Below are 144,179 nucleotides of genomic sequence, written 5' to 3'. Positions count from 1 at the left end.
TAAGGTAGCAAATTCAGTTTTCTCTTTTTCACATGGCCTAGCTAATTATATCACCTCCATTGATGGACTAATCCAAAGGGCTTACTTCTGATGGGTCCCCGTTACTCCCTCTGGTATTCAGACTAAAAACAACACTGGTGTCAGAGAGGCTCAAAAGAAAGGCTCTATTTATTTCTGAAAGAATTCAGAACACTCTGAGGAGAGCCCCAGTTCTGCCCCTAACTCACAGGATGGCCTTGCACAGTTCCTTTCCCCACTGGGCACCTTGCTCTGAGTTTAAATATCTGCCCTACAGGGCAAAGAGAGAGGGTACAAAGTAATCTCTGGCATTGACAATTATTCATCTAAAAGAGTCCTGAAAAATTCTTGCTTTAAGAAGAAGTGTTAATTAAAATAACACCAAGAAATCTTTTTTTTTTTGTAATCTATCAGGCAAACACTGAAAAGATTGATGTACTTACTCACTGTTGGCAAAGATGTGGGAAAATAAACTCTGCTAAGCTGGCTGCTAATGGGAGTGTAAACTGATTCCGCTTTTTGGAGGAGGGCATGTTGGCCACATTTATTGAGGGTAAAATGCACACGTCCTTGAACCCAGCTAGTCCACTTCGAGGAATTCTGAAAAGTAGAGGATGACATAAAGATATTTTCTGAAACGTTCATCATTGAAAAAAAAAAGAAAACTGGAAACAACCCAAATATGCATCAATCAAAAGTTGGATAAATGATGATATAATGTCATAGTTAGGGGTGTTAAAAAGAAAACCACACGTCCAAAAGAGAGTCGGTTACACTAGGCCATGTCACCAAACTGGGGCTCAGTAGCTAACCTAATTGCAGTCTCAACCTCCCCCAGAGATAGTTTTCAGAGGTCAGTTAGCAATATGCTCAGCACCAATAAGTTGATCTGTCACATGGGTCCTCTCCAGTCCCCAAAGGGAGATGAGATAATCCACCCATTAAGACCCTTTTGTCCCCCAAAGGAAGGTGACCTCACCCAAAATAGTCCTTTCTCCTGTTATGATTTCCTTGCCCTGTCTTTAAAAACCTTTCCCTTTTGGGGTGCCTGGGTGGATCAGTCAGTTGAGCGTCTGACTTTGGTTCAGGTCATGATCCCACAGTTTGTGGGTTCTAGCCCCGTGTTGGGCTCTGTGCTGACAGTGTAGAGCCTGCTTCAGGTTCTCTGGCTCCCTCTCTCTCTGCCCATCCCCTGTTTGTACACTCTTTCAAAAATAAACATTAAAAAATAATCATCATCAAGTAAAAAGCTGTCCCCTTCTGTAGCCCTTTGAGCTGCCCTCTACTTGCTAGATGGGATGCTGCCCAATTCACAAATCGATTCATAAAGCTAATTAGATCTTTAAAATTAACTTGAACTTTTGTTCTTTAACAGGGGGTTGAATTCTGGCTTCCCCACTTCCTAGCTATGTGACATCGTGCAAGTTACTTAACCTCTCTGTACCTTTCTCATTAGTAAAAATGGAGTGACGATGGAGTCTACCTCACAGTCTTCTTGTGAGGATTAAATAAGATAATACTCATATCTCTGTGCCTGGCACATAGTAAGCACCCCCAAAATATGAGCTATTATAACCATAATATACATTTGGGTGAACATTTGGAAGTTTACTAAGTGTCCTTTCAATGGAATATTGGATGCTATACTTGATTCGACAAGGGTCTAAGTCTTTCACTGTCTTTGACTAGGCTATTTCACAACCCTGCAAATTTCAGAAAAGTTACGGTAATGCGAACTATTCTTGCCCACAGAAATGCAAATTGATCTTGGCCTGAAAATGTACAATTTTAAGAGATGATTTCAAACACCACTTTATTGCTCTAAAGATAATAACTGACTCTGCATCTATTGGCAAATTTATGTATAGATCTAGATATAGATAGATCTGATTCTCCTTTGAACTGGCTTTAGTTTATTATTGGTTCTTTCATTAATTACAGTTAAATACAATCTTTGACAGGGGCACCTGGCTGGCTCAATCAGTAGAGCATGCAATGCTTGATCTCAGGGTTTTAAGTTCGAGGCCCATGTTCGATGTAGAGATTACTTAAAAATAAAATCTTTAAAAAAAATGACAATCTTTGACAAGTGTTCATTTTATGTTTGTAAGCGAGTCACGATATTGACTTTTTAAAAATTGTAACAGTGTTTCTAGTATTATCCTATCTTCACTATAGAGATACAGTTCTTTATATTCCTTAGAGAAAGCCAAGAAGGATGAACATAAAAATGTTTATGAAGACTATCTCAGGCGGGTGCCTGGCTGGCTGTCAGTGGAGCGTGTGACTCTTGATCTCAGGGGTTGTAAGTTCGAGCTCCCCATTGGATATAGAAATTACTTAAAAATAAAATCTTGAAAAAAAAAAGAATATCTTGAGCAGGGGTAGGTAAATAATACAGTAAAACCTTGGTTCATGAGCATAAAGTTTCATGTTCCGGTTCCGGTTTCATGTTCCGGAAACATGCTTATAAGCCAAAGCACTTGAATATCAAAACAAATTTCCCCAGAAGAAATCATGGAAACTCAGATGATTTGTTCCACAACCCAAAAATATTCATACAAAAATTATCACAATACTGTAATATAATAAAGAAAATACAAAATATAAAGAAAAATAAATTAACCTGCACTTCCCTTTGAAAACCTTCGTGGCTGGTGTGAGGGAGACAAGAGAGAGGAGGGTTATTGTGTAGGATGACTTTCACTGTCACCAATGGAATCACTGCTCTCTATTGGCTCAATGGAATCTTCTTCTTTTCGTGCAACTTTAACAAGGAACCTATCCGATGACCTAGAATGCAGCAAAGCATTCCTAAGCTTATCCTTCTATGGAAAAGCAAAGGACCGTCCATAGGTGCTCTGAAGTGACAAAAAATACACTAGTGCCAGTTGTGGGCACCCCTTCCAACATTCTGAAAAATCACTGATTTCTGCCAAACACCATAGCCTGAGACCGAGCATCTGAGCATGGGAGACATCACCCACAATCTCGCAGCAAGAGAGAGAAGAGAGAGAAGAACTATTGGCTCAGCTGTGATCATGTGACATTCAATGTCACATACTACCTGTTTGTACTACTTGTATTGCAAGACATCGCTTGTTTATTAAGTTAAAACTTATTAGAAATGTTTGCCCGTCTTGTGGAACACTCGCAGAACAAGTTACTTGCAATCCAAGGTTTTACTCTATTTCAGTTGACTTTGACTCTCTTCTTTGTACATTTCTATACTGTCCAAAAATTTTCATGCTGAACATCTGTTTTATGACAAGTTAAAAACAAAACAAAACAAAAACATTCTCCTTTTTTTAATTACATAGTTTTCATTTTTTTTTAAATAACATAGTTTTCTTTTTTTTTTTTTTTTAATGTTTATTTATTTTTGAGAGGGAGAGAGAGAAAGAGCTCAAGAGGGGAAGGGCCAGTGAGAGAGGGAGACACAGAATCCGAAGCAGGCCCCAGGCTCCAAGCTGTCAGCACAGAGCTCAACATGGGGCTCTAACTCACAAACCGTGAGATCATGACCCGAGCCGAAATCGGATGTTTAACCGACTGAGCCACCCAGGCGCCCCAAAAACATTCTCCTTTTTAAAAGACATAACAGAAAACTCTCCTGCTGGAACCAGTCATTTGGGATGGGATGAGAGAGAGTTAAAAGAGGTCAAGTGTGAGCAGCTTCCTCACTCTCTAGGGCTCTGTGTTTGGTTATTTAGGTAAGGAAACCCCTGGGAAGTGGGGAGCCCAGTTTAATTACCAGCAGACCTGTTTTTCCTGACATAGGGCACTCAAGCCCAGAACAATCTCAAGGGGCAAAGCCTCAAAGTCTTCTTAGTGACTGGGCTGGGGGTGGTCAAGTCTGAGGCTTGGACTTCAGTGCTGGCTCTTTCAGTCTCTTTGATCTTGAGCTGGTCAATTAATTCAGGCTCCAGCCACAGAAACAGAAAGTCAGCCCTGGAGGAGACTCTGATCCCTTCCTACTACTGAAATGAAAACAAGCCTGGAGAGGGGAAGGAAACAGCAGAGGTCACAGAGCAAATTAGGAGTCACTCTAGCACTAGAACCCCAGAATCCCAAGTTCTGGCCCAATGAGCTTCTACTCACTATAGTGGGTTGACTGTGAGGGGCCTCCAATGCTAAGCCAAGAAGACTAGCCCAAGAGAAGCAGGCATGTTGAACAGAACAAGCCAGGGCCAAGGTCAGGGCTGTGCTTTAGGAAAAGTCTTCTCACAGAATGGGGCGGGGGGGGGGGGGGGGGGGGGGGGGGGGGGGAGGGAGCTGTTAGCACACCCCTCCCCCATCTGGTGGCTGGGCCAGGAAAGGGAGGCTACTCTTGTGACTGAACACTTTACAGACCTTTAATAAATTGCCATTGCAAAGCTGCCTGCCATTTTAATTACACTGGAAGAGAAACGGACTGCACTTTTTTTGTTTGAGGAAAAACAGTGCTGGGGACTTTTGTTACATGAAGAGAGATGGAGATCTCCCTTGAAATGGAGCCCTGTGGGACAATAAGGCGGCATAAAGGAAAGGCTGAGCTCCTGGTGGGTCTGGAATTGGCTCTTCTTGGGGCTAGAGCTCGGCTGGGTCAAGGGGCCTCTCCTTGTGGTCCCTGCCAGGAACTGGGGAGAGAGGCGCCATCCCCCTTCCCTTCCCGGGGACTGAGGAGGCCAGGCCAGGCCAGGCCATGGATTCTGGCATCTGGTCTTAAGTTCCTCATTGTTATGTGCAGTGTTCCCTAGCCTTGAGGCCCCAAATTGCACAATTTTGCCATGTCAATGGACTACCTACGTTACTGTTCACTTAATATTTTCCTGTAAGTCTACTCACTTTCAATAATAAAGACATTTATGAGGTTACATCAATGGGAAATCACCATCATTTCCATAAAAATAAATACAAGGAAAACAAAACAGTGTGATTAAACTCTAGCTAGATACTGTTGCCTGCTCTCTTGTTAGAAAGGGAGACTAGCACGTGTTAGAGAACTTTTACAAGGATATTAGATACTCCAGGAGGCCTTCCTGATTTATTCAGAGGAAATGGAAGATAATGGAAAATAGAATGACTATCGCACAATGTGGTTCAGTGACTTAATGCCTTTGTGTGAAGCAGCTCCAATGAGATGTGGTTCCTCCCCTATAAGCCAGACTTTGGACGGGGCCCTGCTCTCCCACCAACTAGCTGAGTGACTTTGGGAAAGTCCCTCACCCTCTCTGAACGCCTGATTCCTCACCTGTGAAAGGGAAATGCTGGCAGAAGTGAATCCAGAGGCTTCTCTGAGAGATAATAATGGTGATAATAATGAGGATGATAATGATGCTATCAGGAAGGCATTGGTAAAATTCCTTAAGCTAAACCTTGCAGTGTTAGGTATGCTTTGGGGAACTGAGTTAGTAGTCTGGGTCTTTGAGCAAAAGAAGAGCGGAGAGAACAGCTGCAGACAGGCCAGCAGACGAGCTGCCTGGTCAACAGAAATTAGCAACCTACTAGGATGGATTTGTGGAAAATTTAAAGCGTTCCCTGGGTTGGAAGAAATGTCAAGGAAGTAAAACTGAATAAGGATACTGGACCTCTGATGGTCATGCAGGACAGGTGTTTGGACAATACTGGCTGAGTATTAAAGTGAAGGATAACTGGTGCACCTGGATGGCTCAGTTGGTTGAGCGTCCGACTCTTGATCTTAGCTTGGGTCTTCATCTCAGGGTTGTGAGTTCAGGCCCCGTGTTGGGCCCCACATTGGGCTCCTCGTTGGGCGTGAAGCCTACTTAAAAAAATAAACAAATAAAAACAAAAATAAATAAGGTGAAGGATAACTACTAATAGCCAAACAACGAGGAGATGAGTATTACAGTTATTGTCCTCCACTTTACACACAAGGAAAATGAGACTATAATATTAAGTGACTGCCAGAAAATTCATAGCAAAATTACACTCCATGCTTTCATTCTTTTCAATATTTCAACAAATGCCTGAACATGCTTAAGCCCTGGGGCAGGGCAGCAATGGGATAGATACATACGAAGAAGGAGAAGGAGAAGGAGGAGGAGGAGGAGAAGGAGGAGGAGGAGGAGGAGGAGGAGGAGAAGAAGAAGAAGAAAAAAAAAAGAGGAGAAGGAGAAGGAGAAGAAGAAGAAGGAGGAGGAGGAGGAGGAGAAGAAAGAGAAGGAGATTTGCAAAAACAAAATGGACAATATGATCTTGTTTACGTAAAAGAAAAAAACAGCAAAGTTATATCTTCGTGTATATGCATCCATACGTACAGAGGCTTAGAAATAGATCTGATAGCAGTGTTAATGATTGGGTGGAGTCAGGTAGGGAAACAGGGGACTTTAGCTTTACCTGTATTGTTTGAGGTAGTAGTAATAATAATAATGTTTCTATATTATTTGGCTTATTAAAAAATTAAAAATGACAGTCATGAGCTGAATTGTGTTCCATCCCCAAATCATATGATGATAGCCCTAACGTCAGTACCTGAGAATGTGGCTGTATCTGGAGATAAGGTTTTTAAGAGGTAATGAAGCCAACACGAGGTCATCAGGATAGGCCCTAATCAAACACGACTAGCCTCCTTATAGGCAGAGGAAATTTGGGACCCAGAGACACACACAGGGAAGACCACGTGAAGACACAGGGAGAAGATGGCCATCAGCAAGCTGAGGAGTGAGGCCTCAGAAGAAACCGACCCCCAGTCATCTTGGTCTTGGACTTTCAGCCTCCAGAATTGTGAGAAAATAAATTTCTGTTGTTTAAGCCACCCAATCTGTGATATTTGTTATGGCATCTGTAAATGAAAAAAAAAATTCAATAACACTTGTTCAGGATGGTAAGGAAGCCTTTATTCTGGACTAGTGTTAGGTATAGGGGCTGTGATGGGATTTTACAATGGGGGAGAGAGATGGGCTCAACTCCAAGCACACCATGGGCTAGTAGGAATTTGTAGCCAGGGAGTAGCATGGGGTCAGGGGATGGAAATTTACTAAGAGGAAACAACAGGGATTAGGGGGGCTACTGGCTATATTGACCTAACAGGATTTTAATTGAAGACAGGCCCAGTGTTGAGACATCACTCGATGGATGGTGGAGGATGAGGAACCTGATTGGACGGTGAGGGTGATCAGGTATCAAGAGTTGGGGGTTCTTGCTAAAATGACTTAGTAGGGTTCTTACTAAAACTGGATTTTATAGCAAAATGCACAGATGGGTCTAAGAGAAGGTCCAGGAGGGTGACCAAAGTTGGCTCAAGCAAAGAATTTTTGTCACAGTCCCAGCAAATTAATACAATGACCAAAGTAAGTTCCTGACTTCCAGGCGTTCTAGCCATGTGGGAGAAGCAGCTAATGGTAGAACCTCACTATGATACTGGGAAAACTGGGGGATGTACTACAAATCCACAAATGAGGTAGTGCAAATACATGGACCTGGGGGTGGGGGGACAGAATTGAGTCTGGCAGGTTTCACAGAGGAAGTGGCTTTTGAGCTGGGCCTTGAATGATGTGTAGCAGAAGGAACTTGGGGGTATGTTGGTGGTTGGAGGGGGGATGGGAAAAATGGGGACTATTTCTGGAGGAAACACGTAAGTAAAGGTCTGGCAGTGAAGATCTGTCCTGGGTCAGGTTAAGATGGGGGAGCCACACCTGAGCACAGGCTTTATTAGAGGACTGGGGAGATGTAGCTGAAAGTGTTCTTTGGAAGGGGCCATTTGTCGGCTATTGGCCATCATGGAGGGAGTAACAGCATCATATTTGCTTTGTGGGAAGACCACCCTGACAGTCCATGAACCGGGGGTTGAAAAGTGACGGTCCGAGCACCTTTCAGATCCACAGAAATGCTTTGTTTGACACACCTCGTTTTTTTTTTTAATTAATTAACTGTTCTAACAGTTCACAAATTATAACTACTTGATTTAAATAATTTAATCAATAATTTATTAACAGAATTTGAATTTATATAATATTTATAATAAATAACATTAATTTATACAGACCAACAAAATAAAATTAATTGTAATTATGTTAACTTATACATAAATTATAAATACTATTAATAAATTGGAAGAACTCGTAAAATTTCAGAGTTTTTTGAAAATCTTTTAATGGGCATTGTGGCTTGAATTGTGTCCCACATCAGGTATGTTGAAATAGTCCTAACCCTTAGTACCTGTGAATTTGACCTAATTTGGAAATAGAGTCTTCGCAGATGCAATTAAGATGAGGTCATGCTGGAGCAAGAGAGGCCCTTCATCCAATATGAACTGTGTACTTATAAGCAGAGACAAGGGACACAGAAACACCAGCAGAAAAATGCCATGTGGCTGATGACAGAAGCGGAGATCGGAACAATGTACCTTGAAGCCAAGCAAGAGCAAGGATTGACAGCCACCATCAGAAGCTAAAAGAGGCAAGGAAAGATTCAACCACTTAATCCTCCTCACAACATTATATAAAACCTCATGCTACAGATGAGAACACTGAGGCTCAGAAAGGTTACATGGCTTAGATGATAAGAACTGACACTGCCCCATTGCCTACTAGGTGCCAGGCACTGAGCTGAGCACTTAATGTGTGAACTCACTGAATCCTCACAATACCTTTGAGGTAGGTATTATCATTATCCCCAATTATTTCCCCTCTTCCCTGCTGCAATGAGGAAAGTGAGGTACCAAAGGGCAAGTAACTTGCTCAAGTTAGTCACCACTGAAGCTGAGATGGATGTAGCACTCCACTCCATGCTTCTGTCTGGATCCACAGCCCTTGCTCTACAAAGGCGCAGACTTGTTAGTCAAGGGGTTGTTTACCTTTCATTCATTTGTTCATTGATGAATGCTGTAATGCTTGATGTGTTTTTGAAGGGGGAAGCTGGGTATAGCATGGAAAGCATAGGCTCAAGTGTTCAGAGTCTTGGGTTCTGGTCTAGCCTGGGCCTCAGTTTCCCCATATGTGAAATGTGGGGATTCTACTGGCCAATCTTGAAGGTCCCTTCTTGCACCAAGAGTCTATTTTTCAGTGATTCCCCAGCCTTGGGAAGAAGTTACCGATCACTAATACAATAGCTCAGGATGCTAACTCATTGGCCAACGTCTCCACAAATGACAGACAAAGCCAGGATTTTAATCCAAGTACACTTGACTCTCAAAGCTTCTGCACTTCCTCCTGAGTTCAGAAAAGAGAGGAACTAAAACAGAGGCCCACGGACATACAACTGCCAAACCAGATCTGTGCAACACAACTGGGACCACTGACCAAAGCCCAGGAGTTCTGACTGGGGAGCTGGCCTGGCATGGGCCTGTTACACCCTCTTGTGGAGCATGTCTGAAATGCTCCGTTCTGCCAGCTTTTTCATTTCAGTACCAGAATAGATGTAGGAATCCCGGAAGCAGGAAGTAGTTGTCCTAATAGATTTGAAAACCAGCAACTCCAGCTATTGTCCTAAAAGAGACTGTTTGGAGGCACCTGGGTGGCTCAGTGGGTAAAGCATCTGACTCTTGACTTCAGTCAGCTCAGGTCATTATCTCGCTATTCCTGGGTTCAAGCCCCGCGTCCAGCTCCAGGCTGAGAATGCAGAGACTGTTTGGGAATTCTCTCTCTCTCCCTCTCTCTGTGCCCCTCCCCTACCTCTCTCTCTCCCAAAACTAAATATGCTTAAAAAACAAACAGAGATTGTTTGAAGGCATCAAATAATAAAATAAACTTGAAAAAAAAAATCCAGAGACTGTTTGAAGGCACTCTTCACTTAGGGAAGCCCAGCTGCCCTGTATTCATTTATCGATGAAACAGATCATTTGTTGTTTCTGTTTTTACATCTTGTACATACATTCTGTTTTACATCTTGTATCAGGTATAAAGCAGTAACACAAATGTACCTTTCCTCCTTAGTTCACAGTGAGGGAGGTCAGACATTAAACCTGTAAAACCCAGAATACATTCGAAGGCAAGAAAGAATTTTTCCTTCACATTCCCTTTTCCCTGTTTTCTCTCCAATATCTGGAGAAGAAAAGGATCTTTAGCAAGACCAAAGAATGAGAGATGAAGACTTTTAAGCCTAACAGTTCATTAAAATTATGTCTATCTGCTCTCAAAAGTTTCATTTGTGTGACAGATGCTGTGTTTTGGGGATTCTAAAATAACTAAGTCCTCACCTATACTGAGGTGCTAGTCCCTCTTCTCCCAGGGAAATCAGCGGCAGTGCCCAGATTTAAGCTTGGAGTCTGCAGGGATCTCCTCCAGGAGGGACCTGACATCGTGGCCACCCAAGAAGGATGGGAATAAGGGGGGCAGGTTATAGTGGAGAGGGATTTTAGATATATTCCTAAGCTTCACAACAATCCAATATGGGGTACCATATACCTATTTTACAGATGAGGAAACTAAGGCCCAGAGAGATTCAAAAGCTTGCCCAAATCTAAAAGCTAATAGGCTACAGAGTTGGAATTTAAGTGTTAGAAAAGCAATAGATTAGGAATCCAAAGTCTGGTTTTTCATCATAGGTCTAAACTGGCTTGCTAAGCAACTGCTGACCAAGTCAGTTAACATCTCAGATCTCTGTTTTCCCTTTGCATAATGGAGGCTTGGCTCAAAAGGCGTCCATGGACCCTTTCTGGTCTGCCAATATTCGAGGCTGAGCAGAAAAACAGGATGGGGGCCCTGAGGGGCTCCAATAGACAGGAGGAGAGAGGAGCTCAAGTCCAAGTACAATCATTAGTCACTGAAGAGTGAATCACTGACGAGCGAATGCCCTGTTAACTGTGATGTGTGATCACCTGGCAGCCTCTCATAGCTTGACTCTCATAGTGGCTCTCATAGCTTTCTTGGGAAGAGAACACAGAACTTCTGAAACCTCAGATTCCCTTATCCAGCAGACTTTAAAGTTTTAAACAGAAGTACCATCCATTAAAAAAAACTTAAAACATTAACTGCTATGTGAGGGTTTGGGGGGGGGGGGAGGGAGTGTTTAAGGAGGGAATTGACAGGGTCAGAGACCACCTAATTAGACCTCACAGTATGCCAGGGAGGTTCAAATATGTGGGCCCTATCCCCTCTCAACCCCTTCCCAAAATGTGTGTGTTTGGGGCGGCACAGCAGTAACGGAAAAGGGAAGGCCCAACCCTTTGCCCTGGACCCTATTCCAGCCAGTCTCTCTGATCAGCTCAACCTACAGGAGTCTTGTTCTCCCATTTGTCCCCTTGTCTTTCCCTCTCCCAATTACTTTTATTATTCTGCAGAAACTCTTCTGATCTCAGTTGAATGCTGTGACAGCAGATAAAGGTGTTTTTCTTTCCCAACAGACATGGAGAGACTGCTTCAGGAGCTATTGATGGGCCCTCAGAAATGTAAGTGCAGCTACTGTTTCCCGTGGGCTTCTTCATACCAGGCACTCTGCTAAGAGCTTGGCATGCTTTACCTCATTTTCTCTTCACAACCACCAGAGGAATTAGATACTACGATTTCCTCATTTTGGAGGCAAGGAAATGAAGAATTAGAGACCTCATGGAGCTTATCCAAAGGCACACAGCTCCTAAGAGGCCAGGCTGGCGCTCAAATCCAATTATGGTGTTGGGTAATTTCTGACCTGTCAGTTTGGGTCCTTCTTGTAGTTGTTGGTTCTGTTATGGTTGCTTCTTCCGCTGTTTCTAAGCCTCGCTCTTTGTTCACCATAGACGGTAGAGGGGAACCCCTTTTCTCCAGTCTGGGTTTCAATTGGGAAGGGTTTTTTTTCTAACCTCATTTCCTGCTTCCTCTCCCTGCTTTATCCATTCCTGCGTAGATGAGGGACGGCTCTTTTGATAAATTTGAAAACACCCGGTCGTGCCTATTCAACATTGTCCTTCTTACGGGGAGGGAGCCGCTCCTGGGGCTCTGCCCCCCTTTAGCAGTGGGAGCTGTCCTAGTCTTTGCAGCCCAGGTCTGGGATTCATTATTAGTGGTGCCCTTCAGCTACCAGCTCTGAAAGCTTCTTTGCCAGCCTGGTTTCTTATCACTAGTAAAGGCGATCTTTTTGTTTTCTTCCCCAACCTGTTCAGAACTCAGGCAAAGTAATCAGGATGCTATTTACTCAGAGTCCCTCAGAGAGCCCACATGGCGTAGCCTGAGGGAATTACACTGGTGGGAGAGTTTCATGGTCTGCTGCTAGTTCCAATCCTTATCTTGGTGGCTTCAGAGTAGAACTCCAACTTCCTCAGGCCTTCGAGCGCTATTGCCTGCCCCCTCTTAGGCAAAGGGCAGTGTGGCAGAAATGGCTAGTGGTTTCTCGGTATCTGTTCTTTTCTCCCTCTATTTTTTTTTTCAACGTTTTTTATTTATTTTGGGACAGAGAGAGACAGAGCATGAACGGGGGAGGGGCAGAGAGAGAGGGAGACACAGAATCGGAAACAGGCTCCAGGCTCTGAGCCATCAGCCCAGAGCCTGACGCGGGGCTCGAACTCACGGACCGCGAGATCGTGACCTGGCTGAAGTCGGACGCTTAACCGACTGCGCCACCTAGGCGTCCCTCTCCCTCTATTAATAATAGTCCTCCCCAGAATAAAGACTAGATTTCCCAATGTCCCTTGCATTTAGGTGTGGCCACGTGACTCATCAATGCCATGTGAGTAGAAGTGATGAGCACAACTTCTGTGTCATACGTGAAAGAGAAGGCACTTTCTATCCACTTCTTTTTCTCTCCTCTACTGGCTGGAATGGGACATGATGGTGGAAGCTATGTTTTGGGGGTAGCAGTGCAATAACCAAGGAAGAGCTTAAAAATTGCCACCTGAAACCTGCCATGTCACCCCTAGACTACCTATCCAAACTTTTATGTGAGAGAGGAGTAAACTTCTACCTTGTGAAAGCCTCTATCATTTTTCGGTCCCATAGTTACAGCATCTGAACCCATGTATCCTAACTAACACAGGTAGGGGCCCAAGAAGTTGCTTCCCGATTTCGAGGAGGGGTGTAAGGCTCTGGCACCTGATTCACATGTATGAGGGAATCAGTGAATAAGGGAAAGATAGAAGGATAGAGCATCTGTTGGATGCTTGGAATATTCTAGATAACTGTGCCTGGTACTTTCAGTTACACTTTCTCAGTTGACCTAGACAACAATTCCATTGGGGTACATTTATTATTCCATTTTGTAGTTTAGGATCTGAGAAGTAATTTGACTAATGTCAGGTAACTAATAAAATGTTTGCTAGAAATGGAGCTACAGTCACCATGCTTCTTAAAACCATATTCTTTCATCCGCAGCATACTACTCACTCACCAAATATTGTACAACACAATGAAATCTTGCCCCCATTGGAAGCCGACCCTCCATGGGTCTCTGGTTGTTTCCGCACACTTTGTGAGCACAAGGACTATCATTTGTCCCAGACTATTTTTTTCTTTTCTTTTTTTAATCTTTATTTATTTTTGAGAGAGAGAGAGCACAGGAGGAACAGAGAGAAAAGGAGACACAGAATCCGAAGCAGGCTCCGGGCTCTGAGCTGTCAGCACAGAACCGGACACAGGGCCGTGAGACCATGACCCGAGCCAAAGTCGGACGCTTAACGGACTGAGTCACCCAGGTGTCCCTCCCAGACTATTTTTTCAAGGATGTTTATATACCAAAGAGCCTTCGAAAATAGAAATAGTTTCCCTTCAGAGTAAAGGACAGAAATGCTCACTCTCCACTAGGAAAGATTTGGTTTCCCTAAGCTCAGAGTTCCCTTCCTGTGACATATTGTGTGTTCAGACAGCCAAGAACTGAGGCAAAAGTGTTGATGTATGTGTTGCATGAACTGTTGTGAATATTACAGTCCTTTGTCTCTGACCCAGAGGTTTTGCGTCTTTTTGCGTCTTCTGCTTCTATCCAGGAAACTGCATTAGGCTAAATTATTAGCTTGCAACTAAGGTAAAATCTCAGTTCTTGACAGCACCTGCCATATTTGTACCATGGTGACAGTCACCATCAGTTTGATACACTTGTGTCACATCACACATGCTTTTAACCTACGTTATTTCAACTAAATGTAAAAGGTCAACAGAGCAATAAAGAAAATCATACATTTTGCATGTGATAAAAGAGCCAAATCTGCTATTTTCTTAGTAGATTTCAGTTTATCCTATAGATCTCATGGTGTGGTCATTTGCCATAGTAAGTGTGATTCTAAAGTTGAAAGATGCACATTTTTTAGGGGTGCCTGGGTGGTTCAGCTGGTTGAGTGTCAGACTTCAGCTCAGGTCATGATCTCATGGTTCATGGGTTTCAGCCCCACATCGAGCTCTGTGCTGATAGCTCGGAGCCTGGAGCCTGCTTTGGATTCTGTGTCTCCCTCTCTCTCTGCCCCTCCCCCACTCATGTTCTCTCTCTCTCTCTCTCTCTCTCTCTCTGTGTCTGTCAAAAATAAACATTTTTTAAAAAAAAGAGAGATGCACATTTTTTTCATGTAACATGGCCTCTAAATCTAAACCACTCACTTCTTTTGGTGGTCAGCCAAAGAGATGGCCATCAGATCTGACACCAGAGGAAAACTAAGAAACAATAAACAGTCTCTAGTGTGGAGCTTTCCTGAGGAATTTAAGTATACTTTTCACCTTATGTAATTCTGCTGTGGTTGTTAAGAGAAGTCATGCTGTAATAAACTGTGATGCCAGAGGGTTACAGTTTGGGGGGACTGGTATAAGATCCATGGCTACGTTGGAGGGGGGACTATTTTAATGGTCAAAACATTTCTTTTCCAATTGAGTATATCATGTACTCATCCTTAGATTTATGCATTATTTTCTTCTTTTGTATCATGAATTTGCATCGAATCCTTTTTCATATCCAGAGACTAAAAACTCTCATGCGCTTGATTATGACTTCTCTGTCAATCTGCTAAATTTTTAAGTACATCAATTGCTATTTCTTTTTTGGTTGATGTAGTATTTTTTATTTGTTTGTTTTTAGTTAATTGAATTATGTATCACTGGAGATTAACCAACTACACTTAAAAATGCACTTAAAATTTAGGTTCTTAAATAAAATTCAGAGTACAGATTGTTTTGGTTTTGCTATGTCTTCAATATCATCCAGGAACTAGAACACCAAAATTTTAGTATCTGGTTCTAGATTTATGGCAACTCCAAAACCACTGGACAAAACGGGATGAGTGGAGAGAGACAGACAGACAGACAGACAGAGAGAGACAGAGAGAGAGGGAAAAAATATATAACCTAAGACTAGGAACAAAAATTCTAAAATGCATGAGCAAAATTAACCAATGTAATTAAGCCTATAAAACCAATTAGAAGATGAACTAATTTGGTTTAAATAAACACAATAGATAGATCTGAAAATAACTTCAAATTTTTAGGCTCTGGAGAAAGATAAAGACTAGGAAAACATCGATTTTTATTAAAAAAAACTATAAAAATATAAACAGGGAGAAATGAAACAAGAATGGGTAGATATGACAAAGAATCAGTACCTGGAGTGATCCCAATTCTCTCTCCCTAGGAATGGGTAGCCCCTTGTACATTTGCTTTATCTTCCAGCTGACCGCCAGCTTGTGTCATCTACACCACATGCCGATGATGAACATCTCTTTGCCACGCTCCAATCTAGGACTGAAAAGTCAAGGTATGTATGGGTTGCTGGGACAGTTTCAGTCCCTCCCCATCTACAGCCCTCCACCATACCATCCAAAGCCCCTTGCCATGTGGTCTCTCTCGTGTGTTTTCCTTTGCCAGAGATGCAACAGCATAGAGCATATCAGTAAGTCTGATGCTCAAATAGCTACTGGGGAGTTGCCGGTCTCCTCTTCCTATAGGCACACCTAGTCTTCACTAGTGATTCCTTTGGAGCCCTGTTCCCTTGCTTCTAGGAAGGGATATAATCCCCCCATGGAGAGACAGGAAGGGATACGTCTCTTTCCAGAACACCACTCTCCCAAAGGCTGACTCCCCTGTCAACTCTCTATTCTTTCCACTGATTAGTGGTGATGGTTTATCTGTGGGGAGAAGGGAAGGGCATGGAGAATGGGTGGGGCTTATTGGAGTGGAGATAGGGCTTGGTGGAAGGGCTGGTTTCTCCAACCAATGGCTCTTTAAATGTCCTCCTGGAAGACAGCTAGTTCCAGTAACTGGTGGTGGGTACCTTATGTACTTTTTGATTTTTAGATTTGGGCCTCAGCAGCAGTTTCAGGACAGTAGGAAAAATCCCTCTCAATGTCCATTTACACAAACATATATATATTTCCCCCTCCCTTAAAAAAAAGGTGTCCATTCATTTATTTTGAGAGAGAGGGAGAGAGAGAGAGCAAGTGTGAGTGGGTGAGCCACACAGAGAGAGAGAGAGAGAGAGAGAGAGAGAGAGAGAGAGAGAGAATCCCAAGCAGGCTCTGCACTGTCAGCATGGAGCCCCATGTGGAGCTCCACCTCATGGTTCATGAGATCGCGACCTAAGCCAAAACCAAGAGCCAGGAATCTTAACCGACTCAGCCACCCAGGTGCCTCTCCCCTTTCTTTTATAGTTTAACGAATGTTGGCATACTATTTGCTTTTCTTATTTTTTTCACTTGAAGTATTCCTTAAAGATAGTTCCATATCAGGACATACTATGTGCCTCAGTCTTTTAATTGCTGCATATATTACACAATATGGATGTATTAAAATCTATTAGGGGCGCCTGGGTGACTTAGTCGGTTGAACGTCTGACTTCGGCTCAGGTCATGATCTCACAGTCTGTGAGTTCAAGCCCCGCGTCGGGCTTTGTGCTGACAGCTCGGAGCCTGGAGCCTGCTTCGGATTCTGTGTCTCCCTCTCTCTCTGCCCCTCCCCACTCATGCTCTCTCTCTGTCTCAAAAATAAATAAAAACATTAAAAAATTTATTATAACAGCTCTCTAGTGATGGTTTGTCTCTAGTCTTTTACAAACAGTGCTGTAACCAATATTTTGTGTATATATCTCTTTTCATATAAGCAGCCTTAAAGAAAAAAATTAACTAGGAACCCTAATAGACAGGCATCCAATGGACAGTTCCAATTATGCTGCAGTTGGTCACATACACCTCTCCTTTGAAAATTGTGATTTATTACAAGAATTGACAATATCTATAATCTTTAATTGTATTGCTTAGCATGTAATAGACACATTACATTCACAACAATGTTTCTCTTCAATGTTGCATCCAGGGTAACCTCTTCCACACAGACTTAAGTAACAATTAGAAATCTATACTTAATGGGGCCCACTGGCTCAGGTCATGTTCTCACCTGAGTTCGAACCTGTGTCAGGCTCTGTGCTGACAATCCAGAGCCTGGAGACTGCTTTGGATTCTCTTTCTCTCTCTCTCTCTCTCTCTCTCTCAATCTCTCCCCCCCCCAACCCTCCCCCACTCATGCTCTCTCTCTCCTTCAAAATTAAATAAACATTAAAAAAATAAAAGGAATCTACACTTAAGCTGCTAACAAGTGGAAATAAGGCATGAAGTCTAGAACGGGGCTTAGGAATGGGTGCTCTGAAGTTATATGTGCCTGAGTTCAAGTCCCAGCGCTACCAATATTTATGTATTTTATAGTTTCTGACCTGTATGACACATAGTTTTATCATTCATAAGATGGGGTGAATATAGTACTGACTTCATGGGGATGTTGCAGGGATTAAATAAGAAAGTACACATGATTCCTAGGTCAGTTCCTACTTCACAGAGGGACTGCACGCAAATTCCCCCAGGGGCCAAGACGGGGAGGAGAGGCAGAGAATGGACTTGGGAGCCAGGCTGTCTGGATTCAAGTCCTGGGTCTGTCACTTCCTAGTTGTGGCTTCAGGCAAGTTACTCTACTTCTCTGGATCTCAGTTTTCTTATCTTTAAAATGGGAGACAAAAAATAAAAATAAAAAACTAAAATATAAATAAAATGGGGATGATGGTCCTCTCTACCTTATAATTTGGTTGCCAACTCAAATCATCAATACAAGGAAACTGCTTAGAACACTGCATGGCACATGGAAACCTAGGTATTATTTTTTTCAAGGTCATCTCTTTCATTCCCCTGCCTCTGAGCAATCATTTACTCCAGAAGCATTTCCTAACCATTTGCTATACATGAAGTTTTCAATTCAGGTGACAATTGGATATATAGAAACTCTCTAGCCAGACCTAAGCTCACAGTTGGACAAGTAAAGGCAATTCGTCCACAGCTTTCATATTTACTTGGCATAGGCGAATTTCTTGATTTCAGAGATGTTAAATTGTGACCGCAAACAAACTATACTTATTGGAGTTAAAGAATACAGGGGAAAAAAAGAATATAGGAATAGAAGCATAGACCTACAGGGCTAGAAGAGATTCCAATATTCCTATGTATTAAATATTTATATGTCAAGCATTTTGTACATATTACCTCACTTAATTTTCAAAAGGACCCATGTGTGATAGGCATCATTATCCTTATTTTGCAGAAAAGATTGAGGATCTGAGAAATCAAGTGACATGCCCAATGGTGGGCCATTCGTAAGATGAAAATGAGGTATTCGCACACAGGTCTTTCTGAAAATAAGAGGTTTGTAACCTGTCATGCACTTTCCCAAAGAAATCTCACTTGTCTGTAGCAAAGATAGCTTATGAAAGCTCTTCGGTGTCTAGAGAGAGCTTGAACTTCATTTTGGGTGACTGAGACAGGGCAGTCTTATCCATTAGCTACAACAGGCACGGTGCCCACAAAAATGTTTTAAGTGCTTTTAAAAGTCAGGGTGAAAAAAAGATGAACTTGTAGGTCAAAGAAAATGTTTTGCTGTACAACATTCATCTGTATACCAATTTAGTTGTAAAATGTGAGCTATATAAGAATATGCATGTTTGTACATAAATATACATATGTATATGTTATCTACCTACCTACCTATCTACCCACCTCCACAAACGCAAGGCCAATGTGTCGCGGTTCCACGAAAGTCATAACGCGGCCTTGCCAAGTGCGCTAAACTTTCTGGGAAGGGGAGAATAGCAGACCAAGTTGGAGGGTGGGAAGCGGTGGTCAAATTGTGGAAAATGTGGTAACAATTTCTCTGCTCCCATCAAAGGAATCCTAAAAGAGAGGTTAAAAAGACAAAGGTGAAACAGAACAGGAAGCGCCCACGTTCTAGTCGCATGATCTTGGGACCAGTGACTTGATCAACGTGAACCTCAGTTTCGCCATCGATAAAATGGGGATAGGTACCTGGGACCTGGTTAGGGACCCAAAGTGCTCACTTGCTACGTAGGAATCGTTCAATACATACACGTTGAGTGAACGCTGTAATTGTATGGTTAGCATTGTGGCCGGTGTACCACATGCGTCCAGTAAGTAGTAGTCGGTGGCATTAAAAATTGTAAAAAGTCCAGAAAAGTGACAAACCTAGCCCTCCAAGACCTACTGGTCTCTCCGTAGGTTCCACGCGAACCTGCGCAGTAACTTCTCTAGAAGGCGACAGCACGCGAATGCGCTTGCGCGGAAGCGCTTTCCTCCGCCCCTTCAGGCGCCACGGTCAGTGGGGCGGGCCTCGGCGGCGGCGCGACAAGTCCAGAGGGAAGGGCTGAGGAAGGGGCGTGGCTAGGGAAGCCAGGCCCCGGCCACCCTCTTCCGGGGCTCCGCCAGCTGCGCGCGCATTCTCCCCCCCCCCTCCCCGCCTTCTTTTGTGGTCCGGCCCATTGCGAGGGTGACAGGAAACCCTGTGCAGGGAGCGCCGCCATCTTGGACCTGCCCGAGGAAGATCCTGAGGGAGCCGCAGGAGCAGTCGCCGCTGCCACCGCTACTGCTGCCAGTGCGTCTGCACCTCCTCGGCCAGCCCGCTAGCTGCCGGGGCCTCGGCCGATCGCCCCTGCCCCTCTCCAGCTGCGCCCGCACTCCTCTTCATCGTCCTGACGCCCCCCTCCCGCCCGGAAAGCTGCCCAGCCACCAGCAACCCCCCAGGTAACGCGGGCCTTCCGCAGTGTTCGTCCGGCCGAGGCCTCCTCGCCCGGCTCGCCGGGGGCCGGGGTGCGGACGACTGCGAGCAGGGCGGCGGGCGGGTGGCGCCGCAGGGCCGGCCCTGCCAGGCCGCGGCGAGCCCGGGGTCGGCGCCGGGCACCTCGGCGCCCGGCCCGACGGGACTCCCGTGCGGGGGCGGGGGGTGTCCCCGCGCTGCGTCCGCCCGAGCCTCTGGTCCTCCCCGCCCAGCCGAGAGCTGCGGGGCGTGCGGGGAAGGGTGTGTTCGGCCGCGCCTTCCCCGCCTCCTCGACCGGACCGGGCACACACGCACCTCCCGCAGGCCCCTCTCCCCGCTGCCGCTCTGGCGGACCACCCCCGCCGTATTTATCCACGCGGGCAGCGCCGCCTCGCAGCCCACGAGCCCAGACGTGGCATTCCCCGTCCCGGAGGCCGCGTCTGCCCGGAGTACAAAAGGCAGCACCTCGCAGCCTCGCCGGCATCTTGGACTAGCCCCGGTGTCCTTGTCGATGTGGGTAGACCGTGCACTTGGGCTGGGGAAGGGGTCTTTATGCTTGCGAGCTTCTGGTTGGGGTGAGGCCCTGTAAGGCCCCGGACACCCTCCGAGGCCTCGAGCTTAGGTGGCATGGAGAAGCGGTGGAGAAGACCAAAAAAGTTTTGGCATTTTGAGAATGGAAGGAAACACGGCGAAGCCAGCGTTTGTTTCGATGGTTGGCACCTTAACTGTGTGCCGGGTGCAGCCCAGGTGTCTTCCCACAGGGTTTTCTTCGAGTAGCCCGTGGTGATAAGCAAAGTTATCTTCATTTGCAAGGGAGGAAACTGAGGCTTGAAGTTACGACGTGACCGGTTGGTTCAGGATGCTTCCTACCGACCGGCCTCTGCCTGCACTGTGCCTGGTGTTTCTCCACTACCCTCAAGTTAGGCTAGGGTTACAGGCATGGCCACGTAAAATGTACCCACAGCTTAATTCCTTTTTCCCTACGTTTGCACTGGATGACAACTGACGACTTGTTTGTAACTGGAAGTCTGTAGTGTCACTCCTCCACTGCCAGTCCTCATTCTCCCAACTCCAGAGGGGAGATGGCACGGTTTTCATTGTATATTTGAAGACGAAACTGGGGTTCCCGGAGGCCAAGTGCTTTTCTGGTGGTCCCACACAAGTGTCAGAGCTCACCTGAACTCTTGCAGAGTTTACTGCTCATTTTGTTACTGTCACAACCGCCTTTTATTTGTATGTGGTTATTGGAGACAGACTTGACCTTGCAGTAATCCAGCTCCCACTCCTTCTCCCAACACCTGCCTGTGTTTTTTTTTCCACAGTTCTGCTTAGGCCCTTTTATTCGTGCATGCCTCGAGGCATGTGGTGGTTAAGAGTTTTGGAGGGTTTCTACACTAATACTGCCGCTTTCTAGTTGAGTGATCTTAAGGAATTGACTTAGCCTCTCAGTCAGTGCCCTTATCTATACAGGGGATAGTTGTACCTACATTTTAGAGCTGTTGCAAGGATTAAATGGGATTAAAAACCCTTAGCACCTTGCCTGGCATATAGTAGGTGCTCCATTGTAACAGTGCCAGGCATGTAGTGGTTGTTTAATATTTGTTGATTCAATTAAATCAGAGAGTTGTCCAGTTAGACCTGGGCCTGAATCTTCATTTTCCCTTTGGTAGTGTGGGACTGTGGATATATCAACTCTTAGTTGGTTTCCTTACCTGTAAAAAGAATTTTTAGGATAGAGATTGTGTATAAAGTAGCTGGCGTATATTAGGCATTCAGTAAGTGGCAGTTATTGTAAAGAGGTAAGATCCCTTTAGATTCTAATAACCTAAAAAAATTCTTTGAAATTAAAGCTACCTTTTAAAAAGTTTTTGCTTTTTAAATTTCATGTTAAACTTTATTGTTGTGGCATACTTGAACTGTGCGACAGAATTTGGAGTGTTCTTAAAATTAATCTTTATCAGTATTAAATATTTTTGCATAATCTTAGTAAGATTTTGTACTATTAGGGGAAACTTTTGGTTAAGGCAAATATATTAAAACTAGGGCACCTGAGAGATTTTTTATTTTTTTTTAAAGCATGAAACATTTTTGTGTGGTTAAAAATGTCAGGCATGGTTGGAGACAGCAGTGTACAAATAGAAGTATCAGAGACTGTACTTTTAAAAAACTTTATGTTCTAGATAGCTTTAAACATGTACAAAAGAGAGTGATACACTGAGCCTTCTCCTACCCATCAGCCAGTGTTAACAGTGATCAGTCTTGTTGATCTATATACACCTATACCCTCTCCACCAAATTATTTTGAAGCAAGTTTCAGACATCATATTTCATCAGTAATTTTTTTGCTATTACTAAACCTTTTAACTCTAGTAGTAAGTACAGGGTTTCAGTGTTTTGCCCTTTTAAGTACTTTCATTCTGTGAACAGAGGTGCAGTATTGGAGTACTTCTTATTCATAGCATACCATCATAATTAACTGGAAAATTTTGTCTTTTTCTTGACACAGTAAGGGATCTAGTTCCTAATACAAGTATGACGTTAAATATCTTGTCCAAAGTGAGTTTTTTTAAGTGGATGTTACAAATGGGTGGGTTATTTTCAGAGATTGCATTACTGTTGAGGAAAGGAAATTGACCACTCTCACTGGTTAGGTTAGATTATTAGATTAACTGCCCAAGTTTTGGGTCCACTTGTCTGACAGATCAAGTAGCATTCCATGTTAGAGGGCTTGTAAACAAATCAGACTGCTTCTGTTCTTAAGTTTCATGAAGGCAAGGAACAATGATTTTTGTGATCATTACTATATTGTCCAAGCCTAGTCCCAAGGCTTTGTGCTTAGTAGATGATCAACAAATATTTCTGTATTGGAATCACAAAAGCAGTCTATCTTGGCTCTGGTATTTTTTTTAAATTTTTTTTTTTTTCAACGTTTATTTATTTTTGGGACAGAGACAGACAGAGCATGAACGGGGGAGGGGCAAAGAGAGAGGGAGACACAGAATCGGAAACAGGCTCCAGGCTCTGAGCCATCAGCCCAGAGCCCGACGTGGGGCTCGAACTCACGGACCGCGAGATCGTGACCTGGCTGAAGTCGGACGCTCAACCGACTGCGCCACCCAGGCGCCCCTCTTGGCTCTGGTATTTAAACAAAATGTCTTGCATGTAAAACACACACACACAAAACAAGCTTAACTAATTTTAACAATGCAGATCAGAATATAAATCACCTGGAATATTTTGTGGGTTGTTTTTGGCCTGTGTTGTCTTGAATAAGTTATGTAAAAATTATACGGTAACATGTTCTAAGGAGTAGAATAAAATAGCTATATAGCAGTTGTGAAAGGATTAGTCAGACATAGTGCATAAGTTAACACGGTAAAAAAAGCCAAGCTATTTAAAAAAAAAAACAAAATGGGAAAATTACTGTCAATTATTGGAGGGAGTGGTTTTTGTCTGGTTTTTGAGGATGATCATATGATTGACTTCATATGATGTTCCCCATATTGTAAATGTGGAAATAATGTTGAAAGTGTTATGAAAGGGAAGTTTTTTGGTTCTGTTTAGTCTTTAATTTATTTTGTATTAGAATTATATTAAAATGTCTTAAATATTTCATAGTTTTTTATTGTCTCTATTTTGAATACTTTAGAACATTACTAGTGAATGTAGTACATGCTCGTACTGTTAGTCCAGGCATATATAAAGTTAATAATTTCTATCCTTTTTCTGCTCTAAATCCAAGTATTTATTTTTCACAATTTGGTGTGTATCCTTCCATATTACCTGTATACAGGATTGAGAGAGAGAGAGAGAGTGTGTGTGTGTGTGTGTGTGTGTATGCTATTGCATAAAATTCTGCCAACTTTTTTTCACTTAAAATCATGGATATGTTTTCAGGTTAATAATACATATATATATAAATGGTTTTTAAACTAAATGCGTATTATTTCATAATACAGATGTACTCTATTTAATCATTTCCCTGTTGATAGGAGTATAGATTGTCTCCAGGTTTTGTGTTTTTGGTTTTTGGTTTTTGGTGTTGTTTTTTTTTCTGTAAAAATGCTGCATTAAATGCCCTTGGACCTATAACCTTATGGACTGAAGATTTTGTATCTGTAGGCTACTTCTTGGTCAAAGGGGGATTTGGATTATCTTTAAGATTTTAAAATATATTGATTACTTCCCCCAAAATGTGGTAATTCATACTTCCATAAGCTGAGTGTATGAAAAGTACCTAACCTTCCCATCTACCAGCATATTTCAAATCCAGTCATTTATATGTCTGTATAATCTTATTTGGAGAGATGTTTGATTAATTGTATGGAGACCATGCAATTTTATTTTGGGGGCAACAATGATTAGTTTTTAGTGTGCACTTAGTAACCATTTAGATAGATCTCTGTGTATTGGCCTGGAAATAGATCAATGATTTTGTTAGGTGAAAAACACTCTGCATAGTTTTATGCAGTAGCATACCCCATTTTTAAATATATTCCTTACTTTAATGGCGATATGTTTTTCTTGTTCAAGAGATGATGTTAATCTAGGGAAATTTTTTGTTAAAGCAATATTAAGCATAGTTAATATTTAAAAGGGGCCAAACAACAATCATCAGTGCTTAATGTGCACTTATTAATCCTTTCTCTTGACAGCCAGGAAGCTCAGAGCTAAATTTTAGATGAGCTGATAGTAAAACTATGACCCTAAATATTTATTGTAATTATCCTCCATTTTTCTTTTGAGTTTTTGATTTTATTTTATCAGTCTACATAGCTACCTTAGAGAAAATCATGTTCTTTGGAATCAGGCCTGAATTCAGATTCCAGCTCTGCCATTTTACTAACTTTGTAGCAGTAGCCAAATCAGTGAATTTCTCCAAACCTCAATTTTTTCAGTTTTTACATAAACCTAATAATGATAATGACTCTGCAGAGTTGTGAGAATTAAGTAAGAATTATATTAAGACAAAGTAGGGAAACATAGTCCTGATCATCCCATGGTTTACTCCCAGCGAATGTTAATTTCAGAAACTTTTTTGTAAGTAGATATAATTTGAATTAGTGTTATCATTTATCCATATCTACAAATCCTGGTTAAAATGCATCCTCCGAATATAATTTTTTTAGTACTACTTAGAGTATTAAATTAGAACCAAGTGAGTGAACTGAAAAAGATATGTCTTCCTAAGTATCACAGAAGGGTTTCATGGTGCATCTCATAACTATGGAGGAGGTGGGATGGTGTAGTGGTTAGAGGGGGTTCTCTGCAGTCAAAACAGTCTCAGGTTCAGTATAGACTTGACCACTTAGCTTTGTGACCTGGGCATGTTACTTACCTATTGAGTCTTGATCTATAAAATGAGGATTATAGATGTTTATAAGAGTGTAGTAGTAAAGATTAATTGAGATTGCATGTAAAGCATTTAAAACATTGCCTGGCACATATTAAGTGCCTAATAAATGGTAATGTAACAGTTACATTTGTTATTAGTTTAGAAGTTATTCACCTGTATTTAATAATGCTTGTTGTCTCAGTATAGTACTTTTTTTTTTTTAATGTTTATTTTAGAGAGTGCAGCAGGGGAGGAGCAGAGAGAGAGGGGGACAGAGGATCCAAAGCAGGCTCTGTTCTGAAAGCAGACAGCCTGATGCTGGGCTTGAACTCAAACCATGAGATCACGACCTGAGCTGAAGTTGGGACACCTAACTGACTAAACCACTCAGGTGCCCCTGAACATAGTACTACTCTTAAGGAAATCAAAGGCATTGAATGAGAGCTTATCTTCATATGAACTTTATTCACATGCTTTTGTTAACACATGGAAAGAAGTGCATTTACTCACATCAGTAGCTGTGTACAAGTTACAGAGTATTTTAAGGTTTTTTAATTAGTGGAGATTATAGTGTTGAATGAACTCATGTTCTCAGTGTTTGAACTGGACCACCAGTTTTTGACTTTTGAGTAAAGGAAAAGCATCCTTAAGTAATAAGAAGAAAACTTGTTTCCCCTTCCAAAGCTACTTTAAAAAGTACATTCTTCACCTTAACAGTGGTATGTCTCATTCCATGTGCAAGAAATTCTGTTGAAAAATACTTTTTAAAAATCATATTAAACATGGCTAATATTTAAAAGGAGACCACTTGAATATAATTCTACTATAAATACATAATTTTGAGTGAATGTTATGCATAACATTATGTTTAAACCTAGGTAGTATCTTAGCTTATAATAAGAAAGGGAGGATCTGTTATGTTAGTGACTACAGTTGTAGATATTTTCTGCCTTCATTGTCTACTGAAATTACTAAGTTTGAGTAGCTTTCCTTTTTTAACTCTGCTTTTTGGGTCATTTTTAAGAAACTTGAACCAGAAAATTGTGTGGTGGGGTAAAGACAGGGCACTGGTATTCACTGTGAAATAGTGGTCATTCTCTTTTATTTGGGAATAGTGTGTGCTAATTAATGCCTGATATTTTGTAAAAATGTTTTGAAAATTGGTCATTGTATAGATAATTAATGAATGCTTGTGTGATGACTAGCACGCACACAAATTAATACAACTAGAATTGGTTTATAATTTCCTGATGAGACTTTAGAACATTTCAAGAAGATATTAGGATTGTTAGAGGCCTTGGTTTCAACATAATATAATGGAAGGCAGCAAAGTATATATAGCTACAAGTTTCAGTAAGAAGAGGGAAAGGAAATAGGAAAATCAGAAAGGTAAGAACATGAAAGACAGTAATTTCAAGGTGACTAAATGATTACTTTTCCCCAAGTTTGAATGGGAAAAGAGGAGCTTAAAAAGGAAATTAAAAGTTAATTACGGGGTTCTGGGAAGAATACAGGTGAAGAAGTTAATAACCTTTAAATATCATTTTTATTGTGAAAGAATATTTTCTTCCTTGTGTTTGGGATCTGGTGAATAATCCACACCAATTTTAGCCTCAGGACCAACCAAGTTCATTCTTAAAAGTTTTGAGTCCCCATTGTCTGGAAAAAGGGAAACAAATTATTATGTTCAGAATCAGTTAATCTAACTAGAAAAACTCCCTTCCTGTGCGAACTGGTTAAGGGAGTTTTCAGTGATGTTGAAGACTATTATAAAAATGTTACAACACGTCAAGCTGGAATGGGTAGCAGGGCATCCACTTTTGTTAAAATAATCTTACAGCTCATTGAGAAGACTCTACTGTGTCCTGATTGTCTAATACCTTACTGTAATGAACTTTTTTCTCTTCCCTAATAGCAGTTATATACTTATTTTAAATACATATTTTTTCTACATGTTAAATTTTATTATATAGTAATTTTGTTAGTTTTAGTAATTGAACTTCTACAAACGTCATATGTCTGGCTTATATAATGTGACAATTGACCATGACAGTAAAATCAGATTAAAAAATACTGGAAATTAAAATTTTGGAAATGGGGTCAAATATTTATAAGTGTGTGTATGTATAATTTTTTATCTTTTCCTTAAGCTGAAAACTGGTTTGAGAATAAATGTTACAGGAAATCATTACCAGTATTAGAATTTACTTCTTGTTTCTAGCACCTAGCACAGTGTCTGACACATTCAAGGCATTCATTTGAATAAATTGGAGAGGTTTTTTTTAAAGTAGAAAGAAATTAGAATTCTTTAGGTTAAGTCTATCTGAAGGTAAAGAATAGGCTGTGATCTTTAGAAATATTTTCTAATACAGGGGCGCCTGGGTGGCTCAGTCAGTTAAGCGTCCGCCTTGTCAGGTCATGATCTCACGGTTCGTGGGTTCAAGCCCCACATCGGGCTGCGTGCTGACAGCTCAGAGCCTGGAGCCTGTTTCAGATTCTGTGTCTCCCTCTCTCTCTGCCCCTCCCCCACTTGCATTCTGTCTCTCTTTGTCTCACAAAAATAAATAAATGTTAAAAAAATATATTTTTTCTAATACATAAACTTGCCAATTTTTATAAACGTAAGTGGTATTTTATGCCATTATTTCAGCTTCTAGAGTAGTATGTAGTAGGCATTTGATACATAATCTTCAAATTCTGTATTAGGTTGAGCCATATAAAACTGCAAAATAAATGACTTTTTAAAAATACAAGAACAACAGTTTCATGTGGTTTTATCTAATCCTGGCAGTAATTTGGTTTGGAAATCATATGATTGGTCTTTCTTTGGAAGCTATGCTAACCATGATTTAAAGTAGAGTTTTAAAAAGGATTATTTTATGTTTATAAGTTAGTGGTTACTTTCTATAACATTCTGTTGTGAAATCAAAGAGTCCTGAACAAGTTGGACATCAGTAATTCATTTGATCAGTTGATGAGTGGGGACTTCAAAGAGGAGGGAGGACTGTTCCTAAAAAATAAGGATTTTGTAAAGTTTATTTATTTTGAGAGAGAGAGAGAGAGAGAGAGAGAGAGAGGGAGGGAGGAAGCATTAGCAGGGGAGGGGCAGAAAGAGAGGGAGAATCCCAAGCAGGCTTCCTGAAGCGGGGCTCTCAGGACTGTGAGATGCGACCTGAGCGGAAATCAAGAGTCAGATGCTTAATGGACTGAGCCAACCAGGCGCCCCTACAGTGGTATTTAACTTAAGTTTATAAAGATTTCCTTGTTTGAAATTTTGTTATTGGATGTTTCCTACAGTGAAATACTGGAATTGTTCTGATATAATGGTTTCTTAATATTTCTATGGATAGTATGTGAGAATGTTAATATTCATCCAAGAGAATTTATGCATTTGGTCAATTTGAGAAATGTATGCATGCATACATTTTGTTTATAATCGTATGCTGTATTTTATATATCTTTAAAGGCTAGCAGCGGTCAACTGGGTAACTTGTGTATACTTGCCTTCTGCAGTAACACACTTTTCTTTGTTTTTAGTGCCACCATGGCAACTGCACCATACAACTACTCTTACATCTTTAAATATATTATTATCGGTAAGTTCACTTAACTTATACTCTTGTTTTGCAAAGAAAGTCAATGTATAAAATATTTATATACTAAAACTTAAGATACCACTCCAGAAGAAGTGTATGATTTTTTTCACTGCAAAATTCAAGCTCCTTTAATAACATTTATTTTTGCAGTAATATACTTTTTGCATTGTGGCCATGGATACTTCAATAGTACAGTGGTGGGTACCTTTTGAACTGATGTTGATTGTTCTTGAGGACTGCCTGAAAGCTGTTAATCCTGGAAATGGGACAGATTTGCTAGGAGTACTGATAACATTCCAAAAATATCATGAAAGCCCTTGGAGCCCTCTGGATTCCAAAAAGTGATAGAGAACATTGATTCAGAGTAATTGTGTAATATATATAATATGGTATTGGTAGTTTTTCCATTAAGTTTCAAGATATTGCTCAAATTAAAACACAATGCTATTTATCCAAGTATAGTTGTAAGAGCTCAGTTGAAAGTACATATACTTTATATATTAGACGATTGTACTGATTGTCACATGTTGATCATATGTGATTGTATTGTAACACTTTTCTTCACCAAAGGTTAAATTGCTGTAGTACAATTGGAGATGGCATCTGTTCTGTTGTGGTTTTCATGTAGTGTACGTGCTTTTCTTTTGTGGAATTCTATAAGAAATACAAGGAATGTGAGAAAATACGAGATCTAGTCCATCAGACTTCTAGAATTTTTTTTTTTTTTTTTAAATTTTTTTTTTTTTCAACGTTTATTTATTTTGGGGACAGAGAGAGACAGAGCATGAACAGGGGAGGGGCAGAGAGAGAAGGAGACACAGAATCGGAAACAGGCTCCAGGCTCTGAGCCATCAGCCCAGAGCCTGACGCGGGGCTCGAACTCACGGACCGTGAGATCGTGACCTGGCTGAAGTCGAACACTTAACCGACTGCGCCACCCAGGCGCCCCTTTTTTTTTTTTTTTTTAAATTTTTTTTTTTCAACGTTTATTTATTTTGGGGACAGAGAGAGACGGAGCATGAACAGGGGAGGGGCAGAGAGAGAAGGAGACACAGAATCGGAAACATAGAATTTTTTATTTCTGCTAGTTATATGCTGCCCTGTTTACTCCCAGAAGTCTTTTGCTTTAATGCATGGATTAAGGGAAAAAAACAATACAAAACTTTGAAACAGCTCAAAGTAGAAAATGCTCTTACAATAGTTTCTCTGTTAGAAAGCACTTCCTATCTGATGGTTATTAACTAACATAATTTATAACTTCAGTTCTATCATACTGAAGGTTAGGAATCGTCGGTCTGTACATCACATTGAAAAGTGACCTGTATGATCTTTCAAACTCATTATATATTAGGGAAATATAGCTTCAAATGTCCCAGAAATTTGTGATGTGATATGGTAGGGAATATAACAATCATTGTATATAATTATAAGAGTATAAAACTGAGTATGTAATTGCCACTTGAAATTTTTTTTTGAAACAGGGGACATGGGAGTAGGAAAATCTTGCTTACTTCATCAATTTACAGAAAAAAAATGTAAGTTCAATATATAAGGTAAAACATTAATACATGCTTTATTGTCACTTTCCTACTTTTCAAAAAGTGCCATTTTCACTATATGCATTTAAATACAACATTTCTTTAGAGAGTGAATTTAAATAGGTGTATATATAGTGAAATACACCTGCATGTACAGAGTGTTGATTTTTATATACCATATATAATTTGAGTTTCTTGTTTAGTTTGTTTTGATGGTAGGAAATTTTTTAAGATGTATATTACAGTGTCAGATTTAAATAATCTTTTCTGTGACTTCACCATTTTAGAAATTATTAGAAATTTGCTGCATGTATCATTTGTCAACTAAATAATAGATTGGAGATATTTAAATAAAATTCTTTCTGTATCCAGGACTGGTTTATTAATATTTGAAGTACAATTCTGTCTTGGGTGGTAGAGGAAGAGACCATCTTATTTTATGTAACTGATAGGCTGAATGTAGTTGAAATTGTTTCCATATAGTTGAAATTATTTTTATGGCTTGTTTTGTTTTGTTTTGTTTTTGCTTAATGTAACATTTTGTGAAAGCTCCAGCAGTCTGTGTGTACTTGTACCGCAGAGTAGTGGGTTTAGGTTTTCAGTGGCCTAATTATAAGGAAAGGACTAATAAGCTTGTCCTACTGGATTAGACATATATAACCTGCCAATATATAATTGTAAGTATATGTTAAATGTGTTTTTCTTTGAGATATCGATAGTATTTTCCAGGATAAAAATTTGACCAACAACTCCTAGAGTCTTAAAACCATTGATTGGTTTGTTATATGTAATGATTATCAGAAGTCTAAATAGTATAATGTTGATATTATGAAGAACTTATTAAAATCTTTATTTTTAATTTGCAGATTCTTTTAGTCCAGGGGTTAGCAAACAGTAGCCTGTGGGCCAAATCCAGTCACTGCCTGTTTTTGTAAATAAGGTTTTATTTCCACAACCATGCTCATTCTACTTACTGTCTCTGGCTGCTTTTTGTGCTTCCGCAGCAGAGTTGAGTAGTTGTGACAGACCTTTTGGCCTACAAAACTTAAATATTTATTATTTGGTCCTTTTTTTTTTTTTTTTCTAAAGTTTATTTATTAGAGAGAGAGAGAGAGATGGTGCAAGTGGAGGAGGGGCAGAGAGAGAATCCCAAGCAGGCTCCACACTGCCAGCACAGAGCCCAGTACTGGGCTCAAACCCATGAAGCCCTGAGATGATGACCTGAGCCGAAACCAGGAGTTGAACACTTAACCGACTCAGCCACCCAGGTCCCCCTATTTGGTTCTTTATAGAAGTTTGCTCACCTCTGTTTTAGTCCCGTCAGATTTCTTTGACCTCTGGGTTTTTGTTAATTTTTTTTCAGCACTAGCTTGAGTCCATTCATAGCCTACAAGCCTTAATAAGTCATTTGATTATCCAGTGGATTTTTTTCTGCTGGTCTTAATCTGAAGCTTTCTGGAAGTTGGAATATTATATTCTATTTCTTTTCCTCTCTAACAGTTATGGCTGATTGTCCTCACACAATTGGTGTTGAATTTGGTACAAGAATAATTGAAGTTAGTGGCCAAAAAATCAAACTGCAGATTTGGGATACGGCAGGACAGGAGAGGTTTAGGGCTGTTACACGGAGCTACTACAGAGGAGCTGCGGGAGCGCTTATGGTGTATGATATCACTAGGTAAGAGATTCATAGTTTTTCAAACTTCGTACTTGAAAAAAGAAGTCTACTTTAGGCAGCGTGGTCTCCTTTTTTATCGATGTAGGCATTCTTTAGTTTGTGATTGTGTGCCTATACATGAGCTTATTTGGGCTTTATGGTTTCTTCTCTAAATTGTTGTATAAGACTTGATGTATGTAACATGTTGATTTCCTTTTCTGAAAGTGGATATGACTGAAGAAAAACTTTAGGAGATGCTGGTGGAGCTAATAGAAGAATACTATTCTGAAAAGCAGCATCTGTTCAATTATTTGAGGTGAAATAATATTTTATACCAAACTTTGTTCTTTTCACTTCAGTAGAAAGCAAGCAAGTCTTGAGTTACTCTGTTCAGTCTCTAGTGTTAAAGACACTTTTTCAAAGTAAGGTCAGGGAAGGAATTAAGTAGTTTTGCTAATCCAACATGGTAGGTTATAAAAAGTTCTTATGCTTGCATCTGAAGGTGTTTGAGGTATTTAATTGTTCATTCACTTAAATTCTTTTTTGCTCTAAAATGGATTGAAATGGTTTGCAATACCACATGCAGCAAGATTAAGTTTATTTCAGCTTGGCTTTCTGGAAACTGAAAGTGCTTGATACAACATAACAAAGCTGGACCCTATTTGGGTTGAGAAAAACATGGAAAATTGGGCTACTTCATTAAACTGTGCTAAGCTAGCAAATGAACTGGATCACCTTTCATATTAACGCAGAGTGCCAGTTTATTATTATTTTTTTTAAAGTTTATTTGTTTATTTAAAGAGTGTGTGAACAGGGGAGGGAGAGAGAGAATCCCAAGCAGGCTCTGCACTGTCAGCTCCGAGCCCAGTGCCGGGCTCAGTCTCATGAACCATGAGACCACGACCTGAGCCAAAACCAAGAGTCGGACGCTTAACCAACTGAGCCCCCAGGCGCCCTGCAGAGTGCCAGTTTAAAGCATTGTGACTCTTGTCTTATTTTTTTGAGAGGAGGTAGGGATGGGTGAGTGGGGCCAAATGATAATTAGACTTTCAAGCATATTTCCTTTTGAGAAATGCTTTATATGTTTGCTCTTGAAGAGTCACAATACAGCGCACATTAACATGTTAGCACCCTGAGAAGTTCTGCAGAAAAAGTCTTTAACTTAATTTAGTTTGGTGTTTCCTAAGCTTATTTTATTGAGGAACACACTGGGAAATGTGGACTTAGAATGAAGATAGTGGCTGATTATAATTACAGTGCTTGAAGTTCATTGAGTTCTAGAGTTGGGTGATCTCAGGGCAAAAGGAGTGAAATAGCCTTAATGCTTTTCTTTATAGCCAGGAACTGGTAACATGATAAGTAAATAGTTTTGTGGGAAGAATATTAAAGAACCTGGCCATCTCTACAAGACATCCTTATGAGGGGTGCATTCCCGAAGACTTTGCATAATTAAAAACTCTATTCATTATTAATCAATTTAAATGTGCTGATATGTGCTTAGAGTTATCAATCTGTAATATAGTTGGTTTTATTTTGTGTGTGCTTGTGTTTTTCCCCCTTGAGCTTTACTGATAATATAGTTGACACATAACATTGTGTAAGTTTAAGATCTACAAAGTGATTTGATACATGTTTGCTTTTAAGCATAGTAACTACTTTTGGTAGAATATGTGTCTGTTCAAGTCATCAAAAGTACTTTGGCTGGAAACTGCCCAAATGCCCATCAACTAAGGAAGAGATAGACAAATGGGTATATTCATGCAATGGAGCATAATTCAACCATTAAAAGAAACTCCAATATATGCCATAAGGTGGATGAGTCTGGAAAACATTTTGCTAAGTGAAAGCAGTCAGACATAAAAGGCCACATGTATGATTCCATTTATATGAAAGATCCAGAATAGGCCAATTCATAGAGACAGAAAGTAGATTGCCAGGGGACAGAGAGTGAATGCTGATGGGTACGGAGTTTCTTTTGGGAGTGATAAAAATGTTGTAGGATTAGATACTGGTGATTGTTGCACAACTTTGGAATATATACTAAAAACTGATACATTGTATACTTTAAAAGGATGAGCTTTATGGTATGTTCATATCCCAATAAAAGTATTATTGAAAAAAAGTACTTCAGGCTTTACACCCGTGTTTTTCATATGCTACATTTCATAGTAGCATTAATCCTTGACATTTTGCAAACTTGAAAGTTCCTGCTTTAGTAATATTTTTTATTCTTGGCATTAACTATAATTGTTACATGATACTTTTCTAAATTGATAACATAGCTTATCATGGCAATTTTTTTGGCTATATCAGTTGTTTGATATGTCATTTAACATCCATGCCAAAGTTAGGGATATAGTTGCACTTTTTTTTTTTTTTTTTTAGCACTATTACCACTAATTAATGAATATTCTGATGCTGCTGTATTTATAGATTTGAAATTATGGTGAATTTAAGTTAATAAAATAATTACTAAAACTAAAGTTTACGTGATCTGTATACTTAAAAAGGATGTGTAGATTTCTCTGTTTACCAAAGTAATGGCAGTTTGTAATTCACTGTTGCTGCCAGCTTTGACATTTTAAAATTTACTAAAATCAGTATAAATATTTTTGTATTTGTGCTATTTGAGTTTTTGTGCACAAAGTAGGATAAATATGTGTAAAAGCAAAGTATGTCAGTGATGCAAATACTGAAGAGTAAAGTGATATGGCTTGTGCTTTTTAAAAATATTTGACCATTAGAAAATTATAAAACATCAGGAAAATGTTAGTTTTGTTCATTTGATTTTTTTTTTTTTTTTTTTTTTTTTTTTTTTTTTTTTTTTTACAGTTAGGTGGTGATTTGTGTGTAACATGATTTAGCACAGTAAAAAGAGAATCTTAGGACTCCTTTTCAGTTCCCACTGGGAAAGGATTAAGTGTTTGGAATATTCCAACTTTACGTAGGTACTGACAGCTGGAGATGATGGAATGTATTCACAAGGCTAAATTTGAAACACTTTGAGGACAGTGTGTGTGCAAAGGGTTCAAGGCCTGGCTCTGAAATCATTTGGATCTTTGTGGGGCTTCTGTTTACTTACCTGTTAAATGAGTAGGATGGATTAAAGTTCTGTGAATGTATTTAAATCAGAAACCCCTTTTTAAAAAAATCTTTTCTAATATTTATTTTTGAGAGAGAGAGACAGAGTGTGAGTGAGGGAGGGGCAGAGAGAGAGGGAGACAGAATCCGAAGCAGCCTCCAGGCTCTGAGCTGTTGGCACAGAGCCTGACGCAGGGCTCGAACCCACAAACCGTGAGAACATGATCTGAGCTGAAGTTGGACACTTAGCCGACTGAGCCACCCAGGTGCCCCCAATCCGAAACATTTTTAACCTTCAAAATTTTATTTGATCCTTTCGGTAGAGTCTGAGAAATATTAATACTATACTGTATTTAATATTGTATATTATTTAAATTTGCTTGCTCTCTTCGGGCCTGTTTGGCTAGGGCAAATGAGCCTATGAGTTTCTAAACTAATGCTTGGAGAAAGTGGAGAAATAAGGCAGTCTGGATCCCAAAATGATTTAGCTGCTGGGTAAATAAGAGTACAGAGTTAGAATAAACTTGCTCTGATTATCTAGGGACTTCAATTTCCAGTCAGATGTATTAAGTGCCTTTTTAAGGCCACATTTGTTTTAAAATTTTCTTAATGTTTTTATTAATTTTTGAGAGACAGAGAGAGAGCACAAGCAGGGGAGGGGCAGAGAGAGAGGGAGACACAGAATCCGAAGCAGGCTCCAGGCTCTGAGTTGACAGCACAGAGCCTGATGACACAGGGCTTGAACTTAACAAACTGTGAGATCACGACCTGAGCCGAAGTCAGATGCTTAACCGACTGAGCCACCCAGGCACCCCTAAAGCCAGTTTTTATGCTGTCGTATTCAACTTTCTCTTTAAGGAAAGGTGAATTTTGTATCGGTCTATAGCGTGACTGTCTTGGTTTCTAATTTGAAAAAGACAGATGCAAACATGTTTGCCACTGAACATACACCATTTGTGAGACATTTTGGTGCTGTGTCTCCATTTTGTGGTCGAAAATCTGGATGATTTAAAAATAATCTTAGTTTTTACTTCAGATTGTAAAGTCTGGGTTCAGAATTGTTTTCATTAATTTTCTGTGTTGTTCCTTGCTTGCCTATTGGTGTGCTTTATGAATGTACTTTTAAATGCAAGCAGTTTTCTCCTGAAATGTAATTAGAAAGTTGTTGGATTATTGTTTATTTATTTAAAAATAATAGGTTTAGGCTAGATTTTTGGAAAATATGTGTTTACATTCAACAGATTTTGATAAAAGTGAATATTTTAAATATTTATTGAAGTTTGTTTTTAAAAAATTGAAATGGCAATTGTATGTGGTAGTCATACACGTAAACTTTAATTTTTGCAGAAGAAGTACATATAACCACTTAAGCAGCTGGTTGACAGATGCAAGGAATCTCACCAATCCAAATACTGTAAGTTGAATAACCTTTGTTCTACAGAAAATTTGAGAACTACACTAACCCTGAAAGGAAAGTTATTTGTTAATAGGATTTTTGTATTTGAGTACTAAGAATGAGAGAATATTTTATTTTTAAATTAATTAAAGAGAAGTTAACCTTTTTTTTCAGTAGTAATTACTCTAGGTTTTGTATTTATACTTGGTTTTTGTTCATGTTTGTGGTTAAAAAAAAAAGTTATGGAGTGGTGACCTCCTGTGAGGTGGAGACTATGAAATCTGAAACAATCACTTTGAAAGGGATCTGCATTTGTTTCATAAAATCTTACCATTAGAATAAACTGGGAAAAATATTTTTTCTTTTTTTTTGTCCCCAAGATTTTATTTAAATTCAAATTAGTTGACTTATAGTGTAGTATTGATTTCAGGTGTAGAATTCAATGGATCGTCACTTACATACAACACCCAGTGCTCTTAACAAGTGCCTTAGTGCCCATCACCCATCTAGCCCATCTCCATCCACCTCCCTCCATCAACCCTCAGTTTGTTCCCTATAGTTAAGAGCCTCTTAAGTATTTGCCTCTCTCTCTGGTTTTACCTTAATTTTCTTTCCCTTCCGCTATGTTCATCTGTTATATTTCATCTTCTTTGTTTCTGGATCTCTATTATTTCTTAACAACTGCTTGTGAATCTACAATTATCTCAGTAAAATTTCAATTAAAGATAAAAGAGTTCTACATGCTTTAAAAAATTAGTTTTTTAATTAAAAAAATTTTTTTACCAAAAAAATCTCAACTATACTTAAATATTAAAAAGTAAATTCAAAAAGTAAGCATTATTGTGCTATATTTTCAAACTGCAAATTAAAAAAACTTTTTTTGAAAGCGAACATGAGCTGGGGAGGGGCTGAGGGAAAAGGAGAGAGAATCTTAACCACTGGGTGTGGAGTCTGACTGGGTCTCAATCTCATGACCCTGGGATCATGACCTGAGCTGAAATCAAGAGTCAGATGCTTATCTGACTGAGTCACCCAGGCACTGTAAAAAATTTTTTTCTTTTTAAAATGAAAATAAAAATTAGCTTCTTAGCCAGAGTGAGAAGATACTGAGATTTTAAAGGCCAACTACCAGGCTAGACTCTGTAGTAGCCAAAGATAAAGGTGCATCTTGGCCCACGGAATGTTATGGTCTAGTAAGGAGATAGCTGTGCACATGTGTTTAACCGTGCTGGAAAGCAGAGTGAAATAGGAGTTGGAGCAACTGGTGTGTGTGTTACTGGAAGTGCTCCAGATAAGCAGTGCTGTCTGGAGAATCCCGCTTTACAGAGAAAGTGATGTTTGAACTGGGACTGTAGAGGTGAATAAGGCTTCCAGAAACAGGTGAGGAAAGGCCGTGAGCTGTGACTGACTCTGAGCTTCTTCAGAATAAGGCCTGTGTCTTACTTGGCTTTGTTATCAGTGGTAAGATTAGCTTTTTTTTTTTTTTTTTTTTTTGTTTGTTTGTTTTTTTTTTTTAAATCAAGGAACAGCAAGCAATTGGTGGAACTGAAAGTTAATGTCATTTGCCTTTTATGTCAAGGACTGTGCCTGGAATTTTCATATCAATTATTTTAAACCCACTGTAGGTATACATACAAAGCTATAGATAAATGTTCATAACAGCTTTATTTACAATAATGGGAAACAACCTAGATGGCCATCAGTAGGTGAGTGGTTAACCCATCTGGTGTATTCATACTACAGAATACTCCTCAGTGAAACAAAGGAATGAACTGTTGATGCATATAGCAATTTAGATGGCTCTCAAGGACATTATGCTGAGTGAAAAAAGTCAATTTAAAAAATTACATTTTGAATGACTCCATTTGTAAAACACTCTCAAAAAGACAGAATTGTTGCCAGGAGTTAACAGATGGAGGTGAAGGCTATGAGTGGTGTGGGATGACTATAAAAAGGGCAGCACAGAGAATTTGTAGTGATGGAACAGTTCTGTATCCTGATAGTGGTGACACAGATCTGTACCTGCAATAAAATTGCATGGAACTGTGCACACACATGAGAGTGTACAGCTGGTGAAATTGAGTGCACCAGTGTCACTTCCCTGGTTTTGAAAGTCTGTAAGATGCTACTGTTGAGGAAGCTTGGTGAAGGGTCTTTAGAATCTCTACTTTTGTAAGCTTCTTATAGTTATTTCAAGAAAAATGTTAAAAAAAAAACACCTCATTGTAGAGGGTTCTTAGAGGAGTATAATGACAAGTTAGGCATGTCTTTCCTGTCTTATTTATGCCTCTTTAAATTTTACCACATCTTCAGAAGAAAGTGTTAATGGAGGAAAAACTTTCCTCTACCTTTCAAGATTCTTCTGGTTGGTCTAAGAAATAAATTGACAGAGTTGTTAAAAGTTTCTGGAGGTTGACTCGGGACCCTCTCCCTGGTACTGAGAGGGAAATACCCTTACAAATGGAGATTCTTCTTCTAAGTATAAATGTCTCTTAAGGTAAAGGGTAACTTTGGGTTTTCAGAGCTTTACCTCTGTCTGGTGTTTCTTAAAAATAAACTAGCTTAAGATAATTAATATTCCAAAGAGGCCTATCTTGAGGTGGCAAAATTTGCTCCCCTACAAAAGAAAATCTCTTAAGGTCCAGCTCAGATGTTACATTTTCTATAAAGTTGCCTTCAATTTCTATATGGAGGTTCCATACCTTCCCATCTTGTCTGGTATATTTTGTATCTCTGTCTTGTTAGCATGCTGCTTTCATGTCTCCTTTCAGGATGATAGGTAAAGCACGGCTTGGAACTTCTTAAGGAATTGGGAGAGGAGGCAGCGTTTCCATTCAGCTAGCATTTAAAATAATTTCTTAAATTATCTTTTATTTTTAAAAACAGCTTTACTGAGATAAAATTAGCATAATTACCCATTTAAGGTGTGCAGTTCAATTTTTTTTTTTTAAATATTAGAGAGCACACACACATGCATATGTAGGTGCATGAGCTGGGGAGGGGCAGAGAGAGGACCCCAAGCAGGCCCTGCACTGTTAGTACAGAGCCTGACACAGGGCTGCATCTCCCAGACTCTGAGTGAGGTCATGACCTGAGCCAAAATCAAGAGTTGGATGCTTAACTGACTGAGCCACCCAGGCACCCTGGTGTGGTTTTTTTTTTTGTTTTTAAGTTTATTTATTTTGAGAGAGAGAGAGAGAGAGAGAGCGCGCGTGCGTGTGCAGGGGAGGGGCAGAGAGAGGGGGAGAGAATCCCAAGCAGGCTCCATGGCTGTTAGTGCAGAGCCCGATGTGGGGCTTGAACTCATGAGCCATGAGATCATGGCCTGAGCTGAAATCAAGAGTCAGAGGTTTAATCGACTGAGCCACCCAGGTGCCGCACCCTGGTTTTTTGTTGTTTTTTTTTTAACTGAAATATAGTTGACATACAAAACATTTCTTGTTTTGAGTACTTGTCTTATAATGGCTCTGTATTAGGCCACCATGACTTTATCAGCCTTGATTTTTTTTTTTTAAGCTGATTTCCTTTTTTAAGTGTTCTTATTCTTTAAAAGACTGACTCCATGTGAAAATCTTTCCCTCTTTAGTGGGCCCTTGTCCACACTGATTGAAAAATGCTCACATTTGTTACACTGCTTAAGTGTTCTTGCTCAAGGTTTACATTCAGATCACAGTGGTTCTTCAGTTCGTTAGACATCGTGTTTTAGAAACAGGAGAGCCAGGTGCTGCAGTGTCACATGAGAAAAAGTTAATGGTGGAAGTCACTTTTGGTTGAAACCATCCATTCCTGTCTGCATCTGGATTACCACATCTGTTTGGAAGGGAAGGGAAGGGGGGGAATCACTCGTTAGTATGAAATAAGGTTATATATGGACAGAGACAGTTTATCCATAAATGCCTCCCCGCCCTCCCAAAGCACCATAACGATCAAAGCTCTGTTTCCAAGGCTGCAGACTTTTTTCTTAGAGCTTTTCAGAGCTGCCTTTAACTTTGGCCTAACTTCACCTGTATAAATGATTCCAAACTGAGTATAGATAAGTGTGTGTATTTTGCCTTGGATTTGAACTTGTCTGCGTATGTGTCCCCCCACTCCCTCTTCCCACCACCACTGTTCCTCACAGAACACAGACATTTGTTATCAGTTGCTACAAATGTAGTCCTGCCTAGGGCTAGCTAGTGTAAGGACAGTTTTTGAAGGTCACAGTTTGGGTTTTCTGCCTTGGTTCTAATATCTTCCTCCCCCTGACTCACCGAGTAAACGTTGACAAATTCCTTTGCCTTATTTGAGCATTGATTTCCTTACCTATAGCCTGAAGGAGTTGAACTAGTAGTTTAACTTTTTGAGGGTCCTAGAAACTTTAGAGAATCTGATGAAAACCATGAGCATTCTCTTCCAGGGAATGTACTTGTTGACAACATTCTGTGCTTAATTTCAGTGCATTCGCAGATCCCTGGGAGCTTGTCCGTGACCCCTTTAGTAAGCTTACTCAGATAAGTCATAACCTTTGGCCTAGACCAGTTGTGCCTCATGGACTGTTTTGTTTTTGAATGGCTTGCACACCTGAAAAATCTACTCTTTGCCCTTTATAGACAGTTTGTCAGCCCGTGGCCTAGATAATTGCTGAGATCCCTGTTAATAGTACTGACTTGATGATTTTTCATATGTGTCTGCTACATGAGATTGCTGGTACTTGGGTGTCCTTTTTAGGCCCCTGTGTTTTTTCTGTCAAGGTTTTTGGATTTCAGAAATTTAATGGTTGATTTAAATGGTTGCTTTTATTTTAAGATGTCTTTCTTTTGGTCACAAATTAGGTAATAATTCTCATAGGAAATAAAGCAGATTTGGAGGCCCAGAGAGATGTAACATATGAAGAAGCCAAACAGTTTGCTGAAGAAAATGGTGGGTTTCTTTTAAGATTTTTAATGGGGGTTTTGGTTCACACGTAGAATTTCTAAGGAAGGGTGGGATTTTGATACTGCAGATTATGTGACTTTTTTTTTTTTTTTTTTTTTTTTTTTAATGGCAACTGCTTACATTTCCAGAGTGAGGAAATAAAATGTTTCTATTTGACATCCGTGTTTTCCATGTTGGGGGTAGTGCAAGTATTTAATAACAAATATAAAGATTCCCCGCCATCTCAAGCTAACATGTGTTGTTTCATAAAATACTATGATAGGAGTACTGATAGCTGATGGGAAACTTTTATTCATGGGAAAGTTTTATTCAAGTGTTATTGAAGATAATCCCCTTTTGAGTTAATTTGAAATGTCTTAATCATAAGTCTGAATTTTATTTTTAGGCTTGTTGTTCCTTGAAGCAAGTGCAAAAACGTACGTATGGCTAAAATCATTTTCAGTTATGTTTAATTACATTCAAACTTCTCAAAGTAGAACCACACATATGGAAAATGGATTCTAATATATTTGCATGTAATAATGCTTATGGTGGGAAGAATAGTAAGCACGCATCCCTTTGTTTCCTGTTTCACATTTAAAAGTAATATTTTTTGTTAACTTTGCCTAAAAGATTGTACCTTGATTATTCCCGTTGGTAATCCAGGTTAATAAATGAAGTTGTGTTAGCATTTCAAAAGCGTTTGACTTTCACAACTGAGGTTGAGTTTGGCATCTTAGACTCAAGCTTGGTTAATCTGTTCATTTAATACTGCTGATTAAAAAGCATGACCTAAGGAAACAATGTCTAAGAATAATTAGAAGCATAATTAATTTTCTGATTGTTACTCCGTGTCCATTATTGAACCCCAGGCCTCCCATCTTCATTTATTAAGTCAAACATCTCTTGCTGGTGAGAAGCTAGCCCCTTTGTTCAGTGCCATCTGTATCGTTAGTATTAAGAGAACTGAAGTGTGAACATAGCCGAGCATGAATATATCACCATCACATGATAAAAACAGTATAGTTGGTGCTTGGCTAATCAGACCATACAAATCCTGGAATCCTGTTCTGCATGTTTTGAGATGTTTGTGTTTGGAATGCCTTCTCACAGTTACAAAACTGGCTCTTCATTTTCATTATATATTAGTGTATAACATTTTAATGATTAGAACGTACCCTGTTATCCAGTTGGGGCTTGTAGAAACAGCTCTTGGTACCGCGTTCACGTGCTTTTCCACAGAAATTATTTCCCCACGTTGCTCTCCTTAGCTCAGTCTTTGGTAATCTCTTGTTAGATGACAGTGGCTAAGTTGAAGACATCATGGCAGTTGACTAAAGGTTAGCAAAAGTGCATCATGTCTAATCTTTCGTGGAGAGCTGTGATTCTTGAATAAAGTTGTCGATTGCCTCTCAGGGGAGAGAATGTAGAAGATGCTTTCCTTGAAGCTGCCAAGAAAATCTATCAGAACATTCAGGACGGAAGCCTGGATCTGAATGCTGCTGAGTCCGGTGTACAACACAAGCCTTCAGCCCCGCAGGGAGGCCGGCTAACCAGTGAACCCCAACCCCAGAGAGAAGGCTGCGGCTGCTAGTGACCTCTTTGCCGTAGCTCCCATGTGACCTTTCACCTGTCTGTTGGAAGCAGTACTTTTTACTGCCTCATTGTCTTCTGTACATCTTACTGGGTTTAATTAAAAAAAAAAAAAAAAAAGGAAAAAACAACTCTGTTGTAAAAACAGTTTAACACAATACTAAACTGCTAAACAACTAGGTGTAATCAGGTTATCAAAGGCAAGTAGAGTAATAAATCTCTCCTGCATGGTAAATCTAGACTTTTTTTTCCCCCTTGATCGTCCTCGTGATAGGTATGTCACCAGTACATGATTTAAACTGAGCACTGATGCTGGACTTAAATGATTTTTATCCTTCCCTCTTTTTGGCAAGGCTTTGTCTTACTGTATGGTTTAATTTGATGATATCTTAAGCCTTTCTCCCCATCTTTAACTGTTCAAGTATGTCTGTTGTAACCAGTAAGTTTATTGCTGTGAAATGACTTCTGATGATAGAGAATGGGCTCTATAACTGCTTTTGTTTTGTTTTCGTTGGATAAATTTTCTGTCGTGTGGGTGGCATTTTTCTCGTGGAGGTTTGCTTCTGTCTTAGCCTTGCACAGGGAAATATCCACTTATCTTTTCTCGTGCTTAATTAATAGCTTTATCTTTTTTTTTTACACCATTTTATCCTTTTCTCTTTAGCAGAAAGTAAATATGTATAAAATTTGAAGGAACCGAACTAACAATACATTCTGTGTATATTATTTTAATGAAGAAAATAAATTGATTACTGGCATTGGAACAGTATAAAATACCAGTTTGTACAGTATGACCTATATGTGACCATGTTACTCCCTTCCATTTCACACAAGGAAATAGACACAACTGCAGTTCACAGGTAATACTGGCTTCACCCTCTGGTGCTGGCAGTGTTTGGGGACACAATGCTGGAAGGAGCTTCTAGCACGAGAGGATTAACACTAGCAGATTCTGTTCCATCTTTGCACCGTGGCTTACCTGCTGATTTTCTTAACTGTTCTTGTGCAATCGACAATGTGCTAACCTGCTTTTCTCTTTGTAAACGTTTTGCATTACAGGCTGCATTTCTTGCCTTACTGTATAGAAAAAGAAAAAAGGCTGGGTTTATTATTGCACATTTTAAGCTTTTATACCTTTATCTTCTTGGAATGGTGAGATTGTGGACCGGACAGTCAGAACCGCAGGTCTGCTGTTAAGGGATTTTAAATTGTGCATTTTTAACACTACAGTGAGATAATTTAAGGTATCCCTTGTGTTCTTAGTATAAGGGGCTATTTATGTCATGGGGGCATAAATTGTTTTGTAAAAGGGAAAGTGTTTCTAACGGTGTTTCAGTGTTTGCGCCAGTGTTTGCACCGATCCGATCCGAAGTAAGTTATTACTTTGCACTGGGTGGTTTGGCCACTGAAAGAATACTGTGTTGCAAGGGAAACGATCTCTTTGGACAACAAACTTCTGTTTCACCAGGTTCTTTACTTCTTTTGATTGATTTCTGATGGAGTTTATGGTTCAGACTGAGAATTGAGGTTATTTGAAGTAGGATAGGTAAACCTTAGTGTATTATCTAAAATCACTCAGCTCACCTGCTGTGTTTGAAATACACATTTTAAATCCCTCTTTACAGACACTAAAGTAAAAATAAAAAATATGACTTTCTGGGTTGTAAACATGTGGTAGTACTGGAGTATTGTATAGTCAATGTTAAATAAAAGCCAAAACTGGAATGTGCAGAAAATAGGATTGGGTTAATTTGTGGACTCATCTTTATTTTTGTCTTCGTTGAACTTTTTTAAAAACAAGATTCCTGGAGTAGATTGGTATATTCTGTTAAAGACCTAAAAGTGACCCATTTTGCTTACCCTGTTGCTTCACAAGGGACTTGCCCAGGGACCATGACCTGCTGGTGTGTGTATATATTTTCAAAAACAAAACCAACCAACCACCCATTGGGATATAAGGTAGCAATCACAAACTAAAGACTGTGGCTTGTTTAGGTGCAATACCCTGATTCCCAAAGTTAGTTACAGTGGGTCTTATTGTTTTCGTGACAGGATTTATTCAGACTGCTGTACTCTTCATTTGATGTAACAAAATGCTATTAATCTAAATATTTGTAAATAAAGTACCTGTATGTAGATTAAATTAAAATGGTTTGCATTATTTTCTGAATTACAATAGGATTTCGTATTTTCTTCAGGCAAACGGTTATCTGGCAGAAGCTGTCAGTTTTTATTGCAGAACTGTCCTTGTATAAAGAGAAGTCTGTATATAGCGTATAAATCCACATCGCTTAGTAATTGACCTACACTTTTATTCTTGTGTTCAGATCACACTTGCAGTGTTTAAGTTGACTTTTTTCAGCGTGAGATCGGCACCCTTGGTGCCTGATAGTGTTCTCCCTTGACTGTACTTGGGGCCAAATTCTGTTATTTGCATGTGTAACCCCCTATAATAAACTTGGGTGCTCAAAACCAGAAGAGCAAATTGTCATATTGTAACACACGTGTGCCAGACACTGGGCAAGTAGAGAGAGTGAAGTTCTTTAAATCTTTAATCCAGGAGAGCTCACTACCTCTGTGGTCACCGGTTCTCTGGGTTGTTAACCGTGCACCTATGAGGAGCCCCTCTTGATGAGTACTTGGTGCTCAGTACTCTTTATGGGTTAGATGTTCCAGTATGTTTTTCAGGGATAATAAAGTGTTGGATGCAGTAGCCTCGATTAAAAAAAAAAAAAATTTCTGGTGGTGATGTTCATGTCCTACTAGAGGTAGTAAAGTTTCTTTGGAAAGCTGTCTTTTGGAACCAGGTGTTTGGCTTCATGATTACCTCACCTAATTCCAGACTATAGTTTTGAGAACTCTTTTGCTCACATATCCATTGTTTCAAGTGTGATCTTTTTAGAAATGTGTGTGGTTCAATTCACTCCTTCTTAAACCGAAGAACATGGGAATAGAGAGGGTTCACGTGGCAGTTTAGAAAGAAGAATGGGAAAATGTGTCCCTGAAGGATTTCAGAATTGTGCAGAGGCCTGACTTCAAAGCATTTTGCGAAGACTTGTGAAAATGAAACAAGAATGTAATTACAAAAGACACCACCAAATCCATTTTTATTTTGGAAGTAGATGCCTTTTAGAACTTTCTGAGTGTTAATAGATTTTATGCCACTTTCATTATCTTTATTGTAATTATGTCTATCCCGTATCTTACCGGTCCAGGTCTGGCCAAACACCGTGGGCATAACAAACCTCTGTGAGTGGTGAGGGATTACTGCACTGCGCTGTTCTGTACTGTTCTGGTTCAGAAGCTGTCTACGGGCCTAGAAAATAGTCCTTGGCAGTATTTTAAAACCTCATCTATAACCTGTAGTTTCGTACTTCACCTAACCATGAGGGTGATTCTGTTGCCACGTGGTTTTTTTGTGACAGGAGTTGCTATTCTTGTTCTGAAATGATGTCTTTGTAGATCATGGAGTCGAGCCATTAATTATAGTAGTTCAAAACCTTAAAAGTCTGAACACAATTTGAATTTACCACTGGGTCAGATTCTACTAATTTTCCACCAAAGAATATTTTTGGTTGAGAAAAAGCACCCGAAGTGTAGTTTTATAATAGATTTCCATATGGTGTATGTTCATTGACAGATACAACATACTTCAGGCAAAAGATGAAAAACCATTTGGAAGATGGCCGTTTTCTTGGAGTTAAGATACAAATTTGATGGCTTTACTGTAGATCTACGAAATGTAAAGTCACATGACAGACTATTTTATCTTTTATTTTCATATGAAAATAGATTTTAAGCAAAATCCAAAAATAAAATTTGACACTATAAATGAAGGGCTTGAGTACATTGTTTTTTTCCTCTACGTAGCTATAATTTCACCAGTTTATAGCTTCCAATTTGCAATTACAATCAGCGGTAGTTTTATGGCAACACATTCAAAGATAAAAAAAAAACAAAACCCTCAGCCATCTAGGACCCTGGTTTAAGTTGTACACAACGATTCCCATATGTACATGTGATTTACAAAAACCCTGGCATTTAACGATACAGGTGGGGTAAGCTACAGTGGAGGTGCAGCATCTGAGTTCACTGGATCTTGATAAAAACCAAGCGGCACTCCAGTTACGAAGTGAGGTAGAGAAGGTATTTCCTCAGATAGGTTTCCGCATCTGGCTGAACAGTTCTCTTCCTGCAGTTAAGACAAAAGGGAGGAATTCTTGCAACAGTAACCAAAGTATTAACAGAACCAAGTGACGGCACCATGGCTAACAGGTAAAAGACATACTTGAGTACCTCTTTGGAAAAATGTTTTGAGATGAACCACTGTGTAAAATTACCCAAGGGTAAAGGGAAAAGCTTAAGACTGTATAAGACAGAATTGAAGGTCCTCCAACTGGAAGTGGTAGTTAAAAGAACTCTGTAATACGTACCCCCATGAGCCGGGAGCTGGAAATGGCATCAGTGTCGGTAACTGTCCAGAAATTGTGACGGACCCTGTAGAACCTGGAAGGAGCTCTGCAAAGGGAGATGAAAACACTGGGCTCAGAAGCCAGCCCCTAACTCCAACTCCGTTCAGGCTTTCATCCCACACACCTGGATTACGACCCCAGACTCCCAAAATAATTCTGACAGTCTTCCCCCCGCCCCCCTCCTCTAACACTTGTTACTCTCCCGAATTTGAATTCAGAGCACCTCAACCCCTGGGGCCACCACTGTGAGCTGACAGTTGAACTCTTCACCTAAACCCCGACGCACTCAACCTCTGCCGTGGGCTGTCTTCCCTCTAAGCCACCTTCCTTCCAACACCCGGTGCCTCCGACACTCTTAAGGCTGCCCGAGGCCCATGATGGTTCTGGTTCTGGCCTGTACCCGACTTGGTCCCACCACAGGTGTTAAGGGAATCCTGTTCAAATCTTGCTTTGCTGCTGCAGAGCTATGTGCCTATGAAAGAGGCAACTGCTGCTGAATGTTCCTTGAGGCACAGCCATGCTGTATACTGCTCTGCAGTGGTGACAGATGAGCCCTGAAGTCCTGGTTTTGTCTTTTGCCAGGACATTTTTCATTGTGCACAACTCCTTTATCTACAGATAGGAGGTATCTCCTAGGAGGCAAAGGCTACATGAGATGATATATGTAAAGTGCTTCGTACATGCACACAGTAGGTGCTCAAAAGTGGGAGCCGTTCCCTATCTCTGGGTCACTATTTACTAATTACATGAGTGTGTTTCATGGTCCTTCTCAACTATAAATAACCTCGTCTACGTCTCACACAGAATGCCTTCGTGAACTTCGGGGGTTCTAAAGACCCTGCGCTAAGAGGCCTGAGTTCAGACTTTTGCTGAGGAGGCGGAGTAGGCACACGCCAGTCATTCTTCCCCACGAGAGAGGGAGACAGACCAGCTAAACCAGGACCCGGACTGGCCTCACAGCCTGAATGCTCTACTGACGGAGCAGAGAACAAGGGAATCCACCGGTGGAGCACAGCAAAGGATTCACTACGTCCCTGATAGTCCCGAGTTCTAGGCTGTTCCCGAAGCCATCACCTTATCCTCTTTCTGTTTCCCAACCAACCGATTCCAGTTTTCTCAGGGACCATTTAAAAAAAGCAAGTCTTCCGTAAGACAAGTTTTCCAGAGACTTGAAGGTGGCATTTATGTTTTGAGTCTCCTCTGTGTAGATTGTGGCCCCCAAAGCGTTCAGAGACTTCCCATGTGTAGAACAGAGCCTCTTCTTACCTGGCTCGGTCCGGGTTGAGAGTCCTCAGCAAGGGAAGACTCTGTCTGAGACAGACTGGGTGACGCCGTGGAGTCTCCAGAGGTGCTGGTGACCAATTCCCCCAGAGCATCGACCTGTCTCCTCAGGCTGTGTAAAGTGCCCTCTGTCTGCCGCTTCCCCTTAATTAACACTTCTGCTTGCTTGGACATACAGTGTCGAAGCTGGGCCTGAAAGTGTCACGGTGAAATTTAGGGTTTTACACAGAAGCAACGTACCTGAACGATCAGTAGCCTCCTCATCTTAACACCGATAGGCAAATCTGACGATTCTAAAGTAGGAATGGCTGTTGAAAATGCTCTTGTCCTCAAGAAAAAAAAAAAATCCAGGAGGATGCTGGTGGCTACTCTCAGTGTGTAGAAAACTTGGACCATTCCGCGTTGTCATTAACTGGGCCTTTTTTTTTTTTTTTAATGTTTGTTTATTTTGAGAGAGGTGGGGGAGGGGCAGGGGGAGAGAGAGAATCTTAAGCAGGCTCTGTGCCCAGCACTCAGCCCCAAGTGGGGCTCAGTCCCACGACCCTGGGATCATGACCTGAGCCACAATTAAGAGTCAGGTGCTTCACTGAGTCACCCAGGCACCCCGACCTGGGCCTCTTGCTCGGCCTGTTCTCTCCACCGTAACAATGCTTAGGATTTCTGCACCCCCGGCCTCCCCATTAAATGACTACCTCGAGTCTCTCTTTTCCGCCCAGACTTAGCAGAAGATGGGTTTATACGTGATATCTTCAGTGTCTCTCACAGTATATTCAGTCCTCAGCCCCACACTACTTTGCTACTTGCCCCTGTGCTGTTTCTTCAAAATGATTCTCTCCAAGGCTACGGCAGTTCTAACACAACTTTCTGTGATGACGGGAATGTTCTGTATCTGTGCTGTCCAAAAGCGTTAGCACTAGCCACAGGTGGCTATTGAGTCACTAAAAATGTGACAACTGAAGCACTCGATTTTTAACCTGATTTAATTATAATTCGTTTACATTTGAACAGCCACACGTGACTGGAGGCTATCGCACATCAAGGGCCTCCACTCCCTCAACAGGGCTCACAGCTCCTCCTCAGCCATGCTGTATATGTAGCCATTCTCCAAAGACACATCCTGTCCTCTCATTCTATCCCCTTCCTACCTTCCAACTCCCACCTATATCCTTCACCCCCAAATCGTTAGGTCAACACTGACCGCTAAATCCCAGACTCTGCAGCTACCCAGGGAGAGAGCGGCCCTGGTTGGCTCACAGGCCTTCAGGCTCCGCGTGTTCTGAGCCTAACAACTTCCCGTCTGACACCCAAGCCTACTTTTCCAGTAGTCCCAGTCTCTCCCCCAACCACTGGCCTGTGAGCCCGTTGTGGTTCATCACTGCATCTCTACTTTCTGTCCCAAGTACTCGGGTTCTGTCAGTTGGAGCTGAGGCAAAGCAGCACTACACAGGTTAAGAACACTGGGCCGAACACCACAGTTCATGGTTTTCAATACTGTACTGACTGTGCGATGCCAACTTCTCTGAGCCTCGACCATGCGATCTAGAAAACTGCTGGTGCCGTAACAGAGAGAATGACAGCAGTGCATGCAGGTGAGCAATTTCCCCATCTCTCCTCAACACACCAAGGGTCTCCTACCATATTGTTTCAAAGGGGGACTTTGCAGGGCGCATGGGTGGTTCAGTCAGCGAAGTGTCCGACTCTTGATTTCAGCTCAGGTCATGATTCCAGGGTCGTGGGATTGAGCCCTGCATGGGGCTCTGTGCTGAGCGTGGAGCCTGCTTAATATTCTCTCCCTTTCGCCCTCTGCCCCTCCCCCACTTGCACACGTGCACGCTCTCTCTAAAATAAAAAAATAAAAGAGAAATAAAAAATAATAAAGGGCAACCTTGAGTCGATCTTCACGGTGACGCAGTTTCTCTCGGAGTGCCTCTCCACGCCAGTGTTCATCCTTTTTCAGAGACGGGGAAACATCAGAGTCCCAAACACCACTAGCCTTTCTCTCCTCCCACCCTCCCCCAGCCCCATTCTGGTTTTCAGCTTAATTGGGGCGGGGGGGGGGGGGAGGAGGTGGGAATAAAATCATCCTTCTTCAGAGTCCAGAGATGAGTGGGATAAACCTTACCATTATGTGAATCTGGGAAAAATTCAGTTTTTCTTCCAAAGGTGATGGTCTCTCACTCACGGTGAATGGGAAGTTTTCTTTCAAGCTTTCCAACCCTCCCTCTAGGTTTTCATTCCTTTCCCAAATAGCCTCCAGATCTGCTGGTAGTTCTGGAAGAAACTGGTTGAGATTCTTCAGGCTGGTTCTGATTTCATCCTTCACCTCACATTTAAGTGATCTCATCGCCTCACTGATTTCCATTTGTCTTCTCTCCAAATCTTTTTGGTGTGTCATCTAAAGAGCGAGAGTCAAATACCATTGGGTAAGGTCTGGGACTTACACGGAACTGAACTATTTAATGCATCAAATATGTCTGGAACTTTCCATCTGCAGAATTAAGCTCTCCCACTCTTGGCGTAAACGGCTCTCAGCCTGGTTACATTACAGGATGGCAGAGCTTTCTCCTGGGGTCATTCCTTCTTGCCTGGGGATCTGGGTCCCATAGACTTGTTTCTGGCAGAAAATCTAACATTTCAACACAGTTCGTTGGGACGTGATAAAATTTCATGCTGAAGAACTGCCACTTTCCTTTCAAAAACTAACGGAAGCCTGCCGCACTTAAGGGGATTTTAGAAGTACATTTTAAGCGAATACTTTTTTCTCGTAGAGGTGCATTTCTCAATTTTAAGACTAGAAAAAAAAGATTTGATTTCAAGGACATTCTCAGAATCGGCTTTTTACAACTTGCACAAAGAAATGCTCCTATTCAAAGAGCTATTTAAGAAAAAAACCCTGAGCCCCGCGGGGAGTGAGCAAGCCCAGCGAGCGTCGTCTGCCCGGCCGGCCCGTGGGGTCCGGGCGCGCACCTGTTTCCTGAGATCCACGTACTCGCGCTGCATCTGGCTGAGCTCCTTCATCAGGCGCCTGGCCCGCTCGTGGTTGTCCTGGGCCACCTGTTCGATTGTCGCCATTTCCTTCTGCATGCAGCTGTTCTCCTGCTTTTGCTCCTGGCACGGGAGGAGGAAAATGACCCCGGGGTCCGGCACGTGGACGCATGCGTGCATCACGGCCTTACACGCCCACTAGTTCTGACACTTCCCATCTGGGCTCCAGCTGTCAAGTGGGGATAATGCCACCTGCCTTCTTCAGCAGCTGTGGCAGAGCTGGGGGTCCATACGCGGGCCGAGCCTGTTAGCCCACGGTCGGAATTCTGCGTCTGCAACGTTACCCGTGACAATACGTTACTTTCCGTTTCTCCCCCTCCGTTAACTGTCTGTGACGAGCACGGTACTACCTCATCACAGAGCCATCCGGAGGATGAAAATTTAGATGCCCAGATCTTTGCAATCACGTCGCAGAATCGCTAGTTGTCAGTGTATACAGCACCCTCTGGGGAGCAACACACCCGTTCACACAACAGGGTGACCTCGATTTCCTTCAGGCGGTGTCAGAAAAGTCCATTCCCGTGACAGTCTCTACTCCTGCCCATCTGCCTCCACCCACCGTGAGCTGTTTTGGACCTCCCCAGATTTTTATCCTCAATGTATTTTAGGGATAAAAGCCCGGGAGACTGAACTCCTTGGTTTCAGGACGATGATGAATTAAAGCGAAGGCTGACTGAAAAGGGCAGGATGAGATCCGTGAGTGCTGACTGCAGCGGGGCAAAGATGTCTCCAGAAGAAGCCTTCCTCCCCCAGAACCCTCTCCAGCCCCTGCGGGTGGAGGCGCAGGCAGGGGCTCCCTTGCGGAGAACGCTCTCTGCTTTGTGGTGACACTGTCTGCTCACGTGACCATCTTTCCAGCCGGCCGGGCTCCTCTAGGGCTGGCGGCTCAGACTCAGGCAAGACACCATCAGCTTCAAGCTCAAATCAGGCACAGACACACCAGAAACAACAGTCGGGTTAGGGACCGAGTTGACAGGTCACTGATTTTGTCTACACCGAAGCAGTTTTTAGTCGAAGGATTTAAGGGCGCGAATTCCGCGACGGCTGCCAGGGCCGCGGGGACTCACCAGAAGGTTCTTCTCCAGCTGGCTCCGCTGGACCCGAAGTGCTTCCTTCAGGCTGGCGACCTGCTTCTCGGCTTTCTTCCTTTCTGTCAAGAACTGGTTCCGCAAGAGGCTGAAGTCTGCCCTCATAGAGTCCGCCTCTTTCTGGAGAGTCAGTAGCTCACTTGACCTTTCCGTTAGCTGCTGCTCCCGTTCCGAAAGCTGTCGTTCTGAAACGAGCATTTTGAGTAGTTTAGCCAGAGGCCCCGGGCTGGCCGTGGGCGGGTTGCGTAACGCCATGTCACCCGCTCAGGCATCACGGAGTCTTCCAACTCCCCCCTGACCCACATCAGAGCCCAGATGAAGGTGCCTCCTGACATCACTGGGTCCTGGAGGGCCGGATCCCAAAGTGACAGACAGCTACTGTCTTCCCTTTGGGTGTCTGAGAGCAGTGAGGATACAGCAGTCCTGAGGTGCAGGAGGCCTGGAACAGACGGCCGAAATGCTTCTTATAAACCTGCACGGAGGTGCACCAGCGCTTCTCCTGAATTCACGGGAGGCAGCGCGGTGCAAAGAACATGGGATCTGGAGCAGCACGAGCCTTACCCTATACAGGAGGCGCCTACTTCCTGGCGTTTAACGGGAATTGTGTATGCGAACGCGAAGTACCTAGTGAGTACTCCATAAATAATGTTTATGAAAAACACTGACGTTCAAAATAGATTTTTCTGGGGCACCTGGGTGGTTCAACCGGTTAAGCAGCCGACTTCGGCTCAGGTCGAGATCTCACGGTCCGTGGGTTCGAGCCCCGTATCGGGCTCTGTGCTGACAAGCTCAGAGCCTGGAGCCAGCTTCAGATTCTGCGTCTCCCTCTCTCTCTCTCCCACTCTCCCTCTCTCTCAAAAATAAACATTTAAAAAAAAATTTTTTTAAATAAATAAAATAGGTTTTTCTAATCATACTCTTTGGAGTAACACCCTGTCCAAGTTTTACTTTTCACACGTCTGGTGTGGTCAGGTGCAGCACATCTGGGAAGTTTCGTTGTCACGATGAAATGGCTGGGTCTGCGTGTATCAAGAGTTGCTGGGGAAAAAGGACTAATAACCCTTTCACTGAGTTCACTCGGGGAGACCAAAGTTTTCTGAACATTACTAAACCCTGAAGCCTAAGAACAGAATCACTCATTGATGTGGGAACAATGATTCACCCTGGACTTCCATCTTGACTGAAATATGGCTCAGGAGAGCGCCGACAGCCCCCAAAACGAACACCTGTATTTTGGTACCATTCACTAGGTCAAACTGAGACAGAAGTGGAGCTGTTAATACTGTTTTCTGATTGGTTGAGATGAAACGGAACACTGTTCCCAAAGCTCAAAACAACGTACTGCTTCACAGAAGGCCTTTAGATCAAGTGCCTTCTGGCACCTCTCTGCCTGAACGTCGCTCTTCCTGGAGGCAGCATTCCGGAAGAAGGCAACGTGGTCAAGTAGAAAGACCTGACAGCCTCAGGGTCAAATCCCGTCTCCACAGAGACAAGTGCCCCGTGTCCTCGCTCACAGGGCCGGCAGGACCCCGGGGGGCGGGGGGGCATCTCCTTCCTGCCGTGCTCCTCCCGATGCCCTGCCGGGCCGGGGCCAGGCTCGGGTCTCCCCGACACACTTTGCCAGACCGCCACGTTGGGGAATACGTACTGGTCTGGGAGAGCGCTTTCTCCAGGGTCTCACTCCACCTCTCCTCTTCCTGCAAAGCCCTGACACGCTCCTCCGCCACCAACACCTTTGCGAGCACCTGGTCCAGCTTGCTCTTCTGCTTCGTTAATTCCTTTTCCAGCTCTTGCTGCTGCTCCTTCAGAGTCGCCTTACTGGCTTCTAACTTCTTTTCTTCACATTCTGTCTCTTTCTGGAGTCTCTGAAACATCTTAACAGAGAATAACCTTAGTCATAAAATAACAAACACAGGTGTCCCAGGTGAGGGAAACTTCATGGGCGCTAGATATTTTCAAGTCCAAGAGAAAGCAGAAAACATCCCACAGTGACAGACAGCGGGGGCTGGAAAACTATTTGGCTGGCACGTGAGGCGGGGATTCACGCGGCAAATGGCATGTGGCCATCAAGATTCTTTCCGGGAGCGATGTTCTGCGGTCTTAATGGTCCACAAATATTAATGCCAAGAGAGTCAAAGTGCTGGTGTGAAACCCTCCCCGGTTACACAGGGCAGTGAAGGGAAGTTAGTCCTATGGGGGACCCCTCATAGCTTCCGCCTGGGGAGAAAACGCCCGAGTGACAAAGCGTGTCCTTTTCTGTCACGCCATAGCTGTGCAGTACCGTTTCTTGTTGGGCTAGCTTCGCCTTGGTTTCTTCAATCTCCATCTGAAGCACTTGAAGCTGTTGTTGCTTTGTCTCCCCTTCTTTCTGGCAGTCTTCGAGCTCCTTCCTCCATTCCTCAACGTCCTTCTGGAGCCTGGTCTGCTCGCTGAGCAGCACGTCCTTCTGCTCGGCGATGTCAAGCAGGTCCTTCGTGTGACAGAACAAACGGAAGCTGCTAACAAAGCCATCCATCCGTTCCAGGGCTGGCCAGTGCCCCTCCTGGCATCAGTCAAGTCTGACGACGTGAGAAGCATCTCAGAAGTCCCACGTCCTCTATTACCTCAACAAACTTATTTAAGGCCCCCGAAGTGCAACTTAATCATCAGGTTTCCTCTGTTTAGTGTCTCAAAAGTAAGACGACAGAAGACGCTGAAACCTAAGAGACCCAGTTCTTCTGAACTTTAGTTGCTTAGTCACTGAGGTGGGAATAAACAACACCCACCTCACAAGATTGCTAAGAAGATTAAGGAGAGCTGTGAATAAGGCTTAATTCCTATTGAAAATGAACCTAAAGTCATGGTTTTGTTACTATTTGAAATATTTATGTGGGTTGAAAAACTCAAGAAAACAGTAACTTCTTCTTTCCGCGAGGAATCCAAATTAAACATTTCTTTTAAAAATGTTTATTTGAGGGGGAAAGAGAAAGAAAGAGCATGAGTGGGGGAGGGGCAGAGAGAAAGGAAAGAGAGAGAATCCCAAGCAGGCCCCGTGCTGTGAGCACAGAGCCTGACATGGGGCTCGATCTCACCAACTGTGAGAGCATGACCTGAGCCGAGATCAAGAGCTGGACGCGCAACCGACTGAGCCATCCGGGCGCCCCTCAAATTGAAAAAAAGTTCCGTTTCTAATAACACAGAAAATACTCATGAGAGCCTGTGTAAGAATTTTTTAAAGATGGGATACTTTGATTTGAAGTTTTCTACATCTTAGAAACACAGAATCCTTAAGGTAGATGGAAGGATTTAGACGTCTAATCGAACTCCTAATCTACACAGTGAAAACCGAAGCCCAGAACTTGCCTGAGGTTCTCTGAAACTTAAATCACACACTGTTCTCACAGGACAACACTCCGTTCCCTTTAAGAAGACTGTCAGAAGTAGAAGGGTCAAGAACAGCTCTCAACGAACATCTGATAAGACGGATGCCCAGATCGCCTGCAGGTGGCAGTTACCGTGCAGCTCAATGAATGACCGCGTCTAAGCCCAGCCTTTGGGGGCCTTGTCTGTGTCATGGATAAGAGATGGTCCATCTGGTGCCTAAAGCCCCCAGAGGGGCTGCTGAAGGGTTGGGCTCTGGTCTAGCTTCCCACCTTACTTATGACCTTTGAGTGAAACTTAAAATAAATGAGAAAATCACTGCTCTGCACCAAAAGGTGTGTGTATGTATGTCTTTGTTATATGAAGGCCCGCTGGGACCTGCTGGCGTGACAAGGAACCAACCTACTTGATTTGTTTGTTATTTGAACCAGTGGTCTGCATGCCTTCAGGACACTACTAGAAGATCGCATTTGTTACGGAGCTTACCTGTTTGGCTAGGTTCAGATGGTCTTGGACATCAGCTAGTTCTTTCTGTAGTGAGTTTACTGCTTCTTGTTTCTCTATAGAAATAATATTTACATAAAACGAATACATTCGTATGCATTTTCCAAATCCCCATTGGCCCCCCAAAGAAAGTGGAGGTGAACATAAACTTACCTGTTAAATGTATGGCTTATACCGTGTCATCTTACTAAAAGGTCAGAAGAAAGAGTGACATGTGCGGCACATACACCTGGGCATGGCGCTCAGGTCTGTAAAGACTTACGTGTTCGAAACCTCACAATAAAAACAGTTTCTAGACAATGCCTAGCACTGATGACGCGCATGGCTCGGAAATGAGTACCTTCTACAATGTGGACAGAAATGTAAATTTGATACACCCTTAAAGGGAGACAATTTGGGAACAGGTTTTATATCTATACTGGCTTTGTCACTTACTAGCTGTAAGCCACTTCTCACTTGAGTTAAGTCACAAGGAAACTAAGCTTTCCTCATCTATAAATGGGTGAAATAGTTTCTGTCTCACAAAAATGTTACCAGGATTAAATGAAAAAAATGCATATCAAATAACTGCATCACGTCTAAGAGTAAGTGCTTAACAAGCATGTTGTTAGCCAGGATTACTTAGTAACTTCTCCTAATCAGGAATATTTACAAAGATTTGGTAATAAAGGCATTATCTGCATTTTTTTTTTTTAATCACACACCCACAGCCCAAGGAAAAAATCTGGAAAGATATTCACCAACCTGTCAACAGGAATTCCCTCTGAGGGTGTTTATTTCATTTTTTTTACCTATGTTTTTAAATTGTTCTTTAAGGAACATCAACTAATTTTTTAAGCGGCTCTATTGAGACAGAATCCACACACCACGCCTTTCACCTGTTTATGCAATTCAGTGGCTTCAAGTACATTCACGGAGTCGTGCAAACACCACCACCATCTATTTTAGAACATTTTTGTCACTTCTAAAATAAACCCCATGCCCATTAGCAAGGAGTTATTTCTAGAATAAGAAAAGCAGACAATGAAAAGCAGCAGCCAGAGCAGGAAAGAGCCTCGTCTCTCCCACCATGTGGCCGCCTACCTCGGAGCTGCTGCTGTGTGGCTGCCATGTCTTTGTGCAGTGAGAGCTTCTCTCTGTGCAGTCGGTCCAGCCCCTGCTGCAAGTTTCTGACATCTGATTCCAGCTTCTCTAAGTTTGCCTGCTCCATTTTGCTATTGTCTTCTGCAGCTGCCAAAACCCTACCGTCCAAGCAGAGTAAGTCAGACTATGAAGCGTAAAATGTTCAAGCACGCACAAGACACAACCGAGGAAGAGTGTTCTGCCCTCACGGGGTAGTTACGGACTACGAATGATCATAAATCTTAACAAAACCAAAGGCTCTTCAACTCCTTTTCAAAAGATGTCTTGTTTTCCGCTTTCCAAACAGGAGATTTTTGGAAAAGGGACTCTCTAAACTGAAGCTTTATAAACACCAGGGATAAAAACATGGACAGCACTCAGAATTCCAAAAGTCTGGCGATTAAAACAGATCGCTAGCTTCTCATCAGCGAGAAAGCAGGAAACACGATTGTGTATGTAATAGGATTTGTCCAAAAGACAGACGGGCATGAGCATAACTTCTTTTACGTAAATGGAGTCCTACAGTAGGGGCTCACTTTTGTCTGGCTTCTCCCCCTGAGCGTAGTCACTTTGAGTCATTCATGTCGTTGTGTGTAAGCAACACCGCATTCCCTTTCCATTGCTACATGGTATTCCAAGGGATGGGTATACTGGAATCGGTCTATGCATTCACCAGCTGATGGGACTTTTAGGTTGTTTCCAGGTTTGGGCTGTTGCAAATAAAGCTGCCATGAACATCAATGCCTGCCATTCTTTGTATAAACGTACACTTTCACTTCTGAAGAACAACCTAGGAGTGGAATGGCTAGCTCTTCCGGTAGGTGTTAGTTTCCAAAATAACTGCCAAACCATGCTCCGAAGTGCCCTAACAATTTACACTCCCAGCAACTATGTATGAAAATTCATACGTGAACATTTGGTATGGTCAGTGTTTAATTTTAGCCCTTCTAATAGGTGTGTAATGATATCTCATTGTGGTTTTAATTTGCATTTTCTGCGGGGCCTGCGTGGTGCAGTTGGTTAAGCGTCTTTTTTTTTAATTTTTCTTTTTTTGTTTATGTATTTATTTTGAGACAGAGAAAGAGGGACAGCACACTCAGGGAAGGGAGAGAGAGAGAGAGAGAGAGAGAGAGAGAGAGAGAGAGAGAGCACAAATCCCAAGCAGACTCTGTACTCACAGCCCAGAGCCGATGCGGGGTTCAAACTCATGAGTTTTATGAACTCATAAATTCAGGAGTTGGACGTTGCACCGACTGAATCACCCAGGCACCCCCCGACTCTTGATCTCAGCTCAGGTCATGATGTCACAGTTTATGAGTTTGAGATCCACATCAGGCTCTGCGCTGATGGTGCGGAGCCTGCTTGGGATTCTGTCTCTCCTTCTCTCTGCCCCTCCCCCGCTTGTGCACAAGCTCGCTTGCTCTCTCTCTCAAAATAAATAAAACTTTAAGAATTTGGACTTTCCTAATGGTTAATGATGTTGAGCATCTTTTTATGTGTTTATTTGCCACCCATTCATCTTAAGTAAAATGTCTTTTCAAGTCTTTTGCCCCTTTAAAAAAACTGGGTTGTTCGTTTTCTAATTACAGCTCTTTAAGATATACGTTCTGGGTACAAGTACTTTTTTTTTTTTAAGAGGAAAGGGTTTTTTTTAAGTTTGGTGTTTTTTTTTTTTTTGAAACAGAACAAGTGCGCGCAAGCAGGTGCGGAGAGAGAGGGAGAGAGAGAGAGAATTCTAAGCAGGCTCTGCACTGCCAGGGTGAAGTGAGATGCGGGGTTGGAACTCACGAACCCTGAGATCATGGCCTGAGCTGAAATCAAGAGTCGGACGCTTACTGGCCTGAGCCCCGAAGGCGGCCCTGAGTACAACTCCTTTATCGAATACATGTTGCAAAGGTTCATCTCCCAGGCTGGGACAGGTCTTTTCATTGTCTTAACAGTGTCTTTTGAGGAGAAGTTTCAAATTCTGATGAAGCCCAATTTTACCAATTTATTCTTTTACGGATCATGCTTTTGGGGTCACATCTAGGAAATCCTGCCTAACCCGAGGTCACCAAGGTGTTTTCCCTGTGTTCTCCTAAAAGTTTTATATTTAGGTTTCACATTGATATTTATGGTCCTTTCGGGGATAATTTCTATTTATAGCATGGGTGTGGACTGAGGTTCATTTTTGGGGTTTTGGATATACAATTGGTTCAGCAACAGTTTTTGAAAAGTCTGCCTTTTCTCTACTGAAGATGATGCCTTTGCATCTTAGTCAAAATTGGTTGTCCACACATTCGTGCGTTTACTTCTGGACTTTCTGTTCTGTTCCACGGACTGCTTTGTCTATCTTTCTACCAGTACGACAGTATTTTGGTCACCACAGCTGTATGTGGGGTCTTGAAATAGGGCAGTGTTAAGCTCTGAACATTTGTTCTTTTTCAAAGTTTTGGTGTCATATCGAAAAAGTTTTAGATTCTATTCTACCTCCAATCTTTGCATTTCCACACGAATTTCAGAAGCAGACTCTCAATTTCTATTTTAAAAGCATGTTGCAAATTTGATTATTTTGAATCTAAACATCAATTTGAGGAGAATGGAATCTTAACTATACTGTCTTTCTACCCACAAACAGGTATCTCTCTCCATTTATTTATATCTTCCAGCATCCATTATTTTCCTTAAACACACACACAACAGGTTATTTAAAAAAGTGCTTTGGGGGAAAAAAGCCTAAAAGGAAATTCCCCCAGAAATGGTATTGATGAATTGTATTGTGACACTGAGTTCGTGGGGTATTTTTTTTTCCTTTTCTCTATTTTCCACTCTTTTTAAAATAGTGTTTATTATGCTTCAGCCTTGAAGAAGAGATCTTGCAAGCTTACTGGTTTTTGCTCTTACCGTTTGCTCTGTGCCAACTTCTCTTCCCAGCTGTCACATTTTTCTTCGAGATCTTCCTTTTCTTTGCTCAAAGACTCAACACACGACTGTAGCACTCGGGTCTCGGCAGTTATCCGCTCTATTTCCCGTCTGTCCCTCTCGAGGACCTGCTTCTGCCACTCAATTTCCCCTTTCTGTTGCAGGGCTGTCTGCTGCAGATTCTCTAACTCCAGTCTCTCCTAAGTCAGATAAAAGGGGACTCACATGTGCCCACCGAGGAAGATTGCAGTTGGCTAGGGGTAAAACGGCTTTGTTTATTACCTCCAGCACTTCGACCTGAGTCTTCTCTAACTCGGACAACTTTTGCTCATGTTGTAGCTTCAAACCTTGCAGCTCCTTGCTTTCAAGTTGCAACATGTCCAGAATATTCTTTAGTTCTAAGAGGAACAGAACGTGGTCCATGCTGTTAAATGAAGTTCACAGCACTTACAAACTGAAACAGAAAATAGTGCTATGGATACAAGAAACAATAGGTCATCAAAACATATCTGTTGTGTGAATTACTGGAGCTAACTGTATTTTAACTTAAAAAAATTCTTTAAAATCTTGTTAAACATTAATTTGTTAAATTTTGTTTAAAAATTTTAACCCCAAAACATAACAAAGATCTAGTTCTACGAGCCAGTGCTCCATCTAAATGAATTTAAAAAAAAAATAGGAAAAACTTCAAAATATGTAAGTTGAGATTCAGATAATAATTTTTTATATTTTAAAATATAGATTTTTAAGTATTAACTTTTTTCTGATTAAAAAAAATATTTGGTGACCATAGAAAATTTCAAGAAAAGAGTAAAAAGAAAAAAAAAAAAAAAAGAAAACCCATCATTATCCCACTATCCAAATATGATCACTACGACGACAGCATCCTGACGCATGTCCTTCCAGGAGCGTGCACACACGCACGCACACGTACCACACAGATATTCAAAGTAACTTGGGACTCCACTCTATATTCAGTTTTTATCTATTTTTTCAGTCTTCCCATCGGCATTTTTGCATGCCCTTCAATGTTTGAAATATAGCTTTTAAATTGGTCAAGGTTCCAAATTTTGTCATTATAAATTTTGCTGTAAGTAGTCAACTCAGCCAGCTTAATTTGTGAAGCAAGGAAATACTTACTCACTACATAAAGAAATAAATAAATCCAATATTGCTGCAACGTGCATGAATGCTTGCCCTCAGAAACTAGAACTGAGCTAAATGGTTTAACAGGTATGAATTCTCAGTCCTGAAACACTGGGGGGTTGGTCCAATTTATTTTTCTATCAACAGCCTATAAGTGCTCTTCCTTCCCCATGCTCTGGTCAGCAATGATCAGGACTATTTAGCTTTTAAATAAACTTTATCGATTTGAATGACAAAAAATATTGTATTCCTTTTATCATACTGCTTTCCTTCATATCTTTAAAAGAAGTTTATTTCACTATTCATATTTTTCCTGTGATCTGGAAAAAACACTTTTCCAAACTCTGACTTTATATGATTGTTTTCCTTTAAACTTACCAGTTTTATGTTTAGACATCTGCCCTAAAACTACCTGAAGATTTTCTTCCTCTTTTTCAATTTCCTGCTTTATGAGTGCAAGTTGAGTTTTTTTTTCACTAATCTGGACATTGAGTTCTCCTTTCTGAAAACTCAGTTCTTCCAGAAGAGATTTTACTTCCTGTGCCAAAAAAAAAAAAAAAAAAAAGTCAACTCCCCTCCACAAAATTATGAATGGAAATTATACTGAGAACAGTTTTGTTATTAACTATCTCATTTCACAAAAACTCCAGTTTGGAAACAAGTTCAATTTTGCCTTTTATGTCAAGAACAGCACTGTATTTTATTTTCCACTAACATATTTCTGTATAACGGAAGTAAGGAAGTCACATATCATCTTCATTTAAAATGCATAAACAGTACTTACTATGTGCAAGGCAATGTGTTATAGAAAGAAACTGAGGCTCAAGAGGCTGAGCACCTTGGGGGAAATCAGCAAGGAGCATAAACATGGTCATGAAAGGCTCTGATGCCCTAGGAAACCTGCAGAGTGCCTCCAAACTCAGAAGAGAGAAATTCCTTCCAAGGTAAAGGAAAAGTCAGGAAAGTCAACTTAGTGGCATGCAGCTGAACCAGGAAAAATGGCTAGGATGTGGACATTCCCAAAAAGGAAATTCCTGGAGAAGAAATGGTATGAGAAAGGCACAGAGGCCGAGAACCTTGGGTATGTCCAGAAAATACTACGGGAGAGCTATCCATGCAGCCACAGCCTGGATACAGAACAGTACGTCAAACTGATGTTACAGAGGGTTCACGATTCAGGAATTTAGAGCTGCATTTGGAGAGAAAACTAATTAAAATATGTTAAGATAAACCTAGAACATCACCCTTGGATTCTTAAGAAAACTAGTAAAGAACACACCCTAATATGATTGCACTTCTCAGTTACTTCGGTTTCTCCCAGTCTCAGCGCCTCCTGGAGGTCAGCTTTGGCCTGGACCATGCTTCCCTGGAGTAGACGCAGCTCTTCTTTTTTATGCCCTAACTCCCTGTCCAAGACGGCCAGTTCTTGCTGCTGATCGGATACCTGCGTTCAAGAAAAGGGAAGAATGCAAAGCTTGACAACCTTCGTGCTTGCTGTGATGGAGAATATTCAGTCCAGCTAACGGTAGTGGGGAAATCAGGGGCTAGCCTAATTGTAATTATCCCAGCTGCAGGAGTCAGGAGGGCCAGGCTGGGGGTACAGGCATGAAATGCCTAATAAAGATCTTGAGTTCGCATACATGAAAGCATATCCATCAAATCATAGCAAAAACAACAAGATGATAATAAGGAATATCCCTCAGGTTATGGTTTTCAAAATACTTGTGTGTCTATATACCTTATTCCATTACCTTGGCAATGGAAGTCAGGCAGGGATTTTTTAAATTTATTCATTTTGTAAATTTAAAAATGTCAACTTTAAGAATGGTACACATTTTATATAAAAAACAGAAAATGCAGATGTGCAAAAGGAAGAAAATAGAAAATATTTATCTCCCCTTATCAGATGACTGCTTTTGTGCTTTGATACAGACCAAAAATATAAGCACGAGTGTTCATAAACACATTTAGCATAAATGATCTTAGGGTGCATCCTGTTTGGTTTTTTTTTATTAAAAAACTTTTTTTTTTTTTTTTTTTAGTGTTTATTTAGATTTATGAGAGAGATACAGAGCGTGAGCAGGGGAGGGGCAGAGAGAGAGGAAGACACAGAATCCGAAGGAGGCTCTGGGCTCCACGCTGTCAGCACAGAGCCCGACATGGGGCTGGAACTCACAAACCGCAAGATCATGACCTGAGCCAAAGTCGGACACTCAGCCAACTGAGGGGTGTATCCCATTTTTAGACCCACTTCTTTTACTCAGTAATATATTCTATTTATTCTACTGAGTTGCGATTCAAATTTGGGTTGGACTCTACTCTTAATCACTAGGATACAGAGCCTCATTTATGCTTTATATCTTATTTTGTATTTTCCAGTCTTTTCTACAATCAAACATGTATTACTTTTTATCATTGTAACAGAAACGCAGGTTTCAAAGCAGCATGAACTGCTTTTCCAAGGCATCGGTTGCCATACCTGGCTTTTCAGCTTTTCCAGCTCAGCTTTCTTGGCCTTCAGGAGGGTCTCTGACTCTTTCAGGACGTGCAGGTGGTGATCCTCATTGTGTTGTGCGGCCTCGATGTCCTTCTGCAGTTTCTGCAGCCTACAAACACCAGCAGCACTGGAGCAGATCTTAAGGAAGGCTGAACCCCAAGAGCGGTCTTCCAGCACAAGCCCCTTGGGCCCCCCAGAGGCTGTACTTACTCTCCGGTCAGTACTTCCTTCTTCTTGTTCAGGCACTGGAAGTCGGAGTCTTTTGCTGCAACAACTTTGTTTATTTCTTTCAAAGTTTCTTCTTGCTCCATTTTGTGCTGCTCCAAACCCTTTGCGTCAGCCTCGAGTAATCTACGACACACTGCTTTACTCTCCAAGGCCCCTTAGACTTAGCCTGCATTATTTATCTTAAGGCGATTACTACTCCCTTAGCCCCCAACTTGTCGTTGATCTCCCTGAATACATCAATAGCCAAGAGGGACTCCACCTACCTGAGCTGCTGGTCAGCTTTGACAAGGTTAACAGCAGTTTCCTGGGCTCTCCTTTCTAACTCCTCAGCATCTTTTTCGATTTGCAATAGATTTCTCTTGGCATCAGCGAACTTCTCAACGGCATCTTTTGTCTAAAAAAGACACTGTCATTAGAAGCGATTCAGTTACCACACTCTTTTTGCACCTCTTAGGAAAATCGACAAGGCCATACAGAAACACTGATAAAAATGTGCATTCACTTTGACTCTCCAACTCTCAGAAGAGAATTCAGTAGTGAAAAAAATGACTACACAAAAATGCTCATTGTGTACTGAAATACAACTTGACAAGTGATAGATTAAGTGATAAAGCATCAACACAATAGAGTACTGTGTAGCCTTTAAGACGACAATATAGCAACATGGAAGAATGTTAATGGTATTATGTTGGCTGAAAAAAACAAATTTAAAATGGCACTCTAAGGGCAACTATGTGCAATTAGATCTGTGTCTGCAAAGACAGAAAGGCTCTGCAAAAAGAAAAAGTCACTTGAGGGTGGTGACACTGTGAATGATCTTTTACTTAAAAATAATCTGTATACTATTATGCTATCTTATTCAATTAAAAATATCTCCACAATTAAGTGACAACAAGCTGATTTTACCAACAGAGCCTCCTTCACAGAGATTATTACTGTACTCTAGATCCGATCGTGTTAAATAAAACCTCCTTCATTTAAAGATGAATTAATAATGTCTGAGAAACACAAACATTAAGTACTTTTGTCGAAGTACTTAAAACTCCTCCTGTACAGGATTTGGCAAAAAGAGATTACTTTTTTTTTTTTCTTTTCGAAAACAGATTTTTTTTTTTTTTTTTAATCAACTTGGTTTCCTTTTTCTGTCTAAAATAAGAGGTTTAAGACAATGCCACCAAAGGTCCAAAAATAGTGCTTGCTTTGCACTTCGTTGAACAGTGACTCCCCTTCGGGCCAAATACTCAAGCTGTGCAGCTGCACCAAAGTCCCAGGCTTGTTAAACTAGTCCAGTACATCTCCCGTATGGATGCAAGAAGGCTGGCGAGCTCCCAAACAGCTAGATAGCTCACCACACTTCCTTCCATTCCAGATCCCTGGTTTCTGTCAGTTTCATCAGCAAAGCACTGGACAAAACGCACTACGTGCTTCAGAAAGTCACATTTCTAAGTAGTTTTCTATCTCTTTCTATGTTAGGTTTTAACATGTCTGGCATCTTTCTCACAAAATGCACCACCTTCTCCCTCGCTCTTCCTCCTTAGCAAGCTGCCTCCCTGAATCATTTTGGGAGGACAAAAGGGGAAGAGCTTACTAGCCTCAGTTCACTTACTATTTCTGCCTACTACTGGTATCAATATTCTTTTATATACCAGTGATAAAGTTTTCTCTAGTCCTGCTCACGCCTATGTTATCTCACAATCGTCTAACATGTGACAGAAGGAACATGATCAGTTGATCATCTGAAAAGACACCAGGATGTTTTTCCATTCTTATTAAAGCCATCACTCACAGAATATCTTTAATAAATCCTTTGTTTCAGTTCCTGGGTTACAGATTTCTATTCATTTAAATCCATCCATGTTGAAATAACATAAAAATAGTTTCTGAGATGCTCCATGTGGGTATGGGACTTTTTTACCCTGGAATTCTCCTCAAACTAAGAAAGCTCTTGGGTGGGGTGCCTGGGTGGCACAGTTGGTTAAGTGACCAACTTCAGCTCAGGTTATGATCTCATGGTTCGTGGGTTTGAGCCCTAGGTCCGGCTCTGTGCTGACAACTCAGAGCCTGGAACCTGCTTCGGATTCTGTATCTCGCTCTCTCTCTCTCTCTCTCTGCCCCTCCCCCTGCTCATGCTTGGTCTCTGTCTCTCTCTCAAAAATAAATAAAACATTAAAAAAAAAAAAAGCTCTCTTGGTGAGGCAGAAGTTGAGCTGTGTGGCCCTGGGCCAGCTACCAGCTTCTCTGAGCTCCACCAGTGAACTGGGCTAACCACCATCTTACAGAGTTGCCAGGAAAGGTTAACGAAGCAGTATTTATAAAATAGCCAATGTGTGGTCAGAGTAGGGGCCCAACAGAGTAGGGGCTCCTTTTCCTCCTCCATTTCTTTCTGTATTGTAGTCACAAGAACACTACCTCAGACCAAAAAATGCTTGATTTTCTATCATCAACTTGGAGAACGAAGTAATACCAGGAAGAAGTCTTCTGAGATCCACAGTTGCTTTTAGATGAATCTAGCATTGACCTATTTAATACAGAGAGATATCAGAGCCCAAATAATTTAAAGACACACACAGGATTAGGAAGTAGGGTGTGTTAGGAACGGAATGATTTCGGCAGCTTTTAAGTCTTCCTGAACAGCCTAAGTATTCTTTGCCTGAACTGATAGCTGAGGGGGAGCAAAGCTGGGGAGTCAGGTGGCTTGCCCGAATTCTCCCAGCTCCTTAACTAGCAGCGTGCAGCCTGGAACCCAACTGTCCGCCTTGGGCGACCATGTTCTTATCACGATTTCTTTCTAGTCCTTCATGCCACGGGCAGTGAGCTGCCTCACCCCAAACCACAGCAGAACATACTTTCTCCTTCGTGCGTGAAAGTTCACTTTCGGCCTCCGCCAGCAGCCGGTCAGCTTCCCTGAGTTCTGCTCGACGTTTCATAAGGGTCTTCTCGATGCACTCAATTTCATCCACGATATCTTCATGGTGTTTGAGTGACTTCTCTATTTCTAGTTCGTTCATAAGACTCTCGACATTTCCATCAAGGAAGTCTCTAAAAAAATCGTTATACAAGCATATTAAGAGTCTTTAAATGTAGACAATACAGACACTTGTAGTCTGATAAGAAGATGTACGATGATTTTCTACTCTCATATGAGAAGGGCCGGAAGAGACATTTACATTTGACCATGTTCAAGGTCTAGGTTTATCCTTTTATTCAACACGGTACGCTGCTGACAGTAAGTGCACAATGCATACAAAGTACGATGCAGCTGTTTTATCTTTTTTGATTATTATTTTTTTTGTCAGCACTTGGGTCAAGACAATGTTGTCGTTTCTATTCTCCTATGGTATAAAAAGAAAGCCAACCACCACCATAATAATCATCCATTCCCCTAAATCTATCTTGCTAGTCGCAGCTCACCAACCATCCCAAAGACTTCCTAATTTTGTGATTTACTGTTCAATGATACGATGATAGTAACGATATTTGACAAATCAGAAAGCAAGACATGGAAGTCACTAACTCGAGGCTAACATGTCAAAATTCTTTGAAAACGAAACTATGACAGGAAAACATGAAAATAAATTCATCAACATTTAACACGTTGTTTCTCTTTAAATGAAGGCAAACATATCCTTTCTCCGGATATTTTCGTGTTATCCAAACTCCTTAAAGTAAGCATTTATTTTACTTTTATAACTAGGAAAAGAAGTGGTTACCCCACTGCCCTACCATCCTCCCTCAAAAAAATCTCACTTTAACCTCTCCCCACCATATGCCTACAAAAGTAAGAGAAGCAACCATCCTTGAAACGCTTACACATTTTTTAAAATTTCTTTTTAAGCTTTATTTACTTTTGAGAGAGAGAGACAAAGCGTGAGTGGGGGAGGAGCAGAGAGGGAGAGGGAGACACAGAATCTGAAGCTGGCTCCAGGCTCCGAGCTGTCAGCACAGAGCCCGACACGGGGCTCAAACTCACGAACTGCGAGATCATGACCTGAGCCAAGTCGGACGCCCAACCGACTGAGCCACCCAGGTGCCCCAAAACGCTCACACATTTATTCCCCATCTTCTTCTCTCAGTGTGACCCTGGCTTTTCCCTGCCAGGTCTACCGGCCAGTCACAGGTGTGCTCCTAGAAGGCAGAGACCATAGCTCACTCACCCCTGGGATCTCCACCAATCTCCCCGCAACCCTGGTGCCTGGGCCAGTCTGGCTGACACGACAAAAGCTGGGGACCGTCATAACTCCTGAACTACTGCACCCATCTGGCCCTCTCAGCAGATACTGCCTTCATTAACGGACCCTATGCCAGATGCTGGGGCACAAAGAGGCCCAGCCACCGCCTTCCTGGGCTCCTTACAACACGGTGTGAACAGTACTATACCCAAGGTGGCCAACCCGAACTGTGGGAGCCAGAGATGAGGAAGGCTTTGTGTAAAAGGGGATCTCTGACCTTCCTCTGGATAGACAGGGTGGAGTTAGGCAGGGGGCAGGGAAACCATTTGGGGCTAGGACAGTATGTGCAAAGGTGGAGAGGCAGGGGAGAATGTGGTGTTGGGGGAAACCACAGAAAAGCAGGTAGGGCCTGAACAAACACTGCGTGTAGGAGAGAAGGATAAGACAGGCAGGCAGGTTCAGATCCAGAGGGTGGTGTGCATCCTGACGGGACTGAATCACATGGGAGAGTGGCTAGCTCGGATCTGTAGCCACGTTCAGGGTAGAAGGGAGACAGAGCCTAGACACGGGAGGCCAGAGTAGAAGCTATTACGACGACCTGGGCGGAGATGATGAAAGGCCAGGGCGGTGGAGGTGAAAGAAGGGGACCAGTTTGACAGCTCTTTGTGTACAGTTGTAGGACCCGGAGACCAGCTGGAGGGTTGGGAAAGCGAGGAAAGCCGAGCTGCACACACCCGGCTTGTTTTTAGCCAGAGTAACTGGGGAGGGCGGAGGGTTATGCCACTCTCCAAGAGGGGCCACAAGAAGAGCTCATTTGGATTACGGGCCAAGAGAACTTGGACTTGCCCTGTGCAACTTGGGAGTCACCTGTGGCTACAACTTTAAATGAAACTCTATTCCTCAGTTCCATTAGCCACACTTCAAGTGCTCAATCGGCACACGTGGCCGGTGATTACCGTTTCGGATGGCATGGATCGACAGCACTGCCAAGGTCACAGAAAGTTCAACTGGACAACACCGATTCAGGTTACCTTAATAAGCCAATGTCATGTTTATCAGAACTATAAAAGTGAAATAGCTAATAATCATAGTTACTTTCGCTGTTTATGTTTCTGGATGGTATCATGTAATTCTTCTCCTTCATGCTCTAAGTCTTTCTTCTCTTGCAAGAGACCATCAATATTACGATGCAGCTCTTCCAATTCTTTCACCGACTGCCGCTTGGATGCTCTCGTGCACTGCTCCTGTTTCTCTGATTTTAAATGCTGCATGATGTCTTCTAATCTAGAAACTTCATTCTCCTGAACAAAGAAAAAAAAAATGCAATACTGAGAAACATCACTTGATGTTTCTCTTCTTTCCTGCCAAAAGCTGCAATCGACTGTGCTTAAAGTGCTACCTATGACGTGAAAATGATGGTAGCTTCTAGACTTCAGTATGAAAACGAAAAATCAAGTCAGGCCAATTTTTTCACATGCCACAGATGAAACTGATGAACTAACAGAGCTTTTAATTTTTCCATCAGTCCAACTACGGTTGATACACATTCACCAAGCACCCCTTATGGATAATCTCTGCCTCCAGAGTTCAGCAAGTAGCAGAAGAGACGGACACAGGGGTCTCTCTCTAGGCATAGGGAGGGGAGTTTCCTGGAAGGCTGCCCAGAGGGAGAGGGTTTTGCCTGGGTTTTGAAGAATACGTGAAATGGGGAAGACCTAACCTGAAGAAATAACACGTGCTAATGCACGGAGGTATAAGAGGGCATGTGAGAAACTACAGAACAGCTGGGGATGGCTGGTGGGTAAAGGAACCAGCCCGAGAGGTGATGACAGGCCGAGCTGACGGCGCTGCCGTAAACACACATGCGCTGAGACACTGCAGGGCAACGGGAGGGACTATCGTTCCAACCACGTGAGCACACACAGGCCCTCTGCAACTAGTCTGACCTACTGCCCGGCACTCAGGGGTCCTAGTCCTTGTCTTCCTCTTAACCTGCTGGGAGGAAAAGGAAAACAGAAAGAGCTCTAGGCATCTTGAGTTTGAAGGAGGAGTTTGTCATGCATTTTAATTCTTTAGAACCATAAGTTTACAAAATAAGCTGGTGATTAGGAAGTAATCATTTCTTGAAATGTAGCCTTAGAAAAGAATATGAAATACACTAAAAATTTACACAGTTGAGTCAACTACACTGCCTACAAATAGAGAAATGTTATGCAATCATTAAAATACTGCTTAAAAACATCTGTAAAACCACAGGGAAATGTTTGTAATGTTAAGTGGGAAAAAGAGAATATGAAATGTGTGCACAATAAGAATTATGAAAAGAAAAAAAGAATCATGAATCTTACCACCCAGAGATAATCCCCATCACAACCTTGCTATATACTGCTCCTACGTGTGAATACACAAAGCACATCCATGTGTATGCGTGCACACACACACACACATGCGTGTACAAGTACAGGCCCCACTACGTGAACACTCCTGTATGTACACATTAGTATCATACTTGTCAATAGAAAAATATACAATAAGCTCTCCAAAAATGGTTAATTTCTGGACTGAAAGTATTTTTGCTATAAAGTGGTTAAACCAATCTTGTGGTCTGGCCTGGTGCTGTAACTCCCATCCAGAAGGATATTTTAGTAAGAGAACGCTTGCTCCATTCTAAACATCAACTTTACGAATATACTTTGGGACATAACCCCTTCATAAGTAGGTCAAATCATCACATACACAACCTTATTCAGTCTCCCATGGTAGCGGGGTAGACGGGGGTCTCATGTCTCTCCACTTACCAAGTTATGGTGTTCCGGGACGTTGCAATGCAGCACCCCCACAGGGATGAGGGGGACAGAGAAGTTGGGGGGTGGAGGCCCATACACGATGGGGGCTCCAGCAGGAGGTGGGCCATAAACAACAGTGCCAGGGCTGAGAGGCTGGCTGTTGTTGGGCAGAGGAGGAGGTGGTGCGTACAGGGCCATGCCCTGGGGAACAGGAGAACCATCGGGAAACACAGTGTACATCATGTATCCAGAAGGAGGCACGAATGGGCGTTCCTCGTGGTCATCCAGCTCACTCTCTTCCTGACTATCTCCTCCACTGTCTGCATCTTGACAGAAATAAACAGAAGAGTATTTTACCCACATGGCTTATTGGGTAAACAAGTTTAGTAGAGAATAGGAGCATTTAGGACAAGATCCCCAAGAACTGGGAGTAAAATTCTGTGAAAAGGTCAAAATAGGGATTCGTATTATTTTCAGAGGCTGATACTTGAGTGCTTCTTATGCCTATGTGTTGAGTTGCTTTTTTCTGTCTTTATTCATTCATTTATTCGGCAACCATTTGGGTGTCTGCCTCAGGCTGCATAAAGACAGAGAAGCGGAGATGTGTGCTGAGACACCAAGGCTCGCAGTGTCTACGGGTGCCATGATGCACGGCACTCTCCAAGGTGCTGGCTTCCTTACTTGCCTCCCCTATAAGCAGGTCTATGTTTGTCTATCACGGATGACACACAACCTAGCACACAGCAGGCACTCAATAAGTAGCTCTTGAATAAAGAAATTCTCAGAAGGGGACATTCCCATTTTATGGCTTCACAGTCTAAGAGCAGCTAGATAATTTGCCTAGGATCACACGGCTGCTTGGTCAAAGAGCGAGGATTTACCCCAAGTCTGATTGACTCTTCCTCCTGGAGCTTTTGAAGATGGACCTAGAACATTTCATTTTAGTCAAGCTAATCAATGTCATGATACAAGGATGTACGCACCTGCCATGCTCCAGGAGCACAGGTGAAAAAGCCGCTCAGTGTGCCTAGGTAAGGCAAGATGGAGGAAGTCTCCCTAAAGGAGTGGTGTTTGAGGGCCTGAGTCTTGCTGAAAGTCGAGCAGCAGTAGGTTTGGAAGAGGAAGGAGAAGGACATCCTAAAGAGAGGGTTTAAAGCATGGAGGCTGGAGGAACATGGCACGCTGTGACTATCTTAGGCAACTGGGTAGGACTGATGTGCAGAACAGTGATGGGAGGTGAGACAGGAGGTCACTGGCCAAGATCACAGCAGAGGGCCTTGCAGACCAAGCTAAGGAGCCTGGACTCAGTCTTATGGATTTCAGGAAACCAATAAAAGAAATGCAACTTCCCTTATGTGATTTAACTTACCTCTATTTGAAAACGATTTATGTAACCCACTCCTGATGGGAGAATAAACCCAGTATCCTGAGACAGGTGGAGGCCCACTCTCCTCCTTTCCATCCTGCCATCCGCGACATGGTTTTCTAACAGGAGTTGAAGCTGTGTACTTTAGGCCTACACCAGAGTCTTTGGTGGCCTGGGAACTATAGCTGGAAACCTGAAATAAATGACAGCAAAGCCCACTATTAGAAATGAAAAGGCTGAGTTGGAGAAATGCCAAAGTCTAGAACAAAGTTGAGATGTGGCAAAGTTGAGAATGAACTGGTTTCTTTCCACAGATCACAATTCTCATTTTTCACAGAGAGAAGTGAGACATGATTACACAGTCAGGTAAACTGCCTGAGTGTCAGCCTCTCTTCTCCAGTACTCCTCTTTCCTTGTGGTTTCTCCTCTTTTGCCTTGTCCTTGATGGCCCACAGATGAAGGCAAAGGAAACAAGTGAATTTTCAAGGCCATTTGGGAGATCAGTCTCTTACTATCCTGGGAGCCTGGCATGGTTGAAAAGCTCTACTCTCCTAACTCTCCCTCCTTCCCAGTCATAAGTAGGTCTACCTTTCGAACCCTTGCCCAGCTTGGCCTTACAATGTTACAATGTCGAATATCTACACAGCTTCCACCTCCAGCCCTGGTTGTCAAGCAGGTTTAGACGTAGACTCTGGTTGACTCTACGCAGTGCTGGATCCTAACTGGTCATAGCCACTTACTTCTCCTTGACGGTTGCCTGTCAGCTGATCGTAGCAGGATGTCACCCAGTCCCTCTGCTCTGGATGCAGGCTGCTTACCGTTCTCTCCTCACGTCCCACGTTCAAGACCCATGCCCTGGCCAGTTTGTTTCCTGAACACCCTCTCAGTGACACCTCTTCTCCTCCAGCTCTACTGCTCTAGCCCCAGCTTCTGTCCCTCACGGAATGAGTTCAAACAGCACCCCGCTCCCTCCTCCCCGAGTTTATCCACCGCAAATCAGGCCTCCACACTCAGCCCAGTTATTGTCCTTAAACTACAGCTCTGATTATATTATACATGTCCTAAATCCCTGAGGCCTCCACAAGTCAGTGCGAGACATTTTGAGCCCCTATGCAAAAAACATGAGCCCAAACTACTTTTCCAGACTCACCTTTCACCATTGCCAGCCAATCCTCCAGCCCCACAAGACCACTCACCATAGCTAAAGCAACTCTCCCCTTCCACACATCTCTTCCCTCCTAAAAGCCCATCCCTTGACAGCTAAGTGCTGACTTCATGGCTTTGTGTGAAGCCTTCCTTCCTGAACCTCCTCAATGAGAGGAATCCCTAACACTTCTGTGTAATAGAGCACACAGGTCAAGTCTGTTGTCACATGCATGCCCCTGTTTGTAACTGCCCTGGTGTCCCTGTCTCCCCACCAGTGCATGAGCCTTTGAGAGCAAGGGCTTGACCATTCCTCATGGTGCCCGCCCCATCTAGTACCTGACCTAGATTTCAGCAAATACAGAATGAAATGCTGGTTTAAATCAAATAAAATCCAGGTGCTCAGTTCTCTATCAGCCTCTACATCGTTCTATACCCATTTCCAACAGGCTCTCTGGGCTCAAGTCACCTTATCCCCTTGCAGGATCTGCTATCAGGGACCCACAACATACCACCGGAGCATCAATGGGCAATGGCAATATTCCTTGAGAAGGTCCTATTTTCATCTCACGTATCAAACACACTTAAGAACCTCAATGCATGGCTTAGTCTAGACATATTGTTCTTGACATCTGCTCACAAACTAGGGGAAGAGAACATGGTCACACTTCCTTCAAGAAAATTCAGTACACATTCCCAGCATCACAGACTTCCTACTTTTGATGATGATGGTGGTGGCATAAAGTACCAGTAGCCTCGTCTTCTGAAAGGATCTGCCATGCTGCTGATGTAATCATTCTGATGAGAAACTTCACGTCGAAGTTCAGCAATTTCTTCCAAAACATTTTCAAAGCTTCCTTTGTTACCTGCAAAGGAAAGCCATTCTGTGAAGTTGGGCATGAAATCATGTACTTCCCTCCTCTCAACCTACACAAGTGATTCCATGACCGCCAATGACTTTGGCTCCTCAAAGTTGACTTTGCAGCCTCTCCCATGGTAATAAGTTTTTGCTAACACTTAAAGAGGATAGACATACCCTTCTGTTGTTCATTTATAAAGGGGGCAGAGAAAGAAAACAAACAGATGTGTAAACATTATTTCTTTTGAAAATTCAAAATTTCTTGTCTCATTGTAATCAAGTTTCTTAATACCTCACTTACGTAAAATGTTTAAATTCTTTGCTTTTATTCATTAAGCTAATTATCACAGCTCTGGAAATCAAGCATGGAATTGATCTATCAGAGCTAAATAAATTGCTAAGGTGAAAAACAAACAAGATGATTTTTTTTAAAGATGATCTGACATTAGAACTATAAAACCACTACCAAAGTCAAAGCCTAGGGGCCCTTGGGTGGCTCAGTCAGCTAAGTGTCTGACTTTGGCTCAGGTCACGATCTCACAGTTCAGTTCATGAGCTCGAGCCCCACATCGGGATCTCTGCTGTTAGTGCAGAGCCTGCTTGGGATCCTCTGTCCCCCTCACCCTTCCCCTCCCCTGCTCACACTGTCTCTTTCAAAAATAAATGCTTTTAACAAAAAAAACCCAAAACAACGAAAAAAAATCAAAGCCCAATACTTTACCAGCCCCGGTGAGGTCTAGTAAATTCCGCAGCCTTGCGATCTCTGTCCTTTGCCTCTCCATCGTCTCATTCAGTTTCTCCATCTCCAGCACGTGTGAGTTTGCTACTCCAGGGCCTACGTCTACTTTCTCCATCTCAAGTCGAAACTATTTAAAAAATCACATACACAAAATTGCCAACGAATGTTCTTTCCCACATGCACCCTGCAATTTGATTTAGTAAATCCAGAACTTTTACCTACACTTTACTAATGAGGAAAACGCATTACTCCTTGTATTTAAATTGCACTCTGCCTGACACGTGGTAGAGGACAAAGTGCTGATGAACTACTGACTATATTTCCAATAATACTGTCTCTCGGGAGCTGATATAGGACCAATAAGGGGAAGGTGTCAGGGTACCAGCACTGACCTGCTCCTCTTTATCTCTGAGAAGGTTCTGCAGGAGTTCAATCTCAGCTTCTGCTCGGGTCAGATCCTTGGCCGCCTGCGCTGCCTGTCTGCTGAACTTCTCCGTCTCCTGCAACTCCTGCTGGGACAGAGGTATGAGAAAGGCAGCACTGCCATCACGTGTTGTCGTCTTCGTTTCTTTCTGCCCCTCAGACGGACTCCTCTGTTTTCGTCCGACTGCCTGCCTGGCCACCCTATGCGTGCGTGGCGCCTGGTCCCACCTCATCCTGTGCTATTCCCATCACTTGGCAGCCTGCTCCGCCCCTCTATGGGGGCCACGTGAGCAGGGGGCTGCATCTGAAAGAGCAAGGGCTAGCTTTTTCTTCATTGTTTTACAGCCTTCCACGACTGAGGTCTCTCTGGACTCTCATCATTACATTTTCTCTATGATCTGCTGTCCTAATCTCATGAGCATTTGTACCCTTTAAAACCGTTAACAGATACCATCTCAGTCAGGAGGCAGAACAATCCTGTAGGTCACATATTATCTGACTGCACAAGATGAAAAGTCTGGGGTTCAGAAAGATTCTGTGGCAACCCTTTAAAACCTTAGTTCAGGTGTGTATGGGCAGCTACCTCCCTAAGCGGAGCTCTACACCTTGAGGTGGGGATGGTATGTTTCATTTGATGGCTCTCGTCAGGGCTCAGTAGAGGGACCCATGGCAGGGCTGTGACTGGAGAAATACAATCTTCAGTCTGAAGGGGAACAGACAACTTTACGGTGGTTTATAAATCACCCAAAGCCTATAAGAGCAGTGATACAAGCAGCTATGGTTTGGGGACAGCAGCAGCACCATGGAAACTTGTTCTGCACGTGTGGACTCACCTCTGCTCGCTCTTGGTTAATTTTCATAACAGTTCCATGAAGGGACCTGAGCTGGTCTTTGGCAATGGTGAGCTCAGCTGTGGCCAGCTTATCAGAGGCAGCCACGGCTTTCTTTAGTTTCTTTAATTCTCTGTCTAAGCCGAGAAGCTGCTCCTGAGATTTGGCATCTTCAAGTTTCTTCTGAAGTGAAAGAAACATTAAACAAACAGATGAGTCGTTTGGTAACGATGAATTAAGACATAAGCTCCATGGGGGCAGGGACTCCATTCACTGCTGCATGGTCTGTGCCTAGAATAATAATACATGGTACAGGGGTGCCTGGGTGGCTCAGTCGGTTGAGCGTCTGACTCTTGATTTTGGCTCAGGTCTGATCTCACAGTTCGTAGGATCGAGCCTGGCATTGGGTTCCGCACTGGTGGCATGGAGCCTGCTTGGGGTTCTCTCTCTCCCTCTCTCTGCCTCTCCCTGGCTTATGATCTCTCAAAAGTAAACAAACTTAAAAAAAATAATACACGGTACAAAGTAGGTGTTCCATATTCACTGAGTGAATGAATAAATAAAACCAACTCAAAACTGTATGGTAAACTTAGAAGGAAATCAGTCTTATCAGTCAAGAACCTCAGTGATCATAGGGTCGCCTGGGTGGCTCAGTCTGCTGAGTGCCCAATTTTGGGTCAGGTCATGATCTCACGGTTCATGGGTTTGAGCCTTGCGTTGGACACTGTGCAGACAGCTCAGAGTCTGGAGCCTGCTTCAGATTCTGTGTTTCCCTCTCTAGCTGCCCTTCACCTACTCACGGTGTCTGTCTGTCTGTCTGTCTGTCTCTCTCTCTCTCTCTTTCAAAAGTAAACATTAAAGGGGCTCCCGGGTGGCTCAGTTGGTTGAGCATCTGACTTCGGGTCAGGTCATGATCTCATAGTTTGAGTTTGAGCCCCGCATTGGGCTCTGTGCTGACAGCTGGGAGCCTGGAGCCTGCTTCGAATTCTGTGTCTCCCCCTCTCTCTGCTCCTCCCCGCTCATGCTCTGTCTCTCTCTCTCTCTCCTTCAAAAATAAATAAAAACATTAAAATTAAAAAATAAATAAACATAAAAAAAAAACGTTATAAAAGGACCTCAGTGATCATAGATTCACTCATTCATTGGAAAAACATTTCCTGGAACCATCACCAAGTGATAGACCAGTCCCTTGGGATCACTGGGTCAGGCACTGGGCATACAGCGATAAATAAAACAGACTTGCCTCAAAGAGCTTATGAGAGATGGATATTAAACAAATACTCAGAAAAACATATAACCCAAAATGGTGGTCAGTGCTATCAAGGGACAGAACGAAGTACTATTTGAGAGACTGTGGGAGAGACCTAGATTGGTAGGGAGGGAGCAGTCAGAGAGGAGGGTGGAAGAATGTGGTCCAGGAGAGGGAATGACATGCAGGAAGGTCAGGAGAACTTAGTATTTTTGAGGAACTGAAAGAAGGAGCATGGTGACATTAAGAGGGAGCTAAGGAGAGGCAAATCATGCTGGGCCTTATAGGCTTAAGAATTTGGGTCTTTTTTTTTTTTTATAACAACAACAGAAGTTGCTGAAGAAAGTGGAAATGAGGGGGGCTGACAAGAGCCAATTCATGTTAGTGTTTTAAAGTTTATTTATTTATTTGGGGGAGGGGGTTAGGGGCAGAAAGAGAGAGACTCCCAAGCAGGCTCCACACTGTCTCAACTGACTGAGACACCCAGGTGCCCCTTAATTTATGTTTTTAAAGAGCATGTTGGCTGCTGTGTGAAGCAGGGTCATCAGTGGGAGTGGGAGATCTGTCAGGTGGCCACACCAGCTGTCCAGACGAGAAGTAATGGCTGGATGGGGTGGTGGCATCTGAGAAGAAAAAAAGAACCTATATTCCAGATGTATTTTGGGGGTGGACTGAACAGGACTTGGGAACTGAAGGGTTCTCAGTGAAGTACGAAGCACGTCATTGAAGCTGGGAGAAGGGAGAAGGGAGGTGTGGGGAGTGACAAGGTATGAAACGGTGAGGCGTAGGACAGTGAACTTCCCAGAGAGAAGGGGAACGCTGCCCATTTGAGGCTGATGACAGTGATACCACTTTGCCTGGTGGCTGCTGTTTTTCTGCAGGAATGCTTAGCATGGGCATCCGCCTAAAGAAAGCTTTTGGCTACAGTTTTGTCAGGTAAGTGAGATGGAAAAGGACAAGGGATTTGAGGACTTTTGCAAAAACGGCTACAGTGGTGGACCATGGAATTTAAATTGGACAACAAGGTATACGGCCAGGAAAGCCTAACAGACAGAAAAGGTGGGGCTGATGCCCTGAACTGTGAGGGAGGCTGAGAAATCGTCAGTGTGGGGGCGCAGTGAGAGAGACAGAGAGGGGTGCTGTGGTTCGGGACTGCAGAGGGGGTGGGCACAATTTCTCAACTGGACAAGGTCGACGATGTGACCACGGGAGGAGATGGCTGAGGGGGGATGGAGAAGCTCAAAGAGAGAGGCCGCAGGATTAGGAAGATGAGGAGTTAAAAACTAATTTCCCGTGGATGTGTCCAACTGTGCACAGGATTTCTGAGGAGGCAAACTCCTGCCAACGGCACTCAAGAGTCTAAAGTCACTCCTCGCACGCCAGCTCTCTCGTTTTCATCTACCACGGCACCACCGTGTCTCGGGTCCTTGATTCAACCACAATGCATCCCGGGTTCCCCTGGGTCCAGTTCCCCTGAGCCAGCAATGCTGCCGGAGGCGACCGTGGGCCTGCTCCCCAGGGGCAGGGTCCAGGCACAGGGACACAGATGGCACACTCCCCTAGTCTTCCCCACCTTTTTCTCTAACTCCTGGAGTTGGGCCAGAATTCTCTCCTTCTCTTCATCAGCTTCCTGAAGTTGGAGATCTGTAAGCCCTTGGATTTCCTCCATACTTTTTAGATTTTCTTGCAAATAGTGAATTTCATTCTCCAACTGTTGGATTCTCGCTTCGTGCTGCCTCTTATCAAAACTAATCTGTGAGAAAATCAAGTTTTGAAGATGATTTTTTTAAGCAGAATATAAACTTCTTAGAGAACTACATTTCATTTTACTAAAGAGCGTAATGACATTTTGTACTAATGAGTTACAGGGGGCGGTTTTATCTTGAATGTTCTCTAGGATCCATTTTAATGTTTGCCTCATCATTAAAATAATTACATCCAGAAAAATCAGATTCTGGCATCATACTGCACCCTAGCAATATGGTATTGTTTACCCACAGGTTCAGAAACATTTCTCACTTGCTTCCAGAACAAGGAAAACACAGCCACAAAGAAGCCTGACTGATCTCAATAACCATATTCAGGGCTGAATTTTAGTCGCACGCAGTCTGACTGGTTAAGAGTGAAAATAACAGTAATTATACTGTATTTACTCGAGGAAGGAAGCACTGTAATTTGTTGAAAAACAGGAGTATTGGCCGAACGCTTCCCTCCAGCTGCCTCAGGCCCCTTTCTTACTCTCGCTTCCAGGGCTCTCTCGCAGGCATGCCTGAACTCCTCTTGTCCGTTCACCAGTTTCTCTTGTTGCAGAGCCATTTCTTCCTGGAGTTTTCTCTCTCTCACTTGTGCTTCCTGTCTTTCCCACTGGGAGCGTGCAAGGATTTCACTGAACTGTTTCTGCAAATCAGCAAGACTTTTCCCTAAGACATCTGAAGGAGTATGGATTCTGGTAAGGGGGGAAAAAAGACGGTATGTGACCTCTTCTTTCTCATGCCAGACACTGGGTGCAAACTGTGTCGGTAACATCAGTGCGGGACTAAAAGGAGCTGCGTGGAACAGTGACGGGAATCAGCACACAGAGCAACTGAGCATCTCCTAAGTGCGAATCAATGTTTTAGCCAATGACTGCCGTCACTCCGAAAACACAGGCTCCTAGCAGGCTAACAATGTTTGCTCAAAGAATAAATGTCCCCTTCATATATTTAAATGCACCTTGGCTTTCTTCTGAAATTGATTTTCTATTTAAAATGCATAATGTGGCTCTATTTCCTGACCACATGCAATGAACTTTCGTTACTCTTAAAACTTATGTTTTAATTAAATTAAATTAATTAAAGTAATTAAATTAATAAATTAATTAAAATGATTTAATTTAAGTTAAAGAATACCTAAAAGTATGAAAGATTTAAAATGTAAAAAAATCGGTGACAGGCAATTTGAATGAAGCAATCTTGTGTCTCAATCATGGAAATATGACTTGGGAAACCTTACAAAAGACATCAGCCATTAGCGTAACTTAGGAAGGTGAGTCCATATGAACCTCACATTCATAACTTGGCAATCTTAACACCAGGAGGTCCCATCCCAACTTTCCATTACCTCATTTCCCCAGCTCCTGACTTCAGTTTTTTCCTTAGCTCATCCACACGAGCTGCCACGTCTTCTGGACGAATCAAACCATCAACCACATGGTTAAGGTGATTCTGGAAATCCTTAAGTTGCTGTTTTAACAGGTCATTGTCATCCTATGGATGGTGGTATAATGGGGTGGTAAAAGTTACCAAACGAAATTAAAATACATGCACATCCGCATACACAGCCTGTATTCCTTGTCATATGATAGTTTTATTCAACCCCCTTTACCAATTTTTTTTAAAAACCCTTTCTACTTGGGCTGACAGCATCTGAATCTACTGATCAACCTAAAGTCACAAAAGACAGAACCAGGCATTAGGATGTTTCCTGATGTGATACGAAAGCAAGTACCTATGTTCTTGCTGAGAAGTAACCAAGATGAATCTAAATAAGCCTCTGTTTAAGAACATGTTAATCAATACCATAAAAGATGCTACCAGCAAAATCTAGGATGCGAAACTCCAAGGGACAAAGACCTGGCTTTCTTTATTTATTTTTAAATTTTTTTAAATCTTTATTTATCTTTGAGAGAGAGAGAGAGAGAGAGAGAGAGAGAGAGAGAGAGAGAGAGAGATTGAGAGCATGAGCAGGGAAGGGGCAGAGAGAGAGGGAGACACAGAATCTGAAGCAGGCTCCAGGCTCTGAGTTGTCAGCACAGGGCCCGACACAGGGCTTGAAGCCACGGACTGTGAGATCATGACCTGAGCCAAAGTTGGATGCTTAACCGACTAAGCCACCCAGGTGCCCCTGGTTTTCTTTAAAACATAAAGGGGGAAAGGAGGAGGACATCTATAGACTACAAGAGACTTAAGAACCAAGTCAACCAAATGCCATGTGTGCACTTTATTTGGATCCTGGTTCCAACAAACACTTGTAAAAACAGATAATCTTAAAATTTTTTTTTTAATTTTTTTTTTTTTCAACGTTTATTTATTTTGGGGACAGAGAGAGACAGAGCATGAACGGGGGAGGGGCAGAGAGAGAGGGAGACACAGAATCGGAAACAGGCTCCAGGCTCTGAGCCATCAGCCCAGAGCCCGACGCGGGGCTCGAACTCACGGACCGCGAGATCGTGACCTGGCTGAAGTCGGACGCTTAACCGACTGCGCCACCCAGGCGCCCCCAGATAATCTTAAAATTTGATGTTAGGGAATTCTTATAATTTTAAGATATAAAGAGGTATCTGTTTATGTTTTGTTTTTTTTTTTAAGGCTCTGTACAGTATTTACAGATAAAGTAAGATTTTCAGATTTACTTCAAAATATTTCAGTGTGTGAACAAGTGGGAGGGTTGGGGTATGGCAGGCATTATGGATGGAGTAACACTGGCCACGGGTTGCTAACTGTTGAAGATGGGTAATATGTACATGAGGAGTCATTTTAGTATTCTACTTTTGTATGTGTTTGAAATGTCCACAATTCAAAGTTAAAAAAACAAAACCAAAAAAACCAAAAACCGAAAAACAAAACCAACAACTTTCCCATAATTCTCTGCCAAGCAACTAAAAACTGAAACCTCTAATACTAAAGCTTCTCTAATAGCTTATATAATTCTCTGTGGGAGTATCTGTTACATACCAGCATATTTTCACTATTAACAAACAAACATATGTGGATCCAAGAATTAAATTCATACAATGCCCCTTGAAAGGGGTTGCACTAGAGTGCAACCCACTCTCGTTAAATTCCTGGATAATTACAAAGATATTTCGGGGGAAGAAGAATGCACCAATCGACCCTGTTAGCTCAGTCTGGTGACAAACTGAATGAAAGAAAGTAAAAGAAAACTGTTAAAAATCACCCTAAATTGTAAAGAAAAATTGTTCTACATCCTAAGATATTGATTGTATTGCCCTGAAGTGATTTACTTCAAACTCAGTGAAACACTCTTAACTAAAATGGAGAATTCAGGATTGCAATGAACATGTTAACTGCCTGTCCCATCTGGAGTCTGTTATCTGTAAACTGTCCTGAACATTGCCCTGAGGTGCCCGTATTTCTACTACTGTCTAATCCTGGGCACAGGTGATCAAACCAAAGGCCAAACAATCCACAGACTAGCCAGGAAACAAGTTCTCACTCTCTCCAAAATTTGAACCAAGATCCAGTACATCGTCAAGTCTGTAAAAGCTGGCCTTGTAAAGGTATGTCAGCTTGGGGCTGGAGTCAATGCTGGGCCAAATACAATACCCAGAGAGACAGAGGAGAATGAGAGAGCCATGTAGTTCCTGAAAGACTGACTGATAGAGCAGCTCTGTCTCCTTTCTTGAGCTAGTGTTAGTAGGTTCTGGTTCACTGCAACTAAATGATTGTCTGACAAAGACAAATGCAGAGTGAGTTTAACCTGAACTCTGTTATCAAGAGGTTAGTAGGCCAAGGGCCTAGTTTTAACTAAGGTAGTCTCACAGCATGGGCTAGTGTTCTGGAAAGCTGACTTCGGTTTCTACCTTGGAGGAGAAGGCCCCCGAAGAACACATTTTAGTCCCTTGAAGCGACGTATGCTGAAGTAGGTGGGTGAAATAAAGATGTATGAGATTTTCTTTTGAAGTGTTCCAGCCAAAAAATATAAAAGGGGACTAACTAAAACAAGAATGGCAGAATGCCGGGAACTGTTTCAGCAGGGTAAACAAAAGGACATAAGACTACTCTATTTTTGTGATTCAAAAATTTCCATGGTAAATATAAAAAAATAATCTATTGAGCAGCCAACACACACACAACTCAAACGAGAATGGAAAACGCGCACATCTTTTCTGATACTTGTCTCAGAAATTACACTGAGAGAGGTAAAAATTAAATTCTAGGTTACATTTCCCTAAACTTTAAGGAAAAAATATCCAAGGCCCTGAAAGAAGGGAGAGAATGTGGGTGAGCTGTTTAGGCTTATTTGTCACAAACCCCCCTGCCCGGAAGCCTCCCTTAAGACCTTGGCGACTCTGCGCCTTTATTTCTGGTGAAGTATGACACCCGCCCTGTCAGTCAGCCAAGTGGCCCTTGGCCTCACGGATTTGGAGACCTGAATGTTGATCCAGGTACTTGTTCACTCAGACATCTGTGCTCTCTCAGAGAGTTTAATTGTCTGGAAAATCCTGTCCACCTGCTTCTCTGGCAGTTTGTCGGGCAGATTATTGTGAGAGTAGCAGTAAAGACATTCCGCCAAGGCAAACCCCCACAGATGTAAAATGACTGCATTTTTAGTAGAACCCTTTCTGAGAAGGCGACTGTGAACACTGTTTACAGTTAAGAAGTTCTGCAGCCCACTCTAGCTAAATTCCTGGATAATCACAAAGATATTTCAGGGGAAGAAGAATGCACCCATCTGATCCTTTCAGCTCCGTCTGGTGACAAATCTGCTTCTCAGAGAAGCGCAAGGTACGGCTGTCACCCGTGAGTTTCCACAGCACTGGCTCTTTACTCCTGACACTGCCTCCGTCTCTTCACATCACCACCACAACACAAAAGATGCGCATGTTCATAATTTTACAACGATGGGCTCACGAGAGGACAGAGGCTCTGGTACCGTCCCACCCAGAATTCTTCTCTTCTAATAATTCAAGTAGCCTACAACATGTTGGCACAGGCTGTTAAGGGTCTGACTACAGGCAGCAACACCTTAGGGTGTCCTACGTGAGAATGCACCCTGGACGAACACGTCTCTACCTGCAGCTGTTTAAGTTGCGTGCGGAGCTCGTTGTTTTCTTGGTCCTTTCCTTCGGAGAGCTGGGCTTTTCTGAGGGCATTCCTGAGGGCTTGCTTTTCCTTCTCAAGTTCTGCTTGAAGGGCCGACTGTTCTAACTATTGCCGTGGGAAGCAAACGATATGAAAACATAAAACAGCAACAGCTTTTTCAATCTAAAAAGCCATAAATAAATTTACATACATGCACAATTCCTTGCTAGCTATGGTTTCATAGTAACTCCATTTTATGTCCATACGCTCAGATTTCAAAGCCCAAGTTCATCTTTTTCACATGTCTCCTTCAACTATTAACACTTAAGAGTAGACATCACAAGGGGCTCGGCCCAGATATACCAAATTAGAATCTCAGCGCTGGGCCCAAGGACCTACCTTTGAGAGTTCTGTGAGTGATTCAACAGAGACTGCTCCTCTTTTCCTCAGACCAGTATTTCTCAAACTGTGGTCCTCATCAAAAATCACTTGGTGTGCTTGTGAAAAATGCAGATGCCCAGACTACCTCTCAGACTCAATGGGCCAGAAGCTCGAGGACAGGGCCCAGGAATCTGCATTTAACAAGCATCTCAAGTGGCTTCATAGAGCTAAAGTACACCAATTAGAGATCTGTGGGTCAGGGAGAGACTGCTATGCTCCGTACCCTCAACATATGGCTTGAAGACCAATTCTGGCAGTGCTGATTTCAAGAAGGGGAGAGTCCCTTTTAATACCCAGTAAATCTGTGAAAAGGCTAGGCTGCTATAACACTTTTGTCAAGACTCACGAGGGGGAAAAAAAGGACAATGGAAATACAACGGAGAATAGATCTTCAACTAGTAAAGGCTGGCTTGAAAACTTAAGAGAATTTATTTTTTATTTGAAATGAGATGCCATTTTATTTACCAATATTTAGAAATCTGTATTTATTCTGGCATTTTAATTGTTTTCCCCCAGCTTCCTATTTTTGCACTCTGATCTTATCAACTGTAGTTTTGTAAACCTTGGTACTCTTGAGAAATATAATCCTGACAATTGTCAAGTGGTTTTGATATCTGATAAGTAAAGGGATACAAATTAACATAATTACTATAATAAGCATGACTTTTTTTTTTCCTTTTCTAATCACACGAATGCTATTTTACATACATTCCTGGGATTTAAACTATCTTATTTTATGTCACTTTCATCCAATAAGTGCATACTGACCCCCTTCGGGACCAGGCACTGAGAAAAGAGAAACAAGCATATACAATCTGGGTATTCACTGTGCTCTGGGTCTAGCAAGAGAGACAGACAGTCTGAACAGATGATTATCAGACACATGATAAAATGTTTTAACTGAGCACAGGCTATAGGAAAACCAAAGCAGGATCCTGAACCCAGATTTCCAGCAGGCACAAGAGGAAGGTCGCGATGGGCTTCCTGGCGAAAGATGCAGCCTATGTGACTAACAGCTGAAGAAAATGACATTTTTAATCTGAGTAAGAATACACTGTAACTGGCCCCTGTCTGCCTCTCTGCCTTGATCTCTCACATTCCTGCCTACCTTCTTCTTGCTCCTGGCATCCAAGAGCCATACTTTCAGCACTTCAAATGCACCTCTCCTTGCCTCTGCCTAGACCATTCGTCCCTTACCCCTTCCCTTTGCACCCCCACTGCCTCTGCACAGCAAAATCCAACTCACCCTTTCAGTGAGTTTCTCTAGGGCAGACTTCCCTGACCACCCCTCCCCTGCTATCCCTTTCTTTCTCCCACACCTGTGTCACCTACTGCACTGTCAGCTCCACAGGGACAGTGACTGTGTCCGTGCTGGTCACTGCAGCATCTACAGCACCTGGCCCTCAAAGGCCAATCAGTAAGCAGTTCTTGGGTGAATAATTATTTCTCTAATTTGCAAGTACAATATAAACTAGTAGATACTTCGTCCAACCCAAATAGAAAGTAGCAAAATAACATAGAACAAGGTGCTCTGGTGCCCAGTATTTCCCTTATCCTCACTATAACCCCTTTTACAGACAAGGAGGCATTTTTCAGAGGCTCAAGAGCTATGACGTGATCTGCATGCTCACACAGGGGTTCACAGAGGTAGTATCTGAACTCAGAGTATCTGACTCCAAAAATGTATACTCTTCCCATCATTCCATATACAGTATATTACAAAGTCTTTAATCTTGCATTTAATTAAAGAAAGGCTGGTATGCTAAGACCACATGGCTTGGATTCTAGATGACTTTATGCTGCTGCTTACCTGGCTGAACCTTCTAAGTTTTTCCAACTCCTCCTTGAGCTGGCTGGCTTCAGCATCCCGTATTTTCAGCTGAGCCTCTAGCTCAGCCTCATAGGCACTGAGATCTCCCTGGGTCTGCTGCAGGGATACATTCACATCATGCTGCTCCTGGAGGGCACTCTCCAGTTCTGCGAGCTCCTGTAAGGATTCGGTATGTTTATGGAACCCTCTGTTCTGCCTAAGCATCCGCAAGCCATCATAAGTAACCTGAGCACTGTGAACCAAATGGCCAGCCAATGCTGGCCTGGCACAGAAAGCCCTCATTAACAATACAATGAAGCCACAGGCTGTGCTTATCCAGGCTGGAAACCAAAGTCCTGACTAAATGTAATCAGAAAAGTCAGTAAGCTACCGACATGTTTTCCAAAGTAACCATCTGTGTGATACTTTAAATGTGCCTGAATATGTAAGAAGAGAGGGGTATAAAACGTTAGGCCTATTCTCCATCAGACACTGGAATAAATGCTTTCACGTGTATTCTGTTGAACCTTCGCGGTAACCGTGTAAGGCACGGCATTATCCTCATTTCACAGAAGAGGACAGAACGAACATGTAAGTAAACTGCACAGGGCTGCGCAGTTAAAAAGACAGGATATGAACCCAGATCTCTGACTCCAAAGCCCGCACCCTCTTCTATTAAACCACAGCATGTTCACTTATTACAAGAACAAAATGGGACTAGCGCTAATATTAAGGATGACAGAGTAACTCGAGTGAGTACTGACAACAGAAATACATACTGATTGGCGTACCACAGTTCTGATTCATTTTAGCCCGTCTGTTTTTTATGATTAAACATTACAGCTTTCACCTATTTATTTGGGATCTCGAAGAATTGGATCAAATGATTCTGGATTAAAGAGGAGGCTCTTGTGATAAGAACGTCCACAGAAGAGTTTCTCGGGGAGGTCTGAATTATTTGAGTTGCTTGTTCAAAATGCAAACTCCATATATAACCAACAAAGGTCGAGAATATTTAGAGAATTCCTACAAATCATTGAGAAAAAGACAGACAATCCAGGAGAAAAAATGGACACAAAACATGAATAGGGAATTCACTGAAGAGGAAAGCTGAATAGCAAATTAACAAATGGAAGGTGCCCAGTCTCTCCAGTATTCAAGGGAAAATGCAGTTAAAACAAGATACTAGTTTATTTAGAGCATAGGGGAACAAGCTGAACAAACCACGAGAAAACAGCAGACAAATTCAGAATGTGGGACACCCTATGGGACCAGTGGCCTCGTCTCTACACATACATTTACACACACAGCTGTAAAAGGCATTCTCGGTACAACTGGCAAAATCTGAACATGGTTCAGATATTAGATGATACTAGGGAATTATTGTTAATTTTTCCAGGTGTAATAATGGTATCATAGTGATGTAAGAAAATGTCCTGATTTTTAAGAGATATGTACTTAAGGGACGATGTCATGATGTTTGCCAATTTTCAAATAACTCGGGGGGAAAAAAACAAATACAGCAAAATATTTTTTGAGTCTGGGAGAGCATATAGATATTCGCTGAACTATTCTCTCAACTTTCCTTATAAATGTAAAATTTTCATAATAAAAAGATACCATTTCAAATTCAGCAGGCTGGCAAACAATAAAACTGACAAAATGTTAAATTTCCTGAATGTGATAATTATTCTCTTAGATATTCTATGTTAGAAAATGTCTCTGTTCCTAGGAAATACACGATGAAATATTTAGAAGCTAAGGAGGATGAGGTCTACAACTAATTCTCAGATGGTTAGAAAAAAATTCATATAAAAGTATGTAAAAATTATATATGAGAAGAAGAGAAAGCAGATGTAGCAAAATATTCATTGAGGACTCTGAATGCGGGGTACAGTGAGTTATGTGGACTATTCTTGCAACTCTCTTGTGAATTTAAAATTATTTCAAAATAAAAGCTTAAAAAATAAAAGTTGGACAACACTAAAGTGTTAGCAAGGATGTGGTATAGTGGTGGCCCTCGCATTGCTGGTTGGAGTGGAAACTGATCGAATCACTATGGATGGTAATTTGACATGTAATGAAGTTGAGCAGGCACATACCCTCTGACTCACAGTTCCAATGTGAACATAGTCCCCATGCTCAAGATTGTGTGCAAGGATGTTACGCTCAACATTGTAATAGCAAAAGACCAGAAACCACCTAAATGTCCTCCAAGAGGAGAACGGATAGACAATAACTTTGTGGTAGCTACCTACAACGGAATGCTATATACCCTCACAAAAATAAGCAAAGCAGAGCTATATGTATCAACGTGTATAATTTTCCAAAACATAAATAGGAAGGAAGACAAAAGTGACCAAAGAATATGTACACTATGATATCTTTTACATAAATCTTAAAATTGTGCAAAACAATGCTACATATTGCTTATGGATGACTTTATATATAATAAAAGACAGATGCAGGGAAATAAATATATCAAGATTCTGTTACCTCTGTAAGGAGGTACACACAGGGTTTCGAATATATCCGTAGTTTCATTTCTTAAGCTGAGTTGTGAGTGCATGGTGTTAAAAACAATTTTTAACATTTTTATCTGCCTGAGAAATTTCATAATGCTGCATATATGACCTCAAACTTCCAGCACAAACCCTACGAGGGATGAAATTTGGGAATATGGGTTCTCATGCAAGATAAAGTTTGTGAAACAACTAAAACAGATCAAGTGAAATCTCCAAATGAATGGCAACAAGCCAGGTATAGAAGGGTAGAGTTTACAACACGGCCTCTTGTTTGGTAAATAGTTAAAATTATGAACAAGAAAATTATGTTGTGCTTAATTTTGCTGTACAAATAACAACCACTTAATACAGCTAATGTAACAGCTACAATTTCACAGTGTTTAGAGTTATGGGATAACACATTTCAGGGATAGAAATTCAGCTAAAATAACCTTCCTTTTCTTAGTAAAGGAAAAATAATGATTCCAAGTGTGTCACACCTGGGGGGGGAGCCCCACTAAATAGCCACTGCGACTTTTTGTCATTTCAGATTGCACAGCTGCTAACTTCCTTAGCTATCTAATTTGGACGTCACCTACTTCTGAGGCTCAGGAAACAGGTAAGAAGAAACACATCATACCTTCCTCATATTTTCTGCATCTATGGCAACTATTTCCAGTTGGTCCCTTTCCTGCTCGACCTCACTCAATCTCTGGAGCAATGTCTCTTTCTCATCCTGTAGCTTTTTGCACTCATTCTGGGCCTGGGTTGCCTGGCCTTTGATAGTCTCCAGGTATTCTTGTAACCCACTGATGACACTCTCTAAATCCTTCTTCAGGGCTTCATTTGCTGCTATTTGTCCTAAGCAAAATGGAAAAAGGGAAGGTGACAATGTATACAAGAAAATGCTTTCAAGATATAGAACCACAGCATTTAGTCTCCTTAGTTATTTGTTACTGGCTAAGAATGAAATTGTAAATGGTGTACTATCTCATTTTTTCTTTTTCAAGATATAATGATAGTTTTTCCCCTCTCTGGTCTACAGTACAGGACTACTAAGTAGCTACACAATAAAAACAGTATATTCAGTGGGCATTGCTTATAAAATGCTCAATTCAGGCTATAAAAAGTTTAAAATAAAATAATGAAAGTAAACTTTTCTAAATAAATTTCCAAATAAAATAATGAAAAATGTGCAGCAACACAGTGAGTTCTTGCCGCTAGATACACAAAACAAAACCACTCAACATAGAAGACTAATCCAAGACTGGCAGCATAAACATGTAACTTGAAGACTTGTAAAAAAAAAAAAAAAACAAACCATCAACCAAATCATATACTGGGTGCTTACCATGTGCCAGGCACTTTACGAACACTACCACGTTTAATCTTGCCAACAACTAATGACTGCGACAGAAATAACTTGTCCCAGGCCACACAGCTGATAATGGCAAAACGGGGATTGGGATCCTTTTACACTACTACAACCTATATTATCTTCCTTTCCCACCATTATGGCAAAGTCACAATCTCAATCTGCATTGCAAATGTAGGTCCTAAATTCTTCCCATACTCTCCTTATAACTAGAAACTGAATGCCCCGGTGTCAATGGGCTCTTTGTTCCTGAAAGGATTATATGCTTTGAAAGAGAGCGACATGCCCCAGCTTACCATGATTATACACTGGCTTCTAGCCTACTGAATGCAATGACCTGACTCACTAGGAATCAATACAACAAAACTAAAATTGAATTTTTTTTTTTTTTTACTTTTTACTTTGATGAAACAAGTATTTTGGGTACTCTGCAAATATTTCCCTATCAAACACTAGTACGAACAACTGAGGCATATCAGGATTAATGCCTGCCTGCGTGTCACTTGTCTTTTATTAATACTAGAACTGATTTACCTTAAATCTTACTTAAATTCTCACCTTCAGTAAGCTGTTGTTCAAGGTCCTTAATCTCTTCAGTCTCTTTGGCAATTCTAGAAAGTATCTCATCCAAACGGCTTTCAAGTTGTTTGTACTGCTTGTTCATGATGTCAAGTTGTTGTTCTTTACCTCTTTTCTGAGCCTTCATATGGCACTGAATTGAAAAAAAAAAATTAACAAAGTCCTGAGTTCCTTATACTCTTAAAAAAAAGAATAATGCTTACCATTTCTAAAGGCAGAATGGAAAATAAAATGTAACGTTTTGAGTCTATTTGTGTCAGGCCTTGTGTTGTTTTCACACAGTGGTTTTCGTTTAAACCTCATGATAATTTGATCTGAAAATCACCTCCATTGTACAGATATGCAAATTGAAAATCAAGGAGATTAAATTATTTTTCCAAGGGTACAGCCACGAGGTAATGTAGCCAAGCTCAATATTCTCTGCAGGGCATTAAAAACCAATTAAAATTGGTTTCCAAAATGTTAACTGATTTTTATACTCAGTATAGCCATAGAAAATGAGTGTATTCTAAAATGTTAACAAGAATTATATCTGGGTGGAAGGATTACAGATTTTTTTAATGAATATTTTTAGTACTAAACATTTTGTAATAGACAATACCTTTTTAATCAGAAAAGCACATTAAACACGCTTTAAAAAAAAAAGGTTTCTTAGGGAGAAACAGAGACATGGAAGAAATACTTAGAATTCAAGTGTATTTTTGATTCCTTAGACAAAGAAACACATGATTTTTAGGTTCGATACACTGGTAGCTGAGACCTCCACCATTCAGCTCAGTCACTGTCAAGATGGAGGGCCACACGGAGGCACACTCCTCTACCAAGACATATGCCCCTGGTGGAAAACTGAGTTTTCCCATATTCACACAGCCACTCACACCCCAGAGCCACCGCATTAGGGAGCTACTGTCAACTGAAAACTGGATTGTACATCCAGGTGGGCTCAGGGAAGAAAAAACAACAACAATTGAGAATCAATGTCTGGTTTAACCCTTCTTTTTACATGTGAAAACGGAATCTCAGATGTACCAACGACTTGCCCAGGTCTTCCTTAGAGGCAACTGTTCATGTGGAGACAAAATAATTCTCCAGAGAACCTTTGGCCTCGCACTGACATCCTCAGGGCTCCGGTTTGCCCCCACGGGATCAGAGGAACAGAACAATAAACCAAGAGAACGTTAGCAGGAGAAAGAAATGTATCACAGGCCGAAGAGCCAACTCCAAGGCTCTCATGGCTAATACCCATTTGATTATAAAAGAACATTTCTCAATTTTAGATGTCTGCTGCCACCAAAGCCAAGAAAGAAAAGTCTCTTCATTTTTAAGGAACAAGTGAATGAGAGCCTGGTCAGATGGTTTTTGTTTAATAGAAACTTGGTGCAATTTTCAAAACTTTTCTTTCTCTGCCCTCCTAACACTAATCTGAAATCTTTCTGGAAAGGTAAGTGCAGATAACAGCTTAAATTCTAAGTACATTTAGAATTTGTATGGCTCAAGAAAGAATTAAAACAAAAACAAAAACCTCCTGCATTCATGTCTCTCTTAATAAACCTTTAAAATTCACCATTAAAAATTCCACTGAAATCTCTTTACACGCAGGGCAAAAAACCCAAAAAAGCTCAATATGCCAATGATTTGCATTAAACACATGGGAGCAAAAGTTGATTCTGCGATTTTCACAACTGTGGCGCTCACAAGAGTTATAAAAACAGGAACTTACATCTCTGACTCCTCCTCCTTTCGAGTCTTTTGCACAGAGAGAGAGAGAAAAGGATCATACCTTAACTTAACATTTGTCCTGTTAGAACTGAGCCGTTGAGAACAGGGAAACTGTGGGCGGAACACTTTCTAAGGCTGTTTTCAAATTCACGTGTACTTCCCTCTCTGACAGCCACATTTTTGTCATCGGCTTGGAGTCTCAGTAACTTCCCAGGGCTTCAAACCACATTTTTGGCGGAGAGTGAGCGGCAGCCCAACCCATCCAATCACGAGCAGCCTCTGCGGGCAGGCCCCACCCTCCGTGCTTTAAATCACAACACAGGAAGCTTCCGAGGACCAATCACGCACAGCCTTTGCAACAGATTACTACACGCTAATTCCCTACAGAGAACAGTCAGTTACCTTTTGCTTCCACAGGGCATTGCCAGGTAGGGAAGAACAACACAAATCTTCCTTTATTATGTTTGCTGCTGCTGTGGTGTTTGTGCCTCAGTACAAATTACTGTGAAGTTTTTTTTTTGTTTTTTGTTTTTTTTCTTAATAGCTAAAATGGGATTTGATTTTTAAATAGTACTTTTTCCTTTAGAAACCTGGTTAAAAGCTTTCGTTTGTTGAAAACTTGCCTAGGTTTGGCTCTTAGCTAATTTTAAAAATAATTAATCCCTGTACACCTTTAGTTCCTTTGTGGGGAAAGGGTCATTGTAGTAGCATAGCATGGGCTCAGCCTCTTCCTAAAAAGGTGATTTTAGGAAATCACTTCATCTTTTAAAATCACACTTTCATCTTATGCAAAATTTTAAAAAATGTCCTCAACCATATGGACGCTGTGAGAAAGTTCCTCACCAGTATATGCAAAAAACCCCAGCATAATGGAAAACATCATTGGCACTTAATATATTTGTTTTCCACCAATCACAGACTGACATACTGTTTTCTAATCTCTCAAAAACTTTTACTTTTAAATTCTATTTGCTACATAGAAAAATACTCTATCTGCTTAGATAATAAAACTTAAGTGGATAAAAGTCTATCCACACCTATAGAAAAGTATGCTGGGATCCCACTCCTGATTCCTTCCCTCTTGCTAAAATGTTTGTATTTTGTAGAATGTGAGGCCTAACAGGAGCCTAAACCTAGCCAAGAAGGTGACTTTGTGCAAATTAGAAAAAAGACACTCCCTCAGGGTGAACAAATTAAAGAGAGACATCCTCTGGTGCTTTGGCTAAAGCTGTAACCTTAAAAACTAAGTAGCTTTAACGACACCAAAAAGGAGCCTGGGTGGCTCAGTTGGTTGGGCATCTGACTCATGATTTTGGCTCAGGTCATGACCTCACTCACATTTGTGGGTTCAAGCCCCATGTCAGACTTTGTGCTGCCAGTGCAGAGACTGCTTTGGATCCTCTCTCCCTCTCCCCCACTCTCTCTCTCTCTCAAAAATACATAAACTTAAAATATATATATTATTGACCATATGACATATTACTGGAAAATCTACACTTTTTTCGCATAAGGAAAATTCTGTAAAATAATTAAGTCCTCTTTTACTTTCAATTTTACTAGTCTTAGGCTTTTGTTAGAAAACACCTTATGTCTGTGAATGATAAGGTTACCTCTTCTCAAAATTAGCTGGCCTGCAAAAAAAATTATCTATGATATTTTATGAAAATGTTTAAAGGGATAATTAAATAACTTAATAATATTGAAAGTAATTACAGTGTATTGTTCTTACCATGTCAAATTCTATGATATCTCTTAATCCAGAGATTTTAAACTTCCTTTAAAATATAACATTATTATTCAAAGCATACCAGTAAAATATGCAGGAATTTTTTTTTACTTCCTTTTTTACCAATACTGGGTAAAATGTAAGCTATTACTAAGACGTCTCAAGACAGAGACAACTTAACTCCATCTTGCAGCCACCTGCCCACCTATGGCCACATAGGAAGACACACTCTAGAAAAATGTTTCCTTTTTTAAGGAAGAAACAAAACAATATGAAACAAATAGCTTTAGAATGTTTGCATAAAGGATTAAAGAGGTAGGAAAAGGATTCTGGACCCTTTTCAGCTCTCCCATCTCACCACCTTGTTCTTAAGAAAATAAGGCAAGAAAAGAGAAAGGGTAAAGGTTTGGACAGCACCTTGCAGCAGGTTTCTCTTGATTTGAAATACAACGAAACTCAATCACTTAAAAAAAACAAGTACCATGCATCTATCGTTCTATTAAAAGCTATCTCCTTCAAGCATTAGGTTTTGTTTTCAACACAGTGATAGACACACACACACACACACGCGCGCGCGCGCACACACACACACACACAGGTATAAAATACACAACCAGATATATATGACAGACACACACATCCATAAACATATATATCACTCAAATCTGTGCATCAAACTCAGACTTTCAGAAAGAACTCTGGGGCTAAAATGAAGAGACATAATTTCTAGATGGAATGATATTCTAGTCCCCATAAAACAAGCCAAAATCTCTCCATTTGCTTACATGTTTTGGGTCTCTGGAATCCAGGCTATCTAGGGCTATTTGCAGGTCCTTGATCTCATTCTGCTTTTCAGCAATTTCTTGCCTTTGCTTTTCCATCTGTGTTTCGAGATCCACAACTTCTTGGCGTAACTTATTGAGAAGTTGTATCCTACTACCCAACTGCTTGAAAAGAAGATCTTTCTCTGCTTCTGAAATCTAATCCCCCACACACCCCAAAACAGAATTAACAGAGGATAGCAACAGTGATTTACAAGTTTAAAGACGATGATTTCTAAAATTCTAAAAGGTATTCTGTGCTCTACCAGTTTTTTAAATAAAAGTTAATGTAAAAGTCACCTAGGCATTCCATTCATCTTATACTTTTATGCTTATTACATGAGGAAAATCTCACTTTATAAAAGTTTATGAAAACTCATAATAGGTAAAAATGAAGTTGTCATTCAGTATAAGCAACTTGTAAATTATTAATAATAATAACCATAACATTAATGGTAGTTGACTTCGCCCTTACCCTTGTTACTAGCATGTCATCTAAATTAATAGTGTAATGAAAAATGTAGGCTTATATGTACTCATTTAAAATAATTTTTTTCAAGCACATTTTATAAGCATCCATGTATTTCAACATTATATACATTATTTACATCTATCAATCTATTTACATAAGCTCTGGCCAACATTTATTATAAAACATTCTTTTTTAATTAGTAAGCTCCTTCTTGATGGCTCCCTTCACCTCAGGTCCCACTTCCAATGCATTTTGAAGCCTGATCAGTTCACTGCTACATTTTGCTGACAATCAGTGTGCATTCTCTCCGCATCCACCGTCACCCTCCTGGTCCAAACCATTGTCATCTCTTGCCTGTACTCAACAACAGCCCCCTGAGACATGGGACACATCCCCATTCTTTCCATTTCCCTCACCCCATTTTGCTCTCATGCAGTAACCAGAGTAACCTCACAATAACACAAATAGGATTAGCCATTCTAACTTCCTAAAGTCCTTCAAAAGCTTCCCATTACATTCCGAATAAAATCCAAACCCCTTACCACAGCCTGTGAAACAGGTTATTTACTCTTTACCCTCATCTTCTGGAACACTCTCCCTCACTCCACGGAGCAATCTCTAGTGTCAAGGTCTTTGTGCACACTCTCACTTCTGCCTGGAATACCTGACCCCCTAACTCTGCCTCGCTGGCTCCTTGTCGTCCTTTGGGTTTCAGCCTAAATGTCACCTCCTCAGAGAGGCCTCTGTGGTCCTCACAATCTAAATTATATCTTTTTTACTGCCTCTCCTAATTTTCTATTTTGTTACTATAACACATTGTTAACTATATTATTTTTTTTCCTTTTTTTTTTTTTTTTTCTACTGTTCATTACCTATTTCCTATGCATGTGGGAGGGAAACATACCTGTTTTATTCATCACTCTGGGCCCAGCCCAGACAGGGACTAGCATATAGTAAGCTTCCAATAAACTTGAATCAATTTCTAGTTAGTATATAATTTTAAAATCACAATAGTGTATCTTTTAAAATAATCTACAATTTGAACTTCACATTCTTGCCTTACCTACTGTGGTATGAATGCAGTTACCATCATAATTTTGAAATACTGCTTTTTACAAGTTGCAAATAACTGAAACCTTTTACACACTGAAAAACTGTCAAAATACTTCCTTTTTAAGTTTCTCCCTGTGCAATCACATCATGGGTTTGAGCTGCTTACTTCTGCATGACAAACTTGCCGAGAGTGTATTAATTACTTCTTTTTGTTCACCATATTTTATATCATTGACATTTTTGCTGCTTGTGTTTGATAATGTTCATGTATAGTAGAGATGTCTTCTGACTCTTAACCTAGGTCCCAGGATCTTAAAGGTGGGTAGTGCTTAATCAGATTACAACAGATACAACAGGAAACAGCAACTTCCCTGGGTAAAGGAGACACTTTCCCATTGAACACGTATTTTTACATAAATTAGACGTCATTTACTTCTACGTACTTTACAGAACACTAATAGGATGTGATCATGGGTGGAAGGAAAATGTAATTGGAAAATGCTAGAACCAAAGCTGACTCTGAAAATTGTTACACCATAATTAATTAGGCAGCACTGATTTAAGATGTTTTACGTGGTTATGAAGGGAGAAAACCTTTAATATTTTGCATTTCCTCTTGCATTGCTACATTGCTTTTACATACTTTTTTAAGCTGTATTGCTTCTTCCAGTTGTTTAAATTCCTCAGTAGCTCTTAAAATTTGTTGTTCTGCCTTTTCTATTTCATCATGTAGTTCTGATAGTCGAGTTTGCGCTGCAAATTTAAAAACCATGCAGACAGACACAAGAAAAATCTTGAATTCTCAAATTTCTATGAGATTTTTTTCTTCACAATAACCACCTCCTCCCAATTAAATTGTCATTCTAGATCACAGAAATTTAAAAAAAGTAATTTCTTATGACAGTTTTCCTCTCAGTTAATCTCTAGTTTCATCATAGGCTATAGAACTATAATTGATAATTTGTAAAATTCTTAGCATTAAAGGGGCTTTACTTGCTATGTCCAATACTAAACTCTTTTGAGCAAATAAGGTTTTTATTGATAGATACACACTTCTTTGTCACTAAGTTATAATTAAGTTCAAGCTGTAACAAAAACCCTGTATTTGAGGTAATTACTTTATGATAGGGCTCAAAATCAAGAAATTCACCACTGAACACTCTTCCAGCTTGGGGTGGGGGTGATCTCCAATCAATTACTCTCTACCTCAAACTTCTAATTTCTCTGTCTCCTTCCCTTCCTATAAAACTGCCTCCTATAAAACCATGAGCCCCTTGAAGCTAGTCTACACAAATATCTGATTCATTTCTGCTTTCCTCTTCCAGAACTTTGTACAGAGTGTATGAGATGGATATCTCAGGTCTCTCTTCTCCCCTCTCCAAGTCAGCCTCTCTACTGGCCTTTCCTGTTTTCCATTTAGCTACCAACCAAGGAAAGATGAGCTACTCCACTGGATTGTTAAAGAGCCCCACCATGGACCATAATTACTAAGGGGATGCATAAACTCAGTTCTGCTTTCTGCTTCCGTATCCATGAAGCCCACCGAGTAAGTGGAGTTTGCCATTAGCAGGGTCTCTAAGTACCCTTTTGGATTGACTTCTTCCTCTTTGTGACTTGCCAGGAAGTGGTAAGATCCTTTCAATCGGATGTTTGGGGACAGGTTAGGAAGAGTCAGAAGCTGGTCTTAGGCCCAAGCCTGAGGAGGGTGCACTGATCCAGCTTATCCAAAGTACTGCTTTAGGTTTTGGCTACATGTATAGTAATCAGTTAAGTGTACTTGCTACAATTATGACCAATTAGCCTTTGAGTGTGCAGCTCCAATGGTGAGAAGGACCTGCTGGCCGGTCAAGATTTAAGCATTCTTGGATCCCCTGGACATACTGCCACCAAATTACTGTCAAGAACCCCATTCTTCAACGTCACAGGAATTATTAAAAAATAATTTGCTCCATGAATTACTACTTTTGTTTTAGGCTTTTCATGTAAACAACGCTACAGTAACCTTCAGCATGATTACTCAAAAGAATTGTAAAACGAAATTCGCCTATATATCCAATCTTTTTACATTTTTAAAGAATTTAAAATAACTTTTGTTAACCTGCACTTATTTTTTTTTCTTTGTCTTCCAGTTGTATGTCCAGTGGCATATGGGCTCTCAAGTTCACGTGCTCACTTTTGAGTTGTTCCCCTTCATCTGGCTCCATCCTTACGATCTTTATGGTCTGGGCATTTGGAATAATGTAACTCTCTGTAGTGAACATATTTCTCTTATATCTGGATTTGCCAATGTAGGGACTTTCATCTGGGGTTTTATCAATTTCGACATACTAAAAGCAAAATAAGTAAAGATTTATGGTTTAATAAGTAACTTCTAAGCAGCCAGGTAAAAAATATATACTTTTTTTTTTTTTATCTTACCTTTAACATACCAAAAAAGAACTAAAACAAAAAATGGTCTCAAGGTGTTCCTCTTCCCTCCCCAAAGAGTGGGTTTAGCTTGGTTGATTAAAGAACTGCCTACAGGTATGTGATTATTAGCATTGCTTAATCTCTCAAACCAGAAATTTCAGTGTTTTATTTTGGTTTCTTAGCTGATATGTAAGTAAAACCCCACCTAATAAATGGTAATAATTGACTTTTTTATGAAATAATATTACGATATTCATTGGAATCACAGATTCCCTTGGGGCTTTTTACCTTTTTTGGAGGCTGCTTTAACTTACTGAACCAAAAATTCACTGTTTCAAGCAAAATATGTTTACTCTGAAAGTGGAATGATTACTGATAAAGTCCTTTGAACATTTCTTTCCACCATCTGCCTCCCCCCACTCCACTCCCTGCTGGCTTCAACTGTGGATTACTAAGAAGTTTAACTCACCTCTGATGGATAATAATTTAGTGGCTCAAATTTGGCGTCAATTTTATAAAAGGCCAATTCCTGTTCCATCTCATACTGTTTTTGACACGCTCGCATTAGTTCCATGGTCTTCTGTTTTAGCTATGGTCCAATTTGATATGAAACAACATACAGTGTCAGTAAGTTAGTATACAAGTATGATGGTATGGCAAGTTCTAGTCATAGCTAATAATTAGATTGTTTTAAACCTCGCAGCAAATAGCAGAACACTCACAGCATTTTGTTTTCATTCTAAAGGATTATAAAGAATGCAATATAAAATTACCACTTCATAAGCGATCACATAAAAGACCTTTGAAGTTTATATGCTCTTTCAGGGTATAAAGATTTAATGAATAAAGATTTAACAACTCATCTAAATTTGCTTTATCCAAACGTGAAAATAATTCTGTATCAATTATTTTTATGTAATCTATTAAGTACCTGCTTCCAGACTTTCCAGTAATTAACACTAATTTATTTAACTTACTCTACAATTTTAATAGCAGCTTCAAATTATGGATGGAAATGATATTTGGGATTAATTACAAAGGAATCAGAAGAAGGAGTGAGAAGGAGGAAATTAAGAGACTGGTTTTAATTGTTGTACTGTTGTTGCTGTAGTATCTCAGTGTTCTGAACATTATTCTTTGTAATAGAGGATAAAAGATGTAAATAATGTCAATCAGATCCCAATATGTAATATTACATTTTTAATAAAATAATTCTACTATAATTACAGTTTACTTATTCTTAGAAATTTTTAGAGCTACAAGAAAAGAGATCATCCAATTTAATTCTCTGAAATATAAATAAAGAAATTGAGTCCTAGACTGGTGAGCTGACTTGTCAAAAGTTACACATGAGATTAGTGGCAGATGCTAAATATTTTATTAACTACCACTATGAGCCCCCTTTCCACTAAACCAATCCGGTGAGTTCATTTCAAAGGTCCGCTAAGTGATTTTTGTCTTTTTTATTTTTTGACAGGGTCTGATAGTAGTTACCAGACAAAAACATGCAGAAAAACTTCATTAATATAAAAATGCAAGCTGAAGAGAATAAGACATAAACAAACAGGAACATTTTACAAGGCCCAGGAAATCAAAGTCGTGCAGGATTTAGCTTACAGTCATCTCCTGATTATCCATCAAAATGGAAGTAAGGCTAACTGGGATAACAGGTAATCTTGATCAAGTACTCACTGTATGGGAGACACTGTGCTAAGCCTCTTTTACGTGTGCTGTCTCACTGAATCTTCACAACTACCCTATGAGATGATAAAGGCTGCACCAGGAGGCTAGATAACTTGCCCAATCGCACAACTTGTAGTGGAAGAGGCAGAGTTCAATTCCAAGTCTCCTGGATTTCAAATTCAGCACTCTGTCTGCTGCTGCAGGGTGTTCAGCTCATTACCCACATTGATGTTCTCACTGAATGCTCGCTCTTAAGTCCCTGAATCTCAAGAAGGCAACTCACAACCAACAGCATCAACTAATCTTGGGCTTCTCTTCCCAAAGAAAGATCATTGGCAGTAAGGCCCAAACAAAGGCAAATGTGACAGGATCCATGGACAATGTAGGGACTTGTCTCTGCAGGCAAATGATACATACTCTGTGCATCTTAAAATTACCTTTGTGTCTCTTATAGAGCTAGGCGTAGCATTTAGTAAGCATTCAATAAATGTCTGCTGAAGAAATGCATAAATGAGAGCAAATGAGGAGTCTAAGGCCCTGGAAAGTAAGGCTAGTTATGGTACTAGCTGTGGATAACCAAGAGTTGACTGCAGTTAACATATTTACCAATAAGAAAAATGATACAAATTCTTTCCTTCACAAATTCACAGTCCTATGTAAACATCAATTAAAAAAATTACACACACACACACACAAGCACATTTCTTGAGAAGGCAAGCCAGATTCAACACTTAAAATGTACATAAGCATATTAATACAAGGTATCATGCAAACCATGAAAAACACAGTATGCAATTCATCCCTGAAGGAACTACCTTTAAGGAAGAATAAAGAATCGGCAGAAAATGCTCTGCAAGAAACCAAGACAAGGGCTAAAAGGAGAAAAAAGCAGACAGAGACCATCACCTGGAGAACTTTAGGGAGTTAAGCTGTAGTTAAATAGAAGCTGCTCTTTACTGAAAACTTACCTTAGGAACATAATGTTATTAGAACCTGCACCATTCTTATATGGACACATTTTACCATCATTCTGACTAGGTTACAGATGTACCACCTTCCATTACCTATTAATTCAACTCAAATTATTTTCACCTGTATTACCTTACTTGGTCCTCACGACTCTGTGAGGCTGGCAGGACTTGCAAAAAGACAAAGAGTAATATTAACATTAAAGTTAATTAAAGTTAATATTTGTTGGTGGCAGGAGAAGGGGACTATTACAGTTTAAATGGCACCAGAAGTTTTACTTCATTGTCACTACATTTCTTTTATAGGCTAATTGACCTGCTACCTGAAGAATTACTTTATAAAACTGGAAAGCATTATACAACTAAAGAAAATATTATCACCAAACAGTCTGCAGAAGATAATGGAAAGTGTTTTTCAAAAGTAGGCTCTTAGAATAAGATCCAGAATTCTTTTTGTAACATAGTATAGTCTTTTGGAATAATGAAAGAAGAACAGGCAAATACATATGCAATACTCAACTCTCCAACAGCTAAACAAAAGTGAAATTAAAGCAATGAGATTCTACTTTTTTCCTATCCTATTTACACGTTCAAAATAATAATATCAAGTGGGGGATTAGGCTCTTTCACTCACTGCTATAGAAGTATAAAGCTGTTATAAGCTTTTAATGTTTACTAAAATTTAAGATGCAAATTACACAGTAATTCCACTTGTGATTTCTTTTAATTTTTTTAAAATTAAAGAAAGAGAGAGAATGAGTGGGGAAGATGGGCAGAGCGAGAAAGAGAGAGAATCTCAGGCACACTTCACGCTCTGTGTGGAGCCCAATGCTGTGCTTGATCCCACAACCCTGGGATCATGATCTGAACCAAAATCAAGAGCCAGATGTTCAACCAACTGAGCCACCTAGGTGCCCCTAAATTTTTTCTTGAACTCATAACCCCAAGACTCAGTCACATGCTCTACCAACTGAGCCAGTCAAATGCCCCAACTTGTAGTGATTTATACTAAGGAATTACTATTATGAATGCATACGAATATACACACATGGATTTTTCTCTGTATTATTGTTTCTAATAAAAAAGTGGAAGCAATCTAAATATTCATCAATAAGAGTAGGTTAAATTATGGAGTACCCATATAGTGGAACACAATACAGACTTTGAAAAAAATAGATTTGTGTGTACGTGTGTATGCACATGTGGGTATGTTTTTTTAACTTGGAGAGCTATGATATACATTGTTTTGTAAAGAATAAGATGCATAATCAAAAATACAGGAAGTTTCTTTTTTATCACACGATATTTAGAGGTACATATATTCAATTACATATACATTACATAATATTTTATAAGCATAGAAAACAAAAAGAATATATATTAACATCCAGGGAATAGGGAAGAGAAAGAGTGAAACCTTCATTGTCTACTGTATACATTTGTGTTGTCAAAATTTGTTATGATAAATATATAATAACTTTGTATGTAAATATGTTTTTAAATGGTTAATGGTAAAAATAACATAAGAGCAATGTCTTCTAGCCAAAAATAGTGAACAAAAGCCCAGCAAAAACTGTTGACAAATAACAAAACATTTATTCACAGCAAAACATAAAAAAGATCAGTAACTCAGGAAAATTTATTAAATGTTCATCAATATCAAGTCAAAGTCATACCATAGTAAGTATTGTTTTTTTATATATGTATTTTATTTTTAAGGTTTATTTTTTATTTTTAAGTAGGCTACATGCCCAACGTGGGGCTTGAACTCATGAACTCAAGATCAAGAGTCATGTGCTCTATTGACTGAGCCAGGCAGGCGCCCCTATATTTGTTTTTTGTTTTTAAGTTTATTTATTTATTTTGAGAAAGAGAGAGAGTGCATGTGCGCATGCTAATGGGAGAGTGGCAGAGAAAGAGGGAGAGAGAATCCCATGCAGGCTCCTTGCTGTCAGCATAGAGCCCAAAACAGGGCTTGAACTCACAAACTGTGAGATGATGAAATCAAGAGTCAGACACAACTGACTGAGAGACCCAGGTGCCCCTATATTTGTATTTTTTTTTAATTTTTTTAACATTTATCTTTATTTTTGAGACAGAGAAAGACAGAGCATGAGCGGGGGAGAGGCAGACAGAGAGGGAGACACAGAATCGGAAGCAGGCTCCAGGCTCTGAGCTGTCAGCACACAGCCCGACGCGGGACTCGAACTCATCAACTGAGAGATCGTGACCTGAGCTGAAATCAGACACTCAACCAACTGAGCCACCCAAGCACCCCCCTATATTTGCATTTTAAATACAAATGCTAAGTGGTGGCCCAAAGAGTGCACGGCTAAAATAAAACTGATCGTCACAAAAATTTCCAATGATTAGGTTAGGCATCGATCTACTCTATTATGAAATAAAGAGCAACAGATAGGTGTATAGTATAAAATTACTGGTAATTATCAGATTATTAATATCACATATGTCTCTCATGATGTCCTCCTGGTATATATCATCTTTTCTTTTTTTCTTTTTTAAGATTTTTCTAAAGTAATCTCTACACCCAGCATGGGGCTCAAACTCATAACCCCAAAATCAAGAATCACATGCTCTTCTGAATGAGTCAGCCAGGTGCCCCTGTATTATCTTTTTTCTCAGGCAAAGAAGAGCTCAAGAAGGAGGTAGTCAAGTATTCAGATTTGAAGAAATAACTTCCATCTCTACACAGAGGAGGAAACACTTTTCTTGCTAAAAACTTTAAGTGCGTAAGCAGAATTCTTGTCAACAAGTCATTCAAGCCAGCATGCCAATCTTGAAAAGGGGGGTGGTGCAAGAAAAAGATAAATGTATCAAGGATTCTACTAGTTATATGAGAAATCAAATACTCTAAATTATACACAGAGCAGAAAAAAGAATGGTCAAAAGAAAAAAAAAAAAGCAATAGCTATTTTTTTTTATAGAATCAAATTATCTGGGTTGAAAAAGCCTTTAAAGGTCATGTAGTCTGGGGTGCCTGGGTGGCTCAGTCGGTTAAGAGGCAAACTCTTGATTTCAGCTTAGGTCATGAACTTATGATCAGAAGGTGCCAGACCCAGAGACTTCAGAGGCCTTGAGTCCATGTTCCGTGAAGAATGGCCAAAGCAACAGGGGTGTCCAAGCTGGAGAAGAGGAGATCTAGCGAGCGATGAAAATTACCTTCGAGAGTCAGAGGACTGTTTTATGGAAGAGGGACTAGAGTTACTGACCCAGGTGCCAGAGAAAAATTTAAGAAATGGCAAATAGAATTATAAGAAAACAGTTTTTCATCTGGTAATAAAGAAGAAATTTCTAATAGCTGTCCTGAGATAAAATGTGGTAACTCTGGAATGTGATTGCTATCACTAAAACAGGCATATATGCTCAGGTTTTAGAGAAAAGAGAAAAAACATTAGATAGGGAGATGGACTAAATGACCTCTATTTTTTTGTTGGTTTTTATTTGTTTGTTTAAAGTTTATTTATTTTGAGAGAGACAGAGTTGGGGAGGGGCCAAGAGAGAATCCTAAGCAGGCTCCACCCTTGGCACAGAGCCCAATGCAGGGCTTGATCTCATGAACCGTGAGATCATGACCTGAGCCGAACCAAGAGTTGGACTCTCAGCTGACTGAGCCAACCAGGTGCCCTATAAGGCTGTCTAAATCTAATCTGTCTAAATCTCTTTTAAAATATCTTTTATTCCTGTTTCAACCATAAGGCCAAATTATATACAATTTAAACATTATAGATGTGCATAAATGGCAATTGGAAAGTGCTTTAAAATTCTGCCCCCCAGAATGTCAAGAGTTACCATTTTTCCCTATATATACTTGTACCATCATACATACTACTTATTAGCATCATACTTGATCTACTCTTTCACAGCCTGCTTTTTCCACATAGCAATATGTATTAGACATACTTCCACATCAGGACATACAGCCCTACCTCATTTTAGCAACACGAGTATTCTACCAGATGCATATCCACTGAGGAACAGGTTAGCTATTTTCAATAGTTTACTTATATAAACAATATTATAGCAAATGTCCACGTGTGTGTGTGTGTGTGTGTGTATAGGTACATATATAATATCTTCATACATTCTTGCTACCATTTCTACAAAATGCATTAGAAATGTGTGTTATATGTAAAACTATTATATGTAACATTTCCAATATGTAGAACATAGGCATGTCCATTTAAATTTGGATAATTTTGTCAATTTGCCTTTTTAAAATTTTTTATTATTTATTTATTTATTTATTTATTTTTCAGTTTCCTGGTTTTATTTTATTTATTTTTATTATGAAATTTATTGTCAAACTGGTTTCCATACAACACCCAGTGCTCACCCCAACAGGTGAGCACCCAATCACCCACCCATCACCCATCACCCACCCACCCCTCCCTCCCACCCCCCATAAACCCTCAGTTTGTTCTCAGTTTTTAGGAGTCTCTTATGTTTTGGTTCCCTCCCTCTCTAACCATTTTTTTTCTTCCCCTCCCCCATGGTATTCTGTTAAGTTTCTCAGGATCCACATAGAGTAAATGTTTATTTACTCTTGTGAGAGAGAGAGAGAGAGAGAGAGAGAGAGAGAGAGAGAGCGCACAAGCAGGGGAGGGGCAGAGAGAGAGGGAGACACAGAATCTGAAGCAGGCTCCAGGCTCTGACCTGTCAGCACAGAGCCCATCTGAAGTCTGAACTGAAGTCAGACACTTAACTGACTGAGCCACTCAGGCGCCCCTGTCAATTTGAAGTTTTTGCCAATGTATAGTCTCACCAACAATGTTGTTGTTGAAAACAAAATACATACATCTAGGGGCAGTCTGACTCCTCATAGTGGGGGGCTTCACTGTCCTCCTGTTTTGGATACCAGCTTCACATAATGCAGCCCAAGATAGTATTCATCTTTTGTGGAGCCATTTCACACAGTACACAGTTACCTACAACTTGTAAAACCTTTGCACAAATTTCTGTTAAACCACACCTTCCCCATTTTATGTCCAAGAAGTTTTGTTTTTAGACCCAAGGACAAAGAATTCTCTATCTCAAAAGAACATAGTCAAAGTAATGTAAAACATGGGCTTACCAATTCATTTTTCGTGTTTAGGTTACTCTCCAGCTCCTCATAGCTCTGTTTTTGTAACATGGCCTCCTCTTTCAGTGATTTGTTCAATTTATCTTGACTTTTAATTTCCTCAAGGAACCTTGTCTGTGCGCTCCGAAGCTCTTCAGTTTCCGTTGTCTTCTTTTCCAGGTCTCTTTCCAGTCTCTCTACCTCTTCTGCCAACACAAATGTAATAGTTTATTGAGCATTATATTTTCTACTTGAATAAAGGTAAGACTATCTCTCAAATAATAGCAAAAGAAGTCTTACAACAGTATAGGTACAATTCTACTTTGAAAACTATTCACTATGGTTTTGGGGGAAAAAAGACTATCTTGAGCTAGAAAGTGAATTATACTAAGAGGTAAGAAGGCATTATCATTTGGAAAACAATTTTAAAAGGTAACACTTTACTTCCAAGTATTTCATTCAATTAGTATGTTGGTAAATGAGGGTTTTTTTCCAGGTCTCCTACTAAAATACATGCAATATTTTATTTCATATTCGTAAGCATGTTTGTAAAATACTGTGTGATCTTAAAAATCATTCAAAGGCTTCCAACTATGCTTAGAATAGGATCCAAAACGCTTACATGAAGAACTGACAAAGCTCTTCATGATTTGGTCCCAAAGTCCCTCTCCAGCCTCATTGTCAAGTCCACCCCACTGCAGCCTTTCTGAAGTGACTCTACTCCTTCATATTTGTGATGGCTCTTCTTACCTGCGGGCTTTTATTCACACCTTTGCCTGGAACTTTCTTCCTCTATCTCCTACTGGCTTATTTTGTATCCTCTAGGTCTCGATTTTGGAAAATGTTTTGAGAAGCCTGCTCTGACTCGATCCTCTCCCCAGGTGTGATGTTTCCTAGGTATGCTCTTAGGTTACCCTGCATCTGTGCTGTGGCCTTCATCACCCAATGAGTTGTAAGATGTGATCAAATAGCTAGGCTGTCGGCCTTTCCCACTAAACCTTCGTAAAAGCAGAAACTGCATGTGTCTGGTTCACTACTGGATCCCAAGAGCCTTAAAGGCTCCTGATTAATATTCAAAGTCATATTCATAAGTAATTTAAACATTTGCCCGAAAACTGTATTTATATGATGACTTTCCTTTGCATTATTTATATTTTCAATGATTCCAAAACATAAACTCCAGGGTAACAAATATGGAGTTAAAATAAATAAATAAAAATGTGTCCTATTTCGCAAGCATGAGATCAAACGATATGAAACTGCTGTTTTCGTTAAGTCAAAATGGACTAACATCAATTTCAAATGATAGAACATAGACTCATTTCCTAATGCTCTGACATAACTATTTCATAACTATTTCTCTTTCTCTTCAAGCCTCCCATACTCCTTTCATTTTCTTTCTCAGCTGATGACCTCATATTCCACTGAGAAAACTTAGACCCCACCCCCCGGGAACTTTCTCATTTTCCTACCACCAAAGCAATAAAACTACTCACAACTGCACACATCTTTGCTCCCTTCTGATAAAGTGTCTCTCTTATCAAGAGACAATCTTTCCTCTTTTTCTCTGATCCCATCTTGGGCTGTAAGAATTGAGCCATGACTGTCTCTCCACTCCACTCCTGAATATTCTCGTTCTTTCTTTGGTTACTGCATTCAGTTCTGCCCATTTCCTGGTCTGGAAGCTATAGGTGAATAAATATATATATGTATGTGTGTGTGTGTGTATATATATATATATATATATACACACATATATATGTGTGTGTGTATATATATATATATACATATATATGTGTGTGTATATATATATATATATACACACATACATACATATATTTTTTTAACTGAAAAATTTAAATTTAAATGATTTAAAAAATCATTTATTAGGTATTAGGAGAGAGAAATTATGGGAGAAAATTTCAAATATTCACCCAAATGTCTCCCTTCCATTCACTCTTGGATCTATATAATCTAGCATTTTTCCAACCACTCCTTATATGTTGCCCATCTAAAGCACTTCTCTGTGCTCATCTTATTTTCTCTTTATGTCTTAGCAACATTCAACGTAGCTGACCACTTCCTCTCATGAAATCTTGGGGTTTTGCAACCCACTACTTCCTGGGTTTCCCCTTACCTTGTTGGCCTCTCTTAGTCTTCTTAGGTGGCTCACCTTCTTGCTCCTCCCAAAGCCTGTCTGAGTGAGCCAATCAATTCCAGTGGGATTAAATTCTGTTATGCTGACAAACAATATCTCTAGGACAGATCTCTTTGAACTTCAGATGCACATTTCCAACCTTCTTCTTGGTTGTCTCACAGCCATTCAAACTCAGCATTCTGAATTCTCCCTTTTTTATGTACAATATCACCAATCGAATCACTTACTTAAGCCAGAAGCCTGGGAAATATCCAATTCATTAGAAAATGTTGCTAATTCTACCTCCAAAACTGATCTGTCTATTCCACATCCACCACCTAAATACAAGCCACCATTTCTAGCCTAGATTACCATAATAGCCTCTGAACAAGTCCTTTTATCTCCATTTACCTTGTTCTAAATCAATCTCCATCTTGCATTAAAAATCATCTTTAAAAAAAATTTTAGTTCCAGTATTTTTTTTTTAATGTTTATTTATTTTTGAGAATGAGAGAGAGAAAGCAAGCATGAGCAGGGGAGGGGCAGGGAGAGAGGAGGACAGAGGATCTGAAGCAGGATCTGCGCTAACAGCACAGAGCCCGATGCGGGACTCGAACTCACGAACCCTGAGACCATGACCCGAGCCGAAGTCAGATGCTCAACCAACTGAGCCACCCAGGCGCCCATCCAGTATTCTTAACATACAGTGTTATATTAGTTTCAGGTATACAATATAGTGATTCAACAATTCTACACATTACTCAGTGCTCTCATCATGCTAAGTGTACTCTAAAAATAATCACTAATATATAAACTGGATTGTGTCCCACTGCTGCCTAAAAATTCTCAATTGCTTCCCATTGCCCCTGAAACAAAATCCAAACCCCAAGGCCCTGTGTCATCTCATGCCTCCCCCCATCTCTCCCAACTTTTGCTTGAGCGACTCTGCAGTCGTCTTGATCTTCCAGTTCCTTAATTTACCAGGGTCTTTCCAGCCTGAGAGTGCAAGCAAGCTGTCCTCTCCTTGAATGCCTTTGTTTACATGTCTAATCCTCTCCTGCCTCTGCCTTCTGCTTACAGGTCACTTCCTCAGAGAGCCAAACCTTTCCATCACTTTACCCAAAAGCGTGTCCTCCTCTGTTATTTTACCTGAGTTTGCTCACTTTTTGTCTGTCTTTTCCACTACAACACAAGCTGCCTGAAGGCCAGTACCAATATCTTGTTCACCATTGTATCCTCGGTGTCGGACAGAGTGCCTGGCTCACAGTACGTGCTCAATGAATATTTGCCAAGTCTTAATAATGTTAATGTACAATTGTTGTATAATGATGTCAATTGATTTATGATGCATTTTCCACGCAAATTGTAATAGCATTATAAAGTTCATACGTCAATATATTTTTCTGGATAACTCCTGCAAATAAATTCCTCCCCCCCCCAAATTTAGTTTTTTAAAAATGTCACCTTACCTAAACTGAATCTCTCAAAAGCTTCCTGTCTGTCCTGAGTAGTTACTGGCTGACCTTCCAGACTTTCTAATGAGCGAAGGTGAAAAATGGTAAACTGGATGTAATGAGGAAGGGCCACAACTGGATTTTCAAGTAGGATCAGAGAAGTCAAATCTTGTAGTGGTTTCAACTTGCTTACATCTTGGAGCTGAAATGATATATAACATTAGTATTAGTATAAGTTAATTTTAAAATAAAAACATACCCAAGGAAGTAAGAAATCAAGAAAATTGCTATCAGCATGGCAAGGAACCCATGGTCCTATGCATAGAACCCATTATCCAAAACTGGTGTGAGGGGAGGAACAGAAAGGGAGTATCTGAGTATCTAGAGTATATCAGAGGAGTATTAGGCATTTTCCATATACCATTTCATTCATGATTCCTCACAATAACCTATGATATAAACACCACCTTAATTTTGGAGATGAAGAAACTGAGGTTCAAAGAAGTTCAATAACTTGCCCAAAGCTCAGAGCTTACAAATGAACAAAACAGGATCTGAATTCCAGTCTGTGTAACTTAAAACCTATTATCTTTTCACTGTACTGACTGAACACATCAAAAATATAAATGGCTATAAAAAAAGATTTTGGCAAATCTTCAGATAACGGTTACAACTGATAGTTAAAATAAATAAGAATATGGAGGGCTACTCACATTTTTGAAGTATGATTTTTATGTTTATCCAAAGAGGATTTTAAAAGGTTGAGAAACACTATTTAAAAAAAAAATTTGTTAACGTTTGTTAATTTTTTGAGAGAGAGTGTGAGCATGACCAGGGAAGGAGCAGAGAAAGAGGGAGACAGAATCTGAAGCAGGCTCCAGGCTCTGAACTGTCATCACCGAGCCTGATGTAGGGCTGGAACCCACAAGCCGTGAGATTATGACCTGAGCCAAAGTCATATGCTTAACTGACTGAGCCACCCAGGCGCTCCGAGAAACACTATTTTTAATAGCTAGTACAAATAAATCTCCTCTCACAAGTGAATGTGTATCACTCTTACTGATGTCAATGTCAAATATAAACTGGGATGAAAAAGTCATGGAAAATTAGAAATGATGATAAATACTTATTGAATGATTTTCCTGTTAACATCAGCTGACACCAAATCCTATCTGAAAATCAACTACTTTGAGAAGTATTTTTAGCAAATTTTAGATTCATGGCTCCCACTTTCCATCACTCCATGAGCCACAAGAGCTCCAAAGTGATGCTGTGCAACATAGTACAGGGCTTGGGCTCTTCTGAGGCTGTTGGGCTGTTGCAGTGAAATGGCACAGAGTCATCTTACCACAACTTTATAAAAGGTGAAATAAAAAAGCATAGACAATGTGAACTGCACCGCAATTAAACAAATGTTGATTATCATTATTGGCTTCCATTGGTGAAGGTTTAAGGAATACAACCCTAAGAGTTATTTAGTGTTCTAAAGTTTTTAAAGCATTTTCACATCTATCATTTTATCTGAGCCCCATAACACGCCGGTAAGGAAAGAAGGCAGGGCAGAATTTGTTTTTTTTTCAATTTAAACAATGAGTTTTAGGCAGATAAAGGGATTTTCCAAGGTCACAGAAGGCAGGTCTAGACCCATATTAGAAGGCACAGCTTTCTTTTTTTTTTTTAATGTTTATTTATTTTTGAGAGACAAAGAGAGAAAGTGTGTGAGCAGGGGAGCAGCAGAGAGAGAGAGAAAGAAAGACACAGAATCTGAAGAGGCTCCAGGCTCTGAGCTGTCAGCACAGAGCCCCACGCGGGGCTCGAACTCACAAGCCATGAGATCATGACCTGAGCCGAAGTCGGAAGCTTAACTGACTGAGCCACCCAGGCGCCCCAGAAGGCACAGCTTTTATTGTCTATTCTATGACTGATGTTCTTTAAATTAGGCATGATTGTTCCTCATTTTAATATAAATTTAAGTAAATCAATGTTTTTACTTAACAAATACATATTGAACACCTGTGTAAATGTCAGAAGAAAATAATAAATTATACTCCAAAGAAAAATATACAGGATTATCAGATTGTGTGAGCCATGATAACAAAGTTGTCCTAATATAAAGAGCTAGTGATTAACCTTCTACAACACCTGACATTATAATCGAGCTTAATTTGTAAGTCTGAAAAAAACAACAGTGACCTGGATTTTGTTCTGTTCCTGACATTCAGTGACCTGGATTTTGGCCCACGTTGTGTGACTCAACCCAAAAATGGAAAAAAGACTATGCTATCTGATAGTATTATAAAAATAATCCCTTTACTGCCTCCTTAAAAAAAGTTTTCTGAGGCTCAAATGAAATGGTAGATGCAGAAATCCTAAGAGGCCAACTCTCAGTTACCATGGAACTTTGCACAACCAGAAAGGCCTATATGTATTTACCCTGGAGAGTCCTTGATTATGCCTGAATTTGATATCTGGTCACAGGACCAAGAACCTTGAAAGAAGAAATCTCATTTTTTTTTAAAAAAACTTAGATTTTAACTTTTTTTTCCACAAGTCTAAAAATTTGAAAAACATCCTTGCTACTCTGAATAACTTACCGATGATATCTTGTTGCCTTTCAGATTGAGGATTCTCAAAGATTTTAACTTCTTCCCTAACCATATTGGGATATGTTCAATTTCATTTCCTGCAAGGTTTAGCTTTTGCAAATTATGCATATTTTCTATGCCTTCAATTTTGCTGGAAAAAATAAAATCAAATTTAGTAAATATAATGATACAGTGCTTCCCTTGTATGTTTAGAATAAATTGCCTTGGTTTTATGTGGGGTTAATTTTCGTAATTAAAATGTTAACCCTTTTTATAAATGAGAAACAAACAAAAAGTGGCTGAAAAGAAATTGATCAGAACAGTTAAGCTGCCAACTCTTCATTACTGGGTCAGGAATCCTACGTATCTTACTATCAAACTTTAGGATCCCACAATACAGAAAAGAGTCTGTCCGTGGCATTCTAATCACTGTGAGAAGTACTAGTGGGAAGCTAGAGGAGAGCTGAAAATCTCGAGCACACACACGCTATGCCAGCAAGATATGGCTGCCATTTTGAACTTGTGGCCTCCCTAAAACAACACTACATTTATGAACATAAATATTTCAGTCAGAATATTTAAATCAATAAAGCATCACTCACACTGAGGAATTTTCACTGATGAAACATTTTCCCAACTGAATTGTCAAATTAATTTCTTGGTAAGTTTTCTATATGGGCAAATATTTCCAAGCTTTTATATCTTCATTTTCACTTTATTGAAATTGCTTTCATTACGATCAATTATTTTTTATATAAACCTTATGTTAAGGATTTAACTCATTAATCGCGTTTTTTCCCCCATTCCATTTTTGCTGTATTAGAGCCTCTGCTACTGTTAGTTGTTTTATTTTGTTGGCCACTGTATCTACCAAGTCTAAGGCAGGGCGAAGTATATAAAGCTTTTCAAGATTTGACAATTGCATCCTTTAGTTTATAACAGGTTTTCTATGTGTATTTTTTTTGCCACTGCCAGTTTTATTATGTTTCTTTCTCACAGTAATATATACTATGAAGTGGAAACATGACTGAGAGTGTATTTCTTAGAGCAATAAACAAAAACTTCAGGATAAACACATAGGATCAAAACACATTGGAATATCTTTAGGATCAAAATGATAGGGTTAAAACACTGCCTCCTGTCAACTTTCTTAATGTAATAAGGCAGTGGATCAAAGACTCTACCTGTGAAAACTTCCTGTCAAAAACAGAATTAAGATAAAACTTGGTACTCCTGTATCTCCTTGGATAACGCTAGAAAGACATTATTCTGCACTTTAGTAACGCCAAAACACAAAAGCAGTTCTATGTGAAGCACTAGGCTAGCAATGAATGGGGATCCAGGTGTCTGCTATTTCAAAGGACCCTTTCAATTCAGTAATGTGAGTGGCATTAATCTCTCTACCAAAGACAACCCTGCAATGCTACCTAAAGTAGTACTTACTTACCAGATTTTGTTATATGATAAGTTGAGTTCACGTAATTTTACCAGCTTGTCCATCTTCTCAATCTTCCCTATTATATTATAGCTGAGATTCAGTACTTCAAGTTTAACACATTTTTCCAAATTTTCAATATACTAATTGGAAACAAATGAATACTTTAGACAACAGATTCTTTGACATAAAGTGCACCATGTATGTATGTGCATCGGGGGCTGTTTTGATCAGTCGCCAGAAAATAATAAACCCTTACTGCTCTCCTGGACAATCCCTTGGTACGGGATTCCTTTGACCAGGAATAGCAGCTCTCCCCAAACTTTCCTTGCCCTTCGACAGACAACACTTCCTATGTACTGAGACACTCAAGACTGTCCACCAAGAATTCCACCTCAACTTTTCTATCCCTCTCCCTCTTCTCCTTCTTTCTTCAAAGTTCAGCTAGGTACGTACACTCTTGCATCATCTCATCTACCCCCCTCCCCCCACCCCATGCTCTTGCATCTTCAATCTCTATCTCTCCTGGATCAAATTTAAAAAGTCACTCTTCAGAGGCACCAGGGTGGCTCAGTCAGTTGAGTGTCCAACTCTTGATTTTGGCTCAGGTCGTGATCTCAAGGTTCATGGGCTCGAGCCCCACATCAGGCTCTGCATGGACAGCTTGGAGCCTGCTTGGGATTCTCTCTGTCCCTCTCTCTCTCTCTCTCTCTCTCTCTCTCTCTCTGCCCTCCCCCTACCCCCCGGCTCCCTATCTCTCTCTCTCTCAAAATAAATAAGCTTTTTTGAAAAGTCACTATTCAAAAGACAGCTATTATGCAGTTACTACATACCAGATACAGCACCAGGCAATGGATACCAATGAACTAGACCATCCCCCCTGCTGCAGGAGCCTTTTTTTGACAGGCTCAGTCTCCTCTGTATAAAGCAAATCACCTCGCGCTGAACCTGTTTTCCTATCAAGCTATCATTTTATCTCCTTTATTTGTGACCACGTCCTCACAAGAGTTGTGTACATTTGTTCATTCTGCTTTCCATTTACTCTTACTCTATTGATAAAGCAGTATATCTTCTGCCTTTACTAGGTAATCAAATAGTTCTAAGACTGCCATTCATTCATCCATTCTACACATATTTCTCAAACATGGATTATGTGCCAGGAACTGTTCTAGGTACTGGAAATACAGTGCTGAATAAGGAAACCAAAGTCCTTGTTTTCATTCGCGGAGAAAGCCAGTAAAGAAATAAACAACATTTTCAGACGTTGAAGCATATTCACAAGAAAAGAAAGATAACGTGACATGACAGCATGCAAGGCATCCAGAGGGCAGATCTGTCTGCTGTGTTCACTGTGATAGCATAAATGCCTGGCACATAATGGGCACTGAATAAATACTCGGTGACTGAAAGAATGAGGAGTCACTGAGAAGGGAGTTAATTGCAACTGGGTGGCACACAGAGGATGTACACTGAGCTGAGACCTAAATAACAAAAAGCCAGCTGTGTGAACAGGCAGAGTAAAAAAGAAAAAATACAAAGGCCCTAAAAGAATGAACTTGGTTGGTTTGAGAAACAGAAGGACTTTTTAACCACCAGATCCAAATGACTTCTTCTAAGCTTTAGTCCTATTTAATGATTCTGTGACATTTTTTATCATCCGTTCGTGCTTGATGTTCTCCCTCCATTGGCCTCTCTCCATCATACTCTTAGATCTTCTGTTCTCATAGCCCCTTCAGCCTCTCCTCTGTGTGCTTTCTCTGATTCCCCTTCACTATTTCTCCTCTTAATGCTAGGCATTCTTCTAGGAAGCTCTATATTCCCAGGGATCAGAAACCGAGCTTATTTACCTGTGTATGGTGTTCCTATAGACTAACATAATGCCTGGCATATAATAAGCATACAGTAAATATTTACCACTTTGCTGTCATTTTTGCAACTTGTAAACTCCAGAATGTCTCCTTTTTCCTTTTTTAAAAATTTTTATTTATTTATTTTGAAAGGAGATAGGGACAGAGAGTGGGAGAGAGAATCTGCACTGTCAGTGCAGAGCCCTACATGGGGCTTGATCCCACGACCATGAGATCATGACCTGAGCCAAAATCAAGAGTCGGATTGAGCCAACAGCTGAGCCACCCAGGTGCCCTCTCCTGTTTCCTTTTTAATTACATAAGTAATACATAAATATATTCTAATGAAAATTTCAAACGAAACATAAGAGGCTCTCTTCATCACGTCCCCAGGCCCATGTAAAAGATCCCACTGATCAAAGGTAGCCATTGTTGAAATACATCTGTACCTTTCAATTCATTTACATCCATACATACACATATATAAAAACAGAATTTTTAGATCTTACTATACAAGATGTTTTAGAACTTGCTTTTTTTCCCTATTAAATACACTGGACATTTTCTCATGTTAATACATAGAGTTCTAACTCAATTTTCTAAAAAACTTGGTAGTATTTCATGGTATACTGTATCATAATTCATTTAAAACCAATCCCCTATTGACATTTGGTTATTTCCAACTTTTCTATTTTAAATAATGCTTAATAAACATGCCTATATACTTTTGGATAAATGTATATGTAAATCAAGTACAACAGACATTGAGGAGTAGAATTGCTGGGTTAGTAAGTATAAATTCAGTAAATATAAACTCAATTTCTGGATCAAATAGTACATTTGACATTTGGATAAATGCTACCAGTCTTTATAAAATGCAGCACCAATCTGTATGTCCCACTAAGACCATATGATAATACGCACTTCCCACACCTTTCTGAACATGAAATAATCCTTTTGATTCTTGTCCATTAGACACACAAGATGGAAAATGGTACCAAACTCTTATTTTATTTCATATTTATTTGATGTTAATTAAGTTGAATACATTTTCATGTCAGTATTAGTCATTTATAATACTTTTGCGAATGCCTTGTTCATACCCTTTGCACATTTTCCATTGAGTTGTCTCTCTTACCAAACTGTTAGAAGCTCTTTACATTATATGGGTATTGTTTGTTTTTTTTTTTAATTTTTTTTTTCAACGTTTATTTATTTTTGGGACAGAGAGAGACAGAGCATGAACGGGGGAGGGGCAGAGAGAGAGGGAGACACAGAATCGGAAACAGGCTCCAGGCTCTGAGCCATCAGCCCAGAGCCTGACGCAGGGCTCGAACTCACGGACCGCGAGATCATGACCTGGTTGAAGTCGGACGCTTAACCGACTGCGCCACCCAGGCGCCTGGGTATTGTTACAGATGTTGAAAACAGTCCCTGCCAGTTTGTTGCTTTTAACTTTTTAAAAGGTACCTTTCATTAAACACTTTTTAATCTTTACACAAGCTAAGTCTGTCAATATTTTTCTACATGGCATTAAGGCTGGTGTTTGCTTAAAGGGCTTTCCCGACTCTTCTAAAATATATTCTCCTATATTCTTTCCTAATACTGTTACGGTATTTTTGTGGGTTGATTTTGCTTTGGTCTCATTAAGATATTCAACCTTCTGGAATTAATTTTTGTGACTATTGTAGTAGGCATCTAAGTTTATATATTTTCCAGTTCAAAAATTTAAGTCATCTTTTACAATGTGTTCATATTGGATATTTATGAATAAAGCAGTAAACACTCTAGAGCAGGGATCAACAAGCTTCTTTGGAAAAAGCCACGTAATGAATATTTTTGGCTTTGTGGGCCTTATAAAAAACAGCCACAGACAATATTCATGATAAATGAGTGTGGCTGTGTTCCAATAAAATTTTATTTACAAAAATAGGCAGCAGGCCCGATTTGGCCTTCCAAGCTGTAGTTTGCCAATCACTTCTCTAGAGAGAATCCAATAATGTATAGAATAGTAACAGCTTATGAATGTGAAAATGTCATAGTTCTGACAGAACTTTCACTGGAAACAATACAATATCTGCTACAAATTAGCAAGAGATGTTACTGTAAATCTAATATAATCTTTTAATTTTCAGTTTTAAAACACAGGAAAATTAAAAACAATGCCCATATTTAGAAATGCTGATAACTTACCCTAAATTTCTTGCCACCATCTTTAGCAAGCGAAAGGTTCAGAGATTTTACCAAGGCCAAATTGTCCTGTTTAGTAAGTTTTTTAACAAGGGCCTCTGTAATATATCGGACTCCTGCATGTGAATCAGCTTCTGCAATTAGAGAAACAGATCATCATCAGTAGATGACATACATTTTCTGAAAAACATATTAGTTTGATGTTATATAACAAAAAAAAATTGTTTTAAGCCATGCAAATATAAAAACAGCTGGTTAGTGCTAATTGCAATGTTTAAATGTTACTCTATATAGCATTATATAATAATTATATAGCATCTATAATAATGTCACTAAATATTAACCATGTACCACGCTGTGCTAAGTGCTTTACACTTGCAAAATTTGATTTGTAGGACAAATTTTTGAAATAGAAATTACTATATCTATTTATTTTAAAAAAATTATAACAGTTTGCTCAAGATCTTGTAACTAGTGATGTGCAAATCCAGGCTTGAACCCAGGCAGATGAATCTAAAACATACACTTGAAAAAAAATTTAACATTTATTCATTTTTTTGAGAGACAAGAGAGAGTGGGGGAGGGGAAGAGAGAGAGAGAGAGAGAGAGAGAGAGAGAGAGAGACAGACAGAGACAGAATCCAAAGCAGGCTCCAGGCTCTGAGCTGTCAGCACAGAGCCCAACGAGGGGCTTAAACTCAGGAACCGTGAGATCATGACCTGAGTCGAAGTCAACTGCTCAACCAACTGAGCCACCCAGGCACCCCTAAAACTTACACTTTTAATAATTATGCAGCACTGAAGTTTTCAGCAATATTTTGATGTTAGCTTTTTTTTTTTTTAAATAAACTGGCACTAACCTGGGTTTGTTTTTTAAACTCCAACCTAAAGTTCAAAAACACTGGAATTCTTCATATATATATATATTTATATATACATACATGTGTACATATTATTATTGTCTACATAATTTGAGTATATATATATACATATACATAATTTATTGTCAAATTGGTTTCCATACAACACCCAGTGCTCCTCCCAACAGGTGCCCTCCTCAATGCCCATCATCCACTTTCCCCTCTCCCCCACCCACCATCAACCCTCAGTTTGTTCTCAGTATTTAAGAGTCTCTTATGGTTTGCCTCCTTCCCTCTCTATAACTTTTTTCCCCCTTCCCCTCCCCCATGGTCTTCTGTTAAGTTTCTCAGGATCCACATAGGAGTGAAAACATATGGTATCTGTCTTTCTCTGCCTGACTTATTTCACTTAGCATAACACTCTCCAGTTCCATCCACGTTGCTACAAAAGGCCATATTTCATTCTTTCTCATTGCCAAGTAGTATTCCATTGTATATAAACCACAATTTCTTTATCCATTCATCAGTTGATGGACATTTAGGCTCTTTCCATAATTTGGCCACTGTTGAAAGTGCTGCTATGTATCAACACTCCTGTATCCCTTGGGTAAATTCCTAGCAGTGCTATTGCTGGGTCATAAGGTAGATCTATTTTCAATTTTTTGAGGAACCTCCACACTGTTTTCCAGAGCAGCTGTACCAGTATGCATTCCCACCAACAGTGCAAGAGGGTTCCCGTTTCTCCACATCCTCTCCAGCATCTATAGTCTTCTGATTTGTTCATTTTAGCCACTCTGACCTGCGTGGTGGTATCTCAGTGTGGCTTTGATCTATATTTCCCTGATGAGGAGTGACATTGAGCATCTTTTCATGTGCCTGTTGGCCATCGGGATGTCTTCTTTAGAAAAGTGTCTGTCCATGTCTTTTGCCCATTTCTTCACTGGATTATTTATTTTTTGGGTGTGAAGTTTGGTGAGTTCTTTATAGATTTTGGATACTAGCCCTTTATCCCATATGTCATTTGCAAATAACTTTTCCCATTCCGCCAGTTGCCTTTTAGTTTTGTTGATTGTTTCCTTTTCAGTGCAGAAGCTTTTTATCTTGATGAGGTCCCAATAGGTCATTTTTGCTTTTAATTCCCTTGCCTTTGGAGATGTGTCGAGTAAGAAATTGCTGTGGCTGAAGTCAGATAGGTTTTTTTCCTGCTTTCTCCTCTAGGGTTTTGATGGTTTCCTATCTCACATTCAGGCCCTTCATCCATTTTGAGTTTATTTTTGTGAATGGTGTAAGAAAGTGCTCTAGTTTCATTCTTCTGCATGTTGCTGTCCAGTTCTCCCAGCACCATTTGTTAAAGAGACTGTCTTTTTTCCATTGGATATTCTTCCCTGCTTTGTCAAAGATTAGTTGGCCATACATTTGTGGGTCCAATTCTGGAGTCTCAATTCTATTCCATTGGGCTGTGAGAAACACTGGAATTCTTAAAAATCTTTTCTTAAATGGTGAGAAACTCAAATTTGTTGGTCTTATAAATAGAGAATAACACCACATATTTTATAAAGCACTAACGTGATGGATTGCATACCCTGTCCTAGGCCTGCATATTGCTATCAAAGTTTATTAAAGCCATCTTACATTTTACAAAAGCAGCTATAAAAAGAAAATTCTTTATGAGTCAGAAAAAATTAATGCTGGGTTCCCGATTCAGGCTGTGTGACAAAGATTTCCTATGACTGTTTATAATACGTTAATATTACGTTTATTCTGGTTCCAAATAAAATGATTTTCCTTTACTTTGGAAAGAAACTAATATTCTAAAATATTAATCAAATTAGAGTCAGCAGTGTACCAACTGGCAGCAAGGGTATAGTCTAAACTCAATTGCTGATCTGATAAGGCTTATTAATAAAAACCGATCAAATAGATAGCTATGACTTCATGACTTAACAAAGAAATCACGTAGTTTTCATTCACATTTACTCACATTAAATCGTTTCTTTGAAAAAAAGAATCTGAAAACAGATTTGCACACTAACAGACTGTCTTTAAGAAAGAAATAAAAACAAAACCTTGGTGGAATATTTACATGTGCCTTACAGGAAAATCAGTCCGTTCACAGACAGGCACTCTGTCAATAAGCAGACTGGAATAGTGCAAGGGTGGATAACATTTCTGCACTGAATTAAGGCACTCCACTCTGAAGTGAACACATACGCTTTTCCTCTAACCAAGGATGATGGTAAATTTGGCAGATGAGCACTAAGGCACTCTCCCACCACAGGAAATAAAGCTTCCTCTTTCTGGAAACTCCCTTCTCCTTTGCCCTCAGCTTTCAGACAGCTTCACCCTCACCCAGAAGACTTCATCCTCCACTGTCCTTAGACACTTTCCGTCGGCATAAACAATAGGTCGTGTTAGTACCAAGATACGTATTTCACTTGGACCAAAAAGGTACGTTCAGTATTTTCCATCTCTACTCAAGAGTATGTGTTCAAATTCTTAAATTTTTTTTTTTTTTAGTGTTTATTATTTCTTTTTTTTTTTTTTTTTTTAATTTTTTTTTTCAACGTTTATTTATTTTTGGGACAGAGAGAGACAGAGCATGAATGGGGGAGGGGAAGAGAGAGAGGGAGACACAGAATCGGAAACAGGCTCCAGGCTCTGAGCCATCAGCCCAGAGCCTGATGCGGGGCTCGAACTCACGGACCGCAAGATCGTGACCTGGCTGAAGTCGGACGCTTAACCAACTGCGCCACCCAGGTGCCCCTATTATTTCTTTTTGAGACAGAGACAGAGCGTGAGCAGGGGAGGGGCAGAGAGAGAGAGACACACACACAGAACCCAAAACAGGCTCCAGACTCCGAGCTGTCAGCACAGAGCCCGACACGGGGCTCAAACCCACAAACTGCGAGATCATGACCTGAGCCAAAGTTGGACGCTTAACCGATTGAGCCACCCAGGTGCCCCTGTGTTCAAATTCCTAAGATTAAAAAGCATTACCTTTATGGTCTTGGTAGTCCAGAAGCATAGTGCTTTCATCTGTGATCTCACCTTGCTCATGCCACTGTCCTCCAAAATGAAAAGGCAGAGTCTCAGATCCACTTAAAGGTGAAAGTGACCTAGATCTCATATTGGACGTGAGGGATGGTGAACTAGGAGAACGCGGTGATGGGGGCATCTTTGCTTTGGAAAATTTTTGCTGAGAACCTTTCTTCATGGCAAGAAGAAAGCCAGGTGTCCATCAAAACCTGTAAGAGTTTTCAGCATATTTAATAAGGTTAATTTTTTAGAGTTCTCAAAACTATTAATTTCTAGCATTTTCTAAGTAAGTTCTATGCCCTAAGTGGGGCTCAAACTCACAACCCCAAGTTCAAGACTCGTAGGCTCTAATGACTGAGCCAGCCAGGCACGCCCCTCTTTCTGGTGTTTTTAAGGTGACAACATTAGAAACTCAGAGGCTATAGATGCCAGGATCCATACTATTCCAGGCAGATGGAAGCGGACACTGCTTCAGACACTGCTGATCACCTGGCCAAAGGAAAAGCAGACTTTCAGAGGGTCTTGTATTGACACATGCTCCACCCAGAAGTTTTACCTGTCATTTCTGTTCTCTATTGGGCCAAACTAGTCACAACACCCCTCATACCCACAAAGGTCCTAGAATGCAAGAAGGTAGAAATATCTGGCAACCAGCAGTATTTCATACTGATGAGTACTCTCTCCTCCTGATAACGTTTCTTCTTTCGCTTCTGGGACACCGCATTCTCTTGGTATCTTCCTGCATCTGTGGCCACTCCTTGGCTTCCTTTGCTGGTTCACACTCTAGTCAATCCTCAAATGTCAGAGCTCCTCAAGTCTCTTTTACTCTCTCTAATCTCACTTTAGACAATCTAATGCATACCCATGGCTCCCAGTGTCACCTCAATACTGATGTTTTTATATTTATTCCAACCTCTCTCTTGAGGTCCAGACTCCTATTCCCAACTGTCTCCTTGATATCTCATTGCCTTAGTAACTCAACGTGTCCAAACTGAATTTATCATTTCCCCCATTCCTCCATTTTCCTCCCATATAGAACAATGCACAAAACATAAGTGTACAGCTCCATGAATTTTTATACACTGAATACAACCAGTATCCAGATCAAGAAACAGAATTTTACCAGAACCCCAGAAGCCTCCTCATGCCCCCTTCTAATCATTAACCCCCACACCTGGGGAATCACTATCCTGATTTCCAATGCCAGAGATTTTTTTAAACTATTTTTAAAAAAGATTTTGATTTTTGAGTAATCCCTAGACCCAACCTGGGGCTTGAACTCACAACCCAAAGATCAAGAGTTGCACACTCTACCAACTGAGCCAGCCAGGTGCCCCAGAAACTATTTTTGAGCTGTATGTAAATGAAATCATAGAATATCTTTTATATCTGCCTTCTTTGTTAAACATTATGCTTCAGATATTCATTCACATTTGTCTCATTCTATTTGAAAAACATCTGATCACTTCAAACTCGCATGGCTTCTATTGCTTGTCCAAAATCAATTTTGTTGAAGTTCAGATCTTCCAGAAGGAACGGAAGCATTTATTGATGAAAGGGACCTTAGTCAAATCCCTTTACTTTTCATAAAAGGAAATTAAGGCCCAGAACAGTAAATGACCTGGTCAAACACAATGCTAGCTGTAGTAACCATGAGAATCAGTTCTCCTCTCAAACTAATTTGTAACACAAATAACATAATTAACCTAGTAGAATGTAAGTTCCACGAAAGTAGGGATACTGTTCACTGATTTATTCCAGGCCTAGGACAGAGCTTAGCAGAAAGCAGATAAGTAATATTTACCTAATGAATTCTTCATGAAGAACTTGGAACTGACAAAATGATATTTAGTACCTCAGCAAAGGATATCTTCTTGAGCAATATTAGTCCTCAACCCCAAGACTCCTACTATGCAAGGTTAGGTTTATGCAAAACAGATTGTCATGATACACAATTGCTCTTAGAAGTATAATCATTCTAAAAACATTGCAAAAATTATAAGTTTGACAAACTTTTAGGCAAAAAAAAAAATCTTATAAAATGGACAGGCCCTGAGCAAGGGTGCATTAACAATGATCCTATTTTTATTCAACATCCATAATCTCTCCTACTCTCCCTTCTTAAAATATTAAGACAAAACACAAATTAATTTTTAGAAAAGTAGTTTTCAATTCAAAGATTTGGGGCAGCTCAAACGTTAATGCTATATAAATTGGTATTAGAAAGAGATATTATAATGGTTTGATGTGTGAAAACCTTCACAAGTATATGGGTATTATTATACAGGTTGGGATTATGAAGAAATGTATTTGTTAAATGGTTGGAACATACACAATATAGGTAAAAGAGAGCTGCCCTAATATAGTCAGTCAATTAACCAACAATTGGCAGATGTAACACCTTTCAATGACTATATAGTCATTCTAGGAATGCTGATCTTACGCAAAAACATTTCTAGAATTCTTTTTTGGGTCCTGCTTTCAGAATTAATTTATATATCTCACAAGAAAATCAGACCCATTACTTCAGCTACAACTTTTTCCTTTCCCAGTTTGATCATTAACTTTACCAAGTGTTAAATACTGTGATAAGCTCTTACATGTATCATCACAGTAGAAGGAATAAATACAATTCCACGAAATAGCTGTTATTATCCCCCCCCATAAAGATTAAAAGGTTAAGTAATTTGTTCAAAGTCCCAGAACTAATTAGTTAAGCCAAGGCTTGAATCCTGATCTGATTCCAAAGCCCGTGTCTTCATTACTGCGTCATATTGGTGAGTTTTCTGGAGTCTAGATGTTTGATTTGCTCTCTAGAGCCTAGCATGGTGCCTCACACGAAATAGACCAGAAAAAATGCCACTGAAGGACCTTGATCAATGAATAACATGTAATGTAAGAACAATTCCTGGAGGAAAAACAGAAAATTTAATACAACAGCATCACTGAACTTATTTATGATCTAGTTTCTTAAGATGACTAGTTTGAAGAGAGAAAAAAAAAAAAACCTGTTACATTTGTTTTTAAAAAGGGATTATTTTGGGGTGCCTGGGTGGCTCAGTCTGTTGAGCGTCCGACTTCGGCTCAGATCATGATCTCACGGTTCGATCTCCTGAGTTCGAGTCCCGCATAGGGCTCTGTGCTAACAGTGCAGAGCCTGGAGCCTGTTTCAGATTCTGTGTCTCCCTCTCTCTCTGCCCCCTCCCTCTCTCTTTCAAAAATAAATAAACATGAAAAAAAAATTTTTAAGTGATTATTTCACAATTATATATTACAATATGGCAACTTCCTTATATCAATAGTCTGGCTCACTTTAAACTATAAACTTCTATGTGTCTTTACTTTCTCTTTCATTTTTTTTTTAATGTTTATTTATTTTTGAGACAGAGAGAGAGCAAGAGCAGGGGAGGGGCAGAGAGAGAGCGAGGCGGAGGACCAGAAGCAGGCTCTCAGCTGACAGCAGAGAGCCCGATGTGAGGCTTGAACTCTCGCACCATGAATGAGATCATGACCTGAGCTAAAGTCAGACACTTAACCCACTGGGCCACCTGGGCACCTCTTTCTTTCATTTTTTTCATGTTAAACTATCCATATGGTTCAGAAAAGCCTCCTCCAAGTCACATAACAGCTCGTTATGCCAGTGACAAGGCTTTTGGTCCTAATTTCACAAGTGTGGCAAAAAACTTGTGTTACTATCACACTACTCTGCCATGGAAACCAGTCTCTTAGGAATACTATTGGTTCTGCAATAAGCTGAAATGGCTTCTCTTCTTAAATAAGATTAGTATGTTCAAACTTGAGGACAGCTAAGAGGCATGTGCTTTAAAAATAAAATGATAAAAACTAATTAACTAATTAGTTAAAAATTGTATTTATTCCTGAATTAAAATGTAATTTTCATAAGGGCAAGAGATTAAAAAAATAAAAGAGGGGAGGAACAGGGAGGGCCCAGTTGTCACTTCTATGTATCTTTCTCTATCCTATAACATGATAGAAAATTACATAATTAGAATAATAGTGTGTGCCACATGCTACAGAGATATGCTTTATAGATTTTTTAGTTTCGTGGCTAAAAAAAAGCACATCTTAGGGGCGCCTGGGTGGCTCAGTCAGTTGCGTGTCCGACTTCAGCTCAGGTCATGATCCTGCAGTTAGTGGGTTCAAGCCCCACATCAGGCTTGCTGCTGTCAGTCTATCAGAACAAAGCCTGCTTTGGATCTTCTGTCCCCCTCTCTCTGCCCCTCCCCCACTTGTGCTCCCTCAAAAATAAATAAACAGTTAAAAAAAAAAGCACATCTTATATTTCTATGCAATGCAATTATTTCGTATCCCACATCTTAGTCTTCTCTCTAAATTCTTAAAATATTGAACTGAACCATCCTGAATTCTCCTCATAACATCCTAAGGACTAAGACCTTCTGGGCCTCACTAGACTATCATGAGGTCCTCTACTACCTCTCGCGATCAGAAAAACTCTGATCAGAAAAACCTTTACTCATTTATAGTTTTAAAAAAAATATCTTACAATGGATTTGGGAAATCTAGATCAACTCCTTTCTTTTATGAATTGTAACGTGGCTCCAAAGTCACAATGCATTCTCAGGTCCCCTCTCTGGGTCGCCATAGCTCCTGTAAGACTTGGACATTCGAACAACAGATATGTATTACAATCTCATAAAACAGCTAACTCAGTAATAGTGAACTAGGCTGTGCTTGAGAGCAGCTGGCATTATTTCAGAGACTAGCACCTGGACATAGTAAATTGTCAATTACAATTTTAAGGGAGGGATGGGGATGCTGTTTGACCCTAGATGTAGTTTGCAATCCCATAAAGACCAAGCCAGAGAAATAAGACACTTAGAGGCAGGGCTAGAATGTGTGAAGGGGCAGGATAAAGAGAAAGGAAAACAAGTCCAGAGCTGGAGACATATTTCGAAGGCCCAGAAGGAGGTCTGCAGCAGCAAGAGAAAGTCATTGCAATGATGTGATTATCAGAATCAAATGACCAGGTCAGAAAACACCATCCATCTTGTCACCCCCTTGCCCTGATACACAGCTTAGGAAAGACCATACCTCCCCCTCTATTCAGCCTTTCCTCGCACTTCTAACTTTCCATCTTGTTTGATCTTCTCCAAATGAGACAGACTTCCATTCTCCCCCAAACCCTCCCTCTTTCTTCCCAGCCCACCTCAATATGCAAACATTGATCCCCATTTCTTGACCTCCACATCCCTCTCTATCCTGTAGCCCTTGAATCACATCTCCGCACTTGCCCTACAATTCTACTTCATCCCATACACATTGACCCACTTAAATACTCTAACTTTCTCTGGCCCTTTCAAATATGCTGATTCCCACTCCTCTCCAAAGGCAATCCTCCACTCCTGTGCTTGTCAGCCTCTGCCTCCCATACTTCATCCCATTCTCATTGCCGAGTTTCCCCACAAACACTGTCCCAATTCCCAAACGCTGTATTAGCCTCCTTTCCTCTGCAGTTCTTTCCAGCATCCTATCTCAACGCTTCTAATATCCATCCATCTAGTATCCCCAAATTACTCATCTCAGCAAATACCCTGACATCCTAATCTCTATTATTATACTCTGACTTCAAATTATTCTCCCCCAACAAAATAGCCAAACCTCTACCCATTCCTCTCCATCCCAATGTGATTGTTTGGATACTAGCCGTTCCCTTCCAACACCCTGACCTCCATGTCCTTTTTCACCCTATTAACATCCTGGGTTCTCCTATCTCTCTCCATTCTACTCAGGTATCCTAAAACACAAGCTGCCCATCTCTTCCCATTAATTTATTTATTCAGTAACTCAGTTTTATTGAGTGACTTTTATGCACTAAGAACTGTGAGGCTCAGAAAATAATGCTGAGAAGGCAGGGTTTCGACACTCAAGATGCACAAAAGGATGACATCTCCCTATTATATACAGTCCCTGCACCAAGTAGTCTCCTTTAGAACATCTCACAATTACAGTTAAGTGATCATTTGCGCCACAACTTGATTATTGCTTGTTTCCAAGCTACTAGACAGCAGAGATTCTGTCTATTGTTGTATGCACAATAAGTATTTGTTGAATGAAAAGAGCACAGTGCTAAGCACTCTTAAAGACATTAGCAAATTTAAATTCTCACAGATGGTGTATAAGGTGAGAATTATTCATCTCATTTACAAGTGGCAGTATGTCATTGAGAATTAAGAGCTTGAATTCTGGAACTAAACAGCGGGAGTTCAAATCCTGCTTCTCTATTTACTGTGTGACATTAGGCAAATTACTTAGCCTCTCTGGTCCGCAGTTTCTTCAACTTTAAAATGAAGAAGATGGTCGCATCATACAGGTTATTTTAAATTCTCAATTAGTTAATACACGTGAAGGGCTTAGGGCAGAACTTGACACATACTGTACACTCTAAGGTAATTAGCAGTTATTTTTACAAATGAGAAAACATGCTCAGGAAGATTAAGGTACATGCCCAAAGTCACAGAGCGGGTTAAGTAACACAAGTTGGTAGAACCAAGACTTGAACCCAAGTTTTGACATCAGGATTCACCCATCCTTTAACCATTATACAACAAAATATTTGCTTTTCCTTTCAACATTTCTTCTCAATACCCTAACTTTCATCATTCTCCACGTACTGTATTCTGTCGGATACCAGGACACTCGTAAGGACACCCAAGCCGTCCTTTATCCCTGCCATTCCCCGCAGACACTTGGCACACCCCTGCCTCTCCCTCCTCCTCCTCCTCCTCCTCCTCCTCCTCCTCCTCCTCCTCCTCCTCCGGGTGGCAGGACCCCCCATCCTTCTCGGAGCCGCACCCAACGTCCACACCTCCCCGCAGTCTGGCTCTCCATTCCCAACTGCCCCCCACACCCATGCCCACCAGTGACCTTCTCACTTCTCATCCAAACCTCCCTCCTTCATCCTCCTCCCCACGCCCGTTCCGGCCCTCCCCTCCTTCTCATCCAATCCCAATTTCCAGGCACACGCCCCCGCCCCCGGATCCATCCCGAGCCGTCCCACCCCACGCTCGCTCCAGGCCTTCCCGCCTTCGTCGCCGGCCCCCACCGCTCCGCCCGATGCCGGAGAACGGCCTCGACCCGGCCTGGCACTCACCGCCGAGGAGCCGATCCGAGCGGGTCCGCGGGACGAGGCGGGGCGGGAGACGCGCAGGTTGTTCCTTTCAGGCGTCCAGCGATGCGGCGGCCATTTTGTTGTGTTGTGCCGGTTGCCCAGGGGCCGCGCGCGCGGTGTGGGCGGGGCCTGCCGCGGCCACGCCTCTCCTGGGGCCGTTGAGTGGGCGGGGCACGTCTTCCCGCCGCCTTTGCCGCCCCGAACCGTGGCCCCCTGGGTCGCGGGGCGCCTTGGCGTCCTTGGCTGCCCGTGGACGCGAGCTTTCCTGCTGCAGTCGCCGACTAGCCCATCTCCCTTCCCTGGGGCGAAGCCGCAGCTCCCTCACGCCAGACCTCGGACACGCTCCTGGTGGGCTGAGCCTGAGGCCGACCTGAGAGACCGACTTAACGCAGTCGCTGCGCAACCGCCCTTTCGGTGCTGGCCGCAGCTTCTCCTGGCGCGGCCTATTTCTGAGGCGAGGGCTCTCCTTCCGGGACCAGTCAGGGAGCGAGCCGGGCCCGGGAAACCGGGCAGCGAACGTTCTCGTGCGCTGTGCAGAATATTCCTCCGGTTGGGGACCGAGAAGCAAAAGCAAGCAGCCTCTGAGGAGACGTGGGTTAGGGCTTTCCTGAAAGTGCTGCGTTTCACCACATAACATTCACCATTCATTTAAGTAGAATTTGGCGGATATTGTGAATTAGGAAACATTCTCAAGAACACCTTCCTCCCCCCCCCCCCCCCCAGCCTCCCACTCCCCTGCTTGTACCTTGAACCGTGTCACCAACAGAGGCTGCACCGTCTCCAGAAATCTCCAGTGCAGTCACTACCTCTCTTTTACCGTAATCTTCGAATCTCGTTTGCGCAAAAGACCAACATCCCGGCATAATCTTTAATTTCGTTATCACCTCCTTCCCCCCGCCCCCCATCCCTAGTTCTTAGGCATTTGCTCACAGATTCTTCCTTCCTCAGAGTTCATGGTCCATCTTTGTAACACTTTTAGAAATTTCCCCCATCTGTGTCTCGGTTTCCTCCTCCACGAAATGGGATAATCACACCTACTTCCTACAGTTTTCCTCATAATTACACAAGTTAATGCCCGTGAAAGAACTTAGAAAAGTGCCTGTCCCACAGTAAGTTCTCAGTATGTTTTCGTCGTTTTATTATCAGGCAAAGGTTTCCCGGAAGAGGTGAGCCTGAAAGAGGAGAAGAATTTAGTCAAGGTGTGGGAGAGTGGGGGAAGAATTTGCTTGGCGAAGGGGGACAGCTTGTGCAAACCCCAGGAGGAGGGAAAACATAGCTTGAAAATCAGCTGGTTGTTAAGTAGGTCATTATATTTAATGCAAAAATCTGGAATGAAAAAGCTAAAAAAAAAAAAAAAGAAGAAGAAGAAGAAGAAGAAGGTGGAAGAGGAGCCATATTATAAGCCACACCGGGCCCTTCTAGTTTTTCAAGTCAGGTGGATTCACTTCAATAAGAAATTCAGGTGACTTCCAACAGGGGGCACTATTGCCTTCACATTTTCATGAAGCTTCCCCGCCTGTCTCCCGCTATTTATGCAACACAGAAGGAAGCCCTTGGAGTTGTTGAAAAGGTGAAATTCCTGGAAAGCTCCAGGTTTTAAATTTAAGAGGAAGAGGTATTCATTTTTTTTATGGAAATTAGGTTGAAATTAGCTTGGAATAATAACGTGCACGTTGCTGAATTTCTGTTCGGTCATTTTTTTGTTTGTTTTGTTTATTTTGACGCTCCTTTCTTTTTCTTTTCCCCCAGAGAATTGGATTTATCGTGTAACCTCACTGCTATGCCTCACAGTCTGCAACGATATTCAGGTGGGTTCCAATATCAACACATGGTGTGCTGGTATAGTTCATTATCAATGTTATCAGTAGCCACCAAAAATATACACAAAGTCCAGAGGATGGTGCGAAACACTTTTCCTTTTCCTGTGGGTAGTCTCTCAGTCCATATCCAGTCAGCCTTGATGGGTACTCTCCAGTCCCTTATTGCCAATTTTCCTCCTTCAACCAGATACAGTACCCTCTATTAGTGTCTAGCATGAAGGTGTTGAACAGACCTTAGGCCTTGAAGATGTCAGAGGGGAAACCTTTCTCTAGGTAATTTGAATATTAACTGCCTCTCTTAGCATACTACAGGAACCTCCCTCCCTAAAGCAAGAGTGAAAATTGGAAAGGAGTGAGGGTAACTCATTCATTCCACGCCAATATGTATTTATCTGATAACATGAAAAAGTTGTTTCTCTTCTGAGTTGCATTTACAATTCAAATATTAGCCACGGTAGAATGACTTAGCTGTCCCACGGTTCTTTCCCAATGATAGCAAAGTTATTCTGTTTGTTTGAACTTGCCTCATGTTATGAAACCCAGTTTAATCATTTCGCAAATTTGCTTTGGAGGAGAATCAGACTAGCTGATCAGACAGGGACGGCAGCTTCCATTACTGCCATTTCTGCCTGTGACTTTTGAAAGTTAACTAAATTACGGATGTATTTTTAAATAAATGCTTGTTTGTTTTTTTTAATCTCACAGAGTAAGGTATAATTTGCAGTAGAAAAACAAATCATGTACTTTGTCTAAATGCAAATTTTGCATTAGACACCTATGAATATTGATATGTGAAAATAACCTAACTCTATACAATAATGTACAATGACCTGTCTGCAAAATACCAAATTCGTTGGGCTTGCTTTGCAAAACTGTTGATCATCTTGTCTCAATGTAGTGGGTTCATTTTTTGTTTTTATTGTTGTTCATCTGTCCTTGGCTTTCCTCTCTATTCATTTTTCCTATATATATTAAAACCCTATTATGTGCCAGATCTGTGGGAATGCCGTGGTGAACGAGATAGTTTTTACCCTCGAAAAGATTGCAATCTAGTGGGAAATACAGAAAAGTAAGACACTCTGATAATGGAATAGAATTAGAGACTTGGTGGTGTTCCACTAAAGTTCTAATGTGAATTTGTGTATGGGTTGAATCCAGAATGGGAAGGGCCTGTAATATCCAGTGATTTATAACAACCCCATCCAGGTTAACCTTGGGCTGTTTCCAGTGCCAAGGTTGGTAAAGACACCGAGACTTGAAGAATTTGAGGCCTGCTCTGTGAGCTCAGATCTAAAGGCCAGTAACAGGCTTTTTGTGCTCAGGTAGAAACCAGACCCACTCAAGCAGATCCTGAACTCCTCTGTCTCTGAATCATACCACCTGAATCCACACTATTATCTATCATTTACCTCTTCAGGGTTAGAGTGGCTTTCCCGTGTGACCAGAGAATATTTGAGACCAAAACAACCTCCAAATACTATTGGCTTGTATCTAGCTTTGAAATATTTTAAGCTCTAAATTCCTGTAACTTCCTATTTTAAAGCTTTTGTAAGTTAACATTTTGAATTTCTACAAAAGGGAAACCCTTTCTTTCAGAAGCATTCCAGCTATAGATGAAATGCTCAAGTTAGCAAATTGCCATTTTGCCACCCTCAACATATTTGATTCAAAGATCATCAATAGGTATTAAAACCATTACGTGAAAGACAGTTGGGGAATAACATATTCACTTGGTCTCAAAATATTGTGTACAGATATCAGCAAAAGGGAATAAATTCAGGATAGCATCAGAAAAGGAAGTGAACTAGAAACAAATTTCTAGAAGAAGGAAAACAATGTATTTGTATTGTCAGGTGAATCAGAGATGAACAAGATTAACTATTCATGTAAAACTTTCCCAGATTCTTTTCAACAGATTTATAGAATGTAAGAACTAGAGAGAATCTCAGGGTTTGGTCATATCCTCTAGCTAACCTCCTTCAGTTTACAGTTAACATTATCATCTTTCAGTCTTAAAAGATAAAGTTATTTTCTTACCTAGAAATGGCCAGGTTCTAGTGTTAAGTCATTGGCTGAAGGCTGCCTGGGAAGAGCACAGCTTGAAAGCTAATGTGGGTCTTGAAAGCATTGACAACTGGAAGCTGTTAACTAATATGCTCCTTGAAGCTGGATGGCAAGCTCTTTCTATGTTTATTTATTTTTGAGAGAGAGAGAGAGAACGCGCGAGAGCATGAGCTGGGAGTGGGGGGAGGGCCAGAAAGAGAGGGAGACACAGAATCGGAAGCAGGTTCCACAATCTGAGCTATCAGCACAGAGCTCGACGCGGGATTCGAACCCACAAACCTTGAGATCGTGACCTGAGCCAAAGTCGGACGCTTAACTGACTGAGCCACCCATGCGCCCAGCAAGTTCTTTCTTTAAGGGAAATCCAAGCAGACCATCTTCAGGGTTGCCACACTGCCGTTGATCAACCAAAGATACCACTCTGTTGCCAAAGTGCATATGTGCTGAGGGAGTTGGTGTCTGATGATAAGTGTGCTTCTGTACTGAGGGAGGAGTCTCCTGAACCAAGAGGTCCTGGCCTCTTGTCATTATTTCTTTTTTTCCCCTTTATGTCCTTAACAGATATAACTGACTCTTTCTCATTGTTAATGCTGATCACTACTATGTAAAACCAATCAAAAGCATACTACTGAGCTCTTCTTGTCTCTCAATTCCCCATGGAGACTTAAACAATTTCAGCTAACCTGTTATTGGGGTTTCCTGGGAACTTAAGCATAGGCCTATTGAAGCTGAACCCAAGGAAAGCCAAGATGACGATTTGTATTGTCAGAGTCCTCTCCCCATCTCCATGTAGACTGATGCAGGAACTTGAACTCCTCTTAACTTCCTCTTATAATGACTTCTGAGGACCTCCTTAGTAATTATGCCTTAGATGGCCCTCACTTAGGGTGACACTTGGATTCCAGCTCATACTCTAAAAAGTAAAGTAAAAGAGACCAAACTAATCTTAGAAGATGGTCCCATAGAAGAGAATCTACTTCTAGTACAGTGGTTCTTAGCTTTGCCTACATATTTAATTACCCGAGGTAATGCCTGCCCACCCCACCCTATTCAGAGACCTTGATTTAATCAGACCAAGGTATGACCTAGGACTCAAGATTTTTTAAAACTCCCAAGATGATCCTGATGTGCAGGTAAGACTGAGAACCACTACTCTTGGTGGTGATGGAAGCCAAAGAAAGGAGCATCATTTGACAAAATCAACATGTGAGTTCTTCGATTTGTTCAATTCATCTGTTCAATGAATATGGCAAATATGACTCAGCCCTGCCTACCAGATATGACTACATTTCATTAAGGCAATACAGACAAGTAGAATATAAAACAAGATTGGCAGAATTGTATAGGAAGTGTTGAAATCAGTAAGAATGGGTCGTAAAGGCACACACAGAAAGAGGCATTTATCCTCTTCAGAGTAGATCAAGGAAGATATCTTAGAAAATAGGGTTTGTAAGCTGAGACCTGAGGACAACCTGTGGAAGTTAGCCACATGAAAAAGTTGAGATGAGCATCTAAGGCAAAAGGAATAGGTAGCTTGTGCAAGGACCAAAGATATTTGAGAGAGCAACTTGAGGAAATCAGAAGTTCATCAGCAGGGCTAGAGCACAGTTGGAGCAGTAAAGCCATAAATTAGGTGCCACAGCCAAAGGGGTTCAGATGAGCCATATTAGGTGTTAAATCTGTAGTTCAGTTTGGGGCATATTGCAATCTTAACCATATGAAGTCTTCCAACTCATAAGCATGGGATGTCTTTCCATTTATTTAGGTTTTTTTAAATTTCTTTCAACATGTTTTATAGTTTTCAGAGTATAACTTATACTTCTTTTGGGTTTTTTCCTAAGTAACTTTATTTTCTTTGATGCTATTATAAATGGAACTGTTTTCTTAATTTCAGTTTAGTCATTGCTGCTATATAGAAATACAATCTACATTTGTGTATAGATCCAGTGTCCTACAACCTGGCTGAACCGATTTCTTAGTTCTAATGGTTTTTTGTTTGTTTGTTTGTTTTTTAAGTGGATTCCTTAGGATTTTCTAATACAAGATCATGTCATTTGAAAATAGAGATAGTTTTACTTCTTCCTTTTCAATATTGATGCCTTTTGTTTATTTTTCTCACCTAATTATCCTGATGAGAACTTCCAGTATAATTTTGAATGCAAGTGCTTTTTCCTGATCTTAGGAGGAAAGCATTCAGTCTTTCATCATTTAAATATTAAGTGTGGATTTTTCTTAGATGCTGTTATCAGGTTGAGGAAGTTTTCTTCTGTTTCTAGCTTGTTGACTTTTTTTTTTTTTAATCATGAGAGAGGATTGAATTTGTCAAATGTTTTCTTCTGCATCTGTTGAGATGGCCATGGGTTTTGTTCTTCATTCTGGTGTTACAGTGTTTTACATTAATTAATTTTGGGATGTTAAACCAACTTTACATTCCTGGGATAAATCCCACTTCCTCATGGCTTATAATCCTTTTTATATGCTGCTTAATTTAGTTTGTAGTATTTAGTTTGTAGCATTGTTGAGAATTTTTGCATTTATATGTATAAGTGATATTGTTCTATAGTTTTCCTATGATGTCTTTGGTCTGGGTATCAGGGTAACACTGATCTGATAGAATGAATTGGGAAGTGTTCACTCCTCTTATATTTTTTAGTAAGAGTTTGAGAAGAATTGGCATTAATTCTTCTTTATATGTTTGATAGAAATTCACCAGTGAAGTCGTTGGACTTGGGCTTTGTGTGTAGTTTTTAAATTGCTAATTGAATTTCTTTACTTATTATAGGTCTTTCCTGATCGTCTATCTCTTCTTCAATTTTGGTAGTTTATGTATTTCTAGGAACTTTTCTATTTCATCTGTTTTTTTATTTCATCTGTTAGCATACAGTTATACATAGCATTCCCTTATAATCCTTTCCATTAATGGAATATTGTGAATAATGTCTCCTCTTTATTCATTATCTTAGTGAATAAAAATTTAGTGAATAAAAATTAAAAAACTCTGACAATACTTTTTTCTTGGAGAGCTTAAAGATTTGACTAATTTGTTGATTTTTTTTTTTTTTTAAAGAACCAACTTTTGGTTAGGTTTGACTTTCTCTATTGTTTTCCTATTCTAGAATTCCAACTCTAATTGGTGTTTTTTCCTTTCTTCTACTTGCTTTGCACTTAGTTTTCTCTTCTCTTCTGTCTTAAGATGGAGATTAGGCTGTTGATTTGAGATCTTCTTTTTTAATGTAGATGTTTACAGTTACAGAATTTCCTCTAAGCACTGCTTTTGTTGCATCCCATATATTTTGGTATGTTGTCCTCATTTTTACTCATCTCCAAGTATTTTCCAATTTCCTTTGTGATTTTTTTTCTTTGAACCATTCGTTATTTAGGAACGTGTTGTTAAATTTCCACACATTTGTGGGGTGCCGGGGTGGCTCAGTCGGTTAAGCGTCCGACTTCAGCTCAGGTCATGATCTCACGGCTTGTGGGTTCCAGTCCCACGTCAGACTCTGTGCTGACAGCTCAGAGCCTGGAACCTGCTTCAAATTCTGTGTCTCCCTCTCTGCTCCTCCCCCACTCACACATTCTCTCAAAAATAAGTAAACATTAAAACATTGTAAAAAAAAAAAATTTCCACACATTTGTGAATTCCCAATTTTTTTTGTTATTAATGTCTACTTTCACTCCACTGTGATCAGAGAATGTATTCTATGTAATTTAAATTCTTTTAAATTTATTCAGGCTTGTTTTATAGCCTACCATATGAGAGAATGGAGAATGCTTCTTGTTACATATGTCCTGGTCTGATATGATATAGTCACTCCAGTTTTCTTATGGTTGCTGTTATATATCTTTTTTTACCCAAAACCTATTTGTATCTTTGAATCAAAAGTGTGTCCTGTAGACAGCATATAGTTGGGTCTTGTTTTTGTAAAAATCCAGCCAGACAATCTTTACCTTTTGATTGTGTGATTTAACCTACTAACATTTCATGTGATTATTGATGTATCTAAATTTATATCTGCCACTTTACTTTTTGTTTTCTATATATCATGTATTTTTTGTTTCTCTATTCCTCCCTTATAGCTTTTTTTAAAACATTAAATGACTATTTTCTAGTGTTAGTTTTAATTCCTGTAATTTTACTCTATTTTTAGAAGTTATTTTCTTTTCTTTTTTAATGTTTATTTATTTATTTTGAGTGAGAGATCGAGAGCACGAGTGGAGGGGGCAGAGAGAGAGGGACAGGGAGAATCCCAAGCAGGCTCCCTGCTTTCAGCACAGAGCCCAACACAGGGCTTGATCTCATGACCTGAGCCAAAATCAAGAGTCAGATGCTTAAACAACTGAGCCACCCAGGTGTCTCTAGAAGTTATTTTCTTAATGATTTCTCTATGGCTTACCATAACTTATCTGAATCTACTTCATATTTATGCTAACCTAACTGTACCAATACATAAAAATGTTGTTCTCATAAGCTTTCCTCTTTCTCCTTTTTGTGCTGTTATTATACTTCGTGCCTAAATATATGCTACAAACACACCAGTGCTTTAACATAATTATTACCTTATAAAATATAAGATTATTAAATAAGCTGAGAAGAAAAAACAAATATATATTTGTAAAGTATGTTATATTTACTTTTCATTTATATTTGATGTGTCAGAAGTCTCATCACTCTCAAAATGCATTATTTAATTTTCTTTTGCAGGGTATTTATTACTATATTTATCATAAATAAAGAAGAGATTGTAAAACATATAAGCATAGCTTGGAGAATAATAACATATTGAATACTTGCATATAGGGCACCCAGGTTAAGAAATAGAAGCTCTCTGTGTGCCTGTATGTACCCATTCTTTATATGGTGTCCCATCCTCTTCCCCAAAAGAGGATGACTTTTATATTAATCCTTGCATATGAATAATTTCCTTGATTTTCATTATAGTTTTACCAGGTGTATGTTTATCCTTAATTTGTATAATGTTTACTTTTGAATAACTGAATAGAAAGCCAAATATAGTTACTAAGGAAAAGTCAAGATTGCCATTAGTAGATGAAGTATTCCTAGAGTAGATAGGTGAATAGTTTCTGGGTCACAGAAACTATTTATCTCTTGAGAATTTACAAGAGCCACTCTGGGGAATGTCTGTGTCTGTGTACATGGTAAATGTAGTGAGTTATGATAAGCACAGAAGTTACTGCATTTGGGCGTCTGGTTGGGGGTAGTGTAGATCAGGAATGGAGAGTAGGAATTTCATCAGAACAAATTGCAACAAGCCAAGTACAAATAAGAATCTGGGTCAGGTTCACCTGGGCATTCTGACCTCAAGTGAAAAAGATGATATAAGAGCAGAATGGGGGCACCTGGGTGGCTCAGTCGGTTGAGGGTCCAACTTTGGCTCAGGTCATGATCTTGCAGTTTGTGGTTCGAGCCCCGTGTCAGGCTCCGTGTTGACAGCTCAGAGCCTGGAGCCTGCTTCAGATTCTGTGTCTCCCTCTCTCTCTGCCCCTCCCCTGCTCAGGCTCTGTCTGTGTGTCTCTCTCTCTCAAAATAAATAAATGTTAAAAAAAAATTTTAAAAACCAGCAACATGGATCTGGATGATGAAAATCCTCAACAAATCTGTCCCTTGAGTCTCAACTGCTACAAGTGTTTGGATTTCCTGTATATCTTGTGCATAGCTGTCATCCTGGACTTTCCCTTCACTATCCCATTGAGAAATCCTTTTGCCTCAAGCCTGCATTGGACCTCCTGCATATCTTTATTTTCTTGGTTTATACTCTTATTTTGGTAGAGCACATTCTCCTAGCACATTGAAGTCAGACATATAGGGGGCAATTTTTTTTAAAGCCTTGCATTTCTGAAAATGTCTTTACTCTACCCTTAACACCTCATGGATGGTTTGATTGAATGTAGAAACTAGAAATAATTTTCCTTTAGAAATTTGAAAGTATCCCTCCATTGTCTTCTTGCTTCCCTGTGGCTATTGAAAGTTCAGACCATTCTCCATTCTAACTCATAATCCTTCTTAATCCTTCTAACTCTTAATCCTTTATATGTCATATTTCTCTCTGTGTCTTTCTGTCTGTCTGTCTCTCTTTCCCTGGAAACTATTAGGATCTATTTCTTGTCCTCAGTGCCTCCAAAGTTCCAGATGATGTGCCTTGGTATCAATATATTTTCATCTTTTTACTTGGCCCTTGGAAGGATCTTCTAATCTGACAACTCCCATCCTTCTTTTCTGGAAAAATTTCTAAATTATTTCACTGATAATAAGCTCCCTCCTATCTTTCTGGAGCTCTCATTTCTCATTATTCAGCTGCTGGACCTCCTAATCCTCTTATTTTATCCTTCTTTATCTTATCCTAATCAATTTATCCTTTTTTCTCCTATTTACCATCTCTTTGCTTTTTTGAAGATTTACTCAACTTTATATTCCAAAGTTTCTTATATGTTTTTAATACCTAAGAGCTCATTTTGTTCTCTGAATGTTCCTTTTTTATGGTATCCTGTTCTTGCTTCATGATTGCAATATTTTCTCTTTTTTTATGAGTATATTAAGGGAGGTTTTTGGGGGGGGTAGATGAATAGTTTTCTTCACTTTGCATAACGTGTATATCCTCCAAGTTTTTTTTTTCTGAATGTTTCAATCCTTATCATATATGTTAGAAGCTGTCCTAATTTTTTGATATTCTGTTGTAGAGCAAGGAGATCTTTAAAGTTGTTGTGAATGTAGTAAGTTTAAGATGCTAATTAGATATCCAAGTGTAAGTCTAAGTAAGGCAATTAGATATACAACTCTAGGGCTTAGGGGGGTGGTCCAGAGAATGAAATTTAAGTGCATTGGTGTATGTAGACAGTATTCAAATTCATGTGATTGGATGAGATTGCTTAGTGGGTGAATGCACATTAAAAAGTAGAAAAGGGCCCAAACCCTGGGGCACTCCAACATTCAGATATCAATTGGAGATATAAATTTGGAAGCCATCAGTGGTCTTTGAAATAATGACTTTCCAGGGGTGCCTGGGTGGCTCAGTCAGTTGAGCGTCTGACTCTTGATTTCAGCTCAGGTCATGATCCCAGAGTCATGGAATCGAGTCCCCCATTGGACTCCACACTGAACATGGAGCCTGCTTAAGATTCTCTTTCTCCCTCTGCCTCTCTTCCCGCTTGCACTCTCTCTCTCTCTAAAACAATTTTTTTTTTAATTAAGAAATGAAATAATGACATTCCTGTTTGTGGAAGAAACTAAGGGAATTACAGATTTCCATGGTAGCTTAAAGTAGCCAAATAGCTCAAATGAAGAGCCTACTGAATTCTGTATCTTTTTTTTATTAAAAAATTTTTTTCTCTTAATGTTTATTTATTATTGAGAGAGAGAGAGAGCATGAGCATGGGAGGGACAGAGAGAGGGGGAGACAGAATCCAAAGCAAGCTCCAGGCTCTGAGCTGTCAGCACAGAGCCCGATGCAGGGCTTGAACTCAAAAACCGTGAGATTATGACCTGAGCCAAAGTCAGATGCTTAACCAACTGAGCCACCCAGGCACCCCTGTATCTTTGATAGAGGCACAAGTAAGTACCTTCCTCAATCTCTCCTTAAATACTAAAACATACAGCAATCTAGTGATTCTCAGCCAGAGACCATTTTGCCCTGCTTCCCATCAGGGGACATTTGGTAGTGTCGGGGACATTTTGTGGCCGTGACTAGGAAGAAGGTTCTGCTGACATCTAGTGGGATTGGAGGCCAGACATGCTGCTAAACAGCCTACAATGTACAGGGCAGCTGCCCATTATAATCACTCTGCCAAAAATGTCAGTAGTGCTGTGGTTGAGAAGCCTTGAGATAGCTCCACCTGTGTAATTTCTCTTCCCATTTATCACGAGGTTGGGGGGAGAAAACTCTGAAAGTTTCAGTATTAGGGAATATTAAATGTATATGGCCTATTTAGGTTTAAGAAGTACTGATAATAGGGGCACCTGGGTGGGTCAGTTGGTCAAGCATCAGTCAAGTGTCCGACTTCAGTTCAGGTCATGATCTCATGGTTCATGGGTTCGAGCCCTGCATCAGGCTCTGTGCTGACAGCTCAGAGCCTGGAGTCTGCTTCAGATTCTGTGTCTCCTCTCTCTCTGCCCCTTCCCTGTTCGTGCTCTGTCTCTCTGTTTCTCAAAAATATATTTTAAAATGCTTAAAAAAAAAAGTGATAATAGTGTGAAATTTGACCTGACACTTTTTTCGTTCCCAACCTTTTTCATTGTTATTTGTTCCTTCTTAGTAATCATGTGAGTCCATGCATGGGACTGAGTACAAAACGAGTAACACAGATTGTCCTTTGTGGCCCAAATTTTGAACCTATATGAGAAGAAGATATATATTAAATATGCCCTTGAAATAAAGTGATTTTTCCTTTCAGATGGCTTCAGTAACTGAGATGGTTGGCCAAAAATTAAAACAAAGCTAAAATTAGTCTCATCTCTGATGAGAGTGTTTTTGACACTGTTCGTTTGAAAATGTTCTGGACTGGATCTATGCAGCTACAATCTTAAGGTCTTTTTACATTAAATGATCCATTTCAATACATTGTTGCTTACTAATTTTCCTATCATTGCTCCTGCTTGACATGGTTTAGAACTCAATCAATGGTTTAAATATTAGCTTACAGGCCCCTGTTCAAAAAAATGTGTTGCAACAACATGTATGTCAGCAACATCACTTCATGAGAGAGTTCATTAACTACTCACACAAGGCCATTAGTCCCGACAAAAGTATAAAGTCTAACATTACAGCTATAAACCTCTTGCTTATCAAAATCTAAAACTGTTATGATAGAACAGTTTTTAAAGTTGCTGTTGTGAATGAACATTTGACATCTCAGAATTTTTATCAATTTCTGCTTGCATTTTACCTTAGAGAACATTTTCACTAATACTTTGCATAAAATGTACTACCTATTATTTCCATGGAACAAAGAACAGTAAGTCATAAGGAGATGGCAACATCCCCAGGGTCAGAGAAGCAATGTCGAAATTCTTTGTTTCCTGTTGCATACAAAATGAAATCCAGGCTCATTAACTTGGCATTCAGGGCCATCCACAACCTGCCCTCAGCCTGCCTTTCAACATTATCTTCCTTGGCCCACCTTTTCATTCATTCATTTGGCAACAACTTGTTGAGTGTCTAAGTATCCTTTGGACAGTGTAGTAAGTTCTGGGGTATATCCCCATTATATATGTTAGACCCAGTACCTGTCCTCATGGAACTTATAGTCTAGAGAGAAAAACAGTCAAGTGAAGAGGCAATTACAAAACCCAATAACCTAACTACTAGCCATCCAATATACCTAGAGACTTGCAGTTCAGGATGGGACCATGCGTGCAATTGAATGCAGACTTAAGGAAGCCTAAGACAGCAATAGCTTCATTGCTCCCTTGCCCACGCCCTGGTTGTCAACCTTGAGGAGTCATTTCTAGTCCTAGAGTTCCCTGGGAACATTTCAGCATTTGGGGAGCTGCCTTGGGACTTTAGACCTGCTCTAAAGTGGATCAGTACAGACCTCGTGGGCCCCATTCAACCAGACCCATTCCATGGAAGCCTCGGAACCACTTCCATATCTGAGACATTCTACCTGAGATCCAGGATGATAGTCCCTTCCCATGCTCCTTAAAATTAGAATGTAGAGCCTGAGACAGGGAGACATTCCCTGCAAGTGAGTTTATTACAAGACTTCTCTCAAGAGAAACCTGTAAGCAGTAAGGGAAGCTGCACAGGGCAGGGCAAGAACTAAGCAAAGATGTGGTATCAGCTGTGGTCTAGCTTCACCCCGACCCTACCAGGGTGCTCTGTAGCATGGATGCTACCACGAAGTTGTCCCACCTTGAAGCAAGGAAGGTAGGCTGTTGTGCCCCGAGAATCAATCAGTTATTGACTACGAACCAATCCCAGACAGA

General features: G+C 40.7%; 2 protein-coding genes and 2 long non-coding RNA genes across 14 annotated transcripts; 2 read left to right on the top strand and 2 right to left on the bottom strand.

Moving 5' to 3' along the window:
* Nucleotides 1-15,351: 15,351 nt before the first annotated feature.
* On the bottom strand, nt 15,352-19,479 carry LOC122474532. 2 transcript variants are annotated; one of them, XR_006294931.1, is made up of 3 exons: nt 19,239-19,479; nt 18,860-19,045; nt 15,352-15,584 (listed from the first exon to the last, which is right to left on the bottom strand). It is a non-coding gene; the product is annotated as an uncharacterized LOC122474532 (long non-coding RNA). The 2 variants fall into 2 exon arrangements; XR_006294930.1 differs by having other exon boundaries at nt 18,872-19,045.
* Nucleotides 19,480-19,596: 117 nt separating this feature from the next.
* RAB14 (RAB14, member RAS oncogene family) lies at nt 19,597-43,142 on the top strand. Its single transcript, XM_043565451.1, has 8 exons — nt 19,597-19,909; nt 28,795-28,853; nt 30,335-30,388; nt 31,892-32,069; nt 36,477-36,543; nt 41,337-41,424; nt 41,825-41,855; nt 42,835-43,142. Exons 2-8 carry the CDS (start codon nt 28,802-28,804, stop codon nt 43,010-43,012), a joined length of 648 nt encoding a protein of 215 aa, XP_043421386.1. The 5' UTR covers nt 19,597-19,909; nt 28,795-28,801; the 3' UTR covers nt 43,013-43,142.
* Nucleotides 43,143-46,769: 3,627 nt separating this feature from the next.
* On the bottom strand, nt 46,770-130,479 carry CNTRL (centriolin). 10 transcript variants are annotated; one of them, XM_043565441.1, is made up of 47 exons: nt 130,338-130,454; nt 127,731-127,842; nt 123,167-123,414; nt 119,314-119,444; nt 115,286-115,416; nt 113,848-113,989; nt 111,269-111,455; nt 107,675-107,868; nt 102,430-102,486; nt 100,401-100,520; nt 99,621-99,849; nt 98,820-98,942; nt 98,166-98,275; nt 95,962-96,156; nt 91,711-91,864; nt 90,418-90,638; nt 87,274-87,450; nt 85,014-85,148; nt 81,319-81,464; nt 80,458-80,665; nt 79,793-79,972; nt 76,974-77,153; nt 76,110-76,226; nt 75,700-75,844; nt 74,837-74,985; nt 72,980-73,169; nt 71,623-71,936; nt 69,920-70,125; nt 67,502-67,694; nt 64,919-65,049; nt 64,638-64,778; nt 64,410-64,536; nt 63,210-63,374; nt 62,309-62,468; nt 61,067-61,182; nt 60,767-60,984; nt 57,845-58,002; nt 56,744-56,817; nt 55,179-55,367; nt 54,546-54,771; nt 52,877-53,082; nt 51,732-51,872; nt 50,887-51,159; nt 50,650-50,712; nt 48,750-48,956; nt 47,445-47,529; nt 46,770-47,203 (listed from the first exon to the last, which is right to left on the bottom strand). In XM_043565441.1, exons 3-46 carry the CDS (start codon nt 123,381-123,383, stop codon nt 47,473-47,475), a joined length of 7,203 nt encoding a protein of 2,400 aa, XP_043421376.1. In that variant the 5' UTR covers nt 123,384-123,414; nt 127,731-127,842; nt 130,338-130,454; the 3' UTR covers nt 46,770-47,203; nt 47,445-47,472. The 10 variants fall into 10 exon arrangements, with proteins under 10 accessions (XP_043421376.1, XP_043421375.1, XP_043421377.1 ...); XM_043565440.1 differs by lacking the exon at nt 127,731-127,842 and having other exon boundaries at nt 130,338-130,479; XM_043565442.1 differs by lacking the exon at nt 127,731-127,842 and having other exon boundaries at nt 123,218-123,414; nt 130,338-130,467.
* LOC122474531 lies at nt 93,775-103,279 on the top strand. The gene is made up of 3 exons (XR_006294929.1): nt 93,775-93,878; nt 98,943-99,149; nt 99,652-103,279. It is a non-coding gene; the product is annotated as an uncharacterized LOC122474531 (long non-coding RNA).
* Nucleotides 130,480-144,179: the final 13,700 nt, after the last annotated feature.

This window comes from Prionailurus bengalensis, chromosome D4 (genome assembly GCF_016509475.1).
Source record: "Prionailurus bengalensis isolate Pbe53 chromosome D4, Fcat_Pben_1.1_paternal_pri, whole genome shotgun sequence".
Taxonomy (NCBI): domain Eukaryota; kingdom Metazoa; phylum Chordata; class Mammalia; order Carnivora; family Felidae; genus Prionailurus; species Prionailurus bengalensis.
Note: the sequence above shows the minus strand (reverse complement) of the source record. Positions and strands in the feature narration are given on the sequence as shown.

Bases quoted from the DNA above. Each gene is read 5' to 3' on its own strand.
- RAB14 (XM_043565451.1), top strand. From the start codon at position 28,802: ATGGCAACTGCACCATACAACTACTCTTACATCTTTAAATATATTATT. The intron at 28,854-30,334 runs GTAAGTTCACTT...TTTTTGAAACAG, and splicing joins CTTTAAATATATTATTATCG to GGGACATGGGAGTAGGAAAA. The intron at 30,389-31,891 runs GTAAGTTCAATA...CCTCTCTAACAG, and splicing joins TCAATTTACAGAAAAAAAAT to TTATGGCTGATTGTCCTCAC.
- CNTRL (XM_043565440.1), bottom strand. From the start codon at position 123,383: ATGAAGAAAGGTTCTCAGCAAAAATTTTCCAAAGCAAAGATGCCCCCA. The intron at 77,154-79,792 runs GTGGGGAAGACT...CTTTCACTTCAG, and splicing joins TCCAGGAGTTAGAGAAAAAG to AAGAAACTTGAAGATGCCAA. The intron at 61,183-62,308 runs GTAAGTTTAAAG...TGTTCCTCTTAG, and splicing joins GATGTCTAAACATAAAACTG to AACTAAAGAATATTCTGGAC.